The sequence below is a fragment of the Oryctolagus cuniculus genome, chromosome X (assembly GCF_051225735.1).
Source record: "Oryctolagus cuniculus isolate XC-2025 breed Fujian yellow rabbit chromosome X, ASM5122573v1, whole genome shotgun sequence".
NCBI classification, from domain to species: domain Eukaryota; kingdom Metazoa; phylum Chordata; class Mammalia; order Lagomorpha; family Leporidae; genus Oryctolagus; species Oryctolagus cuniculus.
In genome coordinates, this window is record NC_142888.1 from 128,129,931 (window position 1) to 128,274,109 (window position 144,179).

At 43.5% G+C, this 144,179-nt stretch overlaps 3 protein-coding genes across 24 annotated transcripts; 2 read left to right on the forward strand and 1 right to left on the reverse strand.

Annotated features, from left to right (window-relative positions):
* The first annotated feature begins 36,845 nt into the window (after positions 1-36,845).
* On the forward strand, positions 36,846-38,269 carry LOC138847481 (heat shock transcription factor, X-linked member 3-like). Its single transcript, XM_070066350.2, has 2 exons — positions 36,846-37,334; positions 37,694-38,269. The coding sequence occupies exons 1-2, from the start codon at positions 36,846-36,848 to the stop codon at positions 38,267-38,269; spliced, it is 1,065 nt and encodes a 354-aa protein (XP_069922451.1).
* A 2,207-nt stretch (positions 38,270-40,476) lies between these two features.
* On the reverse strand, positions 40,477-47,813 carry EOLA2 (endothelium and lymphocyte associated ASCH domain 2). 10 transcript variants are annotated; one of them, XM_089323720.1, is made up of 4 exons: positions 47,333-47,813; positions 45,422-45,544; positions 41,729-42,010; positions 40,477-41,016 (listed from the first exon to the last, which is right to left on the reverse strand). In XM_089323720.1, exons 3-4 carry the CDS (start codon positions 41,979-41,981, stop codon positions 40,721-40,723), a joined length of 549 nt encoding a protein of 182 aa, XP_089179846.1. In that variant the 5' UTR covers positions 41,982-42,010; positions 45,422-45,544; positions 47,333-47,813; the 3' UTR covers positions 40,477-40,720. The 10 variants fall into 10 exon arrangements, with proteins under 10 accessions (XP_089179846.1, XP_089179850.1, XP_051687580.1 ...); XM_089323724.1 differs by having other exon boundaries at positions 47,600-47,747; XM_051831620.3 differs by having other exon boundaries at positions 45,483-45,544; positions 47,600-47,727.
* A 602-nt stretch (positions 47,814-48,415) lies between these two features.
* Positions 48,416-102,603, forward strand: LOC127487103 (uncharacterized). 13 transcript variants are annotated; one of them, XR_016227598.1, is made up of 7 exons: positions 48,454-49,308; positions 50,113-50,199; positions 50,278-50,366; positions 50,546-50,585; positions 50,781-51,118; positions 64,633-64,747; positions 101,367-102,603. XR_016227598.1 is itself a non-coding variant. In XM_089323727.1 (7 exons), the coding sequence occupies exons 3-7, from the start codon at positions 50,321-50,323 to the stop codon at positions 101,456-101,458; spliced, it is 423 nt and encodes a 140-aa protein (XP_089179853.1). In that variant the 5' UTR covers positions 48,455-49,308; positions 50,113-50,199; positions 50,278-50,320; the 3' UTR covers positions 101,459-102,603. The 13 variants fall into 13 exon arrangements, 6 of the variants coding, with proteins under 6 accessions (XP_089179851.1, XP_089179852.1, XP_089179853.1 ...); XM_089323727.1 differs by lacking the exon at positions 64,633-64,747 and having other exon boundaries at positions 48,455-49,308; positions 50,781-50,866; positions 50,960-51,118; XM_089323728.1 differs by lacking the exons at positions 48,454-49,308; positions 64,633-64,747 and adding an exon at positions 49,317-49,912 and having other exon boundaries at positions 50,781-50,866; positions 50,960-51,118.
* The last annotated feature ends 41,576 nt before the right edge of the window (positions 102,604-144,179 follow it).

Sequence of the window (144,179 nt, forward strand, 5' to 3'; positions counted from 1 at the left end):
TTGGAAACCTCACCTTCTGAAAGAGTGCTTTTACGCTGAATAGGATGAACTACAGCAGCAGATTGGGGGGTGTGTTGCTGTTTTGGTTCTATCTATCTTTTCATAGTGCAGTGCAGGGGTTTTCACAGTTTACTCCTTATTCATAGTAAGAGATATATCTCACATCTCAACCAACTGTATGTCTAGGTTAGAAAGACAACAGTTGTGATCTGGATTGTACTTATGTTTTTCTATATACAGAAATTCATCTTTGTACACATACAGGTACACATTATACACACATGTTTTATATATATACATAAATTGTATTTTTACATGCATATATAGATTGTGTATACTGGTAGACTCCCATCAGCATCCCCTATTTCGTCATTGGTTATCCGTTATGAGAAAACCCAGTTTCCCTTTCATCATGTGTTTTGCAAGATTAGAGCCCATTGTTCCCTCTCTGGTTTTGGTCATGAGGGTTTGGACATTCTAGCCTGGGCTACCTGCTATCTCATGCAAGCAGCCAGGCTCTGTTTGCCCTAGCTCTTTCTAATCTGGCATTTGTAAGCAAGTAAAACAAGCAATTTTCATTTAAAGATGTAGCACAAGCAGTTTTAGTTCTTTTCATTTTTTTTTCTTGAGGTTTTCTTTCTGTCTTCTCTGCACCCTAGTTCCGTCCTGCCTCATTATGAAATGGAAATACCCTTTAAATATTGCTTTGCTAGATGAGTTTAATTAGAATTCACCAGGAATTTCTTCTGCATGATTTCCTGTACCTCTGGTACGACCAATTTTTTTCTTTCTTTCTTTCTATACCCTCTTGCGGGTAGGGAATTATGACTGGAAGGTTTTCCTAAGGTTAAATGGTGCTTTTCATTTCTTGAATGCCATCCACTAGTCCTTCCAATTCACTGCTATGCTGACTACACCACTGGTTCGTTTTGGAATTTGCTGCTGCAATGGTGAACTGGGATCTAGTCATATGGTCACAGGTGTTGAGAAGATGAAGTCAGTCAGGCTCCCTCGCTGTCATTTGCTAAGCCCAGAAGCTGTTACAGTTCTGCAAGCCAGCCAGTCAAGAAACTGACACACTTTTGCTATGTTACTGTCTTTTGTAAGGATACATAAGATCCTGTGGCAAAGTGGAGCACAGTCCTTCTGGGCGTTCTTCTTTGGTGATGCAACAAGTAACTGAAGACTATGTGGGAGTCCTCACCTGCTGCCAAGAAAATAAAGAGGTGTGAATTTTCCGCACAGGCTCTTCAGTTTTCCTCCACCTTTCTGAATCTGGATCTCATCGTCCTGGAGCTGATGTCCTGCATTACATATGAGGCAGCTGGCAGGATTTATCTCAGACCAGTGTGGAGCCTTCTGCCAAACTGGAGGGCGGGATGCCGGGTGGCCAGGCATGAGTAGGTGGTGCTTGCTGGCTACAGCTTTGTCTGCCTGAACACTTCCTCCAGGAGGGGCTGAAGTGAGTGGCCCGTGCACATACAAGAGATTGCCTTGTATGTGTGCAGAGAGACACTAGAGAAGAAAGACGGCCGGGCAGCAACAGGAGCAAAAGCACTGGCGTTTCTAACTGCTTTGCAGACAGAACCTGATCCTAGGTCGCAGGTGGACACTCAAGAATGGCACCTTCATCATGCCCAAGGGAAGGAAAGAGAGAATCGGAAGGCACGGGAAGACAGGGTTTGTGTTATGGAACCCGGGGTTGCCACCCTTCAGCTACCCGACACGGGTGGAACAAATGGTACCTGTAGTGCTTGATTCCTTCAGTGGAAAGCAAGATGCTGAGCCTGCAGTTCTGTTCAAAGCCCTTCCAGTAGCCGCTCAAAATGGAAAGACTCAGCAAGAGAGAGTTCCTCAGGGGCAACCACGGGCATCACTGCCCGCCCCATCCCATGGAGGTAGATCATTCAGTGTTCTACCTGTATACCCAGGCAGGACTAGCAGATGTAGGGTCCCAATTTAGGCAGAAAACTTGGGACTCCGCTGCAGCTTGGCTGCTCTGCTTATGGGATGTAGGGTGGATGGGACTTGCCCTTGGGACTGGAAATGGGAAAACTGGCATCCCTGGCTGGGCGCTGTGCTCTATAGTAGAGGCCTTGCACCCTTCTTCCACAAGGCTATCTACATATCATGGTTTGGAAGTGGCATACCCGTGAGTGCATATGTTCCATTATGTAGATGATGTGATGTCAACTGTGACTATCTAGCAGATTTGGAAGCAGCTATACCCATTGTACTGAGCCATTAAAGGCATCAAAGGTCATTGGCTGGGCAGTTAATGAGTCCAAAATGCAGGGACCAGGATTCTCTGTAGGAGTTGTCTGGTTGGGTAGGAGGAAGTTCATTTCTCAGGCTGTTAGAGTCACACTTCAGTCCTTTTCCACCCCAATGACCATCAAGCAGTTGAAGGACTTTGTATGATTGCTGGCATACAGCAGCGAGTATTTATGCTTCATCTGACACACATTCTTTTTTTTAACATTTATTTAAAGAATATAAATTTCCAAAGTACAGCTTATGGATTACAATGGCTTTCCCCACCCCATAACTTCCCTCCCTCCCGCAACCCTCCCCTCTCCCCTTCCATTCACATACTTACACTGCTTGAAACAAAGGCATGGGGCAGGTATGGGGAGAGCAGAATGCAAATATGCTTCACAGGAGCCAAGCACAATGTGCAGATCCTATAGACCCCCAGTGCGTTTTATCCGATCCCCCACCCCCACCCCCCACCATGTGAGCTTCACGTACATGCCACTGCAGAAGGGTTTGGTTGGGTCCTTTGGCGGTTTTGGATACAATCCCAAAAGCAAAATCTATACAAGCAAATCCAGTAAGTTGGATTTTACAAAAAAACATTTCTCAGTGCTTGCATTCGGGTGCAGTAGGTTAAGCCGCTGCTTTGTGACATGGCATCCCATCAGAGTCCTGGTTTGAGTCCTGGCTACTCTGATTCCAAACCAGAAAGGCAGCAGATGGTGGCTCAAATAATCTGGACCTCACCAGCCACACTGGGACCTGGATAGGGTTCCTGGCTCCTCATTCATCTTGGCATAGTCCTGACCATTGCAGCCATTTGGCAAAGGAACCAGAGGATGAAAGATATTCTCTCTCTCTCTCTCTCTCTCTCTCTCTCTCTCTCTCTTCTATTTATTGTAGGAGTTTGTGAAGGATTGATGACAATTCTTTCATAAACATTTGGTGTATTTCAATAGTGAAGCCACTTGGACTTGAAAGTTTATTTTGGGGGGACAATTTAATCTGCAAGTTCCGTTTCAATAATGGTGGTAGGGTGATCTGGATGACGTATTTCTTCTGGTCTGAGCCTCAGTAGTTAATGTATTTCAGGGACTGATCCATTTCATGTAAGTACTTCAAATTTATTGAACACAGCAGACACGGAGAGGGAGGTGACAGGCAAAGAACCACAAGCCCCAACTACAGATATTTATTAAAGAAAAGAGTGCCAGCATCACAATGGAGAGGAAGAGGAAGGCTGCCTCAACCCAGGTACAGGTGCAAAAGGAAGATGAAACGCCCCCCTTATGCTCTGCCTCTTCTTTTCCTTGACTTTCTACCAAGACTCTTGCTTGGCCCTCACCTGACACAAACCTCCACTCATCCCAAACCTTTTCAATGAAGTCCCTGTTCCCACCTCCCTCCATTCCCTATTTCATCAAATAAAGGCCATTCTGTGATCTGTCTGCTGTCCTTCCAGAACCCTAAGAGACACAAGAAGTTAGATGGACCCCTGCAAGGAAGTTTGAGTAAAAGAGTCCCTCCAAAAATCACCACCTCTTCCATGCAATGGAAGAATGGGAGAGGGACAATGCCATTGGGTCCTTATCGCTGTCAGAATGAGAAATTAATAAAAATGAGCCAGACCTGAGAAACTGTAGGGACTGATACAGATAGATCCTGCCTACCCCTTAGCCACCTCCCCTGCTTACAACAACTTATGAAACTCTAGTACAATTAACAGTAAGGAAATTGACATTGGTACCGTCAGAAGACAGAATGGTTCCACCAGCACAAAGGTCCCTCATATTGCCCTTGTATAGGTATAGCCCATTTACTCTCATACCCACCACCTCTTCAAACCAAAGCAACCTCTGATCTGATTTACATTTGTATAATTGCTAAAAATAAAGCTCTATACAGGGCTGGCGCTGTGGTGTGGCAGGTAAAGCTGCTGCCTGCATTGCTGACATCCCACATGGATGCCAGTTCGAGTCCCAGCTGCTCCACTTCTGATCCAGCTCTCTGCTTTGGATGGGAAATCAGGAGCAGATGGCCCAAGTCCTTGGGCCCCTGCACCCACGTGGGAGACCCGGAAGGAGCTCCTGGCTCCTGGGTTTGGATCAGCGCAGCTCCAGCCATTGCGGCCAACTGGGGAGTGAACTAGCGGATGGAAGACCTCTCTCTCTCTCTCTCTGTCTCTCTGTCTCTCTGTCTCTCTGTCTCTCTCTCTCTCTCTGCCTCTCCTCCTCTCCTCCTCTCTGTGTGTAACTCTACCTTTCAAATAAATAAATGAATCTTTAAAAAATATAGCTGTAAGAACACTTGTGTACAGGATTCTTTGTGAGTACGAATTGCCTATTCTCTAGGATCAATGCTCTGGAGTGTGATTGCTGGGTTGTATGGCAGTTACAGGTATAGATTTTAAATTAATCGATTTTACTACAAGAACATATCAGATGGAACAGAAATTGAGTAGCATATACAGAATCTCCAAGTACTGAGTCTCTCTCCTCCAAAAACTCCCCATACTGTTAACATCTCGCATTATTGTGCTACACTTGTTGCAATGAATGAGCCGATAACAATACTGATCCATTGTTTTTAACTGAAACCCACACTTTACATTAAGAATCCACCCCCTCTTTGGTCTTGCGTGGTTCTATAGGTTTTATCACATGCAGAATAGTATGCATTCTCCAGTACATTATCACACGGCATGTTTTCCCTGCTCTAAAAGCCTCCTGTGCTTCCCTCACCCATCCCTCCCTTGCTGTCCTCACAACTCTGGCAGCCACAGAGCTTTATGCTGTCTCAACAGTTTTGAGATTTCAGGGTGTCTTCTAGTTGGAACCACACAGGTTGTAGCCCTTGTACCCCCTGGCTATATCTGGCCTGATATGGGTCCCCCCTCTGCCTTTTGTTTCTTGTCCGGGAGGGAACCTCTAGCTCTGAGGCTTTGTCTCAGGACATCTGAGGGATGTGGGCTCTGTCAGAAGAAAATGAAGAGTGTAAGTGAGCACAGAGAGGAGCGTCCACACCAATGCAGTCGAAGCAAGATAGATTCTGGCTCACTCTCCAGTAAGATCCAGGGGCCTCGGGTGGTGCTTGCAATGTGAAGCCTCCGGCTCTCCTCAGTTCCTCTCACAGAAGCTCCAGAAACCGGTGCTGAACAGCTTGTCCTTGTGCTCTTAGTTCACAGAACACACAAGGCCCAGGCAGTGCCAAGAATCAAGGTAAAGTGCAGCACCTGAAAGCGGACACAGGAACATACCCACCCCAGAGAGGGAGGGCCCCATGGCTCTGGGCCCTGACAACCCAGCTGTCATCCCTGAAGACTTTCACACTGCTGGCAGGCTGGCTGCACCCTGGGAAGATGTGTCTCACTGTTCCTCCCTTCACCTCTCAGGGGACAGTCCCACCAGCATGACCAGAGCCCCGTGAGGTGCTCTTTCGCCACCCTGGGAGAAGGCTGGTCAGTGAACTTCTGGCACAGCCCCCAAGGGTGCAATTCTCAGCTGCAATCGCTCACACCCCCCTCTCCCCCCCAGGCCTGTGGGTCCCCATCACCCAGAGGCTGCCCTTCTTCATGCCAGCTGCCCACAGGAAAGCCATGATGTCTCATGGTCAGAAGAGTCAGCTCTCCAAGCTTGAGGGAGGCCTTCAGGCCAGAGAAGCTGCTCGGTTGCCCAAGGATGGAGAAGGGGAGGTCACTGCTGCCGGCCCCTCCTCCTCCTCCTCTCCTCTGATCCTGGGTGCTCATAGGAGGAACCAGTGTCTGGGGTACTGAGTCCACCGCAGGGTTCTCAGAGAGGCTCCTCAGCAATTGTAACCTCATCCTTTCCATGCAGCTGATCCGATTGCTGCTCCAACAACCAGAAAGAGGAGGGCCCAAGCACTTGGCAGGCCTTGGCAAGTACAGAGTCCTTGCTACAATGTGCACTGGACGTGAAGATGGCTGACGTGGAGCAACTCTGCTCCTCATTATTACATGAAGGGGCCGGTCACCATGGAAGAAATGCTAAACCACGTCACCGTGTGCATGGGGTGTGAAGATGGCTGACTTGGTGCAACTCTGCTCCTCATTATTACATGAAGGAGCTGGTCACCGTGGAAGAAATGCTGAACCATGTTGCCAAAAATTATGAAGCCTATTTCCCTGGGATCTTCTGCAAAGATTTTGAGTGCATCCATCTGGTCTTTGGCATTGAGATAAACCAGCTGACCCCACTGGCCATTTTTGTGTTCTTGTCCCTGCACTGGGTCTCACCTGCCATGATCAGCTGGCTGATGAACTGACCCTGCTCAAAACCTGTCTCCTCATAGTCATCCTATGGCAAGTACACCCCAGAGGAGGAGGCGTGGGAACACTGAGTGGAGTTGTGTGCTGGGAGGCAGCACTTTATCCATGGGGAGCCCAAGAAGCTCATCACCAAAGATTGGGTGCAGGCAGGCAAGGTACCTGGAGTACCGGCAGGTGACCCACACTGATCCTGCCCCGTTTGAGTTTCTGTGGGGTCCAAGGGCCCATGCTGAAGCCAGTGAGATAAGAGCCCAGCAGTATTTGGCCAAATTCAGCAGCACTGGTCCCAGATTCCACCCATCAGTGAATACAAAAGCTGTGAGAGTTGAGGAAGAGAGTATCCAAGAAGCAAATGCGGTGAGGCCACTGGCAGCAGGGCTGGCAGGGTTGAGCCAGGGCCAGGGCCCGGACCAGTAGCTTCAGCTGACCCCTGTGGAGGCAGACCTGTTCTTTACTCTGTCCTGGAGGACAGCAGTGAGAATTCAGAGGAGGGGAGGGCCAGAGTGGATTTGTGGGAACATTGAGTATCACGGTTTTGTTCTCCATTTCTGTGCCAGCTACTTCAAAATACTCACTTTTCTCCTTTTATGATGTTAAAGGTGGTTTTTTCCCCTTTTCTCCCCAGAAGAGTTTTAAATAGCCTCTGCATCATTGTCGACTCAGGTCTATAGTCACTCACTTATTGCTGAACATGGAGTTCAGGAATAAAAGTTTTGCCAGGGTCTGTTATGGGTGCTTACATCTGTTGTAAGTGTTTCACTCCTGGTGCCCAGGATGGCCAAATACGTGAGGCAACTCATGCTCCCTGGACAAAGGAAACCATTCAGCACTAGCAAGATACCACTCTTGTCTAACATCTTGGATGACAAAGAAGTCCTCACTGACTGAGAGGGCCCAGGAGACTTTCCATCCCATTTCAAATGATCTACAACCATCATCCAGTGGAGCCTTGGGTCACACTAGTAGCTGCAGGTAGTGCGATTGAGTTTCTGACACTAGAGCCACCTACTCTGGCCTCACCAATGCTTTCAAACCCCTCTCCAACCACAACCTCATAGTCTTGGGGTTGAAAGTGAGCCAAGGGTAAGACAATTTACCTTCCCCCTGGCCTGCAAATCTGAGTCTCACCATGAAACACACTCATTTCTCTATCTTCCTGAACTTCCTACTGAACTTCTGGGCACAATCCTATGGAGCAAATTCAGAGCCACTGTCTCCATGGAACGGGACTAGGTCCAGAATGTACGTTAGTAAGCTACCCATCAGTTAATGCTTCTCCGTGCCTAGAGCCCAGTGCCTGCCAACGTTCCCCTGATCATATTAGAAGTCAAGTAGACTCATCTCTATGAGACTTTTCCATACCAAGTCTATCCCAAAGCTGTATACTTTGGTGACTCAACTTGGTCAGTTATAGACCTGATACTCTGGTGCCCTGCATTTAAAGGAAGTATTTTTCATTCTTTTTGTTAATTTCCTTGCACCTAGAGCTCTAATGTCTCTTTGCCTCTGCCCTTGAATGGAAAAATCAAGGTGCTCGGAAAGTCACACGATACACAAGCCTGGGCTCCCTTAGGGCTTCAGAGATAGCCCTCACATGTTTGGAAAAGCCTGAGCAAGAGAGGTTAGAGAACTTTCTGAGAAAATGTAGCCACTTACAACACGTAGATGATCTGCTGTGTGTCAACGCCTCTTGAAAGATTCCAGCTACAATACTATGAGGATTTACAATTCTCAGCTAGTACAACACGCTAGTCATTAAAGAGAAGGACTGAGGCGGCTATTGGCCTACTTGTGCCTCCAACTGAGTTCATAATAGGGCTAGTGGCCCCTTGGAGGATATCAAACTACCAAAAAGTGATCATCTGAAATTGAACCAAGTCTTTACATATTCTACCAACAAATAATGGTCAAACCCTGAACACCTTGGAAGTATGGCTCAACTCCACGGCCACTGTACTTTTTTTTTAGACAGTTGCCTTGACCTAGCATGATTTCTTGCTGAAGAGGGATGGGTCTGCACAGTTACTGACATCTCTTGTTCTACCTGAGTGAATACTCTAGGGAGGTGAGAGGGATATCAAGAAAATTTTTCAACAGGCAAGATGGCTTTCTGATTTTGGACAACCAATGACGTGGGCTACCCTACCTGGAAAACTGCAGAAGAGACTATCCCTAGCTGTACTTAGTTCCTATCCGTCACAGAATTAGCTGTTCCTAATTCTTGGCTTCTATCTTTTCATTCTTTTTGTAAATTTTGTTGTTTCTAGGCTTCATCAGCTCCACATCAAGGTAATGCTGGCCAAGAGCTTTCCACAGTTCTTCCTTCAGGAGAGCCAAGTCCTATCATACCTCTAGAACAGACAGAAACTCAAATGAGCTAAAGCCCAATTTTCCTTTGGGGGCTGCTCTAACGCGACTTAAGGTAACGGGTATGAACTTTAACAAATTTTGGTAATTTTCCCGGAAGACTTTAGCTAAGGATTCCTTTAAGTTCTGATTGCGCCTTTCAGTCTTTCTGGAGGACTGGGGTCTCTGGGCAGCATGCAATCTCCAACTGACAACCCAGCCACCACCTTTACAATAGAAAAGGTGACCCATTATCACTTTGCACAGTCTGAGACAGACAAGATCATGGGACAATTCCTCTTTTCAGGCTTTTAATGATTCCTACAAGCTTTGCCGTTACGCAGGGTAAGAAATCTACTCACCCAGTGAAGGAGTCAAATATTTGGAGGCATTTCAACACCCCGCACTAGGGCTGTAGGCATGACTGTGAAGTAGACCTGCCAATCTTCTCCAGACAGGGTATGCTGCATCTGCACAGCTTTGGTTTGCAGAGTTATGGGATGTGGGGCCTGGACCATCTTTTTAAGTCATTAAGCACATTGTTTTGTTTTTCTGTCAACCCATTCCTTCACCGCTTGGGTTTTAATTACCTTAAGTAGGCAGTTATACATTGCCTCAACTATGATGGGTGCAATCATGGGCCTGCTTACCCACCCAGCTGACTCTGGGGTGTCCACACATTTCCCTTTTTGTCTACTATCAACCCCTGAGACAGTGGCCCTCTAAACACGATCTCATTGGACACCCTGCAAGTCTGCCTGGGAATACATGGTCTGCAACATATAAAGGGGAAGGGAAGGTATCAAAGGTCACTGCAGTCTCCTCTCTCATGGTAGTCTGCTTTGGGATCGCATCACACAGTGCTTCCCTCTTGTTACTACAGAAGCCTGCTTTTCGTGTCCTCTGCAGTGTGCAATGGCTGCTGCTTCTTTTTACAGCCTAAGAGCAGCCTGTAAACGTCTTTACCATGTTTAATTTCTTCATTGTTGGCATTTAGGAGCACCTTTTCTTCTCAGATCTTCCTGTGAGCAGGGACCACCATGGAGGCATTCTCAGAGTCGGGAGAGACTGTTGACATCTTTCCTATCCCCTGTTCCAGAGCCCTAGTCAGGGATAACATTTCCACCTCTGGTGTAGGTGTCACTGGAGAGAGGCTGGTGGCTTCAACGGTACCTTGTAAAGGTAAAATTGCATGACCTGCTCTCTGTGGACCATTAGCTATTGAAGTGCTACTGTCGACAAACTTGTTTGTTCAGAGTCAGCAAAGGTTCACTTCTGAGAGCTTTCCTGCTTGGTACACCAGCTCTATCACTTCAGAGCAGTCATGCTCTAGGGTGTCCTGAGACACAGGCGGCAGCGCAGCAGACTTCAGAGTCCGACATGTTTCAGAGTGATGTAGGAGAGTCCAGCCAGAAGGCCTGATACCCAGCATTGCACCTCAGATCAACCTACTTTCGTCACTTGTTTTCCCTTGTAACAAGTTATAGAGGGGATTGGCTATTAGACCGAAACTTGGTATCCAAATCCATCGAAAAGCAAGCCATTCCCAAGAATCCAATCCCTGTCCTTGTTTCCTGGTCTTGGGTGGCACCAAGTCACAGAATGCTGATTTGTGGTCTTGGAGCAGGCTCCATTGTTCCTGCCATGTTATAAATCAGAGACACTACACAGTTTCTTTAGAAATGTGTGCCTTTTCTTTTGGTACCTTGTACTCTCACTCTCTGCCAGAATTTCCAGGATTTAATGGTGATGTTATTACAAGTGTCCTCTAAGGGTTAGTGATAAAAATAGCATCCACCTACTATATGGCTGTTTCCTTCTTTAGTTATAGCTGTGTCAAGTTTCTTTGGAAAATTTCCCCAAAAATTATAGGAGAAAATTTAAATTTTTGTGGTAGAACATTCCAACAGCACTGTAATTCCTGGTGTGTTTGTGAATCATCCCACTCAAAGGTAAACCACTTTTGGGACACTTGGGTACAATGGAATGCAAAACATTACAGTTTTTAAGTCTAGCTCGGAACAATACTTACCATCCCCAGGTAAAGTGGCCAAAGAGCATATGATTGGCTACCAAAGGATGAATGTCTTGAATGGCATCTCTCATGGCACTTGAGTTCTGTAGAAACCTATATTCCTTAGGCCTGGGCATCTTTTTTATTTTCCATTTTTCAAAACTTTTTTTAACTTTTATTTAATGAATATAAATTTCCAGAGTACAGCTTATGGATTACAATGGCCTTCCCCCCCATAACTTCCCTCCCACCCGCAACCCTCCCCTCTCCCGCTACCTCTCCCCTTCCATTCACATCAAGATTCATTTTCAATTCTCTTTATATACAGAAGATCAGTTTAGCATATATTAAGTAAAGATTTCAACGGTTTGTACCCACATACAAACACAAAGTGAAAAATACTGTTTGAGTACTAGTTATAGCATTAAATCTCAATGCACAGCACATTAAGGACAGAGATCCTACATGAGGAGTAAGTGCACAGTGACTCCTGTTGTTGACTTAACAAATTGACACTCTTGTTTATGGCATCAGTAATCGCCCTAGGCTCTTGTCATGAGTTGCCAAGTCTATGGAAGCCTTTTGAGTTCAGCGACTCTGATCATATTTAGACAAGGTCGTAGTAAAAGTGGAAGTTCTCTCCTCCCTTCAGAGAAAGGTACCTCCTTCTTTGATGACCTGTTCTTTTCACTGGGATCTCACTCGTGGAGATCTTTCATTTAGGTTTTTTTTTTTTTTTTTTTTTTTTTGCCAGAGTGTTTTGGCTTTCCATGCCTGATATACTCTCATGGGCTTTTCAGCCAGATCCGCGTGCCTTAAGGGCTGATTCTGAGGCCAGAGTGCTGTTTAGGACATCTGCCATTCTATGGGTCTGCTGTGTATCTCGCTTCCCATGCTGGATCATTCCCTCCCTTTTTTATTCTATCAGCTAGTATTTGCAGACACTATTCTTGTTTATGTGCTCCCTTTGGCTCTTAGTCCTATCATTATGATCAATTGTGAACAGAAATTGATCACCGGGACTAGTGAGATGGCATTGGTACATGCCACCTTGATGGGATTGAATTGGAATCCCCTGGTATGTTTCTAACTCTACCGTTTGAGGTAAGTCAGCTTGAGCATGTCCCGAATTGCACATCTCTTCCATCTCTTATTCCCACTCTTATATTTAACAGGGATCACTTTTCAGTTAAGTTTCAACACTTGAGAATAACTGTGTATTGATTACAGTATTCAACCAAAAGTATTAAGTAGAACAAACAAACAAAAATTCTAAGAGGGATAACGTATTAAGTTGTTCATCAACAGTCAGGGCAAGGGCTGATCAAGTCACTGTTTCTCATAGTGTTCATTTCACTTCAACAGGTTTCCTTTTTGGTGCTTAGTTAGTTGTCACCGATCAGGGAGAACATATGGTATTTGTCCCTTTGGGACTGGCTTATTTCACTCAGCATAATGCTTTCCAAATTCCTAACAGGGATCACTTTTCAGTTAAAATTTGAACACCTAAGAATAATTGTGTGTTAATTACAGAGTTCAACCAATAGAACTAGAACAAAAAAATGCTAAAATGGATAAAGTATTACATTGTACATCAACAGTCAGGACAAGAGCTGATCAAGTCACTGTTTCTCATAGTGTCCATTTCACTTCAACAAGTTTCCCCTTTGGTGCTCAGTTAGTTGTCGCCAATCAGGGAGAACATATGATATTTGTCCCTTTGGGACTGGCTTAATTCACTCAGCATGATGTTTTCCAGATTCCTCCATCTTGTTGCAAATGACTGGATTTCATTGTTTTTGACTGCTGTATAGTATTCTATAGAGTACATGTCCCATAATTTCTTTATCCAGTCTACTGTTGATGGGCATTTGGGTTGGTTCCAGGTCTTAGCTATTGTGAATTGACCTGCAACAAACATTAATGTGCAGACAGCTTGTTTGTTTGCCAATTTAATTTCCTTTGGGTAAATTCCAAGGAGTGGGATGGCTGGGTTGAATGGTAGGGTTATATTCAGGTTTCTGAGGAATCTCCAGACTGACTTCCAGAGTGGCTTAACCAGTTTGCATTCCCACCAACAGTGGGTTAGTGTCCCTTTTTCCCCACATCCTCGCCAGCATCTATTGTTGGTAGATTTCTGAATGTGAGCCATTCTAACCGGGGTGAGGTCAAACCTCATTGTGGTTTTGATTTGCATTTCCCTGATTGCTAGTGACCTTGAACATTTTTTCATGTGTCTGTTGGCCATTTGGATTTCCTCTTTTGAAAAATGTCTATTGAGGTCCTTGGCCCATCTCTTAAGTGGGTTGTTTGTTTTGATGTTGTGGACTTTCTTGATTTCTTTGTAGATTCTGGTTATCAACCCTTTATCTGTTGCATAGTTTGCAAATATTTTTTCCCATTCTGTCGGTTGTCTCTTCACTTTCCTGACTGTTTCTTTTGAAGTACAGAAACTTCTTAATTTGATGCAATCCCAAATGTTAATTTTGGCTTTGACTGCCTGTGCTTCTGGGGTATTTTCCAAGAAGTCATTGCCGGTACCTATATCTTGCAGGGTTTCTCCAATGCTCTCTAGTAATTTGATGGTGTCGGGTCGTAGATTTAAGTCTTTAATCCATGTTGAGAGAATTTTGTGTAAGGTGAAAGGTAGGGGTCTTGCTTCATGATTCTGCACGTGGAAATCCAGTTTTCCCAGTACCATTTATTGAATAGACGGTCCTTACTCCAGGGATTCGTTTTGTATCCTTGATCAAATATGAGTTGCCTGTAGATGTTTGGATTGATTTCTGGTGTTTCTATTCTGTTCCATTGGTCCATCCATCTGTTTCTGTACCACTACCATGCTGTTTTGATAACAACTGCCCTGTAGTATGTCCTGAAATCTGGTATTGTGATGCCTCCAGCTTTGTTTTTGTTGTACAAGATTGCTTTAGCTATTCGAGGTCTCCTGAGTCTCCATATGAATTTGAGCATCATTTTTTCCAGATCTGAGAAGAAGGTCTTCAGTATCTTGATCGGTATCCCATTGAATCTGTAAATTGCTTTTGGGAGAATGGACATTTTGATGATATTGATTCTTCCAATCCATGAGCATGGAAGATTTTTCCATTTTTTGGTATCCTCTTCTATTTCTTTCCTTAAGGTTTTGTAATTTTCATCGTAGAGATTTTTAACGTCCTTGGTTAAGTTTATTCCAAGGTATTTGATTGTTTTTGTAGCTATTGTGAATGGGATTGATCTTAGAAGTTCTTTCTCAGCCGTGGTACTGCCTGTGTATACAAAGGCTGTTGATTTTTGTGCATTGATTTTATATCCTGCTACTTTGCCAAACTCTTCAATGAGTTCCAATAGTCTCTTAGTAGCGTTCTTTGGGTCCCCTAAGTAAAGAATCATGTCATCTGCAAAGAGGGATAGTTTGAGTTCTTCCTTCCCAATTTGTATCCCTTTCATTTCTTTTGCTTGCCTAATAGCTCTGGCTAAAACTTGCAGAACTATATTGAATAGCAGTGGTGAGAGTGGGCATCCCTGTCTGGTACCAGATCTCAGTGGAAATGCTTCCAACTTTTCCCCATTCAATAGGATGTTGGCCGTGGGTTTTTCATAGATTGCTTTGATTGTATTGAGGAATGTTCCTTCTATACCCAATTTGCTTAGAGTTTTCATCATGAAAGGGTGTTGTATTTTATCAAATGCTTTCTCTGCGTCTATTGAGTTAATCATATGGTTTTTCTTCTACAGTCTGTTAATGTGGTGTTATCACATTGATTGATTTGCAAATGTTGAACCATCCCTGCATACCAGGGATAAATCCCTCTTGGTCTGGATGGATGATCTTTCTGATGTGTTGTTGCATTCTATTGGCCAGAATTTTAGTGAGGATTTTTGTATCTATGTTCATCAGGGATATTGGTCTGTAATTCTCTTTCAATGCTGCATCTTTTTCCGGCTTTAGGAATTAAGGTGATGCTAGCTTCATAGAAAGAATTTGGGAGGATTCCCTCTTTTTCGATTGTTCTGAATAGTATGAGAAGAATTGGAGTTAGTTCTTCTTTAAATGTCCGGTAGAATTCAGCAGTGAATCCATCTTGTCCTGGGCTTTTCTTCATTGGGAGAGGCCTGGGCATCTTAATAGGCAGTTTAGGATGTTACAAGGAGCCAATCCTCCTCAATGCTCGACTATGGTCATGCTTAGAATGGGTGACATTCCTGTTGCTGCTTTGGGTGTCAAAAGATATTGCTTAACTCTTGGCCAGTGACCAGACTGCTGCAGTATCGTCTCTACAGGTTGGACGCTGACAGTCCAACTCACCTGACATTGGGCTCTTACTTCTCGTTCATCCTAAGCTAAAATACCTTCACAAATGATTTCAGGATCCTTATATGCCTCATGGAGAAACGTCAGGACAGCTCTGGCCACTGTGGCCATCTGGGGAGTGAACCAGCAGATGGAAGACCTCTCTCTGTCTTTACCTCTCTCTGCAAGTCTGTCTTTCAAATAAATAAAATAAATCTAAACAAAAAGAAACATCCCTAGGTTTACAGCTACCGCTGTGCCAGGCAGTGCTGGTCATGCCACCAGGAGAGGGTGGATAGGGTTCTGGACAAGTCATCCCATAGACACAGGACTTTCCTTACAGATCTGAAGAGATCCTATTTCAAGCTAGGTTTCTTCCCTATGAAGGGGCTTCCAGGAGGACTGAAATTTACCTCTCATTCAATTTGTCTCTTCATGATGCGACATACACAGAATTAGATATGGGCACAGAAAACTGTACATCCCTCGCAAATGAGGACAGTACCCCACTGAGGAGTTTGGCAAAGCCCAGCAAGGGTACACCTATGTATTTGAGGGATGAAGGGTTTTGCCAGCTGGGCAGGAGTACGAAACGGGCAATGTCCACAAACCATTAGGGAACAAGGAAGCAAGTTGAGCAGCCTAGGAATCCAGCTCAGAGATCCCTCAGTGCACGACTCCTTTATCCTCAGCCTCCCAGAGCAGACCCTGAGACTTATTTTCTGGCATCTCAGAAAAGCCTGTTCTTTTCTAGTCCCTGATTCTTCCCTGACAGCTCACGTCCTGTCCTAGCATTCACTTTTCTCTCATACATTTATGAGAGTGGGAATTCTAAACTACTCCCTCCTTGCTTCTGCCAGGCCCTGGACAGGAAGGGATTCAGGTGGCCATTTCACATCCTGGTCCCTGACTCAGCAACTCAGGACAGCCAGGCACCAAGGGAAACATTCCAGGCCAACAGGATGGACCATCCATTCCCTGAGAGTGAACGTCCACTGGCAATGTTGCCCTCTGGGTTTCCATCACCCGAATTCAAGCTAGGGACCATCCCATCTGGGCTCATCACACTTCCTCAAAGACCCAAGAGCTCCATCTGCTTAGGGTGTGGCTGAATAATCAGCGTCAAGCAGGAGTTGCTTAAAGGAAGCTTATTTTCATGTGTCTCTTATTTCACAAAGAGACACAGTGGGAAAGCAGAATTTCACAAAGAATCTATCTGGAGGGGTCGGCATAATGGCATGGGCGGTAAAGCCACCATGTATGAATCCCGCATCCCATGTGGGCTCTGCCTTGTGTCCTCACTGCTCCACTTCTGATGCAGCTCTGAGCTAATGGCCTGAGAATAGCAGCAGCAGATGACAAGTGTATGGGCCCTGCACACATGTGGGAGACCCAGATGAAGATGCTGGTCCTGGTTTTGTCCTAGCTAACCCTGGCTATCACATCCATCTGGGGACTGATCCAGTGGATGGAATATTCTCTCTCTCTTGCCAATGAATATAACATCTCTCTCTCTCTCTCTCTCTCTCTCTCTCTCTCCCTCCCTCCCTCCCTCCCTCTCCCTAGCCTGAACTTGTAACTAAATACATAAATGTTAAAAAAAAGAATCTGCCTCAGGGCCTGGCATTGAGGAGGAGCTGGTTAAATGGCCACTTGTGATGCCGACATCCCATTTGACACCACTTCAAGTTCCAGACATACAATTTGTGATCCAGCTTCCTGCTCATTCAACAGGGAAAGCAGTGGAAGATGGCCCATGTGCTTGGTCCCTTGCTATGCATGTGGGAGCCTGAGGTGGAAATCCAGGTTTCTGTTTCAGCTGGCCTGTTGTGGCCATTTGGGGAATGAACCAGAAGATGAAACATCTCTCTCCGTCTCTCACTCTCTCTGGAGCACTGCCTCTCAAATAAATACAATAAACCTGTTTCGATAAAAGAACCTGCCTCTAACAAGCAGTTTGGCAGATTTCTATGGTGAGGGTTCAGGGAATGTCCAGCATGTAAACAAATCGGCGTGGGAGGGCCCTTTCCTGTTCAGACACGTGTTGCTTTCTTGCACTTTTGCTTTTCCGTGGTGGTCTGGCGCCCTCTGACCGCAATATTGCAAAATAAACTTCCTGTGAAAAACAAACTCTGATGAGTGAACTGTTTCGGATCGTCTCTCCTGTTCCTGTGCCCCTTCCTCTTGCCTAGACCCTACACACTTGGTTCCACACATCCTCTAGAGTGGAGACCCAGGTCTTGGGGGGCACGGGATTAGGACAGAGCGCGTGGGAGAATACTAAGGTGTGAGAAAATACTAGGGTGTTTCAGGACAAGCCCTCTGGAGGCGACAGCAATGGGCTTCTGTTTGTCTTCACAACCCTCCTGTTTGCTCTCAGGCAGCTGAAAAGCCTGAGCCCTGAACAAACAGGGGCTTTTTATATGTGGTTTTGGCCTCTTTGTCCCCCTTGGATGGTTACATGCACCCAGTTCACTGGATAGTCTAATGTTACATGGCAGCCGCAGGATTTGATACAACACTGCTCATGCAAACGTAGTTACTGCTGATGATTTTTCCACACACATACTGAGCTGTCTGCTGTCTGGCAAACGTTAACATCATCGTTCTGCATTAACAAGAAGAACCTGAAAAGGTTACTTATATGCCGATGGGACTACAGTTGAAGCATTCATAGGCAAGCAGGTAACAACAACATTCCAGTCCCAGGACAGATTTCTGTCTTGATTTTGTGACCTCAGGAAGACTTCTACTGCAACTTTAATCATGTCAGTTAGAAACATTCTCCCCGTTGACACTCGGAACCCTTTTGTGTTAGAGAGCATCATTTTGGTCCAAGGAATTACATTTTTGCTAGAAGTGGTTTTCATAAGCAAGGCCACAAGATCAGGAAAGGCAGACAAGCCCCTAACATTATAATCACAGCACCTATGAGAGATTTGAATATACGAAAAGTTAAACAACCAAACTAAACAAGTCTCCGCAGTTTTAGCCTTTTCACGGCTGGACCGGAACATGGGTGAGGGTTTTACTTCATCAGTAATTTTTTTAATGATTTTATCTTTATCGTCTATTTGCATACAACAATAGCTTACTTTTTTATATACATAATTTTTTTCTTTAACTTTTATTGAATAAATGTAAATTTCCAAAGTACAACTTTTGGATTATAGCGGCTTTCCCACCCCCCCACCCCCATAACCTCCCTCCCGCCCACAAGCAAGTGAATAATTTAGGACTAAGTGATTTTGGTATATGGTATTGTACATTTGAGTAGGTTGTTCGGTCAATATATTGAGAGCTCTCGTAGTTTCATTAGTTATAATCTTGACAACAGCCTGTAACCTGATGATGCAGTTTAACACATAAACAGGAGTACAGAATCATCAGGACCCTTTGAGCCACTTAGGTTGAGGATAGTGAAATTAACCGGGTTATAGGCTCTCAAATGAGTCTGATGTAGCAATGCCATTTTGGGAGGAGTATGGTCTTGTCAAGTGGCCCATGATACACAACCCCAACAAGGACAGTTGGGGGTACAACCTAGGGCCCTTTACACATGTATCTATCACTGAACATGTACTCTTGCTCTCACAACAGGCCTCCACATAGACTGTGGTAGCCAGTCCATACCAGCACACTCTATTTTTGTGCATAAGTGGCGTGACTCATTATACCCCATGACCTCACACATGTCAAAAGGATTGAAACTGACCATTTGAATTGGCAAAATAGAATTATGGTGACACCCTGGCCTGATCAGGTCATGTGACTACGTGAGCCATGAGATGAAGGGCTCAGGTGTACAAGGGGAGCCAAAATAGAAGCAACTAATGACAAAAAGCCATCTTGTCCACAAGAGGTTAAAAAAAGCTGCTAAGAGAAACCTCTTACCACAGCCCCAACTGACCACAGTGGTTGTCACTTACCACAGCCCCAACTGACCGGAGTGGTTGTCACTAGTCTTATAAACACCTAGAGCTAAAACTATAATAAGAGAGAAAAATAAGGGTTTACCACTGCATTACAAGAGAGAACCCATAAACAGAGGCAAAAGAGAAGGGATCAGTCCATTCATTTTATTGGGAAGCTGATTTCCCAAGCTTCATCTGTGCATAAATCAGTCAGTCCCTGGAGTGCCTGAAGCAGGGTTGTCATTTGCTGGAATTTCTCTATAGCTGTCATCCCTGGCCACCTCGTCAGGGCTGGCTCACTTGCTTTGGATGGTCAGCTTGGATGGTGTTTTTGGATCTGAGCTGTGCTCTCAGTTTTAGGCTGCAGGCCTTGTACAGCTGTGGTGGATCCAGGGAGCTATCTCATCAATCTTGACCATCGTAGGAGTGGATGAAGCAACAGTCTTTTATTTTTAAGGGCTTGTTTTATCTATTTGAAGGCCTTTTTACAATAGATCCCCCCCCTCTTTTGTGGCTATGTAAGTCTGGAGGAAAGAGATCTAAAAAATTAAATACAACGAGTTCTAAAACAAAAGACAGAATCATTATTAGAATACCTAGGAAATGGGTTATCTAAAGCAGGAGCAAGTTTTGTGTTTTGTTTTTTTTTTTTTTAATGGAGAGAGGCATGTAGGCCTGGCCAGCTATATGGGAGGTCCAGACTTCTCTTTTTAGATGTTATACTGGAAGAAACATCATAACCAAGGTGTGAACCTCTTTAGGGGAGATACCCTGTTGACTCTCATCACCTGGCCTGCCTGGGAGAAGAGCTGGCTTGAACAGGACGTTAGTAGAGAATAGGTGGCATACTCAAAAGGAAGATCCCAGTCCTGCCTCTACTGACCCTGGGCCTTTTCCTCCACAGTGGTGGTCATCTTGGAAGCTGTGCGGAGCGAAGGGCTTTTTCAGCTTGGAGTCAGCAGGGTCTGTGGTTCTAACCGGGCATCCCTTCGGCCCAAGGGCAGTTCCAGTTACCCAGCTCCTCGCGGAATTTTGCAGAGGGTGGCTTTTGTCAGGACAGCTGTTTGCCCAGTCTTCTGGCTCTCTACACCGAAACCTGATGCCATTTGGGGTGGACTGGCCTCATTGGGTTTCTTTGATGGCAAAACATTGTGTAAAGCAGCTATTAGTTGGCTTGCTGCCTATCTTTGTTCCTGTTGTCTAGCTAGCTTTTTTTTTTTCTGGTCTCTGTTAAAGTAGACCACAGAGGCAGCTGCTAGGATGTCACTCAAGGGGGTGTTTAGTTTTATCCTTAATCTGTGGTGGCCTGAGCTAGAAGTCTGTAGTCACAGGCATGTTTTGACAGAACTTTCTGTGAGGCAATTTAATGCCCATGAGGAAACAAGATCAAAACATGATGATCAGTTTACCTAATCTGTTTATAAATTTTGATGTCATTAATAAAATTTGTTTAATCTTTTTATGTTTCTCAACCTATATATTTTCACATTATACCCAAATTTTCCAATAAATTAACTTACTAGATAAGTATGCTTATTATGTTAAGTCATGATTGTTGCCAAAGAACAACTTTAAATTGGACTTTATAGGGAGTAATGACGACTGTAGCATACTTTTACCTATGTTATTTTTAGGTCAATATTCTACCTTTATGAATGCAAATACCTAACTCTAGTGCAACTTGCTTGGCCAGCAAACCCAAACCCAAACCTGTCAATGACTTACAATGTTTTTGAGTTTTTTTACCAACAAATTTAAAACAGCCCATTTATTGAGATTTATTTAAGTCACATGTGTACCACAAAGGTATTTTGTGTCAGTTTAGCAGTTTTCATTTATATGAGTGTTCTTGATGGAACAAAGACATAAGCCTTTGCCATTGTAGCTCCTTGTCTGAAAGTAGATAAAACCAGAATTTATTTCTTATCTCTGCATCCCAGTTCAGTCTCAACTTTTCACTTTTCACTCATACATTTACGAGACCAGGAATTCCGAATTACTCCTTGCTTCTGTCAAGTGCTGTACAGAAAGGGATTCCGGTGGCCAGCTCACATCCTAGTCCCCGAGTCAGCAACTCAGGACGGCCAGGCACCAAGCACAACTTTCCATGCCATTCCCTGAGAGCCAGCCGCCACAGCCAATTGCTCCCTCTGGGTTCCCATTCACCCCAATACTAGGCTAGAGTAGGTCGTATCTGGGTTCATCACATTGGCCAGAATACTCCAGCAGTTCTTCTGCTTGGGGTGTGGCTGAGTATTCAGCCTGGGGCAGGAGTTGCTTAAAGGAAGCTTTATTTACATGTGACAGGTTAAGGAGACAGGGGGAAGGTAGAGTTTCCTAAACAATCTGCCTGGGGATGGCATTGTGGAACACAGGGTTAAGTGGTCCCCTGCAATGCTAGCATCCCATTTGAGTGCCAGTTCAAGTCTTGGCTTCTCCACTTCTGATCCAGCCTCCTGCTCATGCACCTGGGAAAGCAGAGGAATATAGCCCATGTACTCAGGGCTCTGCCACCCTTGTGGGAGACCCAGGTGGGATTCTAGGTTCCTGGCTTCAGTCAGCCTGACTGTTGTGACCACTTGGGGAATTTACCAGCAGAAGCAAGATTCTCTCTCTCTCTCTCTCTCTCTCTCTCTCTTTCTCTCTGTTACTATCTCTCCCTCTCCCTGTAACTCTGTCTCTCAAATAAATAAATCCGTTTTAATACAAGAACCTGCCTCTCTGACAAGCAGTTTGCCAGGGTTTCCATAGTGAGGATTTCGGAAATGCCAAGGACGTAGACAAGTGCGAGTGGGAGGGATCTTCCTGTTCAAGCAACATAATCTTCACATATAGTATGTTTAAAACTCTGGCACAGGCTGTTTCTCTGCACCTCTCCTTGTCCATGGTAGTCTGGCCCCGCTCTGAGCACAATATTGCAAAATAACCATCCCTAGAACATCCTCTGAAAAGCAAATTCTGTGGAGTAAAGCATTTCAGATTGTCTCTCCTGCTCCTGTGCCCCCACCTCTTGCCTAGATACTACACACTTAGTTACATACTTCTACAGAAGAGATCCAGGTCCTGGGGGATACCTGGGATTTAGGACAGAGGACGTGAAGACACACTGGGAAGCTGCAGGTCAGACACTCTGGAGGCTACACTAATGCTCTCCTGGATATGTGCACAACCAGCCTCCTTCTCTCCCAACCATTTAAGGGATCCATGATGATGTCCTGTGGGATAATTCTGCTGTGCTGGCTCCACCAGGCCCTCGGTGGAGCCAACAGGCCAAGCACAGGACCACAGGACACTCAGATTCTCCCTGCACCCATGTGGATGAAAGTGTCTGCAGGGACCTTTAGGTCGATCAGCATAGTGGGCGGTGGACGACCTTGGTTTGCCCCCTGATGTTATCTTGTGTATTTCTCTTGACTGCACACTTTGCATCCTGCTACCAGTCCCTGCTGGCCCTCACAGGCTGGCAAAGTACATTTCACATGGGTGAGGATGGGGCACCTTCTCACCATCTCCTAGGGCGGCTCATCTTCATCACAGCCAATGTCCCTTGAGCTCTCGGAGCCCTCTCATACCCAGATGCTTTCCAATCCCTGCAATGAGCTGTGGGGTTCTAGGGATCGTGCACTGTCCTGATGCCTCCCTTCCATTGTCTGCTACAGTCTGCTCAACTTCCTGTGTGGGGGCCACAGGGTCTTAGGTGGCTCTGTGAGCGGCAGGCAGGACACTCCTACCCACCTCTCTGAATCAAGTGCAGAACACAAAGCAGCGGTTAGATCCAAGATGGCTGAATAGGAAGAAGCTGCACGGACCTCAGATACCGGGAAAAGAAAGGAAGGACCTGATTCCCAGGGGACTGATTGATAGACATTTTCAGGAGAGAATCGACAGAACAGAACAGGAATCCACAGTGAGTGATGGGAGAGGAAGGTCATGCCGATGCCAGCCATTCACAGTCAGGGACACCTGTGTATACACACCAAGGGTCTTTCTGGGAATCACCAACTCCCCAGGCAAGCTGACAGGAAGCTCCCATAGCCTACAACACCAGTGGCTTTGACTGAAGTACACTTCCATGGTAGGCACTGCCTCCGTGCCTGCCCTGGGGAACTGGCAGGCAGCTGATAAACTGCTGTGCTCTGTGAAGGCAGACTGTGTGGCTGCTCCCAACCCCCGCCAAAGCACCAGACTAAATCTGCTGAGGTGCAGCTGCAGCAGATCTCTGTCACGGTTCAGGGAATGGTGGGCAGCTCGCGGCAGGGGAGGTGCAGCTCAGGGGGTAGGGAGCAGACTCCATGTGCCGTGTGACTATGAGAGTTCTGGGCATGGGTCCCAGCGCTAGGAGGGACATGGGTTGTGGCCGAGTTCCTGTGTACGCATGTTTTCTTCATGCAGAACCTCACAGCTCCCTGTGCACGGGGGACAGATCTCATGGAGGACTCAAGGGACATGCTATGAAGTGAGTCGGTGTTTTGTATGGTGCATGTACCTGGGAAGGTGAGGTGCCCAGGCACAGTAAGTTCACTCCTGGCCATAAAACAGGTGGTTCGTCTTGGCAGAGAGAAAGCCTGGGATTGTGAGCACACTAGCCAACTCCAACGTATCCTCCCCCTACCGACTGTAGCCAGAGGTGCCATACCACACCCAACTTGGACTCTTGCACTTGGACTTGAGACACTCGCACCACCACAAACAGTGGCCAGAGCTCCCTGGACACACCCAACACACACACTGCTGGAATGACAAGCAATCCTGAGGCACTGCATGGAGCCAGAGAAGGACGTTTCCAAGACTAAAGTCCTCAGACCCTGCAGATGCATAAAAATCGAAGTAGAAACACAAGAAACTTGAACGTGGAAGCCACTGACTCCCTAAAAGGAACAAAATGATAGATCAAATTGGACTGTAAAGAGGAGGAGAACAAAATGTCAGAAGGGGAATTCAAAGGAATGATTACAAGGTTACCCAAGAACACAGAGAAACAGCTACATGAGAGAAGGAAGTCTGTACGTGGCATGGATGAGAAATTCAGAAAGAGATAGAGAGATTGAAGAAAATCAGACAGCAAGACTAGAAATGAAGTGTTTAATAAGTCAAGTAAAAACATACAGTGGAGAGCCTTAACAACAGAATTTGTGAAGCAGAAGACATAATGTCTGATCTATAAGAAAGGTCTTTGGAAATCTGTCATAAAATGAAGAAGAAAAGAATTAGACAACACTCAAAAAACAGGGTTCAGGATGTATGGGATACCATCAAATGACCAAATGTATGTGTCCTTAGAAATTCCCGAAAGTATGGGTAAAAAAGAAATAGCCTATGAAACTTACTCAGTTAAAGAATGCCAAAAGTTTCCCCAATTTGGGGAAAGATATACACATCCAAATACAGGAAACATATGTGATCTTGAATAGGCAGAAATCAGAAATGATCCTCACAATGATACATTATACTCGAACTTTCAAAAGTAAATATAAATAGAATACCCAACAATATGCAAGAGAGGGAACACCAAATCACCTTTAAAGAGTGTCCAATCGGATTAACAGCAGATCTCTCCACAGAAACCCTACAAGCCAGGAGAGAAGGGAAAGACACTGTCCAAGGCTGAAAAGGAAAAAAACTTCCAACCCAGAAGACCTTACCCAGTGAACCTCTCATTCACAAATGAGGGTGAAATAAAGACCATCCGAGACAAATGAAAATCAGAAAGGTTTGTCACTACTCAAGTAGCCTTACAAATAATAAGTAAGGATGTACTACACAGCAGTCAAAGACATTCAGCATCATGACGAAATGTGAAGACAGAAAACCTAGTGACAGAGCAAAGGAGATTCAAAACAGACAATAAAATATACACGGAAAAACGGCAAGACCAGGAAATTACTTACTACTAACAAATTAAATGTAAATGGGCTAAATAATCCCATTAAAAGATATCAGCCTGGCTGAATGGATTAAAAAATAAGACGCAGCTACATGCTGCCTACGAGAAACACACTTCAACAATAGAGATACACACAGACTCGAAGTGGAAGAATAGAAGAGGAGAATCAAAAATGAACAGGAGTAGCTATTCATATGTCAGATAAAATAAACTTTAAGTCAAAAACTGTTAAAAGAGACAAAGAAAGTCATTGTGCGATGATGAAGGGATCCATTCGACAAGAAGATGTAACTATGATAAATGTATATACACCCAGTGCCAGGGCACCTGGTTTTATAAGACAAATATTAATGGATCCAGAGACATAAACTCCAGTGAATGAAAAATATGGGACTTAAGCACCCCACGTTCCTCAATGGACAGACCCATCAGACAAAAAAGTCAATCAAGAAAAAACATGATCTACATACTATATCAAATGGACATCCCACAGCTGCAGAATAGACATTCTTTTCATCAGTGCATGGAACATTGTCTAGTATATACAATATAGCTGGCCATAAAACAAGTCTCAACAAATTTTTTTAAATGAAATAATAGCATGTATCTTTTCTGAACAAAATGGAGTAAAGCTGAAAATTAACAACAAAACAAACTCTAGTATATACACAAACACATGGAGACGGAACAACATGCTACCGAATGAGCAGTGGGTCGTGGAAGAAACCAAAAACTATGTTGTAATGAATGCAAATGAAAACACAACATAACAATCTTTGGGGGATACAGCAAAAGCTGTGTTAAGAGTTAAATTTACAGGAATAAGTGCCTACATCAAAAAAAATGGAGAATTATCAAATAAGTGATAAAGAAATGGAAATCTCAGGGGCCCAGAAAAACAAGCATAAACGAATCCCTAATTAGTAGAAGGAATGAAATAATACAAATTAGAAAAGAAATAAAAGATACAGAAATCAAAATCCCTTTACAAAAGATCAGTGAAATGAAGAGCTGGTTTTTGAAAACACAAACACAATTGATAAACCAGTGACCCAACTAACCAAAAAAACGAGAAGACCCACATTAATAAGAGATCAAAAATCATGTTACAACAGACACCACAGAATTACAAAGAATAATTAGGAATTCCTGCAAACAGCCATATGCCAAGAAATCGGATGAAATGGAGAGGTTTGGGGACATATATAATTTACCAATACTGAAGCACAAAGGCATAGAAACTCTGAATAGACCAATAACCAAGACGGAGATTGAATCAGTAATAATGGGTCTCCCAAGAAAGCAAGCCTAGGGCTGCATGGTTCCACTGATGAATTCCACCAAACTGTTAAAGAACTAATACCAATTGCTCTTCAACTATTCAACATTGAAAGGGAGGGAACCCTTCTAAACCCATTCTACAAGGGCAGCCTTACTAGAATCTCCAAACCAAGGAAAGATAGAACAAAAAAGGGAACTACAGAGCAATGTAAACGCTGAACATTTACACAAAAATTCACATTTTCCACCCAAGTTTCTTGAAAACACACTGCATGGACTTCAAACGTTGCACACTTCAATGAACCAAGAATGGAGGAAAATATTTGCAAATCATGTATCTGAGAAGGCATAAATGTCCAGGATATTTGAAGCACACTTATGACTGAACAACACAACGTTGAATATCCTCTTCAAAAGTTGGTAAAGATATTACTCAAAGAAGATACACAAGTGGTCAATAAGCACACTAAAAGATGCTCCACATTGCTAATCATTAGGCAAATGCAAATCAAAACCATGATGAGATACCATGTCACATCCATTTGGATGGCTGCTATGAAAAACAGAGGGACGTGTTGGAGAGGAGTTGGAGAAATTGGAGGCCTGGTGTACTGTTAGCATATAAAACGGTACATTTGCCATAGAAAACAATATGGCAGATCAATCCTCAAAACACTTAAAAATAGAATAATGGTATGTTCCAGAGTTCCACGTCGGGATTCGTAGCCAAAAGAATGAGAAGCACAGTGTCAAAGAGATGACTGTATACTCACATTCATACCACTATTACTCACAACAGCCAAAAGGTGAAAGCAAACCAAGGGCCTGTCCATAGGTGAATGGACACACCAATGTCTAATCTCCGTAAAGTTGAATATTATTCAGCCATAAGAAGGAATAAATCGCCTACCCACACTATAGCATGGAAGAGGCCTGAGGACTTTATGCCAGGTGAATAGGCCAGTCACTGAAGGACAAATACAGTATGATTCCAATTATATGAGGTGCCCAGAGGGGTCACATCCTTATAGACAGAGAGCAGAAGGATGATTTTCAGGGGCTTGGTGAAGAAGAGATAGGGAGTGGGTGTTCAATGGGGGACAATATTTCAGTTTGAGAAGACGAAAAAAATTCTGGAGGTGAGTAGAGGTGGTAGTGGTACACCAGTGTGAATATACATAATGCCACTGAACTGGACTTAGAAATGACTAGCAAGTTTTTGTTTTGTATATTTGACCGAATTAAAATTCCAGAAAAATAATACTTTTGGGGGAAAAAGGTAATGTACAATTTGATGACTCTTGGAGACCCATTGTATACAAACGTGTGTACGAACACCGACATAACATAAATACAATTACATACAACCTACAGCTAGCGTTGTCTCCCATTACCTCACCGTGGGAAACCCAGAGAAGCAGGGGAAGATTGACTTCTCAGGAGTTTCAGTTCTGACAAGCCACGGAGACAGGGCTTTGGTATAAGAAAGTTTACTTGGGTACTAGGGGCAGTCTCAGACCCTGACTTTTGTCAATATGAGGGCTAAGCAGGAGCCTCCCCCAGGATATGTGGGCACAGTGCATTTGGCCACCTCTTGCAGTTTCCCCCAGCTGGCATGCCTCGGTGTGAGGCCCACACGTCATATTTTGGTCTCTCTGGAAGTTGAGATCCATCGCCTCAAGCCAGCTGAGGGCTAGAATGCAGGCCCTGGTGGGACCATGAGGATCCTGATTGAGCAAAGAGGGGACGGAACACCATAGCACAGTGGGGACATCACAGAGTCTGGCCCATCCTTCTGTCAGATCTGGGATTCCCAGAGTGTAGCTTGCAGTCTGCAGCCTGAGGGTCCCCACAAGTCATCTTACAGGAGCTCCAAGAATGCACTGGTGAAAGTCTTGGTGTAAGGCAGTGTCTTCAGGCCACAGAGAAGTCAAGGCCCAGCGAGTAGCAAGAGTCAAGGTGAGGTGCATCCCGTGAAGGTGGACCCAGGACAGAGGCGACCCCAAAGCATGCAACCCCAACCACCCAGCTGTCAGCCTGAGCGACTTGGGCTCTGCCGTCTGGATGGCTGCACCCTCAGGAAGCCGTGTCTCTCACCTCCTCCTTCTACTTCTCAGGGGACAGTCCCGCCAGCAGGACAGCAGACCTGTGAGGACCCTGCTCACCACCCAAAGAGAAGGCCTTTAAGTGGCCCTTCATTCATACCTTCCCTCTCTTTCCCAGACTTCTGGTCCCCATCGTCCAGCTGCTGCCCACCCTCGCGGCAGCTGCCTCTGGGAGAGAGAAGATGCAGCATGGTCAGAGCAGTTGGCTTTATAGCCTTGAGGGAGACCTAAAGGGCGAGGGTTTCTGTAGCTGGGAAACACTAGTCCACCGCCTCTTCCTTCCCTGCTCTGGCCTCCCACTCCCAAAGGGAGCTGCCTGCTGCTGTGGCTCTGATTCCTCCCCAGAGTCTGCCCTAGAGCTTGCATCTCGCTGGCATTGCGTTCACTGAAGGCAATGGATTCCACGAGGGCAAGATGCACCCACATGGGAGACCCAGAAGAAACTCCTGGCTCCTGGCTTTGGATAGGCTCAGCTCCAGCTGTGGTGGCCATCTGGGGAGTGAGCCAGTGGATGGCAGATCTTTCTCTCCGTCTCTCCCCTTCTCTGTAACTCTGTGTTTCAAGTAAATAAAATAACTCTCCACACACACACAAAAGAGAAAAGCTGCAGAGACTGGACAGATTCCTTCTGAAAATGGCTTGGGTGGAGGGTGACACGATCTATCTCAAGTGGTTGTGAGAGGCCTAAGGTCGATAGTTCAAAGCAGGCCCTGAGACCCAGGAAACACTCCAGAGAGCTTGCCCATTGGGATTCTTCTTGGAGTATCCAGCTATGCAACAATGTGGAGTGGGGGATGGAAGGACTGGATAGTTGTGTCAACTTCCCCACTGCTGAGTAAGAGATCCGCAGGGGCCGGCGCTGTGGCACAGTGGGTTAAAGCCCTGGCCTCAGGCACCGGCATCCCATATGGGCGCCGGTTCGAGTCCTGGCTGCTCCTCTTCTGATCCAGCTCTCTGCTATGGCCTGGGAAAGCAGTAGAAGATGGCCCAAGTCCTTGGGCCCCTGCACCCATGTGGGAGACCTGGTAGAGGCTCCTGGCTTCGGATCGGTGCAGCTCCAGCCATTGCGGCCATCTGGGGAGTGAACCAGTGGATGGAAGACCTCTCTCTCTCTCTGTGTAACTGACTTTTGAGTAAATATATATATAAAGAGAGAGAGATCCTCAAACCACTGAATCAGCTTCAGTAGTTCACTAAGAGAACTCACTGACTCACAATGTAGTCACATTCCTGGAGGGTTTATTACAGTGAAAGGACACCGACCACACTCAGCAAAGGGAAAGGGAGCATACGGAGAAGTCCATGAATACAACACACAAGTTTCAGAATCATCTCCCAGGAGGGGCACACAGGATGCATCTAATTCCCCCAGCAACTGCTGGATGGTTGCCAACAGTGGAGCTCCCGAAAGCCTCATGGCCCAGCATTCTTACTAGGGGCGGGACATGTAGGCAGGTCTGCATGGCAGGGATCAAAATTCCAGACTTTGGGAGGAAAGCAGGTGTTCAGCATATCATTTGCTATAACAGTCGAGGTATCATACGCCACTCTTGCCAACTCTAATGGTAGCTTCCACTCCTGAGCCCAAGTCCTAAGAAACCAGCCAAGGGCCCGACTGACGGCAGGCTTGCCTGACGTGAGCAGCAAGTCTGCTGTGCAAATGCACTTCTGCATGGTGTACCCCTTTGGCCCAGGAGTCATTACAGAAAAGGCATGACAGGAGGACCTGGCTCAGCAGCGTGAAATGGGGCTGCAGCACCGGGCTCACTTATGCCCTTCAGGGGTGCTGGACTCCAGCAGTTAGTTACCACGCACCTCATTCGGCATGAAGGGCTATCTTAGAAAATCCAATGGCTTCGTTCTTAAGGAACTAAGGATGAACCTCTCTTGACTTTGCCAGGGACATGATTCCAGGTAAAACACAACTCTGGCCAGTGAAAAAGAGCTGACCTGAAAACCTTCTAGGACATTATGCAGGTGCATAGGAAGTAGGGGAAGGCTCAGCTCCCGGTGCAAACGGCAACTGGTGTGGACAGTCAGACATAAGCCCCGGGCAGTGGGACGTCCCAGAGAGGACAGCCTGGACTGAGCCATCCCGAGTGGGTGGAGCTGTCCAGTCCCCGTGGTGTGTGCTCATATGCCGTGCAGCTTTCTGCACCCAGCACGTGTTAGCCGTTCGGCTCCCGTGAACCAGATACAGTGTCCGCGGGCTCCTCCATTTCAGTTGGTCCCTGCAGACAAGCTCTTCATCAGACATCTGCAAGAGGTGCAGAGGGTCCAAGGCAGCATCCACGTCTTGACAGCTTGAGACCCCAGAGAGGGACACCGTAAATGTGCAACAGTCCCTGAGACACACCTGCTTTCCAATACAGCTCGGCCGTGTCTGAAACAGCCCAGGGCAGGTCGTTTCAGGTTTTCGCTTAGAGTGCAGTCCAGCCTATAGCTATGTGTGAATTCCTGATTCCAAAAAACATCAGCAGGTACTCTGCAGCAGCAGGAAAGCTGAGAGAATGCAAGGGCAGCAGCAGCAGTCCCCGTCCATGTGACGTGCCCAGCTGGTGCATTCTGCTAAGCCCCTTTGGCCTTGTCAGGCTTAGAGTCTAAATAGACACCCTTGAAAACAAGCACACCAGGTCCAACAACCACAGCCTCGAGTTTATGAGAGCTCATTATAAACTGTAGAGGGTTCCAAGGACTGGGGACTGCTCAAGAAACAAGGCTTCACCAGCTAAGGCAGCAACTCACAGGTAGCTTCACTGGGTAGCACTCGGACCGGGAGACCACCCAGAGGCTCACAGATCAGGGGCCCACCGTCAGAAGGGGAGGAAGACAAGGGAACTGCTTGGAGATGAGAACCAGGCTCTTGGGCCTAGGTAATGTTCCCCAGTAGCAGAGTGGAGCAACTTGGAGGTCTCATAAAACTCCATAGATCTACTGTCAGCAGATGTGCAGTGAACCACAGGTGGGTATGAAAAGAGGCAGGCTCTATGACTGACAACCTGCTTGTTTGCACTGGTTTGAAACAGCTGGGTGAGTGAAAAATTCAACTTTGATGCTGTGGGCTCTTGGATCAGCAGGTCTCAATGTGGTGAGGAAAAGCAGGAGAGAAAAGCCACTGGTGCTGCAGGAATACTAAGGTGCTACAAGACAACAGCAATGTTCACACTTGATCTTAGCCAAAAGGCTGAGAAGCAGTAACGGCAATGTTCAAATCCAAGTGGGAAAGCAAGATTTTCCTGCAACCTAGGGGCCAATAGGCCACCTTTGGCAGAGAGAGGTGGCGGAGGGGGTGGGGGTGGGGGGAAGGCTCTTACATCGGCTAGTTCACGTCCCAAATGGATGGCCACAACGGCTGGAGCTGGGCTGATCTGAAGGCAGGGAGCCAGGAGCTTCTTCAGGGTCTCCACATGGGTGCAGAGGCCCAAGCACTTGGGCCTTTTTCTGCTGCTTTCCCAGGCACATGAGCAGGGCGCTGGATCGGATGTGGAGCAGCTAAGACTCAAATCAGCATGAATATGGGATGCCAGCTTACTTGCTACACCACAGTGCCAGCCCCGAGACTAATTTTAACACCGCAGTTATCTTAGATACTGTAGGAAATCAAGCCAATGGAAGGCCCGAGCATTCTGCGGTCCTTGTCTTCAGCAGGGACGGTGGCTGGCGAGTAAGCAACGTGTGCATGTGCCTCCTCTGGAAAGATACATTTCCCCAGTGGCTTCTGTTCAATAAGCTTTATGGGAGAGCAGTGGCTGATTTTGCATGTAAAGATTTATTTATTTACTTACTTGAAACACACACACACACAGAGAGAGAGAGAGAGAGAGAGAGAGAGAGAGATTGATTGATTGATTCCATGTGCTGGTTCTGCTCCAAATGCCTACAATAGCCAGGGTTAGGCCAGGTTGATGCCAGGAGCCTGGAACTCCATCCTAGTCTCCCACACAGGTGACAGGGGCCCACGTACTAGCACCATCTCCTGCTGCCTTCCCAGGCACATTACCAGGAAGCTGGATCAGCAGCAGAATAGTTGGGGCACTCTGATATAGGATGCCAGCCTTACAAGCAGTAGCTTAACTGGTACCACAGTGCTGGTTCCCAGAGGCCACTCTTTTGGACCAGCCTCTGGCACTAGATCCCAGCAGACCAGACTAAACGAGAATAGAGTCACCTCTGCTAAGTGTCAAGTAATAAGAAAAGAACTTTGAAATGGGACAGTTCAAAAAATTCCAGGAGACTGCAGTCACCCCAGTCCTGCTGGTGTAACCCTATGAGGAAAGTACTTAGAAACAACTAATCTGTGTTTTGTTCGGTTGCTGCTCTCTTCAAAATTTTTCTGTCTATAACACCAATATGGCTGGCTCAGCTCACTGGAATACCCACTGTATTTTATAGGAAGTGTTCTCCGATACTAGAATAGAAAATAAGACAATTAGGCCTTTAAGGCAAATGTGTTTTAATTTTGCTGTGGGACACTTCTGACCCACACTTAGCCCCTGAACACAAGCTTCCACGTTTCTCTTTGCCTTGCACAGCCACACAATGAAACACCACCAGATGAGGAAGACCTCTCTCTTGCTGCTGCCCCTGCAGCACGCAGGGGGCTCCACAGCAAGCAGGCAGGCAGGCAGGCAGGCAGGCAGGCAGGCCGGCAGGCAGAAGGTACCTAGATTCGCCTAGGGAGAGGCCATGGGCCCCAGATCCCACCGTGGGGACCAGTTTGAGCTCCTCTGCTTCCTCACTGTGGAACCTGGCCTTGTCACTCAGCCCTCGACGGCGTCGGTTGGCTCCTGTGCAAGGTAAGAAGCTCATTCACAACACCCACCCGAGGGACCACCCAGCTGAGGAACTGCCACAGCCCCACACGGCATGGGGATCACTACGTCTAGAGCACCCCCTCGCTGCTCCTATCGTCCCTGTGACAATGCAGAGATCCCTTTCCAAGGATGTGAAACCTCACCAGCTCCTGGTGAAACACCTTTGTTCATTCCACAATGGATGTCATGGGGACCGCACTCTCAGCGTGGTCTCAGCTGTCCACAGGGACCTCCTAGGCCTGAGAGGTGACAGCTCAGAATGTCCTGACTTCCCAGGAACCCATGCACATCTTGACTGGCTGTGGAGGGCTGTGCCAAGTCAACCCCAGGGAAGCAGCCTCGCAGGGTGACCTGGAACGTGAGGAGCCCGGTGTACCCGGCTCAGTGAGTGGCTTCTCGGACAGCCGGAGCACGAGCACTGTCACAGGCAAGGGAGCTGCCAGGATGTTCAGAGGAGAGCACCAGGGGCCGAGGGGTGCCCAGCAAGCGAAGGGGCTGAAGGGCGGCCAGTATGGCAGACACCTGAGAGTGTGAGAACAAGCAGCACAGTGGTCACCGCTGCTGGAAGAGGAATGCCCTGGACGTCATGAGGAGTTGGCGCCGGCACAGCTGCAGAGATCTGAGCCACGGTTTAGAAAGACCCCGAAGGCATGGGATGCACCAACCACAGGAACACAGGCCAGGGCCTAGGGGAGACCAGCGAGCAGGAAGCTCCTGCTAGTGAGGGAGTGCCCACGGAGCTGGTCCCACGTCAGACAACAGTGAGTCGTGCCCCATGGCCGGCCCCAGGCCTTGGCAGCACACAGCTGGGTGCTCGGCGCTGATCTGGATCACCGTGTGACCGTGCAGCAGCTGCAGCAAGTCAGGCCTGAACTCACTTTCCTCTGAGGTCACTGGTCCTCCTAACTGGCTCGGCTGTGTGCTGGTCAGGTCATCTGCCTGTGCTGATTTCATTCATCAGGTAGCAACACAGACGGGCCATCTCTGAGATCATGGTGGCAGAGGAGAGAAAACAAACCGTTTCTCGCAAAGGGCTTCTGCATGGCAGGTGCCTGTACTGACGGTCTCAGAGGCTGCCAAAGGTCCCAGAGTTGAACTTGTGAGACTGACAAGGTTTAGCCCAGGGAAGCTGGCTTTCCCATGATGCCTTTCTAGGACTAGAGGGAGTTAGCGATGTGTATATTTCCTCTTCAGGGGAAAAGAGGCACCTGGTGTCTTGGACTCTTAACTCCAGTGGACATTCTGGGATCCCTAAAGCAAAGGAGGGTATTAGCTACAGAAGCCACACTGGATAAGTGCTTCTAAATTGAACTGAAGAAATACTGGCTCTTTGCCAAATGACAGGGATGTAGCTGCTGCAGTCACTTCTGGGACTACCGTTCCCTTCTCACCCAGCAGCTAAATCCCTTTATATCAGTAATCAGCAGACTTCATATGCTAGCAAAGGCCACAAGGCAATTTCATTCCACCTTAAGAAGAATTCCTTTGGGGGTCAGCGTTGTGGTGCAGCAGGTTAAGCCACCTGCAACACCTGCATCCCACGTAGTGCCAGTTTGCGTCCTGGCTGCTCTGCTTCTGATCCAGCTTCCTGCTAATGTGCAGCCTGGGAGGCAGAAGGTCCTTGCCACTCACATGGGAGACCCAGGTTGAGTTCCAGGTTCCTGGCTCCGGCCTGACCCAATCCTGGCTGTTCTGGGCATTCGGGGAGTGAACCAGTAGATGGAAGAGCTCTCTCTCTCCCTCTCTCTCAGTAACTGCCTTTCACGCGTAAATACATACATCTTAGAAACAAAACAGAGAATGAACTTCTTTAAGAAAAACAACTCTGGTATGTCAGTAGAGGATCCCGGTTCTTTAACTGAAAATTCTAGGGGCTTTCTTCGGAGAGCCACCAACAGCCTCCACTTCAGTCCTTGGCCTCTTAAGTGCATGCGCCTACAGGGTAAACTGGGTCCTTGAAGAAATACTTTGTAAACCTCTTAAAACCACGATGGGGGTGTGCATTTGGCATAGTGGTTAACCTGCCACTTGGGACACCCACAGCCCATAGCAGAATGCCCGAGTGAGAACCCTGGCTCCACTCCTAATTCCAGCTTTGAGCTGCCGAGCAGGCAGCATGTGATGGCTCAAGTATTTGGGTCCCTGCCACCCACACAGAGACTTAAATTGGGTTTCCCAGCTCCTACCTTTGGCCTGGCCCAGCCCTGGCAATTGTAGGCACTTGGGGGAGCGAACAAGTGGATGAGAGCTTGCTCTCTTTTCTGCGTCTCTCATCTACCCCACGGAGATGAATGAATGGACGCTTGAAGGTATTTTACAAAAAATCATGACGACCGTGGAGTGAATCTGAATGTAAACATGGGGGCAGCCTTAAGGGTTAGAAAGCCTCTAGACTGAAAGGCATCTAGGGAGACGCTTTCCAACCCTTTGCTCTCCCCTTTTAGAGACAAAGGTGGACCCTCAGAAAAGCAAAAGGATGCTCTTCAGTGGGAGGAGGACCCGGGATCCTATCAGCCCTGGGGGGAAAGCCTTTCCGCTGGACCACTGGATATTCAGGACACAGGTGCCTACAACGCCTAGCTGTCACCTGTCACCGAAACCCCTGTCTTATCCTTTTATCTTTGGTGGAAAATGACTCTTGTTTTCTCCTCCACATCCACACACACAGTTTCTGATTGCAACACCTACACATGGGTCGTGTCGATTACTGCAATCACATCTAGCTAATCAAGTAGGAACTTCTCCTCGGATAGTGCCTGTGTAAAGCAGCCTCAAAGGGGGGCATGTCTTGGGTGATGAGAATGGCATCTATGAGAAGAAATGGGAACTAAAGGTTATCTCGCTGCGATCTGTAGAAGGGCGAGATCTGAGGGCCAGAGGAGCTCAACATGCAACTCCAAAGCACCGCTGAGGATGTGGCCATCGAATCACACAACAGTGCTTTGAGTGACACTGCAAGCGCAGTTAGGGCCACCAGGAGTGCTCCCACTGCACCCAGGCAGAGCCCTCCTCTGGGGACAACTTGAATGAGTGGCAATAGAACACACTCACGTAGGCCCATCCAAGCAGATGCAACCATCAGGAGTCGTTGGAAGATACCAAAGCAGAAAGCCGGGGGTGGGGGGAGGCTGAGGGAGGTTCAGCCAACCCACCTGGCAGGGACCACCATTTTCTGGGAGGGGCCCATCTGACCCGGGCAGTCTTGCTGATACCAAAATGAGAACTAACTGAAGACTGGCCCTGAGAGGGGTCAGCAACAGGCCTCCCCTAGCTTCAAGAGTGTGAGCAGCGATGGTATCACAGTCCTTCTACTTACTCAGGGCCAGGACATATGAACTGATGCACCTGTCACTAGAGAGGAGACTTTGATGGGAACCAGAAAGATAAGTTTCTACATTTTGAGAAAACAGAGAAGTCAAGGGCCCGGCCACTTATCCCCTCCCCCACCCTCTGTGGCCTGGCTGTGCCCCACCCTTGTGACATCACATGGCAAAGAGGAGGGTTTCAGCCACTGGTTGGCCCACCACTCGGATTCTAGAATTTCGTGGGAAGATTATATACTGGATAGCCTTTCTGAGACTAAAGCGCTTTTGACTTGCTAGGAGAGTGATACCGGTCTTGGGTACAGTGTCCCCAATGCTGGTGTAGCTCCATGGCTAGTCAGAGTAGTACAGAAAGCTGTGAGGCCATGCTGGGACCCCCTGCCAGTGGAGAGGCAGCTATTGAGGGCCTGTCCAGTTCTTCACTGGTTCCCAATGTGGATTCAGGGAAGGCTTTGGTTCAGCTCAGTGAGGAGGCAGTGAGCCAGGCTCCTACTCGCAGGCTCCAGGTTCCAGGCTCCCAGGGTCAAGTGGCAGTCAACAAGCAAGGCAGCGATATCCTTTGTGGGCTCTCCTTCCCCAGAAAGCTTTGGATGATAGTGGAGGACCCTGCATTTGAGTCTGTGTGCTGGAACGAAGATGGAGACACTGTGATCATCGAGAATGACCTTTTCCAGAGGGAAGTCCTTCTTCGGGAAGACGGGGACAGGATTTTTGAAACGGACAGCATAAAGACCTTCACCCGTCAGCTTAACCTCTACGGGTTCAGTAAAATACGCTCCAAGAAGTCTGCTCTCTCTCCAGGGAACAAGAAAATGATGGTAAAGTAGAAGGCTTTTCTGTTTCCTATTTCTCTGTTACCCAAACATCTTTGTAGAGCACCAAGATCAAGGACCTACCACACGTGTTTAATTTCTAAGAATCGCTTTTTTATATGTGAGACGTTATTTACAGAAAGGTAAACGTATACACAGGAGAGTATAGACTCTGACAGGACACCACAACCTGCTCAGAGATGGTCTGCAGGTCCGGGCAAAGATTCTCAGAGGCCAGTGAACGTCATCGGACACACCTCTGCCTCACCCTATGAACCGTTTATCTTTAGTGAGCTGATGTTGTAGGGCACGTCCCAGCAACAAACTTCATCCCAGAAGGACTAAAATCTCCCATTCTGTTTCAGATATATCGCAACGTCAATTTTCAGAGAGACAAGCCTGCCCTTCTCGCTAACATTCAAAGAAAAGGAGACCAGAGACGCTTCGGTCGGCAATCCACCTGCGGAGCGAGCCCGAAGAAAAGGAAGCTGGTAGCTGCCAGACGATCCCCACGGACGCAGCCCAACAAGGAAGATGAAGAAGCTGAGAGGAGGGCCCAGAGGGAAGCTGCCAGTGCTCACAGCCCCATCAGCAGCCAGTCACTCATGTTCTCTGGCATCTGGTCTATGAGTAACATCACTGTGAGCCCCCTGAGAATCTATGCTCCCGAGGAGCCGCGTGGCCCAAGTGGGGAGGGCACCTCTTCCAATGTCCTGTTTGCACCTCCGGGTACAGCTGGAATGCAAGGTGCCGGGGAAGCAACCAGCAGCCCCGTAGCCTATCCCGATTACGATTCCATGATATCTTTGTACACCACCTGCTACTCCATCCTGTTAGCTGCCCTCTTCACCATGACTTACAATCAGCCCCTGGAGCAGGAGAGTCCCTCCAATTCCAGGTGTATCTTCTGTGAACGGGTCAGGGAAAATCCACCTCCATGAACTCGCAGGGCACTGAAAATTGATAAAGATCACCATTTCCTAACAACAAGCCTGTCTTGGTCTTCTTAGAATCACAAGTCTGTGTTCTTTCCAACTGTCCATACCGCATTAAATTGTTTTTCATGACCACAGTCAAACACCTGAGGCAGAATAACTTTATGCAGAGGTTTGGTGTGCTCACAGAGTTGGAGGTTCAAAGCCCAGGAATGAGTGGCCCCCACCAACTGGGCCTCTGGCAGGAGTGAGCGGGGGTGGGGGGGGGCTGACGGCAGGTGGTATCACAGCGGGAGCTCATGCAGGAGCAAGAGCTCACATTGCACAGCAGGGAGCCAGAGAGACTGGAGTCCACCAGTCCCTTTGAAGGGCACATATCCGGGACCTCAGGACCTCTCCCAGGCTGCACTTTAGAGGTCCACCACTGGGGCTGCCGCTGTGGTGTGGCAGGTTAAGCTGCCACCGTCCTATATCGGCGCAGGTTTGAGTTTTGGGTGCTCCACTTCCGATCCAGCTCTCTGCTGATGCACCTGGGGAAGCAGTGGAAGATGGCCCAAATGCTTGGGCCCCTGGACCCACGTAGGAGACTCGGGTGAAGCTCCTGGTTCCTGGCTTCAGCCTGGCCTAGTCCTGGCCGTGGCAGGCATTTGGAGAGTGAACCAATGGATGGAAGGTGTATCTCCCTCTCCTCTCCCCGCTCTCTAACTCCTTCAAATAAATAAATCTTTAAAAATATTAAAAAAGGGCCGGCGCCGTGGCTCAATAGGCTAATCCTCCACCTTGCGGCGCCGGCACACCGGGTTCTAGTCCCGGTTGGGGCGCCGGATTCTGTCCCGGTCGCCCCTCTTCCAGGCCAGCTCTCTGCTATGGCCAGGGAGTGCAGTGGAGGATGGCCCAGGTGCTTGGGCCCTGCACCCCATGGGAGACCAGGAAAAGCACCTGGCTCCTGGCTCCTGCCAGGATCAGCGCGGTGCGCCGGCTGCAGCGGCGGCCATTGGAGGGTGAACCAACGGCAAAAGGAAGACCTTTCTCTCTGTCTCTCTCTCTCACTGTCCACTCTGCCTGTCAAAAAAAAAAAAAAAAAAAAAAAAAAAAAAAAATTAAAAAAGATACACCTCTGCCCATTTCTGCCACCCTTGGGAACCACACTTCCAACACATGAAACTTTAGGGGACAAGTCACATCGAAACTGTGGACTAGAATATATATATATATATATATATATATATATATATCTAGATATAGATATAGATATAGATATAGATATATGTGTGTGTATTTATATCTATATATTTATATTATATATAATAATATCCATATTATATGGATCTGTATTTATATATTTATGTATATATAAAATTTAACTGGCATAAGCCCAAGGAAGCAGAAAACTCTGTCCAGGACATGCTTTGCTCCCTGCTGCCTTCTTTCTATTGAAACATTTTCACATACTTAGCCAAGGATCTTGCCAGGAAATGCTGAGGGCAAGCCCAAGGAGATCCAGTACCCTGGGACTTGCCTGCTGGTCAGGAGACAGAACAGTCTGGCTCCTGGCCTTCGGGGTATCACCTTACACTACTCGGGGATCTTGAAATGAGATTCTTTCCTCAAGGCCCCCTGAATATTTCCAAGAAGTTTCAGATCGGCAGCTGAGCATACCTACCCAGCATCCAAGCCCCACAAAGGGGCCCAGCTAAAGTCAGGGCCCACACCTGCCATTGCATTCAGTGACTGGGGAGGAGGGGCACAATCCTCACAGAGAACCCCCACTCAGAAACGCTGCTAAGACCTCTCTCTCTCTCTCACACACACACACACACTCACACTCACACACACTCTCTCACACACACATACAGGCTTGCTATAAAATGAACACCGCTCCATCACTTTTCAAAGTCGACCTCCCTCTATGAGGCCTGTATCTAAGGTCCTCTTGACTAGGAAGCAGCTGTGTGACACGTAACACACATACTACATGAATGCCAGATACTACGGCAACGAAGCGAGAGTGCTCTGAAAGGACAGACAGCTGCTCTGTGTCTGACCCCTCTTCCCCCTGCATATCATGACTGGCCGGTCACTGCCAGGCAAACGTGCAGTGCCGGCCCCAGAGGCCCCACGACATCCCCTGGATGCTGCTCGGACATCTGGTGAGTTTTATCTGGAACAAAGAGGAGGGAAAAACACATGATAGAGCTCCAAACACTAAACAGTTACCTTCAACGCATTTATTCGTACCATTCAGAAAGTAGCAGGACCAAAACTAGCACCATGCCAAGGCATTTCCTTTTTTCTAAAGGTCAGAGTGCTTGAGACATGGTCAATGAGCTCGGCGCATCACGCAAGGCAGAGTTCACCCCTCTTTCCCTTCATCCAAGCAAAGAAATCCACGTATGTGAACCTCCCCTGGTGTGTAGCAGCAGTCTTCGCGGCAACGGTAACTCCAGCTTGACCTGATTAATATAGATCTACCTGCACATGATGGTGAGCTGAGGTGTCAGCTATGTTCCCCGCAGGGATGCATACTCTGCAGACCTCACGTTCCAGAGGGATCAGGTGCTCTGGGAGGTCTACCTGGAACACATCCTTTCCGCCTTGACAGGGCACAGGCTCCAGTAACCACCTGGGGTTTGAAATCACAGTCAGGTACTTCTGCTTCAGGTCGGTCAGAACGGCTTGACTTTCCAGTTCCACAATCTCCACGGGAGCCAAGTTTTCAGGGCACTGCCACGTTTCCCCAATGTCAACGAGCCCTGTGCAGAGAGAGAAACACGCAACTGACTCCCTTCCAGGAACCAGGGCCTGCTTGTGCAACATGGCTATTGGAAGCGACGAGCGCTGCAGACTAAGGTGATGTCACCACAAAGACACACAGTGAGCTGAGACCTTCTTATTGAGCGTGGATGACACACCCAACTCTGTCCGGGGAGTCCTGGGCGAGGCAGTCAGAAGGCTACAGAAATGAGGAGGAGATGACTCGGTCTTCAGTGAAGGCACACAGGGAAAGTGTGTGTCCCAGCAACAGCTCTGAGGCGCGGGACAGGGAGCCGACCCAGTAGCGGGACCCAACTGCTGACAGGGAGCCGGCGGGCAACAAGATGCCCAAGGAGGTCACCGGGGGACAGATGTCAGTGTGAGACCTCAAGCACTGAGAAGCTAGTTCGAGGAATCGCCCGTGATGCTGAGCGCAGTGGGGGCGGGCCAGGCACATGACGCCAGGCAAGGAGCCTGCCTCTGGAGGTTGCCAGACGCTCTGTGCTAGGCTGCCTCCCGTGGCCTCTGTTGCAGCACAAGCTCGCACAGGCACAGCTGCCACACGCAGACACGGACCTACGCCCGCCCGTCAGACCCCAAGGGGCAACCGAGGCCCCCGACTGCCCCTCTGAAGGCATGCTGCGTGAGGAATCTGCACAAACACACCCACTGGTTCCCAGGGAAACAGCTCCCGAGTAGCTGCTCACTTACCGGCTATCACTCCTCGCCCAAACTTTTCCCCTGCCTGAAGCAAGGCCTGAATCTGAGTGGGAGTCATTCCAAGCCTTTCCACCAGCAGCTCCTGCCAGGTGACGTCTTCCCAGTCCCGGCGAGCAATGTGGATGGCGATGGTACGGTCCTGGTGGCTGCTAAGCAGGGGACGCCAGCGCGTCTCCAAAGTCTTGACTCCATTTAAGACAAAACCCGCATAAGGCTGCCGGAAGGAGAGGCAGCCAAACTTCATCTCCTGCCAGCTCCTCGGGCCTCGGCGGCCTGTGGAAACACAGAGGAATATCACACACTGGCCCTCCACGTTCACGGCCAGTGAGTCTCACCGCTCCTCAACGTCTCCCCGGTGCCCTGAAAGCCCACTCATCTCAACGGCTCGCTGCCTTCTACCAGGCACCACGTAGTCACTGAGGGCCGGCACCACGGCTGGCGCCACAGAAGAGCCTCGGATGATGCAGCTCCACCAGATGGGGCCCCTGAGGAGCTCATGGGACAGGACAGGACAGCTAGAAAAAGGCACAGGCGGGACAGCATCTGCTCAACGCTATGACCGAGGTCAAAGAGTCCTAGGGGACCACAGAGGAGGGAAGGCACAGAGTTGGGGCTGCACAGCCAACAGGCGCAGCTCTAGCCTCTTTCTGCAGAGGGACCACCCTGGGTGCTGCTTCTCTTCCTGCTCCCCACTGTCCCCTCGCCAATGCTTTCAGCTCCCAGGGCCTGCTGCGCCAACACATGGTAGGCCTGCTTCTGCTCAGCTCCCTCCCCACGGCTGCTGAGTGCAAATCCTTGGTAGCCGGCCCTGGACACCTGAGGATGCCAGACGGCCCCCACCGGGTGTGCCTCCTGACCCCTCCAACCCTCCCTCAAGTCCCTGCCCCCCCCCCACCTCAGAAAGAGGTAACGAGAGGGAAAACAAAGGGCCCCAGTGTGCACACCCCTTCTACGGCCAGGTCCTGAGCCTGGGATCACCGAATGTAATGCTCACCTGACACAGCAGGGCCGTGCTGCACTGAGGACCCTTGTGGATGAGCAGTGACAGGCACAACACTCGGGCCCTGACCTCACACACGCGTGTCTCGGCCCTTGCCTCTTCTGTGTGTCCCTTGGGAGAGTGTCGCCTGTCTCCCCCGCCCCCCCCCCCCCATGGAAAACAGCACCGCGCTGGGAGCAGCACAGCCCCTAGGTCCAGAGAGCCGCAGGCTGGAAGCCCAAACCTCAGCTTAGTCATGGTATCTTTCGCAGCCTGAGTTTCCACCTGGCTGGAAGGACAGGAGACAAGGCACTGAGGGCACACAGCCAGCACCTGGCCCCTGACCAGCCACACAAGGTGGCTACTCATCTTCATCACTGCCATCTTCTTCTGCGCTGGGCCGGAGGCCCCATCCCTGGCTCTGCACGCCACCCACGAGCCACCACCCTCCACTCTGGTTCCTGCCTCCCCGTCCTTTCTCTGAGGACAAGATCTTACCCGTACGTGTGTCCTGTGGTTCTAAGAAAATAGACCCACCCTCAGGACACAAGGCCCTGTCAGGACGGAAGCTGCCTGGCATTCGCACCCTTCCCCGCAGGCTGCCCTGCTGGCCTCTCTGCCCCGTCATCCGCCTTCCTCCTGCTCCTCTGGGGGAGCTGCCCCAGACCCCGCCCCTCTGGCTCACTGCAGGCCTGGGTCCTGCCACTGCTCTCAATCTGCATCACTGCTTCCCACTCCCACGCGCGCACGCTTGTTTTCAGAGGACGACGCCTGCACCCGTCGTTACCAGTCGACAAACACCCCTCTGAGGCCACGTGTGCCTCCTGGTCCAACAACAGCCTTTCTCTAAACCACTGCACAGTGGAGACCTCTGAGCAGTGCTGGTCCATAGGCTCCCTCTGACTCCTGTCCCTCCCCTCCACCAGTAAGTGTGTCCGCTCAGGCGCCAACGACTGGTCTTCTGCAGTCCCAACATGGCTCAGCGTGCCACTCACCAGGCTCCCAGGCTTCCTGCTGGCTTGCTCTGCCTCCCTGGGCGCAGCACACACCTTTTCAGTCTCAGCACAGACTTGGGGCCCCACCCACCACCACCCCAAATCCACCACCTTCTACCTCTGTAAGAGGCGTCACCACCTACCAAGGGCTCCTGCCACGAACCTAACAGCTCTCCAGCCTCCCTTTCCTTCCAGTATCCACTACTCATGTCACGTGGCACTACCTCCAAAACCTACCCTGGATCCCAGCCCTTTCCATCGACTCTCCATGGTCACAATCTCGCTGCATACCTCTCCACCGGGGCGGCCTTCTTGGTGTCCTGGCCTGTTGGCCCACTGCCTTGGCACTTTCCCACTGTACTCTACTGTCCAAGACCCAGGGAGAGGCCAGAGCACTGGGGCATGCAGATTCTGTCACTCCTCTGCTGGAACCTACAAAGGGCTTCGTGCACCAACCGGTACAGATGCTGCCACTTCTCCCGAGGGCCCACGAGCTCCCTCGTGGTCTGGTTCCCCGCCCTGGCTTCCTGCACCCCTCTCTCCTGTATTCGCCACAGGCCTCACGTCCACCCCAGGAACATACCAACTCTGTTCCTACCCTAGGGCCTGTATAGGTCACGATGGGTTCCCCTGCATCCCAGAAAACGCGTGGGTTGACGTGCCAACCCTGAGCACCTCAGAACGTGACCACATACGGAAAGACAGGGTCTTTGCAGAGGCAATCAAGTAAGAACGACATCATTCGCATGGACCCACACCCAACGCAATCGGTATCCCCAGAAACGGGAAACTGGAAGAGAAACACACACACACAGGGAAGATGCCATGATGAGGTGAAGGCAGGGCCCCGGGGAGATGCTTCTGTCAGCCAAGCAAGGCCAACACGTGTCAGTCCAGCGCCAGTGGCTAAGACACAGGGATAGGACAGGTTCTCACCGCCCACGGAAGAAACAGACCTAGCCAACACCTTGCTCTCGGGCTTCTGGTCCCCAGCACTGTGGCACAGCTCCCTGCCGCTGCAAAGCCAGCCTTTTTGTCCCGCCCCCTTGGCAAATCAACGCACAGGTTTGAGACGTTCCTTCCACATCACCTCGGGGCAGGGCACGGTTTCTCCATTTAGCCACACATCAAGCACATCCTCTGTGCATCTCCATTTCCCTTAGTTTTCACTGCCTGCGTGTTACCCCCCTGCTCTCTGTCTCGGCATTTACCTGACTACTCCTCTACCGATGGAGACCGACTGACAAGCCGCGTCCCGTTTTCTGCCACAGGAGACGACATCACCCCTAACGTTCACTGAAGACCCGTTTCAGAGGTTGCCCGGGTGCAGGCACCCACATCTAGGACGCTACTACATGCCGGCCAACGGCCTTCCGCAACGCCTCAGCAGTGTGCACACCAGCACCCAAGGGTGGCTCACACACAAGGGTTCCTCACACACTTGTCGGGCCTCAGCGACAGCATGCTGCTGACAGGTGACAAAGGCTCACCCCGTTCCTTGATTCTGGATTACCTCCGAGGAGAGCTGAATGCAGCCCAGGGCGCCTGGCCATTTCTACTACCTCTACTGAGATCCGGCACTAGGATGAGGATCTGTCCAGTCTCTCCCTCCCGGTTTTCTAGCCAACCCCTTTCTCAGCAACGTCACAGGAATCGTAGCAATCAGACACGCACTGTGTGGGGGGAATCCTCGGTGAGAAGTGCCCTAACCTGAAAGGCACCAAGGGTGCAGAGGAACTCCCCTCACGCGGCCTGGTGCTGCAGATGGTACCTGCTTCGCCCGAGGAGGGAGCGCTCTTCTGCCTGCCTGCCTGCTTGCCTTGGCTCCTTCACCTGCAGAGAGAAAAGGAGACGAGGGAAGAGGTCGTCAGAAGACAGAATGCAGGCTAGCAGCACAGGCAGGCCTGGTACCCAGCACACAACGCAGACCAACAACAGGCAGCAGGCGGACTCGGGGACGACACCCACCCCAGCACGTGGCACTCCGGGCTGGTTCAGCTAACTTGGCGAGGGAGAGCGCGCGCGGCTCAAGGGCCACATGAAGCGCCAGCGCTGGTTCGGCTCACATGGCGAGGGAGAGCACGCGTGGATAAGGGCCACATGAAGCGCCAGCGCCGGTTCGGCTCACATGGCGAGGGAGAGCGCGCGTGGATAAGGGCCACATGAAGCGCCAGCGCTGGTTTGGCTCACATGGCGAGGGAGAGCGTGCGTGGATAAGGGCCAGGAGAAGTGCCAGCGCTGGTTCGGCTCACATGGCGGGGGAGAGCACGCGTGGATAAGGGCCACATGAAGCGCCAGCGCCGGTTCGGCTCACATGGCGAGGGAGAGCGCGCGTGGCTCGAGGGCCAGATGAATTGCCAGCGCTGGTTCGGCTCACATGGCGAGGGAGAGCGCGCGTGGCTCAAGGGCCAGGAGAAGTGCCAGCGCTGGTTTGGCTCACATGGCGGGGGAGAGCGCGCGTGGATAAGGGCCACATGAAGCGCCAGCGCTGGTTCGGCTCACATGGCGAGGGAGAGCGCGCGTGGCTCAAGGGCCAGGAGAAGTGCCAGCGCTGGTTCGGCTCACATGGCTGGGGAGAGCACGCGAGGCTCAAGGGCCACATGAAGCGCCAGCGCTGGTTCGGCTCACATGGCGAGGGAGAGTGCGCGTGGCTCGAGGGCCACATGAAGCGCCAGCGCCGGTTCGGCTCACATGGCGGGGGAGAGCGCGCGAGGCTCAAGGGCCACATGAAGCGCCAGCGGGCAGGCAGAAACCCGTCTTGGTGAGGGGGCCGCGTTCTTAGGTCGAGCAAGCAGGAGCTAAGAGAGGAAAAATGACACTGGCCCCCACAGAGTCACCAGGCAGAGGTCTGGGGGCCCAGGTCCCTCAGTCTAACTCTGGGGAGGGCGGGCAGGGCATGGGGTCCCACAGGACCCATGGAGCTGGGCCCCTCCCAGTCTCTGGGTCAAGGTGGGGCCTGGGTGTGTGGAGCAGCGCACTGGCTCGCCACACCCAGGGGCACATCCTTGGGACACAGGCTGAGAAGTAGCCAGGGTGCAAGATGCTGGCTGGAGGAGGAGACAGGCTCGGGGGCTTCGGGACGTCCCACACGGGGTTCCGGCCCACAGGTACCATTCGCCCAAGTGCAGCCACCCAAGCCCTGGCGCATCACGTCCAGGCTCCCTCCAGCCGCTTCCGGGCTCACTGCCACCGCACCTACGGGGTCCTCCGAGTCCAAGGCCAGCTGGGCCGACTCCGGCCTTTGGCCACACGCCAGGACAGCTCTATCGCCGCTGGGCTCGGCCCAGCAAGGCCGCCAGCCCCAGGACTACCAGCTTCCAGGCCCGGCCGAGACGTCGCGGGCCACAGGGAGAGAAGAGAGCGCCCGGCCGGCCACAGTCGGGACACCACGGTCGTCCCCGAGAACACCGCCGCTGGGACTCCGGCAGACGACAGCGTGAGCCACTCCCATGGTCTCCGCCGGGCCCTCACTGGCCCTTTAAGGGGACGCACTTCCGCCCTTACGGACACGTCACGCACTACGCAACACACGTACGTGCGTACCGGCACGTACTCGGCCGCTCAACAGGGCAGTTCCATAGCCACGCACTTACGTGATCACGCACTGACGCACACACTCACTGGGCACTAGGCGATGGACCCTTTAGGGTCGTGAGGCGAGCACCCGGAGGTCGGGCGACGACGCGGGAGGGCTCGGCGAGACCCTAGGCCCAGAGAGGGGACGCCACTCAGACAGAGGGCCTCGGGGCAGGAAGCGGAAGGGGCGGGAAGAGGTCCGCCAGCGAGCCTGCTGGGGATGGGGCTTAGCAACGGAGGCGGAGCTGCCGGAGGGGGCCGTGCGCAGGGGCCGGGGTGGAGCTGGGGCTGGAGGGGGGCTGGGTGTTTTACCCTGCTGGGGGCGGCGCTGTGGCCGGAGTAGGGCTCCGGTGCGGGAACCTGCTGCAGGAGGATGTGTGGAGGCCACAGCCCAGGACCCCAGTGGAGCAGGGCAGCGCTGGAAAGGAGCGGGCGGGGGCGGGGGCGGGGGCGGGGGCGGGATGAGAGGCTGGCGAGAGCTTGGAGGCGGAGGTGTGGAGGGACGGGGCGGGACTTGGGAAGGGGCGGTGCTGTGAGAACTGCGGGGGCGGAGTCGGAGGCGGGGCTAGGACTTGGGCCAGCCGGGCAGTGACTGGTCGCGGGCAGTGTCGAAGGCGGGTCTTAGGAGGGGAGGGGCGTGGCTGGAGAACGTGCTGGTGAGGCATCAGGAGGGGGGCTGTGGGAGGAGCAGGGCGGAGCTACAGGAGATTCCGAGGAAGCGATTGGCAGAAGAGAAGGGCAGGAAAGGGCAGTGCCCTGACAAGCATGCTGGAGAGGAGTGGGGGCTTGGCTGTTGGAGGGAAAGGACGGACTAGTGAGGCCGTGTGGGCGAGGGGTAGCGGGTAGGGCTGCGGGAGGAAAGGGGGAGCTGTGCAGAACTTCCGGGGAAGGAGTTGGGGCGGGGCCCTGAGAAGGTTCTGGGTCAGGGGCGGGTCTGAGGCGTGGGGGCGTGGCGGGAAACGTGCAAGGGCCTATCCGCGGGGTGGGACTGTGGGAGGGGCGGGGCGGGGCCATGCGGGACTTCCGGGGACGCTCTTGGGGCGGAGTTGAGAGCGGGAGAGGCGGGGCAGAGACGTGTAGGGGCGGTGCCGGGGTGGGGCTGCGAGAGCCTGGGGAGGGAGGGAGGGAGGGAGGGATGGGGCGGAACTTGGGATGCCTGGGCGGGAATGGAGGGCAGGCTGCGGGTGGGGAAGCGGCAGCTGTGACTAGGTCCTGGGTAGGAGTCTGGGGCTAGGCTGGGGCTGGGGTGGGTGAGGGGAGAGGGAGCAGGGCTCTGAGGAAGTGCTGGAGGAGTGGCTGGGGCCGGGCCGTGGCTGTGGCAGATGGGAGCCAAGGTTTCTGAGAGTGCTGGCGGGGGAGGAGCTGAGCTCTGTTTGACGGGTAGAAAGAGGTGGAGCTGTCGCCGGAGGACCTTGGCTAGGCTGTGGCTAAGAGCTCGCTCGCAAAGGAGCAGGAGTTGCAGCAGGCCAGAGGGGTAGGCAGAGCTGCACTGAGGAGGTCGGTGGCTCTGGGAGCAGAGGTGGAAGAGGGGCTTAGGCGGAGCCCTGGCGAAGAGTTGGGGGAGCTGCTGGGTGTGCAAGAGCCCTGTAAAGAGGAGCAGGGGCAGAGCTGCAGGAAGCCTCGGGGAGAAGCTGGGTGTACAAGAGGGGGGGCAGCTGCACAGGACTGTTGGAGATGACTTGCAGGGGGCAGCGGGGCTGCGGGATGGAGCCCAGCAAGTGGGGAGCCAGCTGGGCGGGGAGCCAGCATAGTACCCTGGAGGAGGAGCTGGGGCTGAAGTGCCCCCTGGAGGGAGGCATCCTTCACCCCCTGGAGGAGCAGGGGCCTGCTGGGCAGCTGTGAGAAAGCTGGAGGCGGGGCAGAGAGCAGGGCAGAGCCCTGGACAAGCAGGGAGGCTTGTGTGCTCAGCCCCTAGGCAGGAGTCAAGAGTGGCAGCCCGCGGGTCCTCAGGACATAAGCCAGCTCCCAGCGTGTGTGCCAGAGGGTGTCGGCGGCCAGAGGGGCAGGCAGCCTTGCCTGAGGTCTGTGACGCTCTAGGCTGAGCTGTGCCCTCTCTCCCAGGGTGGGGTGGGGGGCTGAGCATCCCTGCGGGGATCTCCTCTGAATTAGTCCCTCTGGGTGAGCAGTTGGGAGTGGGGGCGGGTGGAGAGATCTGACTTTCAGGCCTGGGTTGCAAGTGAGGAGAAAAGTTTGCACCTTCGGCGGCCTCCCTCACTTACCCAGCCCTGGACGTTGGGTTGAGAGCCAAGGTCTCCATCCCTACCTCTGAGAGAGCTGTAGGGAGAATGCTGCACCTGCTGCTGCTCCCTGAGTTCAGGCCCGAGTGTCCCTACCTGTGCTGTTCCACCTGACGCCTGACTGGCCTGGGGGCCCTCTGTCCTCCCTGCCTCCAGTCAGTCCTCCACGCCCCAGCAGTTTCGCTTCTGAGTCACAAACCTGTCCCCATCAGTCCCCTACTGAAACTCGGCCAAGCCTTCTCCTGTTCCTTCTGCTGTTTCAGTCCAGGCACCCCAGGACGTCGGCCCCAGGCCTTTGCACCCTTCGGGCCTACCACTTGTGGGGCTCACGCCATGCTGTGTGGCTGCTGGTCCTGGCCCAGCTGGCTCCACCAGGACTCCTTGCTTGGTACGGCCTGGGATTCTGCCGCCTCTTGTGCTGGCAATCCCAGTTCTGCTTCCAGACACAACTGTAAAGTCACCTTGGTTCTCCCCCAAGCATCAGGTGCTTTTCCCTCTGAGTTCTGCCAGCGTTTTGACTCTTGTTCCTCCCTGCCTCCCTGCCTCCCTGCCTCCCTCCCTCCCTCCCTCCCTCCTTCCCTCCTTTAGGCTCTTGGAAGCCAGGCCTGTAATTGCTCTGAAGGGCCTGTTCCTGCCACTGTTCCTCGCAGGCAAAGCCGGTCCTGACTCTTTTCCGTAAGTGTGCCTGGGACCATGGTAGCTGCTTGGTAGATGGGGAATTGACAAAACACTGCATTCTCTCTTCTTTTCTAGGGGGAGGCACCTACTCTTCTGGAGGGAAGCTTGAGCAACAAGAATGCTGCAGGGGAGGGGAGGGCCAGAGGGTACCTTCTTCCTGGAAGGTAAGCCTCAGGGCTGCAAGGGTCCTGAGAGGTCTCCAACCCCGACTGCCGGCCGTGCACGTCCACAGCCTTGGTTATTTGCCTTTCAGATCCCTCCTTCTCTCCAGCCCTTCTTTCCCCCTCCCCTCTCCTTCCCCTTCCCCCCTCCCCGGGGCACTCTTTTCATCCTCTCTTTGCAGGGCTGCTCTGGACGCAGTGTGGAACCAGGTGCTCTGAATTGTAAGTAACCCTGAAGGTCCTGGAATGGCCCACTGTTGCTCCCTCTGCAGGCTGTGAAACCCATCCCCTCCCCCTGGCCGGCCGGCGGCCGCAGACTCCTTGCAGCTGGAAGGAGCCTTGCTTGGGCGTCACGTGTCCAGCACTCTGCCCTTTAGCTAGGGGGCCCTTCCTGACTCTCCCTTCATTCGTTCACAGTTTAGCTTTCATTCGGTGCCAGGACTCATACAGTCTTGTGACACACAGGAAGCTGGGACGCCCGTGCAGCTGTGTGAAGACAGCAGGTTGGTCTTCTGCCCTGCGACTCCCCTTTTGTCCCCAGATCGGGAGTCCAGCCAGTTGCCCAGACCCCTTCCTTCCCTCTCTCTCCTGGGCAGCTCGGGTGTGGTACAGCGCTCTCGACGTGGCCCACGGCATGTGGCACCACCCTGAGAATTGCAGTGACTTCCACTTCTGTCTCAGCACCACTCGAGTGGATGGGAAGGAGCTGCCCCCCATTAACTGTAGACCCGGGTGGGCCACTTGGGCTCCATGGGGTAGGTGTGGTGGCTGGCACACAGACTGCGAGGGGCGGGGCCCGAACCTTCTGAGTTCCTGTGAGCTTCTGGTGCCTGCCCTGCTCCCACTTGCATTCACCTTGTGGGCCAGTAGCTCAGTGCCGCTTTCAGGCTGGGGCCAGAACACGTTCCGGTCCACGTTTCCGTGGCTCCGAGCTCTTTGGTCGGCTTGCATTTTCTTCCTTCCTCCCGTCTCCAGATACTTCAGCCTTTGTGACCCACGTGCCAGGCCCTGTAAAGCTGGAGGGAGGGTTCCGAGCCCTGGGCCGCAGCCACATGAGCATGTGGTACGGCTTTTTCTGTTCACCTGATTGAGCGCAGGGGCTAGAGGACAGGTTGCCAGCCTGTGCCCGTGGTTACGAGGCCTGAGTTGTCCTGGTCCCATGCTCTGTGAGAAGGCCCATCTGGCTGACTGCTGATGCCCACACGTGCACTGTGGCAACCGTGCAAAGGATGGAAAAGTGTATGGGGATCAGGCACAGAGAACTGCCCGAAGGCCATATCAGGCACAGAGAACTGCCCGAAGGCCACTTCCCAGAGGCCTGCGTGCTTGTCGTTTGGTGTGCGTTCCCCAGTTCTTTGCCCATGCCTTTCTGTCTGTCCTTTCAAGCTCGTGCTGTGTTACGGTGATGGTAAGTGTCAGTCCTTTGGGTATACCGTAAGTATCCCGAAAGTTTCCTCGGAAAATTAATCTACTATCTCCTGGCTCTGCAGCTCACTGTGGAGCCTGGTGGGTTCCAGCCTCTCCCCACTTGAGCCCCACACACAAATCCTCATACTTTGAACCCAGGGGTATTTTTTGTCCTGCAGCGTGAGTGCGGGACGTCTTCCTGAAGGCACCCTGCCCGTGGAGTTGATTGGCCTCTGGTATCACTGCAAGCCAGGCACCGTCCAGCAGCCCTCGGACTGTCTGGGTATTCTCGTTTCCCCAGTGGTTAGTCACCCAGGATGTGGCCGTAGGTCCCTGTGTGAAAGGCTGGGGGATCCTTCCATCTCCTGCTTGCTGAGGCGCTGTGGCATCCTTCCCCCTGGGGCCCCAGCCACCACTCTGGTCACCGTGCTCTAGCTCTAGCAACTGGCACGGTGACAGACACTGGGCCGTGGATCCTGACTTGTTGGTTGTAGTGCCTGCCCTTAGCCTGCTGCGCATTCACCCTCGCTCTCTTTGTCCGTTTTGAGCTGTATCTGTGTGGGCTACACATTCACTGAAGGCCCTGCCCCCATCACTCGGCATTCTCGGCCATGTGATCGTCCTAGCCCCCTGCTTCTGGCCGCTTGGTCCTGCTTAGTGCTAACCCCTGAGCTCTGCTGCCGCTCCTGCTGCTGGGGAGGTGGAGGGGACAACCCATCAGGCCCTGTTCTCGGTGAGCCTCGCTCTGTGAAAGGCTCTCCTGTGATTGGACCTGGCCTGCAGAAGAGATAGGAAAGAGCAGGAGGAGGAGGGACAAGAGGGCAGGCAGGAGCAGCAGTGGCCCTTTCACAGGCCGTGTTCTCAGTGACCAAATCCTGTGACAGGCTCTCCTGAGGTCAGCCCCGATGGGCAGAGGAGCCCCTCCTCCCCCAGGCCCCGAGCTGCCCGATGGTGCCAGTGCCCTCTCTCCAGTCCATGCGTGATGATGGCCTTGGAGCTCTCCGGAACAGAATCCTCCAGGGGTGGTTTTGCCTGCACTTCCCTGTCCAGTCCCCCACAGGCCCACTTCTCTCAGGCTTTGAAGCCCTTCCGTTACCATCTGCCATGGCCACGGAGGCCTTTCAGGATCACTCAGCAGGGACCACGGCCGTTTCCAGGCTTCCAGGTCCCGTGCCTACATGGAGAGTGCCCCCTCCTAGCATTAGGTTTGGACCCTCTCCTGGGGGCCCTGCGGCCCACTAAGATCTGTTGCCCAGTGGGTAGCCTCCTGTCCTTCATGTCATCTTAGACTGCAGCCCCTCATCAGGTAGCTCCGAGTCTCACCCTGCAGAGACACCATGACACTGCCGGCTGCTGCAGGTGCGTGCTGTTCTCGTAGCTTTTCTGGGGTGACCCTTCCCTCTGTCAGCAGGATCTTCCCCTTCACAAACTGGCCATGCCAGCAAATTGTTCCAGCACCGAAGGCCTGGCTGCCGCCTTGTGCCTGGGGCTGTGTATACACCCCCTTTCCCCTGGGTGGGCTCCTCATTACCAGATGAGCAGGTGTAGTCGGAGGATCCTGTACCAACGCCCATCTTTCCACCTGCTTTCCTGGACCACTCTGCAGCCAGCTGTCCCAGACGGGGCCCTTCAGGAGGCCGACTGGGAGAGGACATGAGCGGACTCCAAGGCTTACTGGTACTATCACGAGAGGGGCAGGAAGGAAGCAGGGTTGGGAAGCAGGTTGGACCTGCCCTGGCATTCTCGACTGACCCAGCAGGGAGATGTGGAGCAAGGATTGCCCACTAGAGGGGCCCGCCTGGGGCACAGAGCCGCAGGTCTTCCTAGTGCCTGGCACATGGTAGGCCACGTAGCCCACGCTGGCTGACTAGATGAAGTAACGTCCAGAACGGAGGCCCCGGGGAGACGTGTGCTGAGCAGCACGGGGAAGGACCCAGCGGCTGCCCTCGCAGAGGCAGAACTGTTCAGCCCTGCAGCTGGCTGCCTGGGTTGTGAAGGGATGTGCTTCCAGGGCGCTTGCTCACAGGGCAGCTCGTGATCTGTCAGCAGTAGTGTGGGCAGCGCCTGATGGGAGAGGGCAGATCTGAGTACTAAGGTGGCACAAAGCAAAGCGGATGGAAGTTGGCAGACACCACTCCCGCAAGAGCCCCTCAGAGGCGCACGCTCCCTGCTCTGGTATTCGGGGGGCTGCTGGGGGCCACCTTCTGGGCAGGCCTTTGGACCATGGAGCAGGAGGAGGTGTCAGTGTGAAGAGGAGTCTGCTAGCTGGGTGTGGGGTTGTGGAGGGCTTCACATAGGAGGGGCCTTCCAGATGTGTTGTAGTCAAAGGGCTTGTGTTTGGTGGGAAATGGGGGGGGGGCAGTGGGGGTGGGCAGCCTGGAAGGGTTAGAATGATCCTGAGATCTGAGAGAAAGTTCCTGGCCAGAGCAGAGCCCTTTGTGATACGAGATCTCGGGAGAGGAGGCCAGGAAACTGAGTGGGGTCTGACTCCACAGGAGTCTGGGCCGCACCTCCCCCGGGTTCACGGTGAGCATTTGGAAAGGTAGGCTGTGGGTCCTCTTCCTAAGAAAAACCTCACTGATGGCCCATGTGTCTGGCCAGTGGCTTGACAAACCCTTGTGTGCCTGTCTCGAGTCGGGAGTGTGCATGCCTTGGGGGCACCAGATGAGAAGATGCAGGTGTGTGTGGCTGAGGGGCAGCCTCCACCAAGTAACACTTGTCCCACTGAACTATGGCTCTTTGCCTTGAGACTCACCCGGAGGTCACTCGTTCTGGCTTGCAGTGAGGTTTCCGATTCTTGTTCCTGACTGAACAGTGGTGTTGGGAAAGATGGTATTAGGTCTCTGAGGTCTGAGGATTATTGTGGAGAGGGCAGGGGAGAAGGGTGTTGGGACCAGATCCCTCCAGGCCCCCACCTGAATGTCAACTTTTGCCCTATGTGACATCCTCATCTGGGATGCTGGAGAAGAGTGGCTGATGATGACTCAGAGAAAGAAAGTGTGGTGTGGTTGGCCCATGTGCTCTCCTGCATGTTTGAGCTATGGCAGCGTCCAGGGACAGGTACAGTTTTCAGTGTAGGCTTCTTGTCCACTGCTGTCTTTGCTGGAGAGTGGGTAATGAAGACAAGATGATGAGAGAGCTCAGCTTTGGAAACTTGTTGCATTGAACTGTAATATTCACAAATGATGTTTGAAGAAAGCTTTAGCAAAGAGCCCCCACTTTTTTATAAAGGATTTGTTCTGATGCCAAGCAATTCTTCATTGTGCTATATGGTTGCCAACTCCTTCAACTTTATTTTCTTTTCTTCTTTTTAAATTAATTTTTTATTAATACCAAGAGAACAGATTTCAAGTAGTTCATGGATACAATTATAAGAATACAATCATACTCCCTCCTCCCTCTTCCTTCCTTCTTTCCTTTTTTTCTTTCCTAATTTTTGTGATAACATTTCTGATTTATGATCAGAGGCTTAATGTTCGGCTAATTGAAGAGTTCAACGTGCAAAAAGTAGAAAGACCACTGTTCAGAAGCAAGGTATGTTGCTGACAAGCAGAGGCATGATCAGGGAGCAGTTTCCATGGCAGAAAATCTCATGCAGTGCTTGAGGACTGTGTTAAATAAGATACTAAAACTAATAGTCAACACATTGTGAAATATTTTTTCCCTTTTTTTCTCTAAACATTCCTGCCTTCTCTGTATTTCTGACTTTTTCAGGGCATTATTTCACAGGATATTAGACATATGATGATGGATATTAAAACAAATACAGATTCTTTATGTGTGTTACCATGAAAATGTAACAACGTGGCCAGCGCCGCAGCTCATTTGTCTAATCGTCCACCTGCGGCGCCTGCACCCCGGGTTGTGTACCCAGTTGGGGCGCCAGATTCTGTCCCAGTTGCTCCTCTTGCAGTCCAGCTCCCTGCTGTGGCTGGAGAAGGCAGTGGAGGATGGCCCAAGTGCTTGGGCCCTGCACCCGCATGGGAGACCAGGAGGAAGCACCAGGCTCCTGGCTTTGGATCAGCACAGTGCGCTGGCTGCAGTGCACCGGCTTTTGCGGCCATTTGGGGAGTGAACCAACGGAAAAGGAAGACCTTTCTCCCTCTCTCTCTCTTGCTGTCTAACTCTGCCTGTCAAAAAAAAGAAAAAAGAAAAAAATAATGTAACAATGCACTTTGCTTTGACATGGGAGCCTAATCTTTGTATTCGGTACATCTGTGTGGTTCATACACTGGACCAACATGGAGAGCGGATGGCTGGGTGGCTATTGCCATGAGGGTCATAGCTTTGGATTCTAGTGGAGCCTGTTTAAGTGTCAGTTCTTCCTCTTCCCGTGTGGCTTTGGTAGTTCCTCATTTCTCTGTGTCTTCATATCTTATAAACCAAGTGATACAAATGCCATTCACCTTAATAGGTCTGTTGCCAGCACACACCCTTGCACTTTGTATTCTCTCCTGCTGGAACTCAGGTTCTCAATCTTTGCTTCTACTTTGTAGGTTTCAGATTATTCCAGTAATTTTGACTAAAGGTTTTTCTTGTATCCTAAGTTTGGAAGTTTCAGGCATTTCCACCAATGTCCAAGGGATTGTGATGTGATCTTGGCTAAGTCCTGTGTGCTTTTTAGAAAATCTCAGTTGTGTTACTTAGAAAATAAGGTAATTATTCTTAGAACATGGTTGTCAAACCTTTGAGCCCATGCAGCGTCTTTGGCTGGGAAGTTCAGCCTGCCACACAGATCAGAGGAAGGCTGCTGCTCAGCTGAAGCAAAACCTGATCCCATCCCCCTCCTGTTTCCAGCTCCTTATTGGACCATTCCTCACAGAACTCATAATGTACTGCCACAGATTACAGTTCGAAAACTGGTGGCCAGTGTCCATGATTCTCAAAAATCAGTGCACATTCAGATCTCTCAATGATCATGTCGAATGCAGCTTCTGAATCAGAAGTGCTGAAGTGGGCCGGTGCCGCGGCTCACTAGGCTAATCCTCCGCCTTGTGGCGCCAGCACACCGGGTTCTAGTCCTGGTCAGGGCGCCGCATTCTGTCCCGGTTGCCCCTCTTCCAGGCCAGCTCTCTGCTGTGGCCAGAGAGTGCAGTGGAGGATGGCCCAGGTGCTTGGGCCCTGCACCCCATGGGAGACCAGGATAAGTACCTGGCCTCTGCCATCGGATCAGCGCAGTGCGCCGGCCGCAGCGCACCGGCTACGGCGGCCATTGGAGGGTGAACCAACGGCAAAGGAAGACCTTTCTCTCTGTCTCTCTCTCTCACTGTCCACTCTGCCTGTCCAAAACAAACAAACAAACAAACAAAAAAAAACTGCTGAAGTGGATTTGAGAGCCTGCACTTCTAAGCAGATCCCAGGAAGTGCAAAGGTAACTGGTCTTCGACAGTATGTTGACACCCAAGGGTCTGATTAGAGCACATTTTACCTATCATATCCTTTGATTTTGAGTCCTTCACTTACAGATATTCAGCTTTTAGCATCCATTGGAAAAATGTGTAGAATGAATGTGTTTATTAAGGGAAAAAATGCTAAATTATACAGTCGAGGAAACCGGCCTTCTGGGATATGAAGGAGATATCAAGTACAGTTTATTTCCCAATTTTGAGTATATGAAGTATCTGCACAATATTTTTTTTCTTTAAAATCGAAGTTACAGAGAAAGAGCTCTTCCATCTACTGGTTCATTCCCAGATGGCCACAATGTCTAGCACTGGGACAGGCTGAAGCCAGGAGCCAGGAGTTTCATCCAGGTCTGCCACATGGGAGGCAGGGGCCTACAGTCTTGGGCCATCTTCCACTGCTTTTCCCAGGCACTTTAACAGGGAGCTGGATCAGATATGGAGCAGCTGGGACTCAAGCCAGTGCCCATATAGGATGCTGGCATTACAGCCAGTGGCTTTTAGCTGCTACCCCACAGTGTTGGTGCCATGTAAAGTATTTTGTAAAGAGCACACTTTGAGTTAAAAACTGTTGAATTTTCCTTGCAATTTGGGGAGAGTTGCACTTTGCTTGTAAAAATAATCTAAATCCTAGAAGAGATCTAATTATGTAAGCTAATGTACTCTTCACAAAGGAAAGTCTGGCAGAAGCAAGTTGCAACTGTTCTGGCCTGTGTGCTAAGTGAAAGGCTAGAATGGTGGGTAGGTGTCAGTGTACTTTCTTCATCACTGCAATTACATAGCATCTGGAATGAAGCCTCCATACTTTGTCTCTAATGCTGAGGTGAATACCTGAGTTCAGTGTTGATAAAGCATTCTGTCTTCACGTTTTGCTGAGACTTCTCCTTTAAGTACTGAGTAGACCAGCTACTACTTTAAAAGATTATAGGGCTTTCCTAGCCAAGTGTTTTCAGTTTAGTAATGTCATGGCTAAATGGGGGTCCACTTTAGCAAGTGTGGCCAGTGTGTTTGGATTTAGTGTCATTTGGCTTATGTGGAATATAATAGAATAGCAGAATGCTCAGTCTGGCATTGCCATAGACCCCTGTTCATAAGGGTGAACTCTGTCTCCATGGAAGCAGAAGTGACATGCACATCATCTGTGGGAAGACCAAGGATGTATGCAGAACTTTGCCCACATGTAGAAGCTGACAGTCTGGTGACCAATACATCAATATCACTGGATCATTAACAACAGTCATTCTTTGATTAATGCATCCTTTCACTTTCTGGCATTTAAGCACCTCCGCTCTCTCAGGCATTAGGTTTAGAAAAGTGAAGAAAAGAAGTAACCTGCTCCCAGGCCACAGACAGAAACTATGGGAGGGAGGGGCTTTAAGCATAGTGGAGCTGGCATTGTGGTGTAGCAGATAAAGCTGCTGTCTGCAGTGCCGGCATTCCATATGGGCGCCAGTTCATGTCCCAGCTGCTCCACTTCTGATCCAGCTCCCTGCTAATGTCCTGAGAAAGCAGCGGAAGATGGCTCAAGTACTTGGGCCCCTGCCACCCAGGTGGGAGACCTGAAGGAAGTCCCTGGCTGTTGGCTTCACCTGGCTCAACCCTCACTGTTGTGGGCATTTGGGGAGTAAATCAGAGGATATAGGATGTCTCCATCTCTCTGTAACTCCAACATTCTGATAAATTTAAAAAAAAAAAATTAAAAAGCCATAGCACAAGGGATCTCGGGGAAGGAAACAACTGCTGTCTCGGATGATGAGGCTGGATTTGTGGACCCCAGCATAGGGGGAGGCCCAAAAGCATATACTCAGTACTTCCCCCAAAATACGCAGTTCACCACAGGTACCTCTGGAGGGCTTGTTGATCAGCCTTCCCTGTACAGTCTTACAAATCCCAAGAATCTGCTTGGTCACCACCCGGCTCCCCACAAACTACCCCTGGTACAAACTCAGCAGTGAGAAATATGAGGGTACTTCAAAATTTTCATGGAATTAAAAATTACTTATGAGTTAAAAAATTGAAATTACATAGTTTTTTTCATAATACACATGTACCATGACCCTTTTTTTTTTTTTTTGGACAGGCAGAGTGGACAGTGAGAGAGAGAGACAGAGAGAAAGGTCTTCCTTTGCTGTTGGTTCACCCTCCAATGGCCACTGCGGCCAGCGCACCACGCTGATCTGATGGCAGGAGCTAGGTACTTATCCTGGTCTCCCATGGGGTGCAGGGCCCAAGCACTTGGGCCATCCTCCGCTGCACTCTCTGGCCACAGCAGAGAGCTGGCCTGGAAGAGGGGCAACCGGGACAGAATGCGGCGCCCTGACCAGGACTAGAACCCGGTGTGCTGGCGCCACAAGGCGGAGGATTAGCCTAGTGAGCCGCGGTGCCGGCCAACCATGACCCTTTTGAAGACTACTGATAGAGGGACTGCAGATCAGGTCTTTAAGGAAAAGAAGTCCTGCAAGAATATCCTGTTCTGCTATTTCATAATCCCTTTAAAAGCTGGGGACTTTGGTCACATGACACAGCCAGATCTTTAATGTGTCTTCTGCACTGTGATCCCTGCTATCCCAGTAGCATAACCACATTTCCAACAGCACGACTTTGCCCAAGTGTTGCCCTAACTGCCTCTCTGGTCTCAGTTTGCTCATCTGTCAAATAGAGACAATAAAAACCATCCTCAACTCATGCGATAACTGTTAGTACTAAATGGGTCCAATTTCAGCCACTATTCTGGAAGTTTCTTAAAGTTGTATTTATAACATGGCCTGAATCAAAGCAGCTTTTCCCTCCCTCTTTGGTATAGTCATCTCCTCCACTCCAACAGCCTGGACTGTTTCCTGGTCCCTGGCACTCAACTCCTGTACTCTCCACGTTGCTGCCTCATTGTGGATTCACCTTTTCAGTTCCTGCATCCTCATGAAGCATTCCTCAACAGTCTAACCCTGGCTTCAAGGACTGCTCTTTGAACATTACAGCTTTCTGAAACCTGTCTAGTACTCTTTAAACAAAAAGAAAATATTTATTTATTTAAACAATGACAGACAACACAGAGTGTGCACTTCCATCTGTTGGTTCGCTCCCAAAACAGCTACAATAGTGGGGGCTGAGCCAAGTTGGATCCAGAAGCCAGACGCTTGTTCTAGGTCTCCCATATGCGAATCAGGAACTCAAGTTCTTGAGCCATCATCTGTTGCTTCCCAAGCACATTAATAGGGACCTGGATCAGAATCAGAGTTGCTGAAACTAGAATCAGCACTCCAGTATGGGATGGATGGGTCCCAAGTAGTAGTTTGAAGCTGCTGTAGTACACACTCATCAGCTATCTAGTACTCCTGTGCAAGGTTATCTTGAGTGTTTCTGCTTTGTTTATGACATTTGTGTACCTTGTTGCCCTGGATAGACTGGAGTCTTTCTGAGGTAAAGGACCTTACGTGGTTCACTCTCATACTGTCCCCAGAGTGCCTTTGTCAGAGATGTTGACTGATAGCAGTAAATTGTTAAATTTGAGTCATTCAACGTTTATGAAATGTGCACCATAAAACATACTGTACCATGCGGGACTTGTCAAATGAATGATACAGCCCCTGCCCTGGAGTTAGTTACATGCTGATTTGAGAGGGAATACATATTAGTAACTTTGGTTTGGGGAAGGACCAGATGCCATCCACAGAATTATCTGAGAAGTGCTACAAGAGGTGGGGATGTATCTCATTGGGAGACTAGGAAGGCTCAGAAGGAGACTGAGCTGTGTGCTAAAAAAATGGACTTGATTTTGTAGGTAGTGATACAGGAGTCCAACCCAAATAAGTCAGTGCAACCCCAAGAAGTTATCTGTTGGCTTAGAAGACAAGAGATAAGTAGCAATAAGAATAGCTTGAGTTGGGGCTGGCACTGTGGCATGGAGGGTTATGCCTGCACCTTCAGTGTCAGCATCCCACATGTGCCCCGGTTCAACTCCAGGCTGCTCCACTTTTTTTTTTTAGCAAATTACATTTGATTTTTTTTAAGATTTATTTATCTGAAAGAGTTACAGAGAGGCAGAGAGAGAGAGAGAAGTCTTCCATCTGCAGGTTCACTCTCCAAATGGTGGCAGCAGCCAGAGCTGGACTGATCCAAAGCCAGGAGCTTCTTCCAGGTCTTGCACACGGGTGCAGAGGCCCAAGCACTTGGGCCATCTTCTGCTACTTTCCCAGGCCATACCAGAGAGCTGGATAGGAAGTGCAGCAGCCAGGACTTGAGCTGGTGCCCATGTGGGATGCTGGCACTGCAGGCAGTGGCTTTTACCTGCTACACCACAGCACCAGCCCTACTGCTCCAGTTCCGATTCAGCTCCCTGCTAATGCTCCTGGGAAAGAGTGGAAAATGGCTGAAGTACTGGGCTCCTACACACATGCAGGAGACCCAGAAGTGGCTTTTGGCTTCAGATTAGCCCAGCTGCAGCCATTTTGGGAATGGACAAGCAGATGGAAGATCTGTCTCTTCCTCTCTCTCTCTAACTCTGACTTTCAAATAAATAAATAAATCTTTAAGATATAGCTCAGGCAAAGGAAGGGGGAGTGGATAGTGCTTTCCAAATCTCATCTTGTGGTCTCTGACTCAGTGAGATAGGTGCTGTTATGTCCACTTGACCAATGAAGAAACCAGAGCACAGAGGTCCAGGGGTTTAGCTAAGCTCTGGAGAGTGAATTATAATTTAAACTTAGGGTTGGCCCACCCAGAGTCTGTGTGTCCACCAAGCAAGTTGAGGACAAGCATGTGCATTCTGAGCCTCGTGTAAAGAATCTCAAGCTGTTGCCTTGAGTTAATGCTCTTTTGAAATATGGACTGGTCCTGGGCCCTGGGTATATTCTTGCTCAATTCACTTTGCTATATATCTCGTTTCCCATCTGTTAAGCGAAGAACTCCACCACAGTGACCACTTCAACATCTTCCAGCTCCAGTACAGTGTGATCCAGAGACCTTTAAATTGTTGCTTGCCCATGAACAGGTCAACATCGCCCTTCAGATTGTAGGAAGGACTGGTGCACTTTAATCAAAAGAGTGCACATTTCACAAAATAGATTCTATGATGACACCTGAAATGGTCAACTCAATTTATTCAATTTTGAGAGTAGAAGCCGAATTGGCCAGGAGATTGCAGGCCTCCTGTGCTGAAAAACTGTTCAAAGGCACCATCCTTAACTACTTATCCCTGATAATTGTAGTTTGCTGCCAATTCCTTCCATATTCATCTTCCTACAACGGTTGCAACAGGGGTTGGTGGTGAGATGATTGGGATACAAGTATCATCTGCAACCATAGCAAATACTCTTTTCCTCTGATTTAGATATTTTGATGTTTGCTCATGTCTACTTCTTTCCCCCTTCAGAGCAAAACTATCAGAGTATTTCCTGTTTATAAAATGACTGTTAAGACCACTGCTTTTTACTGATTATATGATGAGGAAAGAATCAATGAGAGCAGATGTTTCTGAGCACTCCAGCTGTGTGCAGAGACATAGTTGGACCTGGCTCCTGTGTTGTCTCTTCGGTGAGAAAGCAAAGCTAACATTGCCATCAAGCTTTACAGCTTACAGTTCTGTACGTGCCAAGCAAAGCTCCTCTTTGTGTGTGGTCCAAGGAGCCCAACTTTAAAACTAGTTCCTCCTGTGCACCAAATGTCCATGGAACATCATGCTGTAACTCCCACTGTGGCTATGAAAAGAATGAAAACAGCTCTACTGTAGTTTGGGTCCTTACATTGTATTCCAGCTTCTGAAGAATGACCATTCAGGCTGTCTTTCTTACTCTGGGTCACATACTGCTCACTCAATCTTAGGTCAATTCTGTATTGTGGTTATCTGGACTTTATCCTGATTCCTTTCTCATTGCATATGGTTATGTACTCTACTCCATTCTGCCTCATTATCTGTATACCTAGCCTTTTCTCGTGTTTAGTTTCTGTAAGTTTCTGGACTAGACATAGATGTACAGGGAGGCAAATGAAGTTCAAGAGTAAGCTACAGATTTCTCTAACTTGCACAGGCCTGGAAGGAGGCCTAGCATTATGTTCCTACAGATGTGTGGTTTATGATGTCTTCAGAAGATATTTTAAATGCATTTGGTTCAGGACACCTCTCTTTCTACTCTGCTTTCTCCACTCTTCCCCTTGTTTTGTGTAACAGTACAATGGCCATAGGCATATTGAGAATCCAACTAAGAGAACTAAGTTGGGATATGTTTAGTTTGGTTAAGAGAGTTACATCTCAGGGGTTCAAAACCTATTTCATATGTTTTCAAGTTGTTGCTAACTGTCTTATGTGAGAATAGCTTCTGCCTATATGCCAGTTTATCTAGTGACAGGACAAGAAGTGTGGGACTAGGGGTACATTGTGTTGTCACTGTGGCTTATAGAGGTTGGTGCCAGTTATGTTGACAGTGGAAGAGAGTCAAGGTTCATAATGTGTGGAGCTGGAAGCTAGTCTGTGGAAAAATCTTCTGATGGCAATCAGATGTATAATATTGTAAGTATAAAAGTCTCTTCACTGAACAGTAAAAGTTCTCTCCTGTCGCTTAGCGCATAGTGTATGCCTCTGTAAACTCAACATGCGTTTTTTGCACATTTGGTTGTAGGTTGTGTGAAATGGCATTTTTCAGAGTTCGGAGGTTGTGGAATATAGACCTGGAGTAGGACTAGAAACTGTGCAGAAAGGAGTTAATGGAATATGCTTGAGAGTGCTGTCCTTAGAAAAACATGCTTAAGAGCTTGGCCCTCTGCTGACATCTGGGAACTGTGTGTCCCTAGTCAACAGTGTGCCCAGATTGTACAAATGATAAGGTTTATACTGAACACCTTGTTTTCCTTCTGAGAGTCTGAAATTGATACATGCTAGGCACATGATGCCTATGTGACTGACCCCTACTATAAACTGGGCAATAAGTCTGGGCTTCCATGGGTAGAACCATCCCACAAATGTCACTACATTTTCATTGCTGAAGTAAAAATGTGCTTTGTGTGGATGCTCATGGGAGGGAGAGCACATTAAGGAAGCCTGCACATAAAGTTTCTCCAGATTCTGTTTTTCTCTTGTGATCAGGATTTGTTGTTGTAATAATTCTTAGCTGTGAGTCAAGCTATATGCTGAGTCCTGCAAGTTTACAACTATAACGGACAAAAAAAATGAAGTAATATATTACAGGGGTATATTAGGACCTTAGCAAAGATGTGCTACTATCAGTGTTACTTTTTATGAAGTTTGAGATGTTTGTAATATTTGCTAAGTGTGTATTCTTTTGTATTTATTTTCTCATTTTAAATAAATTTTTACCTTTGTTCTCAATTTTATATTGGTAATTTTGTATTCTTATATTTTAAAAGGGCCCCAAATGTTACAGACTTTAGGGCCTACAAAACCTCTCTGCCTTGGATCCAAGACTTGCTAGTTCTTACTGGTTTTATTATTATCTCTTCATGTTTCACAGGTATGGAAACTAAAACTTAGAGGAAATCAAGCTTACTTGGAAAGAAACAGGACAGGAACTAGTTCTTCCAACACCCATTGAATGCTCTTTCCCTTGCATTTCATAAAATGTTCTGGTGAGTTTTCTGTAAATGTTAGTCATGAGGTATTGTCCACTGGATGACATTCAGGAGATTGGAGTTCTAGTACCATCCCTTTCAGCAGATGGGTAATCCTAAACTCGTTCTTTTCCCTTCTGGGATGGGTTATACCTTTTCTAAAACAAAGAGGTTAGACTAGATGCTCTTTAGGGACCTTTCTGTCTTTGATGTTCTCTGAGTTTTTCATTCCAGAGGTACTAGAATTACACTATCTTTTTAAAATTTATTTTATTTATTTGAAAGTCAGAGTTACACAGAGAGAAGGAGAGACAGAGAGAGACAGAGGTCTTCCACCCACTGGTTCACTCTCCAATTGGCCACAATGGCCAGAGCTGTGCCGATCTGAAACCAGGAGCCAGGAGCTTCCTCTGGTTCCCTCACACGGGTGCAGGGGCCCAAGGACTTGGGCCATCTTCTACTGCTTTCCCAGGCCATGAAAAGAGCTGGATTGGAAGAAGAGCAGCTGTGACTAGAACTGTCGCCCATATGGGATTCTGGTGCTTCAGGCCAGGGTTTTAACCTGCTGCACCACAGTGCTGGCCCCCTAGAATTACATTATCATAGTTGAATTCAGTCATCATCTTTGTCTTGGATTTACCTCATCTCTAAAATGGAAGTAAAATACAAATATTTTCTGAGCATTGTGAAGCGCCTGGCTGCATTCTGTCTAATTAGGAACATTTCTATGTATAGTTCTCACAACTGCTACTAAAATGAGAACCTAAATGTCAAATATAGATTTTAAAATGAAAAGAAAATGAGTTATAAATATACTAGTTTTCAAACATTTTTAATGGAAGTATAATTTTCAGACAGAAAAAAATTACACAAATGCTAAGTGAACTGGTTAATGAATATTTTCAAAGTTGACACTGCAATGTAACCAGCACTTAAATTAAGAAGTAGAATACTGCTAGGAATCCCTTATGATCTTCTCCAAGTCATTGCTTCCAAATATAACCTCTATCTTGATGCAATATCTATGATTACATAAATGGAATCCTATATTATGCACTTTTATTATTGTTTAGAGTCTTATAGTTAATGTTGCTTTTGAGATTAATTTGTGTAATTAATGTTGTGTGAGAAGTACTTCCTTTTTCCTCATTGACATAAAATATTGCATTTTATTTCAATACCATGATTTTTCCATTTTACCATTCATGAATAGCTCCGGGTTTTTGCTATGATAAAGCTGTTATGAACATTCTTGTATTTGTTTTCTTTGGTGAATATCATGTATTTTTATTGTGTATGTGTTTTTATGTTTAGGGGTATAATTGATAACTTATAAGATACACATATGTTTAAATTTAGTAGATATACCTCCTATGATTTGAACAAGACCTGGCTTCTGGAGTAATGCAGATATTTAAACCCCAAAATCATATGTTAATGTTACTAAGAGGATAGAAACTTAATCCAATTATGTTATTTAGCAGTTGGGAGGTCATTAGAGCATTGGAGGCAAGCCCTCATATGGTAGTTCTTCAAAGTACTGGTTCTAAAAACCTACTTGGACCTAGCCACTCTCTCTGCCTCCTGACTCACCAGGTGATACTTCATCTGCACATGCTCTCTCTTGTCCTATAATGTTCTGTGCCACCTCAGGATTTTTCAAGCAAGAACACTATCAACAGATGTATATCAGTGGGGCTGATTGATCTTAGACTGTGAACCTCCAAAACTGTGAGCTGAAATAAATCTTTCATAAGTAGCTTGTCTCAGGTATTTTGTTGAGGTAATAAAAAGCTGATTAGTATAATTACCAAATTGTTTTCAAAAGGGATTGTATCAATTTACACTACCACTAGCAGTGTATAAGTTCCATTTGCTTTCTGTGATTTAGATATGATGCCATTTAGGTGGGTGGGCAAAATAATCTGATTTTGGTTATTTATTGAATAGATCAAACTTTTGTGGTATACAATTTTATGACTTTAGACTGGTGTATAGAGCCATGTATCCATCAGTACAGAATAGTTTCATCACCACCCCAAATTCCCATTGCCACCTGTTTATATTTAGTTCCACCCTCATTCCCAAACCCTGGAAGGCTGTGATTTGATTTCCATCCCATAGTTTTGCTCTTTCTAGATTGTCAAATAAACAGAATCATATGATTTATAGTCATTTGGATCTAGCATTTTTTCTTGGCAGAAGGCCTTTGAGAATCATCCATGTTGTGTATATCAGTAGTCCATTCCTTTTTGTTGCTGTGTAGTATTCCATTGTCTGGTGCATAATATTTTGTTTATCAATTCCTCAGCTGAGGTGTGTTTGATTTGTTTCCATTATTTTCTGTTTTAAATAATAATTATTATAAATAATTATTTACAGGATTTTGTGGGAATATAGGTTTTTATTTCTCTTAAGTAAATATGCAGGTGTGGTATTGCTGTGTTGCATGCCAAATTGGTGGATTATAGGTTCTTTAAAAAAATTTGATGAACATTTGAAGGGTGACTATACCATTTTGCATTCCCACTACTAGGATGTGACAGTTCCAGTTGGTCCACATTCTTTTTTTTTAAAGTTTTATTTTATTTATTTGAAAAAATTCGGGGCCGGCGCTGTGGTACAGCAGGCTAACACCCTGGCCTGAAGTGCCAGCATCCTATATGGGCACCGGTTCTAGTCTTGGCTGCTCCTTTTCTTATCCAGCTCTCTGCTATGGCTTGGGAAAGCAGTAGAAGATGGTCCAAGTCCTTGGGCCCCTGCACCCACGTGGGAGACCCGTAAGAAGCTCCTGGCTCCTGGCCTTGGATCGGCGCAGCTCTGGCCATTGCGGCCATCTGGGGAGTGAACCATCGGATGGAAGACTTCTCTCTCTGTCTCTCCTTCTCTCTGTGTAACTCTGACTTTTAAATAAATAAAATAAAATCTTTAAAAAAAAAAAGAATTACAGAGAGAGGTAGAGATAGTGAGAGAGGTCTTCCATCTGATGGTTCACTCCCCAATTGGCCACAATGGTCGGAGCTGTGCCAATCCAAAGACAGGAGCCAGGAGCTTCTTCCAGGTCTCCCACATGGGTGCAAGGGCCCAAGGACTTAGGCCATTTTCTACTGCTTTCCCAGGCCATAGCGGAGAGCTGGATTGGAAGAGGAGCAACTGGAACTAGAACCAGTGCCCACATGGGATGCTGGCGCTTCAGGCCAGGGCTTTAACCCGCTGCACCACAGTGCCAGCCCTGGTCCACATTCTTGCCAGCACTTGGTATTGCTGGTTACTTTTTTAAAATATTAGCCATTCCGAGGTGTGTAGTGGTATCTTTTTGTGGTTTTACTTTGCATTTCTCTATTAATAATGTTAAATATTTTCCCCTATGCTTATTGGTCATCCACATAACTTCTTTGGTGAATTTTCTGTTACTATTTTTATATATTTAAAATATTAAGTTGCTTGTTTTCTTACTGTTAATTCAAAATATCTTATTTGGGGGCCCAGCATTGTGGTGCAGCAGATGAAGCTGCTGTTTGCAATGCTGGCATTCCATATTGGAGTGCTGGTTTAAGTGCTGGCTGCTCCACTCTGATCTATCTCCCTGCTAATGCACGTGGGAAAGCAATGAATGATGGCCCAAATGTTTGGGCTCCTGCCACCCACATGGGAGACCTAGATGGAGTTCCTGGCTCCTGGCTTCCCCCTGGCGTAGCCCCAGCTATTGTGGCCATTTGGGGGGTGAACCAGCAGATGGAAAATCAATCAATCTTTCTCTCTCTCTTCCTACCTTCCTCCCTCCCTTCCCTACCTCTTTCCCTCTGTTTGCCTTTAAGTAAACAAATAAATCCTATAACTCTTATTTTAAATAATTACAGATTCAGAAGAAGTTGCAAAGAAATATACAGGGAAATGCCATGCACCCTTCACACCGACTTCCCTAATGTTAACATCTTGCATAACTTTGGTACAATATTAACAACAGAAAATTGATATCAGTGCAGTATAGAGTTTATTCAAAGTTCACCAGTTATACTTACACTTTGTGTAAGTGCATTTCTATGCAATTTTATTATATGTATAGCTTTGTGTAACTTCCACCACAATCAACAGAACCATACCATCACCACAAAGCTTGCCTCTTACTACTACTTCATAGCCTTATCCACTTCCTACCCTAAATCGTTTATCCTTGACAACCATGGTTTTGTTTTCCATCTCTGTAGTTTCATTGTTCCAAGAATGTTATCTATATCGTAACCTTCTCATTCGTTGTTCCAAGAATGTTATCTGTATTGTTACCTTCTCAAATTGAATTTTTTCCCTCAGTTTAATTCCATGGATGTTCAGTGAAGTTGTTGCAAGTATCTGTTGTTCATTTCTTTTTTTATTGTTGAATAGTATTTCTTAGTTTGGATGTACCACTCTTTAACCATTCATGCTTTTCAGTGACTTCTAGTTGTAAGCTATTCTGTATAAAGTTGCCATGAACATTCATATACAGGTTTCTGTATTACTTTAGGCTTTTGTTTCTCTAGGATAAATGTCCAAGAATACCATTGCAGGTAACTCCATTTTAGTTTTTAAAGCAACTTCCATACTAGTTTCCAGAGTACCTGTACCATTTTATATTTTGACCAGCAGTACATAAGTGATCCATTTTCTCTACATGTTCATTATCATTTGGTTTTGTTACAATTATTTATTATAGCAAGGTTAATGTATTTGTAGTAATATCTCTTGTGGTTTTAATTTGCATTCTCTTGATGAATAATGATATTGAATACCTTCTCATGTGCTTATCTGGCATCTGTGTATCCTGTTCAGTTAAATATTTCTTCATACAGTCTTTCAAATGGAATATTTGTTTATTTGATGTAGAGTTTTGAGAGTCTTTTATGTATTCCAGATATAGGCCCTTTGTGGGATACATAATTTGCAGATTTTTCTCCCATTCTGTCATTTTTCTTTTGTCTTTTCAACAGTCTTTCACAGAACAATAGTTTTTGAATTTTATATTTGATTAAATGTAATTTATTATTACTTTTATGAGTTTTTAAATATTTATGTATTTGAAAGGCACAGAGAGAGACACACACACAGAGACAGATTGGTCTCCTGTCTGCTAGGTCAGTACCCAAATGCCTGCAGCAGCTGGGCCTGGGCCAGACCAAAGCCTGAAGTGGGGAGCTCAATCCAGGTCTCCATATAAATAACAGGAATTCAGCTACTTGAGTCATCATCTGCTGTTTCCCAGAGTACAGATTAGCAAAACGTTGGAATCAGAGCAAAGCTTAGACTCAAACCCAGGTACTCCAGTATGGGATATGGGCATCCCAAGCAACATCTTAACCTCTACACTAAACACCCGCCTCTATGGGTCATGTTTTGGGTGTCAAGTATAAATACTACTCACCTACATTTAGGTCTAGAGATTTTGCCTCTCTCTCTCTCTCTCTCTCTCTCTCCTCTCTTCTCTCTTCTCTCTTCTCTCTTCTCTCCTCTCTCTCTCTCTGTGTGTGTGTGTGTGTGTGTGTGTGTGTGTGTTTTGCAGGGATTTTACATATAAATCCATGACCCAATTTGACTTTAAGTTTCAGGTTTAAGTCAAAGGTAATTTTTCTTTCTTTCTTCTACACTCCCTTCCTAGTTTCTTTTCCTTCTCTTTTATCCTTCCTTTCTTCTGTCTTTGTTTCCTGCCCTTTCTTCCTTCCCTTCCTTCTTTCATTCCTTGGTATGTCCAATTGCTTCAGCATCATTTATTAGAAAGACTATGGCTTTTCCATTGAATAGGTTTTGCATCTTTGTCAGTCATTTGGACTTTTTTGCATGGATCTATTTCTGTGTTTGCTCTTCTGTTCCAGTGTGTATACTTCCTTCAGTACCACTCTGTATTTATTGTTATTTTTGAATTTTAGGACTTCTTTATATGTTCTGGATGGAAACCCTTCTTTAGGTATGTGACTTGCAAATATTTTTCCCAGTGTGTAGTTAGTCTTTTAATTCCATTCAAAGTACCCTCCATAGATTTCTTTCTTTTTTTAACTTTTATTTAATAAATATAAATTTCCAAAGTACAGCTTTTGGATTACAGTGGCATAGATTTATTTCTTTAATTGATTTCCAATGTAGCCTAAGAATGTGCTTTTAATGATGTATATATTCTTTTAAATTTGTTGAGTTTTTTATTGACCACAATATAGTCAATCTTTTTGAATGTTCCATGAGCAGTTTAGAAGAATGTATTAGGTGTGGTTTTTTATACTCATCGGTCAGGACAGGTTGGGTGATAGTGCTATTCATATAATCTATATCCTCACTAATTGTCTGTGTACATTTTCTATCAATTACTGAGACAGAAGTGTTGAAGTCTCCAATTATAGTTGTATTTGTCTTTTTATACTTTCAGGAGTGTCAGATTTTGTCTAATGTGCTTTAAGCTTTGCTAAGTGCACACGTATTTACAGTTTTATACCTTATTGGCAGATTAATCTTTTTAATGTTGTGTAACATCCTTCTTTATTTCTGATAATATAATCTGATGTGTGGTTTGTTTGTCTGATATTGCTGTAGCTATTCCAGCACAATATTTCACTATTTTTACCTTCAGCAGTTATATTTTAGGTCAGTGTGATATAATAAAAATCCATTTTTACCTTCACTTATTTCTCTTTAGTACTCTTGATTTTGTGAAGATCCATATTTCCATCTAATATCTTCCTTCAGTGTGAAGAACTTCTTAAGAGTTCTCTATGATTTCCATCATTTTTTATTTTCAATAAAAATCTTTATTTCATCTTCATTTTAAAAAATAACCTTATGGAGAGATAATTTACATGCCATAAAATTCACCCTTTTAAATACACAATTCAGTCATTTTCAGTGAATTTATAGTTGAGCAGGCATCAGCACAATATACTTTTTTTTTAAAGATTTTATTTATTTATTTGAGAGTTACAGGCAGTGAGAGGGAGAGACAGAGAAAAGTCTTCCTTCCTTTGGTTCACTCCCCAAATGGCCACAACGGCTGGAGCTGCTCCAATCCAAAGCTAGGAGCCAGGTGCTTCTTTCCAGTCTCCCATGTGGGTGCAGGTGCTCAAGGACTTGGGTCATCTTCTACTGCTTTCCCAGGCCAGAGCAGAGAGCTGGATCAGAAGAGGAGCAGCCAGGACTAGAACCGGCGCCCATATGGGATGCTAGTGCCGCAGGTGGAGGATTAACCTGCGCCACAGCACTGGCCCCAGCACAATACACTTTTAAAACATTTTCATCACCCTCAAAGATCCCTCATGCTCATTTATAGTCAATCACATTCTTACCTCCAAGCCCAGGCAACTACTAATTTGTTCTGTATCCCTATAGATTTTCTCTCTTTGGAATATCCTATGAATCATACAATATCTAGTCATTTGTGTCTGGCTTCTTTCATATAAAATGATCATTTTTGAAGTTTATCTATATTGTAGCTTGCATCAATATTTTCTTCCTGTATTGCTGAATAATATTCTGTTGTATGGATGCATCCTAGTTATTTATCTGTTTAATCGTTGATGAGCATTTTGGGTTATGTTCACTTTTTGATTATTGTAAGTAATGTTGTTGGGAGTATGTTTATGATTTTTTGTATAGACATGTATTTTCATTTTATTTCTTACCCAGGAATGGAATGCTAGTTTATATGGTAAATGTATTAACATTTAAAGGAACTAACTGCCAAACTGTTTTCCAACATGCTGTATCAGTTTATATTGCCACAAATAATGTCATCTTCATCTTATAAAGATATTTTTCTGGGTGTAGAATTCTGACTTGTATGGTTCCAGATGAGTAATCTGTTATGTTATTGTATATTATGTTTATTTTTTCTCTGACTGCTTTCAAGATTTTATATATATTTTGTTTCTAGCAGTTGGAATATGATAATGTCCATGGGCATATTTTATTGGGGACTCTGACCTTGGTGATTTGGTATTGTTGTTTAGTTTTGGGAAAGTTTTACTCAGTATGTCTTTAGAGATTAGAAAAATAAGTTGTGAATGCTGATTGTGACATGGGTATCACATGTCGAAGTGCTGATTTGAGTCCTGGCTGATCTGCTTCCAATCCAGCTTCCTACTAATGTGCCTGAGAAAGCAGTGTAAGATGACCTAAGTACTTGGTCCCCAGCCATTCACATGGGAGACCAGGATGCAGTTTATGGCCTCAGCCTGGTCCAGTCTTGGCTTTTGAGGCTATCTGGGGAATGAATCAGCAGAGAGAAAATCTCCCTACCTCTCTCCCTCCATCCCTCCCTCTCCCTTTCCTCTCTTTTCGTTACTCTGCCTTTCAAATAAATAAATCTTAGGAAAAGAAAAATAGTAAGAATATAAAATAAATTCCCATTCCACCTTACTTTTATTCTAATTATACTAATGCTAGACTGTTTTCTTGGATATCCTCTTTTATTGTAACTTCCTGTTTATGATTCAATTTGGGTAATTTCTGTTGACTGGTCTTTACATTCATTGATTTTCTTTGGCTTTTTTGAGATTGCTGGTGAGCCCATTTGTCTTTGCTACTGCGTTTTCATTTTTAGTATTTCCATTGAGTTCTTAGGATTCCCATTTCTCTGCTGCAGTTGCATGCTGATCTTTTTTTCAGATTTGTTTATTTGTTTCAAAGTCAGAGTTGGTGGGGGGAGAGAGAGAAAGAGGCAGAGAAATCTTTCATCTGTTGGTTCACTCTGAAGCCAGGAGCTTCATTCAGGTCTCCCATGTGAGTGGCAGGGGTCCAAGCACTTGGGCCATCTTCTGCTTCTTTTCTTAGGCCATTAGCAGGGAGCTGGATCAGAAATGGAGCAGCCAGGACATGAACCTGCGCCTGTATGGGATACTGGTTTTGCAGGTGGCAGCTTCACCCACTATGCCTCAACCCTGGCCCTTTATAAACTGATCTTGCATGATATCTACCTCTTCGATTACATTCTTTAACAGGTTAATTATAATTATTTAAAATTGTATACGTTATAGCTTCAATATCTGTTATATCATATTGTAGTTGTGATTGCTTTGTTTCTTGGGAGTGTAATTTTTCTTGCCTTTTTGTGTGTCTCAATTTTTTTGTTTGAAGCCAAACTTATTATGTAGGGTGGTGAAAACTGAAGTAAACAGTTTTTAAGCCTGGAAATGTGACTACACACTTGCTTCTGCTAGATATTCATTGCAGGGTCTGGAGTTAACCTAGTTAGGAGTTGGACTCAGTTTGGGGTCATTGTTGCTATATGTCACCTCAGTGTACCCAGCCTCCAATTCATCAAGTGATTTCTTATGTTTAGGGTAAGGTTGCTTTTCTAAAGCTATTTATTTTAGGTTGCCTCTTTACACTCAGTGCCTTAGATAGTCTCTACATGCTCCTCCTTTTCCTCTGCCCCTTTCTTAGCAGTATTCTAATGTTACTAGTCGCTCAAGATCATTTGTTTAGTGACATGGGGAATTAGGAGAGAATATTTTCTGTTGTTCTGCTTAAAGCCTGAGTCTTAGGTTCTATGTACCTAAGTCTAAAGGGCATAGCCTTCTCAAATCTTGCCTTTACCTTTATATAGTTCTGGGCCCAGAACATATTTCTAACCTTACCCAACTGTGTTTTACTATTTCCTTATTCCAGCTGGAGTGAGTTTCTACCAGTATTCAAAGGGTGATAAAGCTTTTTTTTTCTGCCCACAAAATAAGGCATTTTTTTCCCTAGGAGAGATAGGGAAAATGCATGGGATAGAAATTCTTATCACTCTTGCATGAATAATATTATCTACAAGGTCTGTCCCTCATTGCACCCATTCATGGGACTTTTTCTGATCTTTTCTTCAATTACCCTATGAGGTCCATAGAGAGAGAGAAAGAACTTGGAAAAGAAAGCCAACTGTTCTAAATCCTGAGGCTTCACACTGTCCTTCCAGTACATATTTTGCCTTCACTAACTCATGAACATTCCTTCCTGAAATCTTCTTACCTGTTTTTGATTAAACTTACCCAATATAAGTGACTATTCACATCCCCTCTTCCTGCAAGGACCATATATCCTCAGATTGGGGGCAAGTTTATTGCTCTACAAACTGAGTGTCCCAATACATTAGCATGTTTGAAGTTAGTCTGGCTTGGTTTGTGTTCACTATGGAGTGAAGCCTTTTTCATCCTACCCAGAGTGGAAGCATCTCCTGGCTGATAATTTTTTAGATTTCATTGAGCCTAGACTGCTGCAGCCCTTCAGACTCCTTGTTACTCACACATTAGAGTATGCAGAACCTCTCCATCTTATGACTGGTGTGCTTTACAGTAAGCATATTTTGACTATTTGGGGATTTGATGTTTTCAGATATTTCAGAATATTCCTTCTGCTTCTGCTTAGCAAATAATGGTACTATATTATCCCATAGTTATTAGTGTATTGTCTCTGCCTATTCATATTTTGGAGTTTTTGGGCTACCTTGTCAAATAGTTTTATTGTATTTATTGTTTATGAGGTTTTTTGGTTTATATCTAACATTCTTTCATTTTTAAAAATGGATGGACGTAGACATTTGGTGTGGTGTTGCAGCACTTGGGATGCCCACATCTTGTGTTGGACTACTTGGGATCAAGTCCCGCCTCTGCTTCTGAGTCAGAACCCTGCTAATATACCTGGGAAATAGCAGATGATGGCCTAAACACTTTGGTCCCTGCAACCCATGTAGGAGACCCTGATAAAGTCCCTGGCTCCTGGATTTGTCCTAGTCCAGTCCCAGCTGTTTTGGGCATTTGAAGAGTGAACCAGCAGATGGAAAATCTCTCTCTCTCTCCCTTGCTCCCTCCCTCTCCCCATCCTATCTTCCTCCCTCCCTCTCCTCTTCCTCCCTCTCTATTATTCTGACTTTCAAATAAATTTTAAAATATGAATAAATTTTTACCCACAAATAGGTGATTTAGTGGTAGGCATTTGGCCTAGTGATAAAGATGCCTGTGTCCCATATGAAATAACCTATGTTTGCATCCTGACTCCACTCCTGATTCCAGCTTTCTCTGAGTGTACACCGTGGGAGGCAGCATGTGATGGTTCAAGTAGTTGAATCCCTGCCTACTATGTGGAAGACTTGGATTGAGTTCTCGGCTCCTAGTCCTAGCCTGGCCCAGTCATAGCCATTGCAAGAATTCAGGAAGTGAACCAGCATATGGGAATTCCCTCTGCTTCTCTCTCTCTCTCAAATAAATAAATAAATAAATAAAGTACATAAATAATAAAATAGGTGATTCTCAAATAAAAATAAAGTAAATAAATAAAATAGGTGATTCAGAGAAGTTATAAACTATGATGAAATTGCTGCCATTCTTCCTCTAAAACCTTGCCTTAATTTTCTGAAAGATTTTTCAAGGTTTATTTGAAAGAGTTACAGAGAGAGGGCGAGAGATAGAGGGATCTTCTGTATGCTAGTTCACTCCCCACAGGGTTGCAATGGCCAGGGCTGAGCCACGCCAAAGACAGGAGCCAGGAGCTTCATCCAGGTCTCACACATGGGTGTGTGGTAGAGACCTTTGTCTTTTAATTAAACTTGTTTATAATTGACATGATTAAAGTTGTGGTAGAAGCATTCCCAAGGTCAGAAGAAGAAAAAGGGAGGAATCTATCCTGGGAATGAAATATGGTTGTCTGCTTGCCTATGAATGCTTCAGTTGTTATTACTATCTGCTTATATGTAACTATTTCAGATTCTGCTTGCTAGTACAGAGAAATGGTGTTAACCCTTGCCAGAGAAACTTGGGCTTAGTATGTGTGTGAAAAAAATCATTAGTAACTATGTATGCATGCACAGTATTGTATCAATTCCTGCGGCTACCATGTAACATTAGAATATCCAATCAAATGTATGTGTGTAGCCATATAAAGGAGACAAAGAGGCTAAAACCATATATAAGAAAATGCACCTCTTTGTTCTGAGCTCAGGCTTTTGGATAAAAAAAAAATTCTACCTGGGTCTTTTGCTTCCATAAATAATGAAAGACTACTTCCTGTTTAAAGGCCTTGGTGTCTTGTCTCTGCACACAAATCCTGCTACAGGTGCAGTAGTCCAAGGACATGAGCCATCTTCCTCTGTCTTCCCAGGCACATTAAAAGTGAAACTGGATCCAAAGTGAAGCAGCCAGAACTTGAACTGGCACTCAATGGGATGCTGGCATTGCAAGCTGCAGCTTAACCCATTACACTACAACTCCAGCCCCCAAAAGTTTTTTTACTAAGTATAAAATTCTAGTTTGAGAGTTATTCTTAGTTTTCTGATTAATGTAATTTCAGAACTCAGTAATCATTTTGAGGGGGAAACTGGCAGAATATCAGACTCAGTTCTTTCCTCCCTCGCTTCTCTTTGGGATTCTGGCTGCTCAGGTTTCTAATATCCCCAAGGGACTACCCAAAGTTCTGCTGGCTTCTGTTGTCTGAGTAAAGTCCCTTAGTCACATCCCCACCTACTTGCCTGACAGCCAGAATCAACCAATGTTTTGTGGGGAGAAATTGAGTGTAAAGTGTCATCATTGCTCTCTCCTAAAGTGTGGTTGCTTCACTATTGCTCTAGTGCCGTCAAACGGGTGTTTTAAATTTCCCCTGGGTTTCCTTGTTATTCTCAGTGGGAGTATTAGTTTGCTACCTGCTTCTCCACCATGCTTATAAACACTGTACACTCATTGTTTACAAATTCAGTATCTTTTTCATGAACTTTGAAAATTGCTGGAAAAAGATATTTTAAGGGGATTCCTTTTCAGATCAACTTAACTACTGCTCTTCAAGAAAACTCTCAAAGATGAAAAAATATGCTCATAACTGAGGAAAACCATTACATTATTGGATCATTTCTCTGACTTCTGCTTTTGGGTGAAAAAAGGCAAGGAATTATATAAATTAGTGCTAGATTGATTAGTATTGGTATTAGTTTCTCATAGACACAACACAGATAGATATTAGTCATAACCTGTGCACTTTCAGAACTGAGTAAATGCATTACTACCCACCTGTGGGGAGCAACTGAGACTAGACTAAGTTACTGGAATTAAGACTTATTCTATGCATCTGCTCTCCCACAATATGGCGCTGAGAGAAAGAGACCAAACAACCTCTACACAGCTGCCTCATCAGTTTGACAAGCTGCAGGAGCTGATCCTGCTCCTGATTGGAGGAGAGCAGTGTGCTCAGCGTGTGGGTAGCAGAGTTGGGATTGGTGGAAGAGGACTATAAAGGAGGAGAGAGACAACATGCACCGGGAACATCCAGATAACATCTGAGCAGCCCCCGAGAGAGCCGGCCGGCGGTGTGCCACTCCTCCGCGGAAGCGGGGAAAGTGGCAGGGGGGGCTGCCCCTCCACGGAGGTGGAGGGGTCGGCAGCCAACCCGGGAAGGACCGAGCAGACAAAAGAACAGCGCAGGTTCCAGTGTCGTTCCTCCACGAAGAGGGGGAGCGACACCCACCAGCTGTTATAAAGCCCACAGTAGTGTTGCCATTCAAAGTTGTGGGGGTCCAGCATTATAGTGTAATAGGCTAAGTCTCTGACTGTGGTGCCAGCATCCCATATGAGCACTGCTCCTCTTCTCATCCAGCTCTCTGCTATGGCCTGGGAAAGCAGTAGAGGATGGCCCAAGAGCTTGGGTCCCTGCACTAGCGTGGAGATCCAGAGGAAGCTCCTGGCTCCTGGCATTTGATCAGCACTGTTGCAGCCATTTAGGGAATGAACCAGTAGATGGAAGGCCTTTCTGTCTGTTCCTCTGTAACTCTCTCTCTCAAATAAAATCTTGAAAAAATATAAAAGTTATGCAATTTGATTGTTCTAGTAAAACACAAATAATTGTCAGTTTTTCAAAGACTCAGGCACAGACACTGGCCACAAATCATAGGAGCAATGTCCCTTTCTGGAAGTAGAGAGCTCCATGCTGAGGAATCTACCAGGCTAGAAGTCCCTTGAGTAAAATTGACTCTACTAATTCTCATGCTTTCTACCACAGAGCCAAAGATACCCTGGACTGTATATTCCAGAAGCTGTACAGAAAGTTTTCAAGGAAAGATTATATTGTGTCCTCAAGTTCTGTGTTCTGGAGCTTTTTCAGAATGGATTATGCTATGGGATAACAGAACTATTGCCAGCCTTGTATTTCTATCAAAGGGACTGCTTACATCTTAGCTGTACTTCTCACCTACTGCATGACCTCGGGCTATTCTTTGTGCATTAATGTCTTCATCTCTGAAACCATCCTAACAACATTGACTTTATAATGTAGTTATGAAGATCAGCTGGTAAATTTCATAGTATAGCATACCAGTGAGGGATTGGTGCACTCATTATTTCATCTTCGTAATGCTCCTGGGCTCCCAGGAATATCAAGGTCTAATTCCACATTTCAACCGATGCATTATTATTCTTTTCAGTATTCTTACAGGTGACTTGTTAGCTTCTTAATGAAGAGCTCTTTCACTCATGAGAGAGCTTTCCCTTGTCCTTGTCTGCCAACCCCATACCCCAGGCTTTGAGAGATCTAAAACTTCTGAGCTCCTCTGGCAAACTTCTGAGTTCCTGTGGCAAAGGAATAAGTATAATGAAGACTTCAGAAGCCTGTAGCTATGCTGGTGGTTTCACTTTGCCTAGCTTCTGATCTAGAAAACTTGCAGCCTTCTTTTGAGATGTCTAGTTAGCTATGAGAATGGACTTGATTTAATCGAGACCTCCATATATAATCACAGAGAAGTTCCAACAAGACACCAAGTGACAGTCCATTCCCTCAGAGTTCCCTTTGGGTATTTTAAAGGATGATTTGTCCACTTGAAAAGTCAGTCATTTATGATTCTGGGTAATAGGTGAAGCACCTAGTAACCTATGCAGATGCTCAACAGGATGAAGGCAAAGTACATGAGAAGCAGGAAGGTCTGTTTAGCACTTTTCACACTGGCTAATGACTCTATTGACCTTTCTAGTGCAAAAATAGTCATATGATTTTAGTAAGTTATTTAGTCATGTTATTTGAGATTGTATAATATAGATTTTTTTCAAACTAGTTATTTTCACCTTAGGTTACAAAGTAATTTTTTTTAAATATTAGATCTGCGGAAAAGTACCATAATACCCTTGCTTTCTGCAAACAGTTATAACAAGTGATCTCTAGAGGACTTTTCTGACTTTTAGATCTTTAATTCATAGACTCTGCCTCAGACAGTTGGGATCACTACTAACAAAGTAACATAAATAGGGTGGCTTATTATCTTAGTTCACTTTCTGTTTCTGTAACAGAATATGATATACTGGGTAATTACAAAGAAATGAAATGTATTTGGGTCATGATTATGGAGACACAGATCTTAAGGGCATGGCACTGGCATCTGGTATGCTGTGTCATAACATGGTGGAAGGTGAAAAAGCAACAGCAAGTCAGCAAGACAGAGCAAAGTAAGCTTAATGTACTTTTCTGACTACCCACTCTTCTGACAGTGAACCCATTCCTGTGAGAATAGTAATAGATATATTCACAAGGATGGAGTTCTCATGACCTAAACACTTCCCACTGGGCCCCTGCTTTCAAAACCTTTACACTGGGAAATCGAGTTTCAAGCACATGATCTTTTTTCCAACACATGAAAACAGCAGCACTTACAAATCAACAAAAATTTATTCCTTACAGTTCTGAAGACGAAAAGGTCAAGGTACCAGACTGGTTGGGTTCTGGTGAGGTGTCTTTTGAGGTTTACAGACTACTGTCTTGTTGTTGTGCCCTCGCATTGCACAAAGAGTGTAAGCAGTCTCTCTGGCCACCTCTTAGGAGGGTACGAGTCCAGAAGCTCTACCTTTGTCATCTAATTATTTCTCAATGTTCCCTGCCTCCTAATGCCATCACATTGGGAATCAGGATTTCAATATATGAATTTGGGGAGAACACAAATACCAAGTCCACAATAGATTTCTCCCTATGATGCTTTTAGAATGGCTTTGACCCTTCCCCAGTCCACTTGGGATGGGCTTTGTGTTCGGTCTAGAGCAGAGTGGTAGCCTGTATCATCTGTCACCTTCCTTTTGCTCTGGATCTCTGGTGACTTGTAGAATTCCTATATACAGGTATAGTTTAATGTTGAGATTCTTCACAGACTCCTGCTCCAAGAAATTCAGTATCTTAGAGACAGTTGCAGTAAAGGAATTCTATCAAAAAGAATTTGCTGAATTGTGATTGCAAACAAAATAGCCTTGTGGAACAAAATGTACTTCTGACAAGGGAGCCGTATGCTTGTTTTCCAGTCTCTCCTCCCAATGCTCCACTTCTAATTTATCTGCAAAAAGAAACATTTCAACAGAGAACCAAATAGAAATTATGATATACTATCTTCTCAAAGTCCTGAATTCCCATCCCTACCTCAGAAAGAACCATTCAGTTCCAACAAGCTAAAGCTGGTCCTCAAAGCCATTCCTTCCCAGCAGCAATTCTGTTTGGGTGTTGGATCTGTACTATCCCAAGCATTATGATCTCCAAAGGTAAGTTCAGTAGCATAAATGTTTTTCAGCCTGAAAGAATTTTATTTCTCTGTTTTATCAAGTAATGTGATGGTATATCATATGTTTGTCAATAACATTTAGAACTTTTACTAGCTTAAGATTTTAGAGTTATGGTTACTTTGCTTTATCTGAGTTATATATGAATCCTTTGTTATGGGAAGAGCAAAGTTATTTATATACACTGTGTATATAATATCCTATAATAGCCTCATAATATTCTGGGAGACTTGAAAGAAAGTAGGAGCACCATTAGTTCCTGATGCAGAAAAAAACACATTTGCCAAGACAAGATTCTCAATGTCATTTTTGGGACACTCTAAGGTATCTCAAAGATTTCAAATTGCCTTATTATTTCTCTAAAATTTTCAAAGCCAACCTTATTTTAATTATTTTGAAAATTTTCAACATTTTGGAACTAGGCTAGGCAAATTTTACAAAACCAACACAAAAATTGTTTTGAGTACAACCGATAAAATGCCAAAACTCCAGAAATATTTGGGAAATGCTGGCTTAGCGGTACCAGGAGAAGCACTAAGATCAGATGCCAACAGGTATAATATTTTGACTTGTCCTCCGTGGTTCTGTATTTCCAAAGGTGATGTCATGTGTGTTAGCACATTTGAGGACAGTTGTCTTCTGGATGGATATTTTAAGCACTTCAGAATGATCCTGATGACTCCTTTGGGTGACCTGATATTTTATTCACTACTAAAGAAGTTAAAAAAAAAATGTTGTAGGAAGAATTTTCAAAAAAGTTCATGGGAACATGTATTATGAAATAAAAATGCATGGATTAAAATTTTTGCATCAAAATAAACATTTTAAATTCTATTTTCCCATTAACTGTTTGAAGTACCTTTGGTGTTTTTGAAAGGAAGACAGAGAGAGGGAGAGAAATAGAGACCGTTAGCTAGTTCACTCCCCAAATGCCTGCAACAGCCAGGGATGGGCCAAGCCAAAGCCATGAGCCAGAAACTCAATTTAGGTTTCCCCTGTAGGTGACCAGGCACCAACCACATGAGCCATCACCTGCTGCTTTCCGGGTTGTGCATTAGTGGGAAACTGGTACCAGATACAGAGCAGGGACTTGAACCCTGGCACTGTGATATGGGATATAGATGTCCCAAGCCTGTCCCATAAGTACCCTTATTCTTGAACAGTAAAAAAAAATTAGTTTGGCTGAGGAACATGCTCATAATGGTAGAATTATGTCAAATATGTTTGAAAAGGTAGATTGGGGAATACTTTTTGAGGACCTTGAATACTATAAAATGTGTTTCAACCTTTTTCAATAGTTGATATGGAGACATTGAAAGTTTTGGGGCAAGAATTAAGATGAAAAGCATGAAGTGGCTGGAGTTATACTCTTAAGAATATTGATATGGCTAAAATGTGTAGGTTTATGGCAAATGAAGACAGAAAGATTAGCCGTAAAGTTGAAACAATTTATGAAGGCTATATGAAAGGTGCTCTGTTCTGATCTCAGAATCAGCCCTAACACATTTGGATCCAGCTGAGAAGGCCATGAGAGCATTTCAGGCATGGAAAGCCAAGACACTGTGGCAAAAAAATGATCTGCATGAAGGATCTCTTGTCAGTGAGATCCCAGTGGAAAGAAGGGACCATCAAAGGAGGATGTACTTTTCTCTGAAGGGAGGAGAGAACTTCCACTTTGATTATGGCCTAATCTAAATAAGATCGGAGTTGGTGAACTCTAGAGGCTTTCATAGCCTTGGCAGCTCATGTCAAGAGCCTCGGTGATTACTGATGTCATAAATAAGAGTGTTAATTGTTAAATCAACAAAAGGAGTCACTCTGCACTTACTTTCCATGTAGGATCTCTGTCCTTAACAAGTTGTACTGTGTGAACTAAAGGTAAAACTTGTTCTCAAACAGTACTTTGTACTTTGTGTGTCTGTGTGGGTGCAAACTGTTGAAATCTTTGGTCTTCTGTATATAAAGATAATTGAAAATGAATCGTAATGAATAATGGGATGAGAGAGGCAGTGGGAAGTGCAGGAGTTGGAGTGGGAGGGCAGGTATGGGGGGAAGAACTGCCGTATTCTTAAAGCTGTACCTATGAGATTTGTATTCAGTAAATATAAGCCTTCTTTTTTTAAAAAAAGGTGAAGATTGTCCCACTCTATAGTGAACAGTCTGTTGCACAAGTGTTTTAAAGTCAGTGAGGAGTTACTTCTTGAATCCTACAACCTTGCTAGTTATGCTGGCTGGGATCTCTCCTGAGACAACTGAAATAAATCCTTTGCCTTGCTTTCCAAAGGTAGTTTTTCAGAATGAGCTTCTCAAGTTGCTCTTACATCATCAAGTCTGTGGGGGTCCATCAAGTTCTGAATGTGGAATGACTGTCTCCAGTTTGTCACATTGAAAGAAAGAACATCATTTCAAACAGAGCAAGACTGAGGTATTTAGCCCACACATGTTTTCAACTCTGCTAAGTATAAGCTTGCACAGTGGAGTCTCATTCCACTTGGCTGTTAGAGAAAATGGAAGGCTTTTCCTGTGCTCTGTTAGAAAGCCACAATTTGGCACATATTTGAAGAGGAAAAGATTTGAGCTATTCCATTTTTACCTGCATTTTTCTGTCCATAAAAGCTTTTTTCCTAAGAACATTATACAGAGTGTTGGGACATCCAGAAAATATTTAAATAATCAGTTTTCTTTTTAGTGAGAAAACTTGACTTTTCATACTTTTCATTATACAAGTATGAACCTTTAACAAAGGAGATTTCTCCCATTATATACTTCATATGATAGACTAATTCCATTATCTCCCCATTAAGAGAAATGGTGCTGAAAATTGTGTAATAACTGAAAGTTATGAGATTGTCATAGAATCCACAGGAACTTTAAGTAAGTCCCTTGAACCTGTGCCCTCAGGATTAAATTGTGATTCCTTTACGTGGGATGACATGGGATGTGTTCTTTAGTGTGAAACAAAAGAAAACTATTTCATTAAAGGTGAGTTTATATATTGATGCCATTTTTACTTCATTAATGTCATATCCAAACACAGTTCTTCAGTCTTCACCATTCCAGTTATTGTGATATAGCGCGCGTGCTTGTGTGTCTGTGTGTAATTTCAAAGAGCTCTTTGGACCAGGTTTCATCTTTGACCTGCTTTCTTCACCGCGCGTGCCTACCGCGTACCGCTAGGTGGCGTCCTTACCCGTGAGACTACCACATCTAGCAATGAGCATTTAAAGTAGCCAAGCTGTGGACTGGGCACTGAAATGCCATTTCATTCTTGCCTACCTTACGAAGTCTCATAAATGTTCATTGAATACTTATTCTAGGCAAGGAACTGGGATAAGCACAGAAACAAGATCTGAGCTAAACCATAGGCCCTGCCCTCCAGGAGCTCACAGTTTAGTGTAACATTGCAGAGTGCATAATAGGTAGAGGAGAGGACCATGGCAGTTAAGAGAATGCCTCAGATGGGAGATTCTGCATGACTGGGGTCTCTGAAGGTTTCTGGATCCAGGACTCTGGTTTGTGGGTCTCTTGACACAATATGAGGGGCTACCTGGCATGTAATGAATGGAGAAACCAGTATTGTTGAGTTATTTCACTGACAGTACCCAGATAATCAGTAGCTGAGGGGAAAAAAGCAGGTGGCCGTGAATGCTGCCTCCCATCCCAGGAACTCACTGGACTCTCCCATAGTCTCAGAGACAAAGGATCAAATGTGGCTGCACCACTCGAACAGCAGGGAGTGGAGATATTTATAACTATGTCTCTCATTTGTTTATATTTGTTATTTTTTTTTGGAAAATAAAAACAATGGAAAGCCATACCCATGAAAGTAACTGTCACCTATGTCCCTACTAACAAGAATTAATCATTCTTAATCTCTTGATAAATTGGTTTCCAGATTTTTCTGTTTATGCTTTTAAAAAATTGCTCAGACAACACATTAATACATTATCCTTTTTCTCATTTGTTTTAATCTATGCTCAGTCCCACTCTTACAGGACCAATTATTGAATTCAGTTATGAGCTGCAAACATGCTCTCACATAAGCATCTCACAGCATAACAGCAGTGGAGAAAACTATTATGTTTTTCTAGCTTTTCTCTGTCCTTGCTCCTCAAATGCAAACTCATTTTTCTGCAATTTAAGAGTATATTGTTGAAAATATGTAAAAATGCAGAAAGATGAAAATAAGTGAATCACTTAGAGCCCTACTGTTTGAAGAGAACCATAGTTATGCTCATTTTGATATATCTCCCTCCAGTCTTTTATCTACATAGCTTTTTAAAATTAGCTTCTTGTTTCAATATTTCATTATCTACCTGTTTACTTAATTTTAGCTATCTTTATGTGTTATTGTACCCCATGAGTATTAACTGTGACCTAGAATTCCATCCTATGGCCAAAGATAAATGAAGAATCTTCAAAAAGTCCATAGAAAATGTGTATTATGAAAAAAATTATGATGGATTTCAGTAGTTTTTACACTAAAATACACTTATTTATTTGTATATTCCCAGAAACTTTTTTGTAATACGTTATACTTTATAATTGGCATTGCTAGACATTAAGTTGGCTTCTCTTTTGCTATTACCCTGTGTATTTTTTCTAAATATTTAGTTTATTTACTTGAGAAGCAGAGTTAGGGAGAGAGAAGAGAGTGAGCATACTTCCATCCACTGGTTCACTCCTCAAATGGCCACAATGGCCAGAGCTGGACCAGACCAAGGCCAGGAGCCAGGAGCTTTATCCAGATCTCCCACCTGGGTGCAAGGGCCCATGCACTTTGGTCATCCTTTGCTTCCTTCCTAGGTGCATTAGCATAGACCTGGATAGGTAGTGAAGCAGCTGGGACTGGAACTGGCCCCTGCATGGGATACCAGCATCACAGGTAGCAGCTTTACCTGCTAGGCCACAATGCCAGCCCAACAATGTATATTCTTAAACATAAATCTTTACATGGATGTTTGGTTGTTCAGATAAATTTCTGGTGGTAGAGCTTTTTAGTTGAAGAGTATAAACATTAAAAGACACTCTTTACTGTGTTTTTCCTTAGCATATTAATATAGCATGTAGAAAACACAGCTATATTAAATAGCATAAAAGCTACCCATATTCTTCTCACTCAGAGGTTACTAATATTAACATTTTCATATAACCATACAGTTTTCTTTTCTACGTACTCTTTCATAAGCTTTTTACTTTATGTGTTCTGAGCATACTTTTAAGTTCATTATTACACACCTTCACTGGTTGCATAGCATTTCATTGTATTAAAATACCATAGTTTATTTGACCAATCTGCTACTGTTGGATGTTTAGGTTCCATTATTTTATTTTTAAAAGAATCTATCTACTTGAAAAGTAGAGTGATAGGGAGGGAGGGAGGGAGGGAGAGCGAGCGAGCGAGTGAGCGAGCTTCCATTTGCTGGTTCACTCCAAATGGTATCAATGGCTGAAGGCGGGCCAGGTGAAAGCCAGGAACCAGGAACTCTACTGGTCTCCCATGTGGGTTGCATGGGCCCAAGTACTGGGGCCATTTAGGTTATTGTCTGTTTTTTCCTACTTTAAACAATGCATAGGTGAATATCCTGTGGCTAAGACTTTGCAGAAGTTCTTGTATTGTTTCCTTTGAATAAATTCCTAGATGTATAATTAATGACCCCATATGTAGGTTTTAGATGGCCATCCCTAAGTGGTCCTTATCCCAATTCTTTTAGAGGCACAGTATGGGGATGCCTTTTTTTAATCCTGAATCCTTGATACCACTGAATATTTTGCTTATTTGACTATATAGAATTGATACCACATTTTAAAATGTACATTTATCTAATTACTAGTAAAACTGAACAATTTTCTTTTCACTTGTTCAAATTTTCTGGTTCTATACATGTTTTTATTTCTTACTGATAGATTTTAAAGTAAATTTTACATAATTTCTTGTCATCCCTACAGGTTTTCTTCTTCAACTACTTGTTATAATGAATTCTCTTAATATCACATACCTCCTTGCTCATAGAGTCTTGTTGGATTTGGTTTGCTGACATTTCATTTAGGATTTTGCATCTGTGCTTATGACATTAATTTTCAGTTTTCTTTCCATGTGTGTTTGTGTGTGTGTGCATCAGTTTTGTGATCACCAAGATCTTAGTTTCACAAAATGAATGGGACTTTTCCTTTATACTGGGGTCTACCTGTAGAGCTTGAAAAATAGCTGTTCCTTAAAAATTAGAAATACCTTGCTCATAAAACTACCTAGGCACTGTAACAATCACTAGAGGAGCTATCAAGCCACAGAAAGACCTGGAGGAAATTTATATGCTATTAGTTAGTGAAAGAAGACAGTCTGAAAAGACTAGATACTAGATACTGCATGATTCAAGTTATATAACATTCTGGAGAAGGCAAAACTATAGAAACAATAAAATGGTGAGTGTTTGCTAAGAGTTCAGAGAGAAGAGTGGAAAATCCTTTGTGCATTATTTATTTATCAAAATAATTTCCATATTATATTTCAATGGTGGATATTGAGATTAGAATTTATCAAAATTTGTATTTACCTAGTGATTCATGACATCTGGCCCAATGAGGCATGAGATTCATTTGGGAGGGCTATGGATATGTGGTATCATTGCTTGATTTCTTTAGAGCTTCAGGTTCTGAGAAGCAATCTCTGGACTAGGTCCTACACCAAGAGAATGAGCAACTCTGACAGAGTGGGAACTAGAACACACCCAAGAACCACCATTCCAAGAGTTTGCAGAGTTTATGGTTCCCTTTTTGTCTGTAGCATACAAGCCCCGCAGGGACAATAGAGACTAGCCTAGAGCTGCTCTAGGCCCAAATTTTCCAGGGCTAGCAAATCAATTTGGCTTCACTTGGCTGTGTGAGACTGATCTTTAATACTGCGTGCTGCCCCTAGAGGTGACATTCCTAGGAAATTATCAGGAGACTACTTACCTAAGTGGATAGGCTTAAGAAAGACCTCGGTAAGCGTTAGGAAGTCATGTTGTTGAGCCCAGTTTAACCTGATAGACCAGGCTCTACAACCATTACCTACGAAATGCTAGCACAGTTAGGGCAGAGGATCGTGGAGGAGAAAGGATTGGGGCTCAGTAACCTTTCCTTAGTGGTACTCAGTTGTGAAGCTAGTGTCCTTGGGAAATTAGCCCCCATCAGAGTGGATTTTTGCTAGGTTATGCTTTCCACAGTGCACTTCCCATTGAACTAAGTGACCTTTCTAACTCAGATACCTTGGTTAGCCTGGTGGACTCTAAGACTCAGCAGACTTCGGGTTTGTGTAATGTAATTGTTATTTCTGATTTGTGGAGACTAATCAGAATGTAAAACTGCAGAAATACCTTTGTAATACTGTTTAACAGTTTACAAAATTACTCACATGCATAAATTGATTAATTCAAAGTTTATATAATCCAGTATCTGTCACTTAGTAGACATTCACATGTTTTGTGTATGAGTGAACATGTGAATTTCTTGTGCCTATATAATATATTGGGTAACTGAACCAAGGCAGATGAATTGAGTTTCCTAAAATTCAAGTTTACAACTAGTGAAATATAGAGCCTGCACTTGAAATCAGACTCATTTCAGGTTAACATTCACAGGAACTCTTTTAAGTGAAAGATACTTGCCAGCAATGAATAAACATATTATTTTATTTTAACAGCTTATAGCCTTGTCAGACAATCAGACAAAAAAGCAAATAATTTCAACGCAATATTCTGAGTGGCATGCTATAGAATTCTGTGCAATGCTATGTGGTCACAGATGAGGGGTGCTTAACCCAGTCTTATATGGTTACAAAAGGGTTACTGAAGAATTGACACCTCATTTAATATTTGAAGATTCAGAAGAGATTGGCCAAGGATAGATGCAGCATTCTACACTGAGAGGTCAGCCGCAGTAGAAGCATAGAGGTAAGCATTAACATGGTATGCTTCTAGGATTACTGGAGTATTTCTTGTCAAGAGAAAGGTAGCAGAATGATGATTAGAGACATAAGCAGTATTCAGATCATCGAGGATGTAAACTTTGCTTTGTACTCCCTTAGTTCCCAAACATTACTGAATCATTCAAGTCATCTGAAGAACTTAAACATTTTATGCACTAGGTTTGAGAAACACATGCAAAAGCAACAGGAAGCCATTGGAAGATTGGTAGCAGAGGTGGGACATAGATTGCCATATTGGATCATTCTGGTGGTGATCTACATGGAGGCAGGGAGACTTGACAGGAATGCTTTTGGAGGCAGATAGACCATTTAGGATGCTGTTGAATTTCTCTAAGTGAGATAAGATGTACTGAATAAATCAGCGACAGTAAGGATAGGGTGGAAGCAGTAGACACAAAGGTATATCAAATGGTAAAATTCTTATGAACCACTGTGGGGATAGTTGGTGAGAAGTGTCTTGGATATTTCTTCAGATTTCTGGCATGGCTGCCTGAGTAGAGAGTAATATTTCTAAACAAGATCGTGAATGAAAGGTGGAAAGACAATGGAGAAAAATGGATAAATTCAGCTTGGAACCTGCTTAATTTGAGGTTCTGGGGGACTTCCAGATAGGAGACTGGCTATTTTGTTGCTGTACTCAAGATAAGTTTCTGGCCTGAAAGTACAGAAATGGGCCCCTGTGTATGGGGTTTTAACTTACATGAGTTCAGGGATAGTGTATAGAGTATGCCTTAAAATATTCTACCTCTTCTTGCCTTTAAGGACTCGGTTCCTGGGGAAGCAGAAGCAACCTTTTTCTTTTTTAAAAATAATATGTGAGTTGAAACTTAACTGAAAAGTGGTCGCTGTTAAACATAAGAGTGGGAATAAGAGAGGGAAGAGATGTGCAATTCGGGACATGCTCAAGCTGACTTACCCCAAATGGTAGAGTTAGAAACATACCATCAAGGTTGCATGTACCAATGCCATCTCACTAGTCCAAGTAATCAATTTCTGTTCACAGTTGATCATAATGATAGGACTAAGAGCCAAAGGGATCACATAAACAAGACTAGTGTCTGCAAATACTTGCTGATAGAATAAAAAAGGGAGAGAACGATCCAACATGGGAAGCGAGATACACAGCAGACCCATAGAATGGCAGATGTCCTAAACAGCACTCTGGCCTCAGAATCAGCCCTTAAGGCACGTGGATCTGGCTGAAAAGCCCATTAGAATATTTCAGGCATGGAAAGCCAAGACATCTGGCAAAACAAACAAACAAACAAAAACACCTAAATGAAAGATCTCTGCGAGTGAGATCCCAGTGGAAAGAACAGGTCATCAAAGAAGGAGGTACCTTTCTCTGAAGGGAGGAGAGAACTTCCACTTTGACTACGACCTTGTCTAAATATGATCAGAGTCGCTGAACTCAAAAGGCTTCCATAGCCTTGGCAACTCCTGACAAGAGCCTAGGGTGATTACTGATGCCATAAACAAGAGTGTCAATTTGTTAAGTCAACAACAGGAGTCACTGTGCACTTACTCCTCATGTAGGATCTTTGTACTTAGTGTGCTGTACATTGTGATTTAATGCTATAACTAGTACTCAAACAGTATTTTTCACTTTGTGTTTCTATGTGGGTGCAAACTGTTGAAATCTTTACTTAATATATGCTAAACTGATCTTCTGTATATAAAGAGAATTGAAAATGAATCTTGATGTGAATGGAAGGGGAGAGGGAGAAGGAAAGGGGAAGGCTGCGGGCGGGAGGGAAGTTATGGGGGGAAGCCATTGTAATCCATAAGCTGAACTTTGGAAATTTATATTCATTAAATAAAAGTTAAAAAAATAAAATAAAAAATAAAAATAATATGTAAGGAGGCAGGCTGCGATAGTGAATATAGTCTGAAATGTGGTTCAAGCCCTGCCTATGTCACTATACTACTGAACAGTTACTAAGCCTTTCTCAGCTTCCAGGTCTTCATTTGTAAAACAAAGTAAGAATATTTGTTTCATAGAATTATCGAGATGAATGAGAACATGTACATGAAAGGAGCCATATAAAGAACCATGGGAAAAATAGGGGATTTTTCTCCCCAAAAAGTTAGACCAATATGTAGGAATTACAGGGAAGCAGATTTTGGCCTAGCATAAAGAAAGTCTGTCTAATGCTTTGGCTGTTGGGTGATGGGGAGAGCTTTCGCAGATGGTAAGCTCTGAGGCTCTGGGGGTCCTTATGCAAAAACTGAGTTCCTGGGCCTATGCTGGGGATTTTGTTGCCAGGTTTTGACTGTCCTACGTGAACACTGAACTGCCTTTCATGGATCAGATAGCATTTGAGTTTCTAGAATACTTATTTACTCATTTTCTGAAACTAATTAGATTTTTTTAAAGATTTATTTATTTATTTGAAAGTCAGAGTTACACAGAAAGAGAAGGAGGGGCAGATAGAGAGGTCTTCCATCCACTAGTTCACTCCCCAGTTGACCACAACAGCTGGAGCTGCACCAATCTAAAGTCAGGAGCCAGGAACTTCTGGGTCTCCCATGTGAGTGCAGGGGCCCAAGGACTTGGGCCATCTTTTTTTTTAATTTATTTATTTGAAAATCAGAGTTACACAGAGAGAGAGAGACAGAGAGAAAGGTCTTCCCTCTGATGGTTTACTTACCAGATGGCTGCAATGGCCAGAGCTGTGCCTATCTGAAGCCAGGAGCCAGGAGCTTCTTCCAGGTCTCCCACGTGGGTGCAGGGGCCCAAGGATTTGGGCCATCTTCTACTGCTTTCCCAGGCCATAGCAGAGAGCTGGATGGGAAGAGGAGCATCCGGGACTAGAACTGGCACCCACATGGGATGCCAGCGCCTCAGGCCAGGGCGTTAACTCATTAACTCATTGTGCCATAGTGCTGTCCCCGAGCCATCTTCTACTGTTTCCCGAGGCCATAGCAGAGAGCTGGATCGGAAGTGGAACAGCCAGGACTGGAACCAGTGCCCATATGGGATGCCAGCACTGCAGGTGGTGGCTTTACTTGCTATACCACAACACCAGCTCCACTAATTATTTTTTTTATTAATTGTAATAGCAATACAGGTGCATAGTTTTTGTTTGTTTGCTTTTGTTGTTGTTCCTTTAAATATCCTGGACATTTTGGTTCCTAAATGGAGACTTCCTTTTTATAACCCTGGCAGTGCAGGAAACTGCTTCAGGTCTTACTGAATCTGGCATTGGCATTTGCAGACAGTTTCTAAATGTTCTTCAGCGAGGATTCAATGGATGCTGAAATATGGACAGTCTGTACAATATAGTTAGGCCTCTCTAATACAGGATGATGGGAGAAACCAGCATTCTGATGTTGTGACAATGCTAAGTTATAGATTACTTTAAAATAATCAATTTTCTTATTTTAAAGCAGCTAACAGCATATTGCGTTTGAGGTCTTGATCAAGTATTCTCAAATGAGTAGGAAACATTATTTCAAATCACACTAATTATCGATACACAAATGAATATTGGAGAGCCTGGAAACTTTTCTAAAATTTATTTTTGTTTATTTTGAAAGTCAGGAGGCTGGTGCTATGGTGCAGTGGGTTAATCCTCTGCCGGTGGCACCGGTATCCCATATGGGAGCCAATTCTAGTCCTGGCTGCTCTGCTTCCGATCCAGCTCTCTGCTGTGGCCTGGAAAGCATTAAAGGATGGCCCAAGAGCTTGGGCCCCTGCACTCACGTAGAAGACCCAGAGGGAGCTCCTGGCTTTGGATCGGCTCAGCTCTGGCCATTGCGGCCAACTGGGGAGTGAACCAGCGGATGGAGGACTTTTCTCTTTCTGTCTCCCTCTCACTGTCTGTAACTCTACCTCTCAAATAAATAAATAAAATCTTTTAAAAATAAAATAAAATAAAGCAACCTTTCATTAACAAAAATGTCAGTTACAGAGAGGAGAGACAGAGAGAGATCTCCCATCAACTGGTTCACTCCCCAGATGGCCACATGGCCAGTGCTGGACCAGACTGAAGCCAGGAGCCAGGAACTTCTTCTGGGTCTCCCACATGGGTGGAAGGGGCCTAAACACTTGGGCCACTTTCCCCTGTTTTTCCCAGGCCATTAGCAGGGACTGGATCAGAAGTGGAGTGACCAGGGCACAAACCAGCACCCATATGGGATGCCTGCATTGCAGGCTGTGGATTTACCTGCTAAGTTTGTTTTCTCAACTGGGTTAAACATCCCCTGAGAGTTTGTGATTATCCCAATTTATTCAGAACCCTGTTATTGCTTTAAAAAAATAGAGGAAAGTTAAGATATGTCAACTCATATTTGAGTAATACAGGTGTGTGGTGTGGATTGAATTATATTTTTCTGTATTTTATTGCCAATTACTGGTATAATACATATTTCCTAAATAAGACCTAATTTTCCTATTAACTTTCTCTATATAAGATTTTTTTCTCTAAATGAATGATCTGTAGCCATGGCCTAGTTATTTTTTATGATTGTTGAGGTGGCTTCCTGACTCTTAAAAACCTCACTAAAACATTTGCCCAAAATAACAGTAATTTTATAGCTAGAAAATATTCTACTAAGAAAAAATTACTATAAGGCATCTAGAGGTGAACAATTTTGCAAAACTGAGAATATAAGAAAATATATTTAGTTCTAATTGTGGCTGGAACCTAATTTCATCTTTCTGATGATTCAGAAGGCCCTTTAAGGTTTTTCCAAATTCCTCCCACCCCCTCCCCATTCAACTTCTGATCCCTTTTTTCATTGCATTGTAGTTATAACAGGAGGTGGTTGATGGAAACTTCTTGCTGATATTTTGAAAAGGTGAAAGTGTTTAAATACTCTTACCTCTTCCACTTTGCTACTTATCCCTGATCTTTATCCATGCAGGAACTCTGATGGTCTTGGCCTGACTTTGAATCTTGGAATGACAGGAAGGGTGGGTCAGCAGCAGGGTGGAAGTTTCAAAGGCAACAACCATGTAGGGATGGGAGTTGGGAGTGAGAGAGAAGGAGTGATAATCTATGAATGAATCAAACACAGAAGCCAAGGAGTACTAGGCCTTGGGCCAAATCACAGGCAGTTGGGTGGGGGTTAGGGTTTACATGAATAAGCAACAAACCGTAGTCCAAATCTACACCAGCCAAACCCTTCTTGGGCCGTGATGTTCTACCTCTTTGGGGGCTCCTTATTGTCTCTCAATGCAGTGCATTTTTAATCCTCTGTCCGACCCCAAATGGAGGCTGAGAAAATCAATAAGCAGTCTGTCCCATAAAATCCCTCAAGTGTCTGATCATTTAGAACCCCATAAATCTCTCTTATACCAGCAAATGCCTCCATACAGCTCACTGCCTGGATATCTTATAGCAGCCTGACATTTAGGGTGTGATATTGTGTGCTAGAAAGAGCTCTTTCTGGGGTTAGCGGAGGAAGGAGGCTTGAGTTTTCATGCTTTGCCACTAATTGGCCATGAAACCCTAGAACCTCAGTGTCTCCATATGTAAAATAAGGATTGAGCACAGAGGTATGGTGTGCTATAAGTTGTGATTTCTAAAGAACAGAAAGTAATTTTGTGGCCTTTGATGTTTGGCTTTTTTATCTTAAGAAAAAAATAAATGACCATAGATACCACTTTTAAGTTGAAAACATGCAAATCCTGAGAGTCAAAATCAACTACAAGTAGTCAAAGCCTTTCCCCAGCTTATTTGTCAGAGCCAGGGTTATTGAAGATAGTCAACATTTTAACCTTTGTGGAAATAGCAGGAAACAAATGGAATAGGATTGAATAGTTGTGCTCCTTGCCTTCAGCAGACATAATAGTTTACATCCTGGTATGAGACCAGAGGTCCACTGTATTCCAGGGACTCTGAAAGGGCTGATAGACCTCTAGTGATGCACACACTGCTAATGGGCTGAAGACTTTTCATCCTTTGTCAGAACTATACAAGCCTCCTTTACTGAGGACTGAGATCAGTTTAAATAGCTCTTCTGAATAGACCACCTTGTTGGTCCTGCTAGTGTTGGATGAAAGATATAAGGGCTGCCTGTGAACTTTTAAAATGCCAATTTATGCACTAATCCACTGTTGGTGGAAATGCAAACTGGTAAAGCCACTATGGAAGACATTTTGGAGATACCTCAAAAATTTGAATATAGCCCTACCATACGACCCAGCCATCCCATTCCTCAGAATTTACCCAAGGGATATTAAATTGGCAAATAAAAGAGCTATTTGCATCTCAATATTTATTGCAGCTCAATTCACAATTGCTAAGACATGGAATAAACCTAAATGCCCATCAACAGAAGAGTGGATAAAGAAATTATGGGATATGTACTCTATGGAATACTACGCAGCATTAAAAAATGAAATCCAGTCATTTGCAACAAAATGGAGGAATCTGAAAAACATCATGCTTAGTGAAATAAGCCAGTCTCAAAGGGACAAATAGTATATGTTCTTCCTGATCTATGACAACTAACTGAGCACCTAAAAGGAAACCTGTAGAAGTGAAACTGACACTATGAGAAGCAATGACTTGATCAGCCCTTGTCCTGACCGTCAAGAAACAGCTTACTATTTTATTCTCTTTAGTATTTTCTTTTTCTACTTAATACCATTGGTTGAACTCTTTACTTAACACAGAATTATTCTCTTTTTTAAGATTTATTTATTTTATTTTAAAGAGTTACAGAGAGGAGAGGCAGAGAGAAAGAGAGAGAGAGAGAGAGAGGTCTGTCATCTGATGATTCACTCCCCAATTGGCCATAATGGCCCGAGCTGTGCTGATCTGAAGCCAGGGGCTTCTCCCAGGTCTCCCATGCAAGTGCAGGGGCCCAAGGGCCGGGGCCATCTTCTGCTGGTTTCCCAGGCCAGAGCAGAGAGCTATATTGGAAGACAAGCAGCCAGGACTAGAATCGGCACCCATAAGGGAAGGGTATTTACCCACTTTGCCATAGCACCGGCCCCAAAACAGAATTATTCTTAGGTGTTTAAATACAATTAAAAATTGATCCCTGTTAAAAATAAGAGTGGGACTAAGAGAGGGAGGAGATGTACAGTTCAGCATATGTTCCCTCAGACTTACCCCTAAGGGTAAAGCTAAAAACTTGCCAAGGGACTTCAAATCCCATTACGTTGGCAGGTACCAATGCCATCTTACTAGTTAAGGTGGTCGGTTTAAGTTCATAAAAGATCATAAAGATAGGAATAAGTGTGTCGAGGGGATCACATAAATAAGACCAAGTGAGTGATAATAATAATAGATAGTATTAAGAAGGAAAGAATGATCCAACATGGGAAGAAGGCCACACGGCAGACTGATAGAATGACGAATCCCTAAACAGCACTCTGGCCTCAGAATCAGCCCTTAAGGCATTCAGATCTGGTTAAAAAGCCTGTGAGAACATTTCAGGCATGGAAATCCAAGACACTGTGGCAAAAAATGACCTACATAAAAGATCTCTGTGAGATCCTGACAGAAAGAAGGGGCCATCAAAGAAGGAGGTACTTTTCTCTGAAGGGAGGAGAGAAATTCTACTTTGACTATGTTCCTGCCTAAATAATGTTGGAGTTTGTGGACTCAAGAGGATTCCACAGCCTTGGCAGCTCATGACGAGAGCCTCGGGTGATCACTGATGTCATAAATAAGAGTGTCAATTGTTAATTCAACAACAGGAGTCACTGTGCACTTGCTCCCCATGTAGGACCTCTGTCCTTAATGTGTTGTACTATGAGAATTAATGGTAAAACTTCTCTTCAAACAGTACTTTATACTTTGTGTGTCTGTGTGGGTGCAAACTGTTGAAATCTTTACTTAGTATAGAGTTGGTCTTCTGTATATAAAGATAATTAAAACTGAATCTTAATGAATAATGGGATATGAGAGGCAATAGGATTATTTGGGGTTGGAGGGCGGGTATGGGTGGAAGAACCACTATAATCCAAAAGTTGTACCTATATAGTTTATATTAAATAAAAAATTTCTGAAAAATATAAAATGCCAATTTAAAGAAAACCTCTAATTATGAGAAAACAGCCTTAAATACGGCTTACCAAAGGCAGACCGTGTATTTCTGAATAGTTTAACAAATGAGGAAATAAGTGAATAGTTTATAAGTGCTGGTGAGTTCATTTGCATGCTATCATACATCCAAACTGCAATACTGAAACACCATAGTTTTCAGCCAAATTACAAGTACAACGAATTAACTTGATTTGTTAATTTTCTTTTTAATTGCACTACAAACAGGATTTTTTTTTGTCTTTGGCACTTTTTTTTTGACATAGAACCTTCATCTTAAAAGCAGGAGGAGTTTAATATAGCTAAATATATGTCTGTTACAAATAAGGCTTGTTTTCATTTTCCTTACCAACCAACTAAGATTTATACACTAATTATTCAGCTGATGCATCTTAAATATCCTAGTTAAAATACACACTGCTGGCCAAGAATTGTTCAACCCCCAGCACCCTTGTGTTTGCCTGTAAGGAATAAGTACTTAGAACTGTAAATGGGTAAATTCAATCTTTCCATGTAGTGAGGTCAACAGAACTCATGGTGAACATACAAAGGATAGGGGACTAATTATTGTTGGGATTCAGGTAACTGATTTCTTAAACATTTTAGCTGTCATGCTGTGGAACAATTGCAAACCCACCAGGAAGAAATTGCAAAACACAACCTATTTATCCTTTCCCCAATGGCTATATAGATTTTTTTTCTATCCTGTAGTTTGTGCCAACTCTCTATTTAATCATTAAAACAATGTTATTTTAGGTATTGCTTCCTCAATAACAGTATTTGACTAAAACTCTACTGAATGGTTACTTTGCCCAGAATATGGTTTCAATATGCTGGCAGGATTTGATGCAATCAGAGCTGTTAGTGATGGAATGCAGAGCTCTGTAGCAATTTTATTTGAAGTTTTACTTAAGTTAATATTACATCTGGCTAATGTAACCATATGTATCCAGCCCCATCAGTGACAACATAAAATTGTTGAATACCATTTCATAGGCATCAAGTGTTTTGGCTTTGGTGGTACTTTATTACTATCATTTAAATATCAGTAACCACAACAACAAATATCCTAGGCATATCGTAGAAACCAAGGTAGCAGGTCTCCCAGCTTTGTAAAAAAATTCTTCCTTTTTTTTTTAAATTCTTCCTGCCTATAGGGCATTACATGGTCAATTCCATTGTCCAAGAATGGCCTTTGAATCTCCATTTAAAGGCCTTCCAGAAAGATCAGCCTTAACCTACCCCCTAGTATTCTTAAGTTATATCCATTTGTTTTCTTCTATTTAAAATTGTAGCTGTTTTTTTTCTCATTGTCTCCCCTGCCAAACTACAAGCTATACTAAGGTAGAAACCATCTGTTTATTATTACTTTTATTCTTAATTGTAAATTAACAAATTACAGTTATATATATTTATGGGGTACAAAGTGGTGATATTATGATTTATGAATAAAATGTGGAATAACTAAGTCAAACGAATTAACATATACATCCCTCAATATACACCCACATATCTTCTCATCTAGCAAAATAATAAGGGATTCTAAATATTTCAGTAAGAACTCTTAAGTACTTTAATGAATAAATGAGGAAATGTGGTGGAATTATAAGGAGATGGGCCGTATATACTGAGGAACTCCAGACTAACCTAGTGGTTGCATTTTTTTAACTTTTATTTAATGAATATAAATTTCCAAAGTACGATTTATGGATTACAATGGCTTCCCCCACATACCGTCCCTCCCACCCACAACCCTCCCCTTTCCCACTCCCTCTCCCCTTCCATTCACATCAAGATTCATTTTCGATTATCTTAATATACAGAAGATCAGCTTAGTATACATTAAGTAAGGATTTCAACAGTTTGCTCTCACACAGAAACATAAAGTGAAAAATAATAGATGATTTTTTTTAAATGAAGATGAAATCAGATCAGACCTATTGTCATGTTTAATCCCAGTGAGAGTCAAGTTGGGAGTTGATAATTTCTTTTCTTTTCTTTTTTTTTTTTTTTTGCAGAGGATCAGTTTAGTATACATTAAGTAAAGATTTCAACAGTTTGCACCCCCATAGAAACACAAAGTGAAATATATTGTTTGAGTACTCGTTATAGCATTAAATCTCAATGCACAGCACATTAAGGACAGAGATCCTACATGAGGAGTAAGTGCACAGTGACTCCTGTTGTTGACTTTACCAATTGACACTCCTGTCTATGGCATCAGTAGTCTCCCTATGCTCCAGTCATGAGTTTCCAAGGCTATGGAAGCCCTCTGAGTTCTCCGATTCTTATCTTGTTTAGACACGGTCATAGTCAAAGTGGAGGTTCTCTCCTCCCTTCAGAGAAAGGTACCTCCTTCTTTGAAGACCTGTTCTTTCCACTGGGATCTCACTCGCAGAGATCTTTTGCCAGAGTGTCTTGGCTTTCCATGCCTGAAATACTCTCATGGGCTTTTCAGCCAGATCGGAATGCCTTTAGGGCTGATTCTGAGGCCAGAGTGCTATTTAGGACATCTGCCATTCTATGAGCCTGCTGAGTATCTCACTTCCCATGTTGGATCACTCTCCCCTTTATTTATTCCATCGGTTAGTGTTAGCAGGTACTAGACTTGTTTATGTGCTCCCTTTGACTCTTAGTCAATTGACTAACTGAAATTGATCACTTGGAATAGTGAGATGGCATTGGTACATGCCACCTTGATGGGATTGAATTGGAATCCCCTGGTATGTTTTTAACTCTACCATTTGGGGCAAGTCAGCTTGAGCATGTCCCAAATTATACATCTCTTCCCTCTCTTATTCCCACTCTTATGTTTAACAGGGATCACATTTCAGTTAATTTTTAACACTTAAGAATAACTGTGTATTAATTACAGAATTAAACCAGTCATATTAAGTAGAACAGACAAAAAAACTTCTAAGAGGGATAATGTATTAAGTTGTTCATTAACAGTCAGGGCTATGCTGATCAATTCACCGTTTCTCATAGTGTCCATTTCACTTCAGGAGGTTTCCTTTTTGGTGTTCAGTCAGTTGTCACCGATCAGGGAGAACATATGGTATTTATCCCTTTGGGACTGGCTTACTTCACTCAGCATGATGTGTTCCAGATTCCTCCATTTTGTTGCAAATGACTGGATTTCGTTGTTTCTTCATTTTTTGTAAGACATTTATTTATTTGAAAGCCAGAGTTACACAGAGAGAGTAGGAGAGGCAGAGAGAGAGAGGACTTCCATCTGTTGGTTCACTTCCCAATTGGCCAAAATGGCCGGAGCTGCACCAATCCAAAGCCAGGAGCTTCTTCCAGGTCTCCCACACGGGTGCAAAGGCCCAAGGACTTGGGTCATCTTCTACTGCTTTCCCAGGCCATAGCGGAGAGCTGGATTGGAAATAGAGTAGCCAGGACTTGAACCTGCGCCGATATGGGATGCCAGCACTGCAGGCGATGGCTTTACCTGCTACACCACAACACTGGCCCCTAATGGTTGCATTTGACATTGCTAGGCCTATGTAACTTTACACTGGTATATCAAAGCGTTTGCTAGATATTTCCACCTGATGATCCAATGACATCTCACAATAAACATTCCAACTTATAATTTATCATTTCCCCTCTCAAATCTCCTTTTCTTCATCAGAGTCAAAGCTTCACTAATGACGCTATCATACATGTCATCACTCAAGCAAGAAACTGAGCATTTATTTTCCCCCTCCTCCTTCCTAAACTCCAGCATAAATTCCTGTCAGTGTATCCTCCTGAATATCTTTTAGATCTATCCTTTCCATTCTTCTTCCATTGAAATGGCATTGTGTCAAGTCCTCATCATCTTTTACCTAGACTGTTGCAAATGCTTCCTCCCCCTCCCTGTGTCTCTGATTTTTGTCTTTAAAGACTACTGCTCTCCCACTGTCATAAGCAAATGTTTTTCTCTCTCCCTGGATCCAGAAGTTAGTAAAGGTTGGCAATGTGAAGATGTAGCTGAAACCATACCATGTAAAAGATATACAAAGTTTGTAGATATATTTCTTCAAGATTATTTTCCTCTTTTGTTTTTTTTTGTTATGCATCCAGTGGAATAAGTTATTAAAATGTTTTGACTTTCTGAGTGAAAGCACAGAACCTTGCCAGCAGGAACAACTTAAAGTTTTCCTTTCCTGATTTTCCTCTAGTATCTATCTGTGATGGATGGTGTGACCATGAACCTTCACTTAAGTATGGAATCCTGAATTATAATTGTGGGGAGCAGCTCGGACTGGACTAAGTTACTGGAATTAAGACTTATTCTATGCATCTGCTCTCCCACAATATGGCGCTGGGAGAGAAGAAAACAGCTTTTACACAGCTGCCTCCAGTTCAACCAATAAACTGTAGGACTTGCTCCTGATTGGAGGAGAGCAGCGTACTCGGCGTGTGGGCAGCCGAGTTGGGATTGGCAGAGGAGGACTATAAAGGAGGAGAGAGACGGCATGCACCAGGAACATCTATGGGGAACATCTAAGGGGAACATCTATCCGAATAACACCTGTGCAGCCCCCGAGAAAGCCGGCCGGCGGTGTGCCGCTCCCCTGCGGAAGTGGGGAATGTGGCCAGGGGGAACTGCCCTTCCACGGAGGTGGAAGGGATAGTAGCCAACCCGGGAAGAACCAGCAGCAAACCCGGGGAGGGCCGAGCAGACAAAAGAACAGCGCAGGGTCCTGTGTCGTTCCTCCACGAAGACGGGGAGCGACATAATGGTGCCGTGACTCGGATATGAAGCCTAGGCAGGGTTTAGTGTCGTTCCCCCATGAAGACGGGGAGCGACAATAATAAAGCCCGAGACATCAGAGTTGAAAAGAGGCTGTCTGGATCCTATGTCTGAGACTCAGAAAAATAAAAGGTCTTATTTAACATCACAGAATGAGTTAGCTGCAGAATTAGGACTCAAATGCTGTTGTCTGTATTCCTCAAGTGCTAAGGTTTTTGTTTGGATATATTATTAAAACAGTTGTCAGCTCTGTAACCCTCTGCCTAGACCACTGTGGCGTAGTTTCTTTCTTTCATCTGATGAATTTTTGCTTCTATTGCGCCTGAGTGATAACCAATGAAATTAGTAGGAAAGTGTGATCTTAATAACGTGACAGTGTTGATTTTCAAATGTAGTACCTTAGAGCAAAAGGGATTTCTTAGAACTTTCTTGTGTTTGTGTGTATCCATTGTGTGTATCCATTGTTGGGGTTACAAGCAGAGGCCACTGACCTACCAGCCCTGTTTCAACCAAATGGCTGTGTTTTATCTGTTTTATATATCCTCACAGTACCATTAGATTTGAATAAATCATTCTAGTTTTGAAAATTACTGTGCTTCAGGAACATATTTGCCGATCTTCTGCCTAAGTTGATATTTCCGATTAAATAATGTGTCTGTGGATTTTGTGTTTATTTTTACCATTACCTTTACAATGATAAAAAACAGGAAAAATTCAGGCTTATTCATGCATTCTTGGGAATTTGAATATAAATTGTCAGTAACTTGTTAGAAAACCAGTGTTTAAGGCCACAGTTTTATGGATTCTTGGCTGTATATCAGTCTGAGTGGATCAAGTTGACAGAAGTCCTACCTTCTCTTCCTGGCATGGGAAGTAATGGTGAGAATTATATAAGGGCTTTGAAATAGGGACAAACTATATCTCCCAGTTGTCATTTTCTTTTATTGGCCAGAGATATTTTGCATCTTTCTGATATGTCTCCTTGACATGATAAAAGGTAAGATCATTCTAACTTTTCTGGCCAAGGGTAAAGGTGTAGAATATAGGCTCAATAAAGACTCCTCTCTGTCTTCAAACTTTTGGCTCTATCCCTTACTCCAACTGCCTTTCTATGCAATTTGGGGCCAACAGCCTTTTTCCTGAAGCCCGGAGTATCAGCATTGCCTCTGAACTTGTTAGCCTTTATTAGGCCTTTTCCTGGGATGGTAGACTCTCTACTTAGCTACCAATTAGGGGTTCAATCTGAATAAAATACTCTGGAAACCTGGTGCTGCCACTGACCTGAAGATTAGTATTGCTGGTGTACCATGATCTTTTTCTAACCGAATTGTCACCTAAAATACCCACCTTGCATATACATTGCTTTTGTTTGTTTTTTAAAAAATTTTATAACTTGAATGGTCAATCAGCTCCCTTAGGAACAACTATGGGGCCTTCTGAGTTCTGATTTTTCTTCATATTGACTCATTCTCCATTTTCTTCTCTCCTTGCATTGATGTCTTTTCAGTTCCCACTGTTGCAAAGAAAAGTTTTGCTACAGAGTATAAAAAATAGCCTACTTTATCCCATAGTCCAGTTACACATTCACAGACAACTGTAGACATATCATTATTCTCTTGGAATTGAACTCAAAGTTTTTGCTTCCCCTATCCAGGAAGTATTAATCAAAGAAACCGCAAGGGGATTTTCCAGTCTCCTATGAAATAAAATGATATACCAAATAGTTACTGTCCAAATTTATTAGCAGAAAGCTAGCTGCTTTAGATCTTTAAGATTTGTACACTTTACTCTCTAGTCCATTATGAAAGAGGCTTTCTGGGGCAAACTGTAATTGGGAGAAATTCAGAGTAGTCATATATCGTACATACATGGCTGAGAAAAAAAAACAACAAAAGGATTACTGCATTTTCTCAAAAAGCTATTGGGAAAGGTCATTAATTATTTTTCTTATACCTCCCAACTTCTTCACAGGATATCATGATAATTAAAGAGAAACTGCCAAGTACCTTTCAAAAACAGTTTTATCCTTTTTATATTTTTTTAAGATTTATTTAATTTTATTTGAAAGGCAGAGACTTTCCATATACTGCTTTACTCCCCAAATGGCCACAATAGCTCAGGATGGGCTAGGCCGAAACCAGGAGCCTAGAGCTTCATCTGTTTCCTGTGTCCAGGAGCCTAGAGCTTCATCTGAGTTTCCTGTGTGGGTAGCAGGGACCCAAGCACTTGGACCATTTTCCACTGCTTTCCCAGGCACATTACCAGGGAGTTGGATCAGAAGTGTAGCAGCCTGATGAGAGTTGGTGTTCATATGAGATATCAGCCTTGCAAGCATCACCTTAACCCACTGCATCACAGTGCTGGCCCCTCCTTTTAGTTTCCTTAATATTAACTTTCCCCAGTCCCTCTTTAATGTTTCTTTCTTTACCCATAAGATTTGTTCTTGCCCTTCTAATAAATGTACTTCAACTGCTAATGCTTCTATCAGCTAGCAGTTGAGTTTACTTTAAGGTCTTTGAGTAAGGCCAGATAAGGCCAATTACATAAATCATTGTTGACTGCTGTCAACTCATTGACCCTCCCTGCCATGCTTCTTTTTCTACCCCTGACTCCCACTGTTTTCCATATATAATTGAAAGCATAATTCTTTCAGAATTCCAGGCTTTTTAACAAAAATCTTAGCTAAATGTACATGGCAGTACACCCCTTGGAGGTTAAAATAGAGAAGCATTTGATCTATACCATAACTAAGTCTCTCATATGTAGATAATCTACCACATACCCAATTAAATTCTTTTTTTCTTTTCTGCCTCTTTTTCATATTTTTTATTTTTGAAATTTTTAAATTTTGATCAATTTTTTAACAGATTCAACATGCTTTGTAGATACAGTTCTAAGAACATAATGATATTCCCTTCCTCCCTCCGGCCACCCTTCTTTCTTCTCCCTTTTTTTTTTGTTTTTGTTTTTCAGATAACATATTAAACTTCCACTACAGTAAAAAGTTTGAATACTTCTCCAGATAATAAATTTAACAAGTAAAAAGCAAAACGACCCTAGTTTAGTGGCAATATTGACAATGGCTATCAACAATAATTGAATAGAAAGATGACCATTTCACGCAGGTACTGTAAATTTTAAAGTAAGCACAGATCATTAAAATTAGAGTAGTATAGCATTCTCAACCATTAGTTTCACAAAATTTTACCACACTGTTTGCAGTAATATTGATACAGATAGACATTTCTTTCTTTTTTCTTTTTCTTTTTTGTTTTTTGAATTTTAGCTACCACATATAAGGGAGAAAATGCAGTATTTATCTTTCTGGGTCTGGCTTAATTTCACTCAACATGATATCCTCCAGTTGTATCCATTTTTGCTGCAAATGGTAGAATTTTGTTCTTTGTTATAGCTGAAAATATTCCATTGTGTGTGTGTATGTGTGTGTATCACATTTTCTTTGTTCATTCATGTGATGATTGGCACTTTGGTTGATTCCAAATTTTGTCTATTGTGAACAGTACTGCTGTAAACATGATGGTGCAGGAATCTCATTGATAAATTATGTTAGAGTCTTTTGGGTGTGTACCCAGTATTGTGATTGTGATAGCAAGTCTATTTCTAGCTTTTTAAGAAATCTCCACACTGTTTTCCACAGTGGCTGCACTAATTTACATTCCCACCAACAATGTATAAGTGTTCCCCATTCTCTACATCCTTGCCAGCATTTGTTACTTTTTTTTTTTTTGATTTTCCCCATTCTGATGGGGTGAGTTGATAACTCATTGTGATTTTCATTTACATCTTCCTGATGGCTCGTAATGCTGAACATTTTTTCATATATTTGTTAGCCATTTGCATTTCTTATTTTGAAAACTGCCTATTAAAGTCCTTTACCCATTTCTCTACTGGATTGATTGCTTTTTTGTTGATGCGTTTTTAAAGTTGGTGATATATTTAGGATATTAATCCTTTCTCAGATGTGTGATTTGCAATATTTTTCTCACTCTGTTGGATGTCTCTTAACTCTATTGATCATTTCCTTTGCTGTGCAAAATTTCTGAGTTTTATATAGTCCCCTTTATTTAGTTTTGCTTTTGTTGCCTTGCTTTGGGGGGACTTATCCAAGAAGTCATCTCCCACACCAGTTCCTTAGAGTGTTTCCCCTAAGTTGTCTTCCAGAAACTTCATAGTCTCAGGTCTTAAATTTAAGTCTTTTATCCGTCTTGAGTTGATTTTTTTGTGGTGAGAGTCATGGATCTAATTTCATTCTTCTACATATATAAATCCAGTTTTGCCAGCACCATTCATTGAAGAGACTCTCCTTACTCCACTGTATGGCCTGAGTACTTTTGTCAAAAATTAGTTGGCTATATGCATATGGATTAATTTCTGGGCTCTCTATTCTATTCCATTGATCTGTGTATCAGTTTTTATGACAGTACCATGCTGTTTTAATTACAATAGCTTTGTAGTATGCTTTGAAGTCAGGTGTTGTTTCCAGCTTGATTTTTCTTGTTTAGGATTGCTTTGGCTCTTGTGGGTCTTTTGTGATTCTATATGAATTTTTAGGATTGCTTTTTCTAGTTCTCTGTAAAGAATGCCATTAATATTTTGATAGGGATTGCATTGACTCTATAAATTGCTTTAGATGGGGTGGGGGTAGGGTCCTGAGATAGTGGCATAGCAACAGAATGATCCAAGTCACGTGGGGCAAAATAGATAGTTGAAAAGAAGAGAGAATACACGCCAGAGATAGAGGCATGGGAAATTCACTTCGGGAAGCCCAGGAGACCAACACTGACTGGGCAGGGCCATATGGAAGGAGCAAATAGGAAAGGGAAGCAGCAGAAGCAAGGCAGAGGCATGGAAAGGGGAGGTTGGTGCCAGCAGCTGACAGACCAGGTTAGATGGGAAATTGCGTGTCCATGGAGCTGCAGACAGCAGCGGGAGGGGATCTTGGTGAACTGCATTTGAAGTTCCACACGGGAAAAAGAGAATGTATAGAGGAACCGAGAGGTCAGTCACCTCCCTGCCCATCTACATCGCTCCTTCCCCCCAACTGGACCTGCAGTCAACTGGGAGAAGCCATTTTGTTTGTCTACATTTTTGAACATAAACAAGTGACTGCTACCTTTGCCTCCTGTGCACATGCCCATCAATTGCGGGAGCCACCTCACCACACACACACACCCCCATCCAGGAACAAGGACCACAACATTTCACAGTAATTTCTTCCCCACCATGCAAGCTGTAAAACAAGGAGAAGACCTTAATATCAAAAGCTCAAGCTTGTTCCATCTACCAGAGAGAAGTGAGCCAGGCCCCAGTAGGCAGGGCTCCCTGCAGCAGAGCTTGTACCCACCCCCACCACAATTGAGAAGTGAGCTGGACTCCAGGAGGTGGAGCTACATGCTACCACTTGAAACACACAGACACATAGCAGTTTGTATCAGAAGGAAACCTCAACACAAGCACAAAGACACAAATTAAAGAGAAAAGCAACCAGACAAAAACAAAACAAAAAAAACAAATGCCAAAAAAAAAACCAAAAGAAAAACCCTAAATAAGAATAAGGAAGACACTATGAGCCCCCCGAGGAACATTACAACTCTTCAGTAATAGAGGTGAAGACGAAGATAATGAGGATATGCCAGAAATGGAATTCAAAAAATTAATCATCAGATTACTTAGAAGCAATAGAAGCAAATGCATGATCTAAATGAAAGCACTACCAAGAAATTGAAATATTAAAGAGAAATCAGAATGAAATACTAGAAATGAAAAATTCAATAGGTCCAATAAAAATGCAGTAGAAAGCCTTAACAACAGAATAGTTGAGAAAGAAGAAAGAATATCAGAACTAGAAGACAAATTTCTGGGAATACTACAGTCAGACCAAATGAAAGAAGAAATTAGAAAACTAAAAAACATGGTTGGAGATGTACAAGAATCTATCAAACGACCCAACATACAGATCCTAGGAATTCTGGATGGTGTGGAAAGAGAGAAAGGATTAGAAGACCTTCTTAATGAAGTAATAACAGAAAACTTCCCCAATCTGGAGAAAGAGACATTCAAGTACAGGAAGTACACAGAACTACCAATAGACAAGACCAGAAAAGATCTTAACCATGACACATTGGAGTAAAACTCCCCACAGTAAAATGTAAGGAAAAGATCTTAAAATGTGCACATTCACAGGAAATTCTGTTACACTTACTGCAGAATTCTCATCACAAACTCTACAGGCAAGAAGAGAATAGTGGATGTATTCCAAGTCCTAAGAGAAAAAAAAACAGTCAACTCAGAATACTGTACCCTGCAAGCTTTCACTTATGAATGTAGAAATAAAGATCTTCCACAACAAATAGAAATTGAAAGAATTTGCAACTACTTGTCCAACCCTACAAAAGATGCTCAAGGATGTACTACACACAGAAACACAGAAACAGGAACATCACTACAATAGAAGATGAATGCAGAAAATGACCCATCAAGAGTACAAAAGAAACTCAAAATACGAAATTAGAACTTATTAATGAAACATGGCAGGGCAAAGTCAGTAATTAACAATAGGCACCATGAATATAATTGGTTTCAACTACCCAGTTAAAAGGCACAGACTGGCAGACTGCATTAAAAAAAAAAAAAGAAAACCCATCTATTTTCTGCCTACAAGAAATACATCTTACTAACAAAGATGCACGAGACTGAAAGTGAAATGATGGAAAAAGATATTCCATGCTAACAGAAAGCAAAAAAAAAAAAAAAAAAAGAAAGAAAAAAAAAAGCTGGTGTGGCCATTCTAATATCAGACAAAATAGAATTTAACACAAAAACTATTAAAAGCAACAAAGAAGGACACTATATAATGGTTAAAGTATCAATTCAACAGGAAGATGTGACTTTTATAAATAAATATATATGCACCTAATTACAGGGCACATAGCTGTCTAAAAGAAATGTTACAGGATTTAAAGGGAGATATAGACTCAAATATAATAGTAATGGGAGACTTCAATACCCTGCTTTCAGCAATGGACAGATCAACCAGACAGAAAACCAACAAAGAAACAACAAAGTTAATAGACCCTAGAGACCAAATGGATCTAGCACATATCTACAGATCCTTCCACTCAACAACCATAGAATACACATTTTTCCCTGTGTGTGGAAATTTATCTAGGATTGACCATGTGCTATGCCATAAAGTGAATCTCGGAAAATTTAAAAAGTCAAAATCATATCATGCATCTTCACAGAACACAAGCTGGAAATCAGCAACTCAGGAATCTCCAGAACGTATGCAAATACATAGAGACTGAACAATGCCATCCTGAATGAACAGTGGGTCACAGAAGAAATCAAAATAGAAATCAAAAAGATTTCTGGAAAGAAAGATAACAATAGAACATATCAAAACTTTTAGGATACAGCAAAAGCAGTGTTAAGAGGAAAATTTATATCAATTGGTGCCTACATCAAATTAGAAAGACACAAAATAAAGGAACTGTCAGTGCACCTCAAGGATATAGAAACTATGGCAAACCAAACCCAAAAATAGTAGGGGAAAAGAAATAATTAAAATTGGAGAAGAAATCAACAAATTTGGAACAAAAAAACTACAAAAGATTAGCAAAATGAAGAGCAGGTTTTTTGAAAAGAATAAAATTGGCACACTGTTGACCCAACTAACCAAAAAAAGGAGAGAGAAGGCCCCAGTCAATAAAGTTAGAGATGAACAAGGAAATATAACAACAGATACCACAGAAATAAAAAGAATCATCAGAAACTACTAGAAAGAACTGTATGCCAACAAACTGGGAAATGTAGAAGAAATGGATAGATTCCTGTACACATACAACTTATCTAAATTGAGCCATGGAGACATAGAAAACCTAAACAGACCCATTACCAAGATGGAAATTGAATCAGTAATAAAGACTCTCCCAACAAAGAAAAACCCAGGACCAGATGGCTTCACCACTGAATTCTATCAGACATTATAAAAGAACTAATTCCAGTTCTTCTCGAGTCATTTAAAACAATTGAGAGGGAGGGAATCCTTCAAAATTCTTTCTATTAAGCCAGCATCATTTCAAGTACTAAACCCGGAAAAGACACAACAGAGAAAGAGAACTACAGACAAATTTACCTGATGAACATAGACGCAAAAATTTTCAACAAAATTCAGGCTAATACAATCCAACAATACATCAGAAAGTTCACCTGTAGCAAGTGGGATTTATCATTGGTATGCAGGGATGATTCAACATTCGGAAATTAATACATTTGATACATCACATTAACAAACGGAAGAACAAAAACCATATGATTATCGCAATAGATGCAGAGAACACATTTGATAAGCTACTACACACTTTCATGATGAAAACTCAGAGCAAATTGGGTATGGAAGGAACATTCCTCAACACAATCAAGGAAATTTTTTTTTTACTTTTATTTAATGAATATAAATTTCCAAAGTACGGCTTATGGATTACAATGGCTTCCCCCCCATAACGTCCCTCCCACCCCCAACCCTCCCCTTTCCCATTCCCTCTCCCCTTCCATTCACATGAGGATTCATTTTCAATTCTCTTTATATACAGAAGATCAGTTTAGCATACATTAAGTAAAGATTTCAACAGTTTGCTCCCACACAGAAACATAAAGTGAAAAATAATAGATGATTTTTTAAATGATGATGAAATCAGATCAGACCTATTGTCATGTTTAATCCCAGTGAGAGTCAAGTCAAGGAAATTTATGACAAACCCATGGCCAGCAGGATGGCGGAAAGTTGGAAGCATTTCCACTGAGATTCAGAGCGAGAGAAGGATGCCACTGTCACCACTGCTAGTCAATATAGTCCTGGAAGTTTTAGCCAGAGCCATTATGCAAGAAAAAGAAATCACAGGGATTCAAATAGGAAAAGAGGACGTCAAAGTATCCTCATTTTCAGATGACATGATTCTATAAATAGGTGATCCAAAATACTCCACAAAAACGCTATTGGAACTCATAGAAGAGTTTCGTAAAGTAGCAGGATCTAAAATCAATACACAAAATTTAACAGCCTCTATATATACAGGCAATGTCATGGCTGAGAACGAACTTCCAAGATCAATCCCATTAACAATAGCTACAAAAAAAATCAAATACCTTGTAATAAATTTAATTAAGGATGTCAAAGATCTCTATGATGAGAATTAAAACATATTAAAGAAAGATATAGAATAAGTCACAAAAAATGAAAAAAATTCCATGTTCATGGATTGGAAGGATCAATATCATCAAAATGTCCATGCTTCCAAAAGCAACTTACAGATTCAGTGCATTGACAATCAAAATACCAAAGACATTTTTTTAACTTTTATTTAGCAAATATAAATTTCCAAAGTACACCTTATGGATTAAAATGGCTTTTCCCCCCCTTAACTTCCCTCCCGCCCACAAACCTCCCATCTCCCACTCCCTCTCCCATTCCATTCACATCAGGATTCATTTTCAATTATCTTTATATGATCAATTTAGTATATATTAAGTAAAGATTTCAACAGTTTGCACCCACACAGAACATAAAGTGTAAAATACTATTTGAGTAATAGTAATAGTTATAGCATTAATTCACATTGGACAACACATTTAGGACAGAGATTATACATGGGGAGTAAGTGCACAGTGACTCCTGTTGTTGACTTAACAAATTGACACTCTTGTTTATGGCGTAAGTAATCTCCCTAGGCTCTTGTCATGAGTTGCCAAGGCTATGGAAGCCTTTTGAGTTCACTGATTTTGATCTTATTTAGACAAGGTCATAGTCAAAGTGGAGGCTCACTCCTCCCTTCAGAGAAAGGTACCTCCTTCTTTGATGACCTGTTCTTTCTACTGGGATCTCTCTCACAGAGATCTTTCATTTAGGTCATTTTTTTTTGCCAGAGTGTCTTGGCTTTCCATGCCTAAAATACTCTCATGGGCCCAAAGACATTCTTTTAAGGTATAGAAAACATGATGCTGAAACTCATTTGTACACACAGGAGATCTCGAATATGCAAAGCAATCTTATACAACATAAACAATGCCAGGGGCATCACAATACCAGATTTCAAGACATACTACAAGCAGTTATAATCAAAACACACTGGTACTGGTACAAAAACAGATGGATAGACCAATGGAATGGAGTAAAATCACCAGAAATCAATCCAAGCATCTGCAACCAACTCATATTTGACCAAGGAGCTAAAACCAATCCCTGGACCAAGGACAGTTTCTTCAACAAATGGTGCTGGGAAAACTGTATTTCTACAAGCAGAAGTATGAAACAGGACCCTACTTTACACATTACAGAAAAATCCATTCAAAATGGATTAAATAAATAAACCTATGACCTGATACCATCAAATTATTAGAAAGCCTTGGGGAAACCGTTCAAGACTTTGGCACAGGCAAAGAATTCCTGGAAAAGGCCCCATAGGCATAGGCAATCAAAGCCAAAATAAACAGATTGGATTACATCAAATTGAGAAGCTTCTGTACTGCAAAAGAGACACTCAAGAAAGAGAAGAGGCAACTGACAGAATAAGAGAAATTATTTGCAAACCATGCTACTGATAAAGGGTTAATAAGCAGAATCTACAAAGAGATCAAGAAACTCCACAACAAAAAAACAAATAACCAAGTTAAGAGATGGGCAAAGGACTTAAACAGACATTTTTTAAAAGAAGAAATCCAAATGGCCAACAGACACATGAAAAAATGTTCAGGATCACTAGCCATCAGGGAAATTCAAATCTAAACCACAATGAGGTTTCTCCTCACCCCAGTCAGAATGGTTTTCATACAGAAATCAACAAACAATAAATGCTGGTGAGGATGTGTAGAAAAAAGTACCCTAATCCACTGTTGGTGGGAATGTAAACTGATAAAACCACTAGGGATGACAGTTTGGAAATACCTCAGAAATCTGTATATAATCCTACCATATGACCGAATCATTCTACTCCTGGGAATTTTCTCAAGGTAAATGAAATCAACAAATAAGATTTATCTGCACCACCATGTTTATTGTAACCCAGTTCACAATAGCTAAGACATGGAGTCAACCAAAGACTGGATAAAGAAATTATGGGATATGTACTCTATGGAATACTACACAGTAGTAAAAAAATGAAATCTGGTCATTTGCTACAAAATGGATGAATCTGTAAAACATCATACTTAGTGAAATAAATGAGTCCCAAAGGGAGAAATAACATATGTACTCCCTGTTCTGTGATAACTAACAGAGCACCTAAAAGGACACCGGTAGAAGTAGAATTGACACTGTGGGAAACAATGACTTTAACAGCCCATGTATTAGCTGTTGAGGAACTGTTCATTATTTCATTTTATTTTTTATTGTTTTTATTTTTTCTTAATACCATTGGTTGAACTCTTAACATAAAATTAATCATAGGTGTATAAAGTCAATAGAAAATAGATCCATGTAAAAAATAATAGTGGGAATAAGAGAGGGAGGAGCTGTATAATTATGCACACATTCCCACAGACTTACCCTTAAGGGTAAAGCTAAAAACTTGTCATGGGGTTCCAAATCCCATTAAGGTTGGTGGTAATAATGCCATCTTACATTTTAAAGTGATTGTATTAAGTGTTTAATTGATCATATAGACAGGATTAAGTGTCAGAGGGATCACATAAATAAGACCAGATGTCTGTTAATAACAATATGTAGAATTAAAAAGGAGAGTTTGTGAAATCAAGAGGCTCCATAGCCTTGGCAGCTCATGACAAGAGCCTCAGATGATCGCTGACATCATAAATAAGAGTGTCAATTGTTAAATCAACAAGAGTTACTGTGCACTTGCTCCCCATGTAGGACCTCTGTCCTTAATGTGCTGTATTATGAGAATTAATGGTAAAACTAATCTTCAGACAGTACTTTATACTTTGTGTGTCTGTGTGGGTACAAACTGTTGAAATTGTTACTCAATATAGAGTTGATATTCTGTATATAAAGATAATTAAAAATGAATCTTGGTGAAGAATGAGATGGGAGAGGGAGTAGGAGATGGGATGGTTTGTGGGGGGGAGGGCAGGTGTGGGGGGAAGAACCACTGTAATCCAAAAGTTGTACTTTCAAAATTTATATTTATTAAATAAAATTTTTCTTTTAAAAAATAAAAATAAAAAGGAGTGTTCCAACATGGGAAGCAGGCCACAGAGCAGACTCAGAGAATGACAAACAGCATAAACAGCACTCTGACCTCAGAATCAGCCCTTAAGTCATGCTGGACTGACTGAAAAGCCCATGAGAACATTTCAGACATGGAAATCCAAGATACAGTTACAAAATGAAATAAAAGAGTCCTACATTAAGGATCTCTGTGAGTGAGACCCCACTGGAAAGAAGGGACCATCAAATCAAAGAAGGATGTATTTTTCTCTGAAGGGAGGTGAGAACTTCCAATCTCCTTATGTCCCTGCCTAACTACTGATGGAGTTTATGGACTCCAAAGACTTCCAAAGCATTGGCAGCTCATGGTAATAGCCTCGCATGATCACTGACCTCATAAATGAGAGTTTTACTTGTTAAATTAACAACAGAAGTCACTGTGCACTTACTCCCCATGTAGCATCTCTGTCCTTAATGAGTTGTACCATGAAAATTAACTGCAAAAACTATTCTCCAACAGTAGTTTATACGTTGTGTGTGTGTGTGTGTGTGTGTGTAGGTGTAAATTGTTGAAATCCTTAGTATACAGTTGGTCTTCTGTATATAAAGTTAACTTAATATGAATCTTAATGAAGAATGGTATGAGAGAGGGAGTAGGAAGTGGGATGGGAGTTGGGAAGAGAGGGTGGTTATGGAGGGAAGAACCAGTCTGTTCCTAATTTTGTACCTATGAAATTTTCATTCATTAAATAAAAGCTTAAAAAAAAGAAGGAAAGAAATTGTGAGTTATATAATCTGTGGAATACTACACAGCAGTAAAAAAGTGACACAATTCCACCCAAAGCAGTGTGAAAAATAATGTTTCTGGTATATAGTAATGTCTTTCTTGAGTTAGTGACTAATGCTTGTTCTCTGTGTGTCTATGTAATCCTTATCATCATGATTCTAGTGACTATGTAATAAACTATTTCTAGACATAAAAATAAATAAGTAAATAAATAAAATTGCTTTGGATAGTGTAGACATTATAATAATATTGATTCTTCCAACTCATGAGCAGGGAATATCTTTCCATTTATCTGTATCTTGATGTTTTCTTTCATCAATATTTGATAATTTTCATTGTAGAGATCTTTCACTTCTTTTGTTTAATTTATTCTTAGGTATTTGATTTTTTTGTTGGTATTGTGAATGAGATTTCTTTCTTGATTTCTGTTTCTGTGAGATCATTAGCATACAAAAAAGCTACTGTTTTTTGTATGTGTATTTTGTAACCTGCAACTTTACTGAATTGGTTTACCAATTCTAACAGCTTCTTGGTAGATGTTTAGATTTTTCCATGTACTATATTATGTCATCTGCAAACGTGGATAATCTGACTTCCTCATTTCTGATTTTGATGCCCTTTCTTTCTTTCTTCTCCCTAATTTTTCTCTCAGAAACCTCCAGTTCTCTATTGAATGATAGTGGTGAAAATGGACATCCTTTACGTCTTACAGATTTGAGGGGATATATTTTGTCCATTCAGTATGATAATGGCTGTTGGTTTAACATATTTAACCTTTATAATTCTGAGGAAAGTTCCTTACCTATACCTAATTAAAATTATACCTAATTTGTGGGGAGTTTCCCTATCGTGAAAAGATGTTGAATATTATCATGCTTTCTTGGCATTTATTAAGAAGACCATATGGTGTTTTGTTCTTCATTATAGTAATATGACTTAAGACATTTATTTGCGAAAGTTGCACCACCCTTGCATTTCTGGGATAAATCCCACTTGATCGTGATGTATGATCTTTTTGATGTGGTTTTGGATTCAATTTGCTAGTATTTTGTTGACAATCTTTACATCTCTGTTCATTAAGGATATAGGTCTGTAGTTTTCAAGTTGTATCTCTGGTTTTGGTATCAAAGTAATGCTGACCTCATAAAAAGAGTTTGGCAGAATTCCATTCTGTACAATATTTTGGAATAGTTTAAAGATTATTGGAGTTACTCCCTCTTTGAATGTTTTGTAGAATTCATTAATAAAGCCATCAGGTTCTGGACTTTTCCTTGATGGAAGATTTTGATTACTGCTTCCGCCTCATTACTTTTCTGTTTAGACTGTCTGTATCATCTTGATTTAGTCTTCATAGGTTATTTATATGAATCCAGGAATTTATCCATTTCTTTGAGCTTTTTTTTTTTTTAACTTTTATTTAATGCATATAAATTTCCAAAGTACGATTTATGGATTACAATGGCTTTCCCCCCATACCGTCCCTCCCACCCACAACCCTCCCCTTTCCCACTCCCTCTCCCCTTCCATTCACATCAAGATTCATTTTCGATTATCTTAATATACAGAAGATCAGCTTAGTATACATTAAGTATGGATTTCAACAGTTTGCTCCCACACAGAAACATAAAGTGAAAAATAATAGATGATTTTTTAAAATGATGATGAAATCAGAGCAGACCTATTGTCATGTTTAATCCCAGTGAGAGTCAAGTTGGGAATTGATAATTTCTTTTTCTTTTTTTTTTTTTTTTTTACAGAGGATCCGTTTAGTATGCATTAAGTAAGGATTTCAACAGTTTGCACCCCCATAGAAACACAAAGTGAAATATATTGTTTGAGTACTCGTTATAGCATTAAATCTCAATGCACAGCACATTAAGGACAGAGATCCTACATGAGGACTAAGTGCACAGTGACTCCTGTTGTTGACTTTACCAATTGACACTCCTGTCTATGGCATCAGTAATCTCCCTATGCTCCAGTCATGAGTTTCCAAGGCTATGGAAGCCCTCTGAGTTCTCCGATTCTTATCTTGTTTAGACAAGCTCATAGTCAAAGTGGAGGTTCTCTCCTCCCTTCAGAGAAAGGTACCTCCTTCTTTGATGGCCTGTTCTTTCCACTGGGATCTCACTCGCAGAGATCTTTTGCCAGAGTGTCTTGGCTTTCCATGCCTGAAATACTCTCATGAGCTTTTCAGCCAGCTCCGAATGCCTTTAGGGCTGATTCTGAGGCCAGAGTGCTATTTAGGACATCTGCCATTCTATGAGTCTGCTGAGTATCTCACTTCCCATGTTGGATCACTCTCCCCTTTATTTACTCCATCAGTTAGCGTTAGCAGGTACTAGACTTGTCTATGTGCTCCCTTTGACTCCCAGTCCCTTCACCATGACCAACTGTGAACTGAAACTGATCACCTGGAACAGTGAGATGGCATTGGTACATGCCACCTCGATGGGATTGAATTGGAATCCCCTGGTATGCTTCCAACTCCACCACTTGGGGCAAGTCAGCCTGAGCATGTCCCAAATTATACATCTCTTCCCTCTCCCATTCCCACCACCATGTTCAACAGGGATCACATTTCAGTTAATTTTCAACACTTAAGAATAACTGTGCATCAATTACAGATCTAAACCAGTCATATTAAGTAGAACAGATAAAAAAAACTACTAAGAGGGATAATGTATTTAGTTGTTCATTAACAGTCAGGGCTATGCTGATCAAGCCACCATTTCCCATAGTGTCCACCTCACTCCAACAGGTTTCCCTCTTGGTGTTCAGTCAGTCGTCACCGATCAGGGAGAACATATGGTATTTGTCCCTTTGGGACTGGCTTATTTCACTCAGCATGATGTGTTCCAGATTCTTTTCCAGTTCATTAGCATATAGTTCTTCATAGTAGTTTCTTGTGATGCTTTGTATTTCAGTGGTGTGGATGTAATGTCTCCTTTTTCATCTCTAATTTTATTTATTTGAGTATTTTCTCTTTTTTCTTTGTTAGTCTGGCTATTAGATTTATCTGTTTATCTTCTCGAAATGACAACTTTTGTTTTGTTGATCCTTTGTAATTTTTTAGTTTCAATTTCATTTATTTCTGCTCTGGTCCTTATTATTTCTCACTTCCTACTGATTGTGGGTTTGGTTCTTGTTTTTCTGTCTTCAAGATGCATCATTAGATCTTTAATTTTAGACATTTCTCTTTTTTTAATGTAAGTATTTAGTGCTATAAACTTTTCTCTCAATACTGCTTTTGCTGCAACCCATAGGATTTGAAATGTTGTGTTTTAATTTTCATTTATTTCAAAAAAGTTTTTTATTTCCTTTTTAATTTTTTCAGTGACCCAGTGAAGATTCAGTAACATATTGTTTAATTTACAAGTGTTTATGAATGTTATATTGTTTTTGTTAATTTCTAGTTTTATTCCTTTAAGGTCTGAGGAGATACATGATGTGATTTCAGTCTTTTTAAATTTGGTAAGACTTGATTTGTGGCCTAATATGTAGTCTATCCCAGAAAATGTTCCATGTGCTGATGAGAATAGTGTGCATTCTCTAGCTGTTGGGTGAACTATCCTGTAAATGACTGTTAGATCCTTTTGCTCTACAGCATGTGTCAACCCCTATGTATCTTTATTAATTTTCTCCCTGGATGACCTGTCCATTGATGAAAGTGGAGTGTTGAAGTCACCCACTATTATTGTACTGGAGTATATCTCTCCCTTTGGGTCTAATAATATTTGCTTTATGTGTCTGAATATTCTTGTGTCGGGTGCATATATATTTATGATTATTATGTCTTCTAGATGAATAGAACCTTTTTTTTTTCAAAACACAGTATCCTTCTTTATCTCTTTTTATAGTTTTTGATTTAAAGTCTGTTTCATTTTATATCAGGATAGCTACGCCTGCTCACTTTGGGTTTCCATTTGCCTGATATATCATTTTCCAGCCCTTCACTTTCAGTCTATGTGTATCTTTGTGAAGTGAGTTTCTTGTAGGCAGTATATAGTGGGGTCATGGTTTTTATCCATTCAGCCAACGTAAGTCTTTTGGTTGGGAATTTAATCTATTTACATTCAAGGTTAGTATTGATAGATAAAAATTAGGATCTGTCATTTTGTTGATTGGATAGTGATTCTACCTGCTCTGTCAGTGAGTTTGGTGGTGACATGTGTTTCATGTTTACTTCTAATCTAAGATACCATTCAGAATTTCTTGTAAGGCTGGTCTGTTGGTGATGAATTATCTCAGTTTTTGCTTATCTGGAAAACATTTATTCTTCTCTTTTAAAGGATAGCTTTGCTGGATATAATATTCTTGGTTGGAAATTTTTTTTTTTCCTCCTAAGACCTTAAATATATGTTCCCACCTCTTCTGGCCTGTAGAGTTTCCTCTGAGAAGTCTGATTTTAATCTAATGGGTTTTACTTCATATGTAACTTGATTTTTTCTCTTACTGTCTTTAGTACTCTTTGCTTGTTTTTAACAATTTGATGACAATATGCCTTGGTGAACACCTTTTTTTAGATGAGTCTGCTTGCAGTTCTTTGAGCTTCTTGTGTCTGGATGTACATGTCTCTTTCAAGATGTGGGAAATTTTCAACTATTCATTTAACAGGTTCTCAATGCCATTTTCCTTTTCTTATTTTTCCAGAATGCATATAATACGAATATTGGGTTGTTTAATTGCCTCCCATATTTTGATTAGATTTTCTTCATCCATTTTAATTCTTTATTTTATTTATTTTATTTAGTAAATATAAATTTCCAAAGTACAGCTTATGGATTACAATGGCTTACGCCCCCCCCCATAATTTCCGTCCCACTCACACCCCTCCCATCTCCCGCTCCCTCTCCCATTCCATTCACATCAAGATTCATTTTCAATTATCTTTATATACAGAAGATTGATTTAGTATATATTAAGTAAAGATTTCATCAGTTTGCACCCACACAGATACACAAAGTTAAAATACTGTTTCAGTACTAGTTATAGCATTACTTCACATTGGACAACACATTAAGGACAGATCCCACATGAGAAGTAAGTACACGTTGACTCGTGTTGTTGACTTAACAATTTGACACTCTTGTTTATGGCATCAGAAATCTCCCTAGGCTCTAGTCATGAGTTGCCAAGGCTATGGAAGCTTTTTGGGTTCGCTGACTTTGATCTTATTCCGACAGGGTCATAGCCAAAGTGGAAGTTCTCTCCTCCCTTCAGAGAAAGGTACCTCCTTCTTTGATGGCCCTGTTCTTTCCACTGGGATCTCACTCGCAGAGATCTTTCATTTAGGTCTTTTTTTTTTTTCTAGAGTGTCTTGGCTTTCCATGCCTAAAATACTCTCATGGGCTCTTCAGCCAGATCCTAATGCCTTAAGGGCTGATTCTGAGGCCAGAGTGCTATTTAGGACATCTGCCATTCTATGAGTCTGCTGTGTATTCCGCTTCCCATGTTGGATCATTCTCTCCCTTTTTGATTCTATCAGCTAGTATTAGCAGACACTAGTCTTGTTTGTGTGATCCCTTTCACTCTTAGACCTATCATTGTGATCAATTGTGAACTAATATTGATCACTTGGACTAGTGAGATGGCATTGGTACATGCCACCTTGATGGGATTGTATTGGAATCCCCGGGCACGATTCTAACTCCACCATTTGGGGCAGGTCCGGTTGAGCATGTCCCAAATTGTACATCTCCTCCCTCTCTTATTCCCACTGTTATATTTAACAGGGATCACTTTTCAGTTAAAATTTAAACACCTAAGAATAATTGTGTGTTAATTACAGAGTTCAACCAATAGTACTAGAACAAAACAAAGAGAAAATACTAAAATGGATAAAGTATTACATTGTACATCAACAGTCAGGACAAGAGCTGATCAAGTCACTGTTTCTCATAGTGTCCATTTCAGTTCAACAGGTTTCCGCTTTGGTGCTGAGTTAGTTGTCACAGATCAGGGAGAACATATGATATTTGTCCCTTTGGGACTGGCTTAATTCACTCAGCATGATGTTTTCCAGATTTCTCCATTTTGTTGCAAATGACCAGATTTCATTGTTTTTGACTGCTATAGTATTCTATAGAGTACATGTTCCATAATTTCTTTATCCAGTCTACTGTTGATGGGCATTTAGACTGATTCCAAGTCTTAGCTATTGTGAATTGAGCTGCAAAAAAACATTAAGGTGCAGGCAGCTTTTTGTTTGCAAATTTAATTTCCTTTGGGTACATTCCAAGGAGTGGGATGGCTGGGTCGAACGGTAGGGTTATATTCAGGTTTCTGAGGAATCTCCAGACTGACTTCCAGAGTGGCTTAACCAGTTTGCATTCCCACCAACAGTGGGTTCGTGTCCCTTTTTCCCACAACCTCGCCTTCATCTATTGTTGGTAGATTTCTGAATGTGAGCCATTCTAACCGGGGTGAGGTGAAACCTCATTGTGGTTTTGATTTGCATTTCCCTGATTGCTGGTGATCGTGAACATTTGTTCATGTGTTTGTTGGCCATTTGGATTTCCTCTTTTGAAAAATGTCTATTGAGGTCCTTGGCCCATCTCTTAAGTGGGTTTTTGTTGTTGTTGTGGAGTTTCTTGATTTCTTTGTAGATTCTGGTTATCAACCCTTTATCTGTAGCATACTTTGCAAATATTTATTCCTGTTCTGTCGGTTGCCTCTTCACTTTCCTGACTGTTTCTTTTGCAGTACAGAAACTTCTAAAAAGATTTCTATGATGAAAATTACAAAGAAAGAAATAGGATACCAAAAAATGGAAAAATTCTTCCATGCTCATTGATTGGAAGAATCGATATCATCAAAATGTCCATTCTCCCAAAAGCAATTTACAGATTCAATGCAATACCAATCAAAATACCAAAGACATACTTCTCAGACCTGGAAAAAATGGTGCTGAAATTCATATGGAGACACAGGAGACCTCGACTAGCTCAAGCAATCTTGTACAACAAAAACAAAGCTGGAGGCATCACAATACCAGATTTTAGGACATACTACAGGGCAGTTATAATAAAACAGCATGGTACTGGTACAGAAACAGATGGCTAGACCAATGGAACAGAATAGAAACACCAGAAATCAATACAAAAATCTACAGACAACTTATATTTGATCAAGGATCTAAAACCAATCCCTGGAGTAAGGACAGTCTATTCAATAAATGGTGCTGGGAAAATTGGGTTTCCACGTGCAGAATCATGAAGCAAGACCCCTACCTTTCACCTTACACAAAAATTCACTCAACATGGATTAAAGACTTAAATCTACGACCTGACACCATCAAATTATAAGAGAACATTGGATAAACCCTGCAAGATATAGGTACCAGCAAAGACTTCCTAGAAAAGACCCTGGAGGCACAGGCAGTCAAAGCAAAATTAACTATTGGGATTGCATTTTAATTCTTTTCTCTTTGTTTTTGTCTGGGCTGCTTCAAAATTCTCCTCGAGGTCAGAAATTCTTTTTCCACTTGTTCTATTCTGCTATTAAAGCTCTCAATTGTATTTTTTTATTTCATTGATTGAAGAGTTCATCTCCAAAATTTCTGTTTGGTTCTTCTTGAGTTCTATTCCCTTAGTAATATTTTCATTCATGTCACTCATTGATTTCCTCATTTCCTTAACCTGTGTATGTATATTCTCCCAAATCTTGTTTTCTTACAATCAATATTTTGAATTCTTTATTTCTCATTTCATAGTTTTCCTTTAGTTCAGAACCCAATTCTGGAGGATTATTGTATTCTTTTAGAGATGTCATGCTATCTTGCTTCTTTGTCCCTATGTTGACATCTGCCCGTCTGGTGTGCTTGTCCATTCTTCTTTATGGAGTAGGTTTTATCAGAAAAGAATTTATGGTTTAGTTGGAATGCAGGGTATCATTTGGCTTCTTGCTTTGACTTTGATTCTAGGTGAGCCCAGGAGTGTAGTCTCTTGAGTGTATTCTTTTGTCTTAATGTCAGCTGTGTCTATAAGTGACACAAGGTACTAGTCTGCTGCAGTTCATAGGGGTGGAAGTGTGGCTTTGAGATGAATAAGGGTTTCCATGAGTATATATATATATATTTTGCCCACAGAGAGTTTGATGTCAGTATCCCTGGTGAATGTGATAGCCAGGGCCTTGTTCTTGGTGCTGAGGGAGACATTCTGGGTTCTCTCTTGTGCTACTGGCAAGCCCAGGCGATGCTGGGCTTTGTGGCACCAACTGCTGTGGCTCTAGGACTGTGTGATTCAGATGGACCCTTCCTCAGGTCCTGCTAGGAGAGCCCAACTGGTGCAATGGCTTACAATACAAACTGCCCTAGTCCTAGGGTTAGAGGATTTGAAGTGAACCTTGTTCCAGGCCTACAGGGTGACTACAAGGTATACAGATTTTACTGTGGAAAGTATGAGTCCAGAGAGGTGGAATGCAGGTAGGTTCTTCCCTAGTTCCACTGGTTAGATTCCAGTGGCACCAAGAAATTTAAAAGGAATTATTATTATTTTTTTATTTAATGAACATAAATTTCCAAAGTACAGCTTATGGATTACAATAGCTTCCTCCTCCCCATAACTTCCCTCCCACCCACAACGCTCCCCTCTCCAACTCCCTTTCCCCTTCCCCTTCATATCACAATTAATTTTCAATTATCTTTATATACAGAAGATCAATTTAGCGTATGTTAAGTAAAGATTTCCACATTTTGCTCCCACACAGAAACACAAAGTGTAAAATACTATTTGTGTACTAGTTATAGCATTAATTAAACACCTAAGAGTAATTGTATATTAATTACAGAGTTCAACCAATAGTTTTAAGTAGAATATAAAATGCATCTTTTGTATTGTTGTGGCTTCCCCCGCAACCTTCCTCCCTCCCGTGGCCCTCCCCTTACCCACTCCCTCTCCCATCCCGCCCTTCATCACGTTTCATTTTCAATTACCTTCATATACTGAAGATCAACTTAGTATATACTAAGCAGGGATTTCAACAGGTTGCACTCTCACAACCGAACCAGGTATAGGGTATTGTTCGACTAGTAGTGTTGTTTTTGAGTTTCATAGTTAAACATATTAAGGACAGAGATCCTGCGTGGGGAACATGAACCCAGTGACTCCCGTTGTTGACTTAACAATTGGCACTCTTATTTATGATGTCAGCAATCACCCGAGACTCTTGCTATGAGCTGTCTAGGCTATGGAAGCGCCTTGAGTTCACCAACTCTGAATTTGTTTAGTCAAGGCTATATCTCAGTGGAGGTTCCTTCCTCCCTTCAGAGAAAGGCACCTCTCTCCTTGATGGCCTGATCTAAAAGGAATTGTTATAGTCCTAGTTTTTCAGGGTATTTTGAGATCATTGCCCAGATTTTGTAGGGTAGAAGATTTGGGGGAGGGGGACTCCTGGTGTTAGCCCCCAGAAGCTTAAGAGAATTTCCTGGCTCATGTAGAGTGCATAAGCATTGCTCTGGAGCTAATGCCCAAAAATCCCACAGTTAAAGGATGTAGGTCTGTCCTTTGCCCCACACATTGCCCTGATTCTTGACTATGATGTTGGTAGGAGCAGAATAGAGGTGCACAGCATGGCTTTTCACTGCCAAATATGGCACTCTGTGCAGGTGGGGGACGGGAGGAAAGGAAAACAATGCAGCTTCCCTGCTCCAAACCTGGCAGTTGCTCAGATCTCAGTCAGATCCCCAGGCTGAAATCTACATCAGTGGGTGACTGTGGAATGCCCTGTCAGCTAAAACTGCAAACAGCAGGATGTATGGCGATTTCTACCTACCTTGAGGTGGTAAGATGGCAGCTCACAGCCAGCAGCTGGCTGCACCTTGTGGCTGGCTGCAGTGGTATCTCTGTCTTCTCTCCTCTTGTTCCACAGGGGTCTTTATGTTTTTTTTACTTTTGGATTTTGCTTCTTTGCCAAAAATTTCTATCAGTCAGACCCCTGGAATTGTAGTCCTTCTTTGTTCTTCTCATATCCCAGAGCAGCTTAAGTTTATGTGGCTATGCATTTATGTATTTAACCATCTTGAATCTCCTGTCTTCTGCATTTTTTATTTATATAAAAGGAACAAATTTCATTTATTTAATATATATAGTTTTAAGAACATAATGATACTTCCCACCCTTACCTCTTTCCCCCTCTCCCTCGCTCCTACCCTCCCTCCTCATTCCTTTATTATTTTCCTTATAATTTTTGAAATGACATGTTTTAAATTTACTTTAATTACAAGCTTAATCCTCCACTAAAGAATTCAACCAGAGGGCCAGCACTGTGGTGTAGCAGGTTAAACTGCCATCTACAGCACTGACATCTCATTTGGGTGCTGGTTCAAGTCCCAGGTATTGCACTTCCAATCCAACTCCCAACTAATGTGCCTGTGAAAGCAGCAGAGCATGGCCCAAGTACTTGATCCCCTGAACCCATGTAGGAGACCCAAAGAAGCTTCTGGCTCCTGGCTTTCGATTGGCCCAGCTCTGCCCATTGTTGCCATTTAGGGAGTGGATCAGCAGATGGAAGATCTCTCTCTTTCTCTCTGTTTCTTCCTCTCTGTGTAACTCTGCCTTATCAAATAAATAAATAAATTCCAAAAAAAGAACTCAACCAGTAGTAAGTAGAAAAACCATTGTTGCTTATTATAGACAAGGGCTAAAAACAATAATCAGATCTCATAATGTCAGTTTCACTCATATGCATTACATTTTTGTACTATATATAAGTTACCAGAAATCGTGAAAAAATTGTCTTTTTGGACTCGCTTTGTATCTATTTCATTGAAAAAGGCAGGATTTCGTTATTTTTATGGCTGAACAGTATTCTATGCATCTATTATACTTAAACTCTACAACCAATTCATGTGGTCATGAGCATTACTGACTTATGGGTGTAGTAAATGTTGACATTGTGTCTTTTTGTTGACTCTTGAACCATCTTTTGGGATGCTTCTCCCATTTTGTATTTATAGATGATATATGTTTTGTTATCTCTTATTCTGTATTCATTTCAACACAATGAGTATCATAGAGCCACATTAATTAAAATAGTTGGCCATTTTCTCCTGCCCATTTCTGATCTCTATTTCCAGTTTAGAAACTGAATCAAATCTAGAACAGAGCCATTTGGCCCAGGCTTAGAACACATGAGGAGCCCCAAACCATATATTGTGTTTTTGCTTCAGAGATGGAAGATTTTCATGTACTCCTCAAGCCTCTGGCCACAGTAAGGCAGTGTTCTGAGAAGTGATGTTTTGCTTTGTTATTTTTTAAGGATAGGATTGAAGAGAATCTCAGTTTAGTCCTTGTCTCTCAGAATTTGAGAATTTCACTTATATATGAGGTATATATGCTTTGACATTGGCCATTTGAAACATCATGCTGAGTTGGTGCATGTATTTGTTACTTTAAGAAGTCAGCAAATTGGAGTTGGTGTTTAGCACATCACTAAGTTGCCACTTGTGATGCCTACATCCCATATTGAAATGCCCGTTCAAGTCCCAGCTACTTTTCTGCTGATCCAGCTTCCTGGTATTGGGCACCCTGAAAAAAATATAGTAACTCATGTATTTTAGTTTCTGCCACCTGCATGGTTAACTCAGATTGAGTTTGTGGCTCTTGGTTTCAACTTGGCTCAGTCCTGTCTGTTGTAGGCATTTTGAGAATGAAACAGTAGATGGGAGACCTCTCTCTCTCTCTCTCTCCTGCCTTTCAAATAAATTTTAACTAAAAAAGAAGAAATCAGCAGAGCTGGCACTGTGGTTCAGCAGGTTAAGCTGCCATTCGCAGTGTCAGCATCCAATATGGGGGCTGGTTCAAGTCCTTGCTGCCCACTTCCAATCCAGCTCCCTACTAATGCACCTAGGAACGTAGAAGATGGCCTAAGTCCTTGGGTCCCTGCTACCCACATTGGAGACCTGAATGAAGTTCCTGGCTCCTGACTTTGGCTTGGATGCTGTGGCTATTTGGGGAGTGAACCAGTGGATTGAAGATCTCTCCCTCTCTTTCTGTAATTATGACTTTAAAATAAAAAAAAAAGAAATCAGTAAATGGTTTATGGTGCTTTTTAAGATTTATTTAGCATATATTTATTATGTATCTCTTATAAGCTAGGTGCTTTGCTGGATGCTAGGTGAAAAATGCACAGTCCTATGCCTGACTTGTCTCACATACTAATTGGAGAGAAAAACACACAAGCCATAGCCTTGGAAACTCATGACTGGAGCATAGGGAGACTACTGATGCCATAGACAGGAGTGTCAATTGGTAAAGTCAACAACAGGAGTCACTGTGCACTTACTCCTCATGTAGGATCTCTGTCCTTAATGTGCTGTGTATTGAGATTTAATGCTATAACGAGTACTCAAACAATATATTTCACTTTGTGTTTCTATGGGGGTGCAAACTGTTGAAATCTTTACTTAATGTATACTAAGCTGACCCTCTGTAAAAAAAAAAAAGAAAAGAAATTCTCAATTCCCAACTTGACTCTCGCTGGGATTAAACATGACAATAGGTCTGATCTGATTTCATCATCATTTAAAAAAATCATCTATTATTTTTCACTTTATGTTTCTGTGTGGGAGCAAACTGTTGAAATCCTTACTTAATGTATACTAAGCTGATCTTCTGTATATTAAGATAATAGAAAATGAATCTTGATGTGAATGCAAGGGGAGAGGGAGTGGGAAAGGGGAGGGTAGTGGGTGGGAGGGACGGTATGTGGGGGAAGCCATTGTAATCCATAAATCGTACTTTGGAAATTTATATTCATTAAATAAAAGTTAAAAAAAAGAAAAACACACAAGCAACTAATTTTTTTAATTTTTAAAATTTTTTATATATTTTATTTAAATTATACAAGTTTTATATATTTCCTTAATACCATTTTAGAAACATGGTGGCACACTCCCCCCACCCTTCCTCCCAGCTATGCTCCAACCCTTCCTCCCCCTCCATCTCAGATTCCTATTCTTAATTTTACGATGATCTATTTGCAGTATGATTAATGATCAAATAATTAATCCTACCCTAAGTAAAACAGTTCAACATATAGTATGAAGAGTAAACAAAATAATACAAAACAAAACACTTTTCTCAACAGAAGACAAGGCCTGTAAACAGCCATTGATTCTCAAGATGTCTATTTCACTCCAGCACATTATATTTCATGTCTTCTATTAGTTACCTCAGATCAGGGAAAATATATGATATCTGTCTTTTTGGGACTAGCTTATTTCACTAGGATAATGATTTCCAGTTGTGACCATCTTGTTGCAAAAGACAGGATTTCTTTTTTTTAGATTTATTTATTTAGTTGAAAGTCAGAGTTATACAGAGAGAGAAGAAGAGGCAGAGAGAGAGGTCTTCCATGAACTGGTTCACTCCCCAAATGGCCACAACCGTTGGAGCTGTGCTGCTCCGAAGCCAGGAGCCAGGAGCTTCTTCTGGGTCTCCGACATGGGTGCAGTGGTCCAAGGATTTGGGCCATCTTCTACTGCTTTCCCAGGCCACAGCAGAAAGCTGGATTGGAAGTGGAATAGCCAGGACTCGAACCAGTGCCCATATGGGATGCTGGCACTGCAGGTGGTGTCTTTAGCCGCTATGCCACAGTGCCAGCCCATGATTTCATTGTTTTAAAAGCTGAGTAGTACTCCCTAGTGTATATATACTATAGTTTATTTATCCAGTCATCAGTTGATGGACTTTAGGTTGCTTCCATATGTTAGCTATTGTGAATTGTGCTGCAATGAACATTAGGGTACAGATAACTCTTTCACATACTGATTTCTTTTGGTTTGGGTAAATTCCCAGGAGTGGGATAGCTAGATCATATGGTAGGTATCTCTGTGCTGTCTTCCACAGTGGCTATACAAGTTTACATTCCCACCAACAGTGGATTAGGATACCGTTTTCCCTACATCTTCACCAGCATTTCTCACTTGTTCATTTCTGTAGGTAGGCCTTTCTGCCTGGAGTGAGATGAAACTTCATTGTGGTTGTGGTTTACATTTCCCTGATGACTAGTGATCCTGAACATTTTCTCGAGTGTCTGTTGGCCATTTCAGTTTCCTCTCTTGAAAACTGCCTGTTAAGGTCTTTTGCCCATTTCTTCACTGGATTGTTTGTTTTGTTGTTGTTGAATTTCTTGAGCTCTTTATAGATTCTGGATGTTAATCCTTTATCAGTTGCATAGTTTGCAAATGTTTTCCCCATTTCGCCAGTTGCCTCTTCACTTTGATGAGCGTTTCTTTACAAGCAACTAATTCTAATACTCCAAAAATCTGAATAGAAAATTCCTGGTCAAAGCACTGGCATAAGCAGTGGTTGAGAGCTGGTAAAAATGCCTAGTTTATTCAGAGAATCGTGGGTAATATGTGTATGTTGGAAGGAAGCTACTAGAGACAAGAGTATTAAAAGGTAGATTCAGGTCATATTTTGAAGTGCTGAGATTTTTAGCTATCAGAAGGTAATGTTGGCATCTATCAAACTTAAGATGCTGGATTCAAGGTAAGAGTATCTTGACATTCTTAGAATTTTTATTTAGACAGCAGGAGGTGGAATAGAAAGCTATTAAAGTGATCTTCAACTCTAGGGAAGGTATGAGTCAGAGGTTAGAGCATCCAGCATGGCTTGGGGTCAGAGCCCTTCACAAGTCTGAGATCTATGTGATATGTCTTTAGCTTAGAGAAGGGAGAAAAGACATGTTTTTCGAGGAGCAGTTGGAGAGGAAGTAAAACAGTGCTAGATAGTTTTGCAGCTGCTATCTGGTCAGAAATTTATAGTTAGATTTAATTACTTACTGTCTTGAAATACTGTGATGTCCCAGAAGATAAAAAGATCCATATTTAAAAGTAAGCATGAGTATCTCACATCCAATTCAGATATAAATGACTGATTTGGTTTATTTTGTGAATCCAATTCATAATTAGCCATGATCAAATGTTAACTAAGTTTGTAAAAACAACCAAAGTTCAAGTCTTTTAGGAACACTAACAAGACTATGGGTCACAGTACATTCTTATTCTGGCTTATGTGTCGTTATCTTCTTGTCGTTATCTTCAAGCTGCCATCTTGCTAAAAGATGTTGTCGTTATAACCTGCGGCATGATTGGATTGATGTGGTAGTTCACATGGAAGCAGAGCTTTCTCTCCTGATGATGTTTCCATAGTGTTCTGGTTGACAAAATGAGTTTCACTGTGAGCCATTATTCACATTTCTTCATCTCTCTGTTACTTTGCTATGAGATGCATAATTCCTTTGCAAGCTGCTCTTCCTTATTTGTTATTGAGGTGTAGTCAGTATTGTCCCTTTCAAGAAGTACAAATTCTTCCAAACATGAAAAGAAAAATTCTCTAAGAAAAATCTCCAGAAGGAGATATCAGGGTTTATTTGAGTAGCTGTCTTATTGTAACAGAACCGTTCTTGAGACTTTGGAGAAAAAAGTTTTCTTAGGTTTATTGTGATGATTTTGCTTTTCTAATAATGCCATTTCTAAGTCCTTCTTATAGACTGCTTCTGAGTGTCCGTGATTAATTAATATAAAAATTCTTTGTTCATCAACTTCTACTGTTTTTGTCACTTCTGTTTTTATCGTTTTTATCATAATCCCCAATTATGATCCTGGAGGTAAAAGTTCTGCAAAATGTCTAGAGTTGATTTTTAAGCTAGAGGAACTTGTCTGAAAGGTCAAGTGATGATTGAGTTCTTCAATTGAAAACAATGGAGGGCCGGCGCTGTGGCTTACTTGGCTAATGCTCCGCCTGTGGTGCCGGCACCCAGGGTTCTAGTCATGGTTGGGGTGCCAGATTCTGTCCCGGTTGCTCTTCTTCCAGTCCAGCTCTCTGCTGTGGCCCGGGAAGGCAGTGGAGGATGGCCCAAGTGCTTGGGCCCTGCGCCCGCGTGGGAGACCGGGAGGAAGCACCTGGCTCCTGGCTTCAGATCAGTGCAGGGCGCCGGCTGTAGTGGCCATTTTGGGGGGTGAACCAACGGAAGGAAGACCTTTCTCTCTGCCTTTCTCTCTCACTATCTAACTCTGCCTGTCAAAAAAAGAAAGAAAACAATGGAGGCTAGACTCTGTTTTCTCCATTATGAATCTTGAGCATGGGTGAGGAAATTTATACAAAATAACCTGCTGCTACCAGTATTTTGTTCCTTATTCAGGATTCCTACTAGATTATGGCTTCAATTATTTGTGTCAGTGTAGTTGTGCAAACATTTTTTTCAAAGCCAGCTTATATCATCAACAACAACAATCATTCCAACACTGCTCCCTCCCAATCCTATTCCTCTGGAGTAATCATTTCTTATGTATTTTAGCTATTGCTTTAACTAGCCACTTTCATATTTTATAAAATATGTTTATACTGATGTTACTTGATACATTATTTTAGGTGTCTTTTGACTTCCTGTGATGTTAGGTAAGAATTCAGCTGTTTCATAGCCTCTATGAGTTAGGCTTGGCTAGTTTATGTTGCATAACAAACAACTGCTAATTATCAGTAACTTCATATAACAAAAGTTTATTTCTTCCTCTTGCCATACATTCAACACAAGTGGACAGAGAGTCTCTGGCTCATGTTGAAGGACTGAGGGACTAAAGTTGATAGAAGTCCCATTTCAACTCCTAATTCTGTGGTGTTAGAAATGAAGACAAATAATGGAGTGACTGTACACTAACACTCAATGCTTCAACAGAGATGTGATACAAGTCAGTTTTACTCAGATGTCAAAGTGAATAAAAATTTGAAAGGAAACTGGGAAGTACAAACCTATCATGTGCCTGGAGGAACATCCCTAATGACTGCCACATAACCCTTCGTTTTGCCCTCCTCCATTACTCAAATATACCTAAATCATGTATTTTTCAAAATCATTAATCAATATTTATATTATTAAAGCTTTGCAAATATTGTCCACTCTCATGTCAATTCATTATGCTTCATTTCTGCCTTTAAGTAATATTCCCCAGAGTCAGTAATTTTCTAATTTTTAAGCAATTTACTGGGGCCAGCATTGTGGCATGGCCTAGAAAACCACCGCATGCGACATCAGCATCCCATATGGGCGCTGGTTCAAGTCCTGGGTGCTCTACCTCCCATCCAGCTCCCTGCTAATGAGCCTGGGAAAGCAGGGGAAGACTATTTCAGGCAGAGTTACAGAGAGAGAAAGAAAGGGTGAGGCATACACAGAGAGAGAGAGAGAGAGAGAGACAGAGACAGAGACAGAGAGAGAGAGGGATCTTTCATCTGCTGGTTCACTCCTTAAATGGCCACAATGGCCAGGGCTGTGCCAGGCCAAAGTCAGGAGCCAGGAGCTTCTTCTGGTCTCTCACTTGGATGCAAGGGCCCAAGCACTTGGAGCAGCCAGGTCTTGAATCGGTGTCCATATGGGATGCTGACATCGCAGGTGGAGGCTTTATCCACTAGGCCACAATGCCAGCTCCAAAATAAATCTTTCTAAAAAATTTACCTAGTTTTCTTTGTATTTATTCCTTTTTTCTCTATATGAGGCATCAGATTCATCAAATAGTCCTCAATGTTATTTTCTAAATACAGTTGGCCCTCTGTATGTGGAGGATCTGCATTCATGGATTCAACTGACTATAAATTGAAACTATTTGAAAAAAAAAAGTGTAGTGAGCATATACAGACATTTTCTTGTAATTCCCTATATAACAACTATTTACATAACATTTACATTGTTTTCATTACTATAAGTGATTTAGAGATAATTTAAAGTATATGTGAGGATTGTGCCAATTATATGCAAATATTACTCTGTTTCATAAAGGGGATTTTCATATCCAGGGGAAAATATAAAATTGATAGATTATCTATTTGAGCACAATCATTCCCTTGTATCTGTCAATTTTATATTCTCCTGGAGTCCTCCGGACTTCTACTTTAGTCTTGCTCAATTGCTTTGTAGGCCTGTTGCACAGGTGTCATGCCAGGACCTCCTTTTGCAACTTTCTTATGTTAGGACTCTACTTTTCTGGGCCCTGTGTCTCCCTCTTTTTTGGTTGACTCACCGGTTTTGCTGGAGCAGATACATTAATAGTTTCCTAAATAAAAGATGTATTAGAAGTGTTATTGGTCAGCTTTATAGTAGGTTATTTTGTGATTATAACCCCCAATAGCTTTTTTTTTTTTACTGGCAGAGTGGACAGTGAGAGAGAGAGAGAGAGACAGAGAGAAAGGTCTTCCTTTTGCCATTGGTTCACCCTCCAATGGCCGCCACAGCCGGCGTACCACACTGATCCGAAGGCAGGAGCCAGGTGCTTCTCCTGGTCTCCCATGGGGTGCAGGGCCCAAGCACTTGGGCCATCCTCCACTGCACTCCCTGGCCACAGCAGAGAGCTGGCCTGGAAGAGGGGCAACGGGGACAGAATCCGGTGCCCCGACCGGGACTAGAACCTGGTGTGCCGGCACCGCAAGGCAGAGGATTAGCCTATTGAGTCGCGGCGCTGGCTCCCCAATAGCTTTTACAAGATTTCTTTCACACTAATGTGCTATGTCCCTAATAGATCAGCTGTAGTTCTACCCAGATGTTGTTCATCTAAGACACAGAATAAATGAGCAACCTCAGTATGAGAAAAAAAGTTCTCCTGGTAGAGGAAAATGATCACTGATAGAATCAGTGATGGCTCTCAAAGTTTCTGCCCAGCAATAAACCACATCACTTCTGTTCACATTTCATTGACAAAATAAAGTCCTATTAACCTAAGTTGACATCAATGAGCATGGAAGAATAATCCTCCTACAGGTGAAATACATAGCTTGTCATAGGAAATATATAACTGTCCTGTATAGAAAATTATAAGGACTATTTTGCTACAATCTTGAAAGCATTGCTCCATTGTCTTCTAGCATTCAGTATTATTATTTAAAAGTCTGATACCAATCTGACTCTTCTGTATAAGATACCCCCCCAAACTTTGCTCAAAATGTTTTAAAGATCTTCTTTTAATTCTTGCTATACAGACATTTTATGATGGAGTGACTTGGCATAGATCATGATGCATTCATTCTACTGATCCTTCCCCAGAGATGTTTTTTTAACTTTTATTTAGTAAATATAAATTTCCAATGTACACCTTATGGATTACAATGGATTTTTCCCACACATAACTTCCCTACTACCCACAACCCTCCTGTCTCCTGCTCCCTCTCCCCTTCCATTCACATCAAGATTCATTTTCAATTATCCTTATATACAGAAGATTGATTTAGTATATATTAAGGAAAGATTTCATCAGTTTGCACCCACATAGAACATAAAGTGTAAAATACTATTTCAGTACTGGGTATAGCATTAATTCACATTGGACAACACATTAAGGACAGAGATCCTACATGAGAAGTAAGTGCACAGTGATTCCTATTGTTGAATTAACAAATGGACACTCTTGTTTATGGTGTAAGTAATCACCCTAGGCTCTTGTCATGAGTTGCCAAGGCTATGGAAGCCTTTTGGGTTTGCCAACTTCGATCTTATTTAGACAAGGTCATAGTCAAAGTGCAAGTGCTCTCCTCCCATCAGAGAAAGGTACCTCCTTCTTTGATGACCTGTTCTTTCCACTGGGATCTCACTCACAGAAATCTTTCATTTAGGTCCTCTTTTTTTGCCAGAGTGTCTTGGCTTTCCATGCCTAAAATACTCTCATGGGCTCTTCAGCCAGATCCTAGTGCCTTAAGGGCTGATTCTGAGGCCAGAGTGCTATTTAGGACATCTGCCATTCTATAAGCTTACTGTGTATCCCGCTTCCCATGTTGGATCATTCTCTCCCTTTTTGATTCTATCAGTTAGTATTAGCAGACACTAGTCTTGTTTGTGTGATCCCTTTGAACCTTAGACCTATCAGTGTGATCAATTGTGAACTGATATTGATCACTTGGACTAGTGAGATGGCATTGGTGCATGCCACCTTGATGGGATTGTATTGGAATCCCCGGGCATGTTTCTAACTCCACCATTTGAAGCTAGTCCGATTGAGCATGTCCCAAACTGTACATTTCCTCCCTCTCTTATTCCCACTCTTATATTTAACAGAGATGACTTTTCAGTTAAATTTAAACACCTAAGAGTAATTGTGTGTTAATTACAGAGTTCAACCAATAGTACCAGAACAAAACAAAGAGAAAATACTAAAATGGATAAAGTATTACATTGTACATCAACAGTCAGGACAAGGGCTGATCAAGTCACTGTTTCTCATAGTGCCCATTTCAGTTCAACAGTTTTCCTTTTTGGTGCTTGGTTAGTTGTCACAGATCAGGGAGAACATATGATATTTGTCCCTTTGGGACTGGCTTAATTTACTCAGTATGATGTTTTTCAGATTCCTCCATTTTGTTGCAAATGACCAGATTTCATTTTTTTTATCGCTGTATAGTATTCTATAGAGTACATGTCCCATAATTTCTTTATCCAGTCTACTGTTGATGGGCATTTAGACTGATTCCAAGTCTTAGCTATTGTGAATTGAGCTGCAAAAAAACATTAAGGTGCAGGCAGCTTTTTGTTTGCAAATTTAATTTCCTTTGGGTACATTCCAAGGAGTGGGATGGCTGGGTCGAACGGTAGGGTTATATTCAGGTTTCTGAGGAATCTCCAGACTGACTTCCAGAGTGGCTTAACCAGTTTGCATTCCCACCAACAGTGGGTTCGTGTCCCTTTTTCCCACAACCTCGCCTTCATCTATTGTTGGTAGATTTCTGAATGTGAGCCATTCTAACCGGGGTGAGGTGAAACCTCATTGTGGTTTTGATTTGCATTTCCCTGATTGCTGGTGATCGTGAACATTTGTTCATGTGTTTGTTGGCCATTTGGATTTCCTCTTTTGAAAACTGTCTATTGATGGTCCTTGGCCCATCTCTTAAGTGGGTTTTTGTTGTTGTTGTGGAGTTTCTTGATTTCTTTGTAGATTCTGGTTATCAACCCTTTATCTGTAGCATACTTTGCAAATATTTATTCCTGTTCTGTCGGTTGCCTCTTCACTTTCCTGACTGTTCCTTTTGAAGTACAGAAACTTCTCAATTTGATGCAATCCCAAATGTTAATTTTGGCTTTGACTGCCTGTACTTCTGGGGTCTTTTCCAAGAAGTCTTTGCCAATACTTATATCTTGCAGTGTTTCTCCAATGTTCTCTAATAATTTGATGGTATCAGGTCATAGATTTAGGTCTTTAATCCATGTTGAATGGATTTTCTTGTAAGGCATACAGTAGGGGTTTTGCTTCATACTGCTGCATGAGGAAATCCAGTTTTCCCAGCACCATTTATTAAATAGACTGTCTTTACTCCAGGGATTGTTTTTGGATTCTTGATCAAATATAAGTTGTCTGTAGATGTTTGGATTGATTTCTGTTGTTTCTATTCTGTTCCATTGTTCTATCCATCTGTTTCTATACAAGTACCATGCTGTTTTGATTTCAACTACCCTGTAGTATGTCCTGAAATCTGGTATTGTGATGCCTCCAGCTTTGTTTTTGTTGTACAAGATTGCTTGAGCTATTCGAGGTCTCCTGAGTCTCCATATGAATTTCAGCATCATTTTTTCCAGGTCTGAGAAGAATGTCTTTGGTATCTTGATTGGTATTGCATTGAATCTGTAAATTGTTTTTGGGAGAATGGACATTTTGATGATATTGATTCTTGCAAACCGTGACATGGGAGATTTTTGCATTTTTTGGTATCCTCTTCTATTTCTTTCTTTAAGGTTTTGTAATTTTCATTGTAGAGATCTTTAACGTCCTTGGTTAAGTTTGTTCCAAGGTATTTGATTGTTTTTGTAGCTATTGTCAATGCGAACGATATTAGTAGTTCTTTCTCATCCATGGTATTGCCTGTGTGTACAAAGGCTGTTGAATTTGTAAATTGATTTTATATCCTGTTACTTTGCCAAACACTTCTATGTTTTCAAATAGTCTCTTAGCAGAGCTTTGGATCCCCTAAATAAAGAATCATATCATCTGCAATGAGGGATAGTTTGACTTCTTCCTTCCCAATTTGTATCCCTTTAATGTCCTTTTCTTGCCTAATTGCTCTGGCTACAACTTCCAGGACAATATTGAAAAGCAGTGGTGAGAGTGGGCATCCCTGTCTGGTATCAGATCTCAGTGGAAATGCTTCCAACTTTTCCCCATTCAATAGGATGTTGGCCATGGGTTTTTCATAAATTGCTTTGATTATATTGAGGAATGTTCTTTCTATACCCAGTTTGCTTAGCGTTTTCATCATAAAAGGGGGTTGTATTTTATCAAATGCCTTCTCTGAATTTATTGAAATAATTGTATGGATTTTCTTCTGCATTCTGTTAATGTGGTGTATCATATTGGTTGATTTGCGCACATTGAACCATCCCTGCATACCAGGGATAAATCCCACTTGGTCTGGGTGGATGATCTTTCTGATATGTTGTTTCACTCTATTGGCAAGAATTTTATTGAGGATTTTTGCATCTATGTTCATCAGGGATATTGGTCTGTAATTCTCTTTCAGTGCTGCATCTTTTTCCAGCTTAGGAATTAAGGTGATGCTGGCTTCATAGAAAGAATTTGGGAGGACTGCCTCTTTTTCGATTGTTTTGAATAGTTTGAGAAGAATTGGAGTCAGTTCTTCTTTAAATGCCTGGTACAATTCAGCAGTGAATCCATCTGGTCCTGGGCTTTTCTTTGTTGGGAGGGCCTTTATTACTGTTTCAATTTCTGTCTCAGTTATGGGTCTGTTTAGGTTTTCTATGTCTTCCTGGTTCAATTTAGGTAGGCTGCATGTGTCCAGGAATCTACCCATTTCTGATAGATTTCCCTGTTTGCTGGCATACAACTCTTTGTAGTAATTTCTGATGACTCATTTAGTGTCTGTTGTTACGTTTCCTTTTTCATCTCTGATTTTATTGATTTGGGTCTTTTCTTTTTTTAGTTAGTTGGGCCAATGGGGTGTCAATTTTGTGTATTTTTTCATAAAACCAGCTCCTTGTTTGGCTAATTTTTTTTTAATTTTTTTTTTTGGATTCAATCCTGTTGATTTCTTCCCTGATTTTAATTATTTCTCTTCTCCTACTAGATTTGGTTCTGGTTTGCTGCAGATTTTCTAGATCCTTGAGATGCATTGAAAGCTCATCTATTTGGTGTCTTTCCAATTTCTTGATGTAGGCACCTATTGATATAAACTTTCCTCTTAACACTGCTTTTGCTGTATCCCATAAGTTCTGATATATTGTGCTGTTTTCCAAATTTTATTCCAGAAATTTTTTGATTTCTCTTTTGATTTCTTCTATGATCCAGTGTTCATTCAGGAGCATGTTGTTCAATCTCCATGTGTTTTCATATGCTCTAGGGATTCCTGAGTTGCTGATTTCCAGCTTCATTCCCCTATGGTCTGAGAAGCTGCATCATATGATTCTAATTCTTTTGACTTTTCTGAGACTTGCTTTATGGCCTAGTATGTGGTCAATCCTAGAGTAGGTTCCATGTACTGCTGATAATAATGTAAATGCTTTCTGTGTAGGATGAAATGTTCTGTAGATATCTGTTAGATCCATTTGGGCAATAGTGTCATTTAAATCTACTGTTGTTGATCTTCTGTCCTGTTGATCTGTCTATTTCTGAGAGTGGAGTATTGAAGTCCCCCAGTACTATTGTATTGGGGTCTAAGTCTCCCTTTAAGTCCCTTAACAAATCTTTTAAATAAACCGGTGCCCTGTAATTAGGTGCATATGCATTGAAAATCATTGTATCTTCCTGTTGAATTGATCCCTTAATTATTATATAGTGTCCTTCTTTGTCTCTCTAAGACAGTTTTTGTGTTAAAGTTTATTTTGTCTGATATTAAGATGGCGATGCCTCCTTTTTTATATTTCTGTTGGCATGGTATATCTTTTTCCAGCCTTTCACTTTCAGTCTGCATGCCTGTTTGTTGGAAAGATGTGTTTCTTGTAAGCAGCAAATAGATGGGTTTTGTTCCTTATCCCATTCAGCCAATATGTGCCTTTTAACTGGAGAGTTGAGGCCATTAACGTTCAATGTGACTATTGATAAGTAGTAACTTTGCCCTGCCATTTTCTCAAAGATATTTTCTAATATATGCTTTGAGCTTCCTGTGTTCTTCTACTGGGAGGTTGTCTTCCTTTACCTTCTTTTATATTGATGACCGTGTTTCTGTGTTTCTGTGTGTAACACAGGTTTAAGCATCTTTTGCAGGGCTGGATGAGTGGCGACAAATTCTTTCAATTTCTGTTTGCTATGAAAGGTCTTTATTTCACCTTCATTCACAAATGAGAGCTTTGCAGGATATAATATTCTGGGCTGGCAGTTTTTCTCTCTTAGTACCTGGGCTATATCTCGCCATTCCCTCCTAGCCTGTAGGGTTTCTGATGAGAAGTCAGCTGTGAGTCTAATTGGAGATCCTCTGAGAGTAATCTGACGTTTCTCTCTTGCATACTTTAGAATATTTTCTTTATGTTTCACTTTGGTTTTTTTATTTTTTAACTTTTATTTAATGAATATAAATTTCCAAAGTACAGCTTATGGATTACAATGGCTCCCCCCCCCCATAACATCCCTCTTACCCACAGCACTCCAATTTCCCACTCCCTCTCCCCTTCCATTCACATCTAGCTTCATTTGCGATTCTCTTTATATACAGAAGATCAGTTTAGCATACATTAAGTAAAGATTTCAACAGTTTGCTCCCACACAGAAACATAAAGTGAAAAATACTGTTTGAGTACTCGTTATAGCATTAAATCTCAATGTACAGCACACTAAGGACAAAGATCCTACATGAGGACTAAGTGCACAGTGACTCCTGTTGTTGACTTAACAAATTGACACTCTTGTTTATGGCATCAGTAATCACCCTAGGCTCTTGTCATGAGCTGCCAAGGCTATGGAAGCCCCCTGAGTTCACTGACTCTGATAATTTTTAGACAAGGCCATGGTCAAAGTGGAAGTTCTCTCCTCCCTTCAGAGAAAGGTACCTCCTTCTTTGATGGCCCGTTCTTTTCACTGGGATCTCACTCGCGGAGATCTTTCATTTAGGTTTTTTTTTTTTTTTTTCCCCAGAGTGTCTTGGCTTTCCATGACTGAAATACTCTCATGGGCTTTTCAGCCAGATCCGCATGCCTTAAGGGCTGATTCTGAGGCCAGAGTGCTGTTTAGGACATCTGCCATTCTATGGGTCTGCTGTGTATCTCACTTCCCATGTTGGATCATTCTCTCCCTTTTTGATTCTATCAGCTAGTATTTGCAGACACTGTTCTTGTTTATGTGATCCCTTTGGTTCTTAGTCCTATCATTATGATCAATTGTGAATAGAAATTCATCACTGGGACTAGTGAGATGGCATTGGTACATGCCACCTTGATGGGATTGAATTGGAATCCCCTGGTATGTTTCTAACTCTACCGTTTGAGGTAAGTCAGCTTGAACATGTCCCGAATTGCACATCTCTTCCCTCTCTTATTCCCACTCTTATATTTAAGAGGGATCATTTTTCAGTTAAGTTTGGTGAGTTTGATTACAGTGTGTCGTGGTGAGGATCTCTTTTGGTCATGTTTACTAGGGTTTCAATGAGCTTCCTGTACTAGGATGTCTCTGTCCTTCTCCAAACCCAGGAAGTTCTCTGCTCCCCAGAGGTTTTAAATATGGAAATCCGTGTCATCTTCTGGGAAATTTTCTTCTTTCTCTTTTTTCTTTCTGAAATTTCAATTGTTTTATGTTGGACACCCAGGATTGTCTCTTTGCTTTTAATCTTCTTCTTTCTTGGTCTTTGTGTTCTACTTTTTGGGAAACTTACTAACTTTAATCTTCCTGTTCTCCTTTTTTGCCTATTAATTATCATATTTTCAGTATCTATCAATTTTGTTGCTTTCTGTCTTCTTTGTCTTCTTTTTCATAGTGTCCTTGTCATGCTTATGGACAGATTGTGAGAATATTTTGATTTTTAAGATTTCTTTTATTCTTATGTTGTCTCTGTTTTCTTTAAATTCCATTTTCCAAGTTGTTTGTCTTAACTTCTCTTAAGTTGGAGAATTTCTTCAATTTTATTGTGATCCTTGGCTATCTATTCATATTTAAGAGTGTAACATCAAAAGCTAAATGCAGAGCTTGTCAAATACTGGATTTCACTGTGCAGTGATTGGACAGCAAATGCCTTTTTTCACATGCCAGTACATGCAGAACTTTTTGAGACGTTCACTTACTTAAGAATAGAATCTTCTAGTCTTCCTATTGATATTTTGGTAGTAGGGTTCATTTGGCAGAGGTTCTGCCATTCCATTGTAGACTTTTACTTAATCCCTCCCTTTTCTGTCATTTTCCTTATTCTACCCACCACTGTATCTGCTGTTCCTACTGTCCTGAGTATATCTTATGCAGCGTCTTCAGAGAACACATGTCTTGTTTCCTGGGGGCAAAAGAAGTAGATAAAATTTTACCTGGCTAGCTTCACAAGGTGAAGGAGATATGGGAGTGCATTGCTTCGTATATATACTTTCTCTTGGTGTTTTCCCGTACTTACTCCTAACTTTTTTGGTACTTGGTATTACTTTTTTAAAAATATTCCTTTTACTTATTAGAAAGGCAGAGTGACACACAGAGAGAGAGATAAAAGGTCTTCCATCCACTAGCTCACCCATGGCCAGGTCTGGGCCAAGAACTCTAGGTGGATCTTCACATGGGTAAAAGAGGCCCAAGCACTTGGGTCTTCATTCACTAATGTTTCCTTTCAAATATTCTTAGTCTATTTGGACCTCCTCAGACTCTCTCTATATATGTCTGACTGTCTCTGTCTTTCTCTGTCTTGCATGTCCTCCTCAAATCTTTTTCCCTTCAGGGCTTGGTGACATGCTAACCCTCCGTCCTCCTGGATCTGGCTTCATCCTCAACTCCTCCCCTTAGCGCACACACACAGACACACACACACATGCGTGCACATGCACACACACTTTTTAAAAAATATATGTGTTGTCTCAAATCCTTTAATGGGGCTTCAGGGGAGAGAGAGAAACATGAATGATCAGATGTGGTCAACCTTTCATATTTAACCAAAATAAAGTTGTGGGAGAAATTTTTAAATATAGTTTTATTTAATCTCATGTTGAGCTGAACATGACCTTAAAATCTATGCCTGGTCTTCTACATAAAAATAGTAGTTCACTTGGATAGATGACATGATTTCACTACAAAATTTTAAAGACAGAACTTGAATGTCGACAGAAATTAAAATATGCTTAGCACTTCCTGACCCTAACCATGATAAATGAATGAATCAGTGAAAACGTTTGAGAGATACCATAATAAATACTCTAAGTGTATAATTCCAATTCTACTGGTTACCCTTCTCTACTCTACTCTGGGTCCCTGGAAGCTGATTTCTGTGTTATTCATCACTTGGGCTCCGTTGTCCTCTGGCTCCCAGTTAGGGAGGTATCTGTGAGGACCAGAGATCAGAGGTTTGGGAAGAAAGAGAGGACTGGATTTTTTTTCCAGTTCTTTCTCTGCAAGGCCACATTTGACAGTGATTGTGTTCCTTTATTTTGTGCCACATGTTCTGTTAGTTTGTCCCTCTTTCATAAGTTCAACTTTTACCAGGTTCTGGCAACCACTGCTTTATGCCTTGGGATCATAAGAGCTGCTTCCTACTGCTGGTCTAGCACCATATCTTCTTGCCCATACTTTGCCCATACCTTCAATTATACCTTTTAAATGTTTCACTGTTTACTTCTAGGACCCTGATTGATACAAAGGCCATGGTGTTGCTATCTCATTATCATCTGTGTGCTTTGAGAAAAGTGCTTCACTTTAGTGATCTCAGTTTCTACAACAGAAAAGTGCTGACGTGGCAATGAATGATGTAATCTCTCATCTGAGAACCGTTTCTTGTTCTGACATCTGCAGTTATGTAAGATGCAGCAGTAGTTAAGAGCCAGTACTAGCTCCAGTTCTGTTGTTTTGACCCTGTGAGTCATTGTAAATAATCCTGTTTGGTGAATGATCTCCAATCAATTTATTTATGCTTTTGGAAGGAAGTTTGCTGGAGTGAAAAGAAATACAGATTCTGAGGTCAGACAATAGTTCAAATTCAGACTCTGTTACTTTCTTATTATATGGCATTGAATGTATTACTAAAACTTTTTGAGTTTCAGGGTCTTCATCCTAATATGAGCATATGTGATGGCTATTGTTGGTTGCCTATCCAATAGCCATTTCCTTTTGTTTTTTTTTTTAATAAAAGAATGCTAATTTCCAATGGGTATGGAGCTGAACATTTAGTTGAATGTTGTGATACTTCCAGTTTGTGGTAGACACTACTAGTGTTTGCAAGAATCTCATTCTCTTCTGGGAACATTAAAGATAAGCTTCTAAACCTCCTGTGGTTAGGTGGTGCTATGCTATTAGGTCTGACCAATGAGCTAAGAGGGAATATGATCTGTGTCACTTCTGGACTGAAGCCAAGAAAAGCAATTGTGCAAACTTCATGTACTCTGTTACCCCTGCCAGGGCAACTGACAGCAGTTTCCATTGTGGAACCTCCATCAGTCCATAAGTGACAACATGAAACAGAGACTCACATCAACTTGCAGTGAACATGTAACATTACTTATAAGTAAATCACTGTTGTTTTAAGCCAATGGAATTTTGAGGTTAACTTGCCAGCTAATCACTGCTGAAAACATCCCTACAGTTATGGGACATTATCTTTCTTTCTGGAGTTGTTGGTATCAGATTTCTGGATTCTATTATTGGTTTGTTATTGATTAACTTGTACAACATTAGTCAAGTTACTTAACCTTTTTCTGCCTTGGTTTCCTCATCTGTAGCTTAGAGTTAATAATAACGCCTCTCTTATGAAGTTGGTGTGAATATTATAGAAATTGATATACAGGAAGCACTTAGACCTGGGACTGGTAGATGAGAAGTGCTATGCAATATTTGCTGTTAGAGATAAAATATTTCAGTCCAAAGTAGTGTCTGGTTCTCATCAACAACTTATTGCATTATTACCTTTATTGCTGTCATAAGGATTGCAATAACCCATGTAGAATCTTTCTCCATAGTGGTCATGAGATCCCTATAATGTAGTAATTGTGCCTTTGTACTTAATTCAGAATATATGCCCCTCAGCTGTTAATTCTCTGAGAGTGATGTAAGCATTACCATCTAAGATTTCTTTCACAACATGGGAGGTAGTTATATGTGTGGATTTCCAAGGTTGTTTCTGAATACTATTAAAGAAACATTGAAATGGCGGTAAAGCCTTAGTTAACCAGGGAAG

What these genes read in the sequence shown, in the direction of transcription:
- LOC138847481 (XM_070066350.2), top strand. Translation starts at nt 36,846, where the DNA reads ATGGCTAGTCAGAGTAGTACAGAAAGCTGTGAGGCCATGCTGGGACCC. An exon ending in CAGGGAACAAGAAAATGATG is followed by an intron (nt 37,335 to 37,693) that starts GTAAAGTAGAAG and finishes ATTCTGTTTCAG; the next exon opens with ATATATCGCAACGTCAATTT.
- EOLA2 (XM_089323718.1), bottom strand. Translation starts at nt 46,859, where the DNA reads ATGCGCCAGGGCTTGGGTGGCTGCACTTGGGCGAATG. An exon ending in TGGCTGCACTTGGGCGAATG is followed by an intron (nt 45,545 to 46,822) that starts GTACCTGTGGGC and finishes TTCTCTCTGCAG; the next exon opens with GTGAAGGAGCCAAGGCAAGC. An exon ending in TGGGCGAGGAGTGATAGCCG is followed by an intron (nt 41,017 to 41,728) that starts GTAAGTGAGCAG and finishes CTCTCTGCACAG; the next exon opens with GGCTCGTTGACATTGGGGAA.
- LOC127487103 (XM_089323725.1), top strand. Translation starts at nt 50,321, where the DNA reads ATGCTGCAGGGGAGGGGAGGGCCAGAGGGTACCTTCTTCCTGGAAG. An exon ending in GGGTACCTTCTTCCTGGAAG is followed by an intron (nt 50,367 to 50,545) that starts GTAAGCCTCAGG and finishes CTCTCTTTGCAG; the next exon opens with GGCTGCTCTGGACGCAGTGT. An exon ending in GGCCACTTGGGCTCCATGGG is followed by an intron (nt 51,119 to 101,366) that starts GTAGGTGTGGTG and finishes ATTTTCCTCTAG; the next exon opens with TATCTATCTGTGATGGATGG.